The sequence below is a fragment of the Pleurodeles waltl genome, chromosome 3_1 (assembly GCF_031143425.1).
Source record: "Pleurodeles waltl isolate 20211129_DDA chromosome 3_1, aPleWal1.hap1.20221129, whole genome shotgun sequence".
NCBI lineage: Eukaryota > Metazoa > Chordata > Amphibia > Caudata > Salamandridae > Pleurodeles > Pleurodeles waltl.
This window is the reverse complement of record NC_090440.1, coordinates 1,138,804,727-1,138,948,905: the sequence shown is the minus strand read 5'-3', so window position 1 is coordinate 1,138,948,905 and position 144,179 is coordinate 1,138,804,727.

Here is a 144,179-nt window from a genome sequence, read left to right as displayed (position 1 = left end):
GTTGTAGGAGTGTGAAGTCTGGTGTCTTTGGGTGCAGGTGCTTGGGCTGGAGGCTGTCGTGAGGTGGATGGCTGTTGGGTGGGTGGCTGCTTGCGTTTGTGTGGTTTGGAAGAGGGGGTGACAGACACACTGGGAGAGGACACAGGGGACGTGTACATGGTAGTGGGGGTGGTGACTGCACGTGTGCGGAGTGTTCTGGTGGGTGTGCTGGTGATGGACGTAGTGGCTGAAGATGTTGTGCATGCAAGTGTGAGTGGAGACGTCACACGGAGGGAGGAGGGAGACGAGGAGGAGGGGGACACAGTGGAGGCAGTGGCTGTTGGTATGTCTGCATGTGGATGTTGCTTGTGTGAATGCTTGTGTGATGTGTGGTGCTTATGTCTGGATGAGCTTCCCTTGGGTGTTGGGTTGTGCAGGCTGGTCTGTAGGTGTGTCTGGGATAGGCAGAGGTACAGGGGATTGGGTCTGGGTGGAGGAAGTTGGAGGGGGGAGGCTAGAGACAGGGACAATTGCTGCCGTCAGTGCTGAGGCCAGAGCGTTGAACGATCGCTGATGGGCAGCCTGACCCGAATGAATGCCCTCCAGGTATGCATTACTCCGGTGCACCTCCCTTTCTACACCCTGGGTGGCATTCAAAAGGGTAGACTGCCCAACAATGAGCGTCCTCAGGAGGTAAATGACCTCCTCACTGAGGGTAGCAGGGGTGACTGGGGCAGGGCCTGAGGTGCCTGGGGCGAAGGAGATGCCCACCTTCCTGGGTGAGCGGGCATGGGGCGAAGGATGAGGGGCTGCTGGGAGGGCGGTGCTGGTGCGCTGGGTGGCGGCTGTACCTGTTGTTGTGGGGGGAACGGATGTTGCCGCCACCACAAGGGAGCCCCCTTCAGAGGACGAGTCGCTGCCACTGACATCAGCACGAGTCCCCTCTGTGGAGCTCCCCTCGCCCTCCGTCTCACTGGTGAAATCCGACTCAGTTGCATGGCCCGCCATGGCAATGTGAGATGCAGCTCCCTCGTGCTCCGATGCCACTTCTCCTCCGCCTGATGATGCTGATGCACACATGAACAGGAAGGCCACAAAAAAGGGGGGGGAGAAATAAAGACATGTTGAGTGCATGGATTACCGCTACCGTTGGCGGACAAGACAGACACAGAAGCCCCCTGCACTACGCCACGCCCTTGGGGTCCACTACGCAATCCGTGGGACATGGCCTACAAGCCTATCAACGACAACTGCACACATAGATGACACAGGGCCATGGATACCTGAACTTGGCACCCGACAGAGGTGGGGGGCGGGGGCACAGGGCCATGCCTTACGGAGGGGCCTAGACTACAGAATTCGCCCTGGCCTAGGGAGACCCACAGCCCTCCTCCCCCACCCAGACACCTCCACTGCGCGCAAAGTCACCAGAATGAGACTGTACTCACCCCCTTGTGTCTGCTGTGATGTCCTCACGCGCCCATCCAAATTGGGGTAGGGCACCGCCAGGATCCGGGACATCAGGGGGGTCAATTGACGACTGGCACCCCTCCTACGTTGGGAGGCCATCCCCAGCAGAGCCTCCGCCGTCTTCCTGCTCCCGCGTCGGATGTCCTCCCACCTCTTCCGGCAGTGGGTGCCCCGTCTGTTGTGGACCCCCAGGGTCCGGACGTCCTTGGCGATGGCACGCCAAATAGCGATTTTCTGGTGGGCGCTGACCTATGTGACATGTACAGGGAGAGAAAAATTGTCATCACCTTCTGCATGCTCAATGTGAGTGGCCCCCCCATCCCCACCCTTGTCATGTGGCACATGCTCTCATCTGTCGTCTGATGCATGACTCAATCGCTCCCCTCCCCACCATCTTTCATCCACCCGACTCAACCCAGGCATTGCCCCCAAAGCATGGTCCCAGTGTACTTACCTGTTGGTCTGGAGGACCATAGAGTAGCGCATACTGGGGGAGGACCCCATCCACGAGTTTCTCCAATTCTTCAGATGTGAAGGCAGGGGCCCTTTCCCCAGTCGCAGCAGCCATTGTCTCTTCCAGACCGAGGTCACAGCAGCACTTGCAGTGTAGGTCCTCTCCTGTGGAAGATCAGGTATTGAGTGATTAAGCTGATAGAAAATGGCGGTCACGCCCGCGGCGGCGCATACTGCGGCGGTGCGTACCGCTACCGCCGGCGCACATCGTCATTGGCTCCTGAAATCGATAGGATTCAATGTGAACCAATGCGGCTTTGCGCCGCGGTCTTCGACCGCCTACCACCACGGTGTGCCACGCCAGCGCATTGACCTCACATCCCATTGTCACACTTCACAGGTCAGGCAGTCGCCATTTCAAGGGCCCACATGGCTTAATTCCTCATGCGTCACACATACCTAGGCCTTTCCTCAACACTCATACACAACATTAAATGCATAGTGAATCGTGTTGTGTGCAAGCTGTGGGAACGTACCTGTGGGTTGATTGAATCTGTGCTCGCTGTTGTCCTTCCTAGGCACCGTCCGCTTGGCAATGCTAGGAGATGGAGGAATCTTCCCGTGTACAGACCGATGGTGGACCTGTCGACAATGGAGGAACGACATGTCATTCTGACATACAGGCTTGACCGAGCCACTATACATGAACTGTGCGTCAGCTGGAGGCAGACCTGATGTCACCCATCCGCCAACCCACAGGGATCCCCCCTCTAGTGCAGGTGCTGTCAGTACTCCATTTCTTAGCAAGTGGGTCATTTCAAACAACAGTGGCCATATCATCAGGGATGTCTCAACCTATGTTTTCCAAGGTGTTGTCCAGAGTGTTGTCTGCCCTGCTCAAACACATGCGGAGCTACATCGTTTTCCCTGAGGTGGGGGATTTGCCTAAAGTGAAGGGTGACTTCTATGCCCTTGGACATATCCCCAACATCATAGGTGCCATTGATGGGACCCATGTGGCTTTGGTACCCCCCAGAGAAAGTGAACAGGTGTACAGGAACAGGAAAAGTTATCATTCGATGAATGTCCAGATGGGCTGTTTGGCAGACCAGTACATCTCACATGTTAATGCCAAGTTCCCTGATTCTGTGCATGACGCCTACATCCTGCGCAATAGCAGCATCCCGTATGTGATGGGGCAACTCCAGAGGCACCGTGTGTGGCTATTAGGGGACTCTGATTACCCCAACCTTTCCTGGCTACTGACCCCAGTGAGGAATCCCAGGACCAGGGCAGAGGAACGCTACAATGAGGCCCATGGGCGGACTAGGAGGGTGATAGAACGCACCTTCGGCCTCCTGAAGGCCAGGTTCAGGTGCCTCCATATGACAGGTGGATCCCTAATGTACTCACCAAAGAAGGTGTGCCAGATCATCGTGGCCTGCTGTATGCTTCACAACCTGGCTTTGCGCTGCCAGGTGCCTTTTCTGCCAGAGTATGGTCCAGATGGTGGTGTTGTAGCAGCTGTGGAGCCTGTGGAGAGTGAAGAAGAGGAAGCCGAAGAGGACGACATAGACAACAGGAACACAGTAATAGAGCAATACTTTCAGTGACACACAGGTAAGAGTACACACCGGCATATTACATTTACTTAAAGACTCCTACCTCTCTACTGTCTGAATTTTTCCCCCAGTGTATGGTAACTGTGTTGTGACTTTCCCTTCCGTTTTCAGAGCTGTGGAGCCCACTGCGTGACATCTGCTTAGTTTCCCCATGGACTACAGCTGTGTGACAGCGGTTTTTTGGCATCACTATGTGAATAACAATTGTGGCACTGTCATGTCTAGTACATTTGTTAAAATCACAGACAGACTCCAGATTGTTTATGTGCAATAAGTGTGTTTATTCAAGTGCTCTAATTTGGATGGGTGGTTGGAAATCGGTGAGGGGTGATGGTGGAGGATTGTCCATGGCAGAGTCCAGACTATCAGGTTCACAGGTGCATTGTCCAAATGCCTGTGGGAAGTGGAGCAGGGGCAGTTTAAGGTTGGACAGGGTGACAATGTGGGACAGTGGGATGACAATCAGGGCGGTATCCTTTGCTGGCGGGGGTCTTGACATGTTACTCTGTCTTCTTCCTGGATCTCAGGGCCCGCTTGCGGGGTGGTTCTCCTTCTGCAGGGGGTGGGGTTCTGGTGGCCTGTTGGTCTTCTGTCGGGGCCTCCTGTCCACTAGCGCCAGCGGAGGTGGTAGCCAGTTCTTGGTCCATGCTAGTGTCAGGGGCCCTTTGATGTGCCAGAGTGGTCCGCAATGTGGAGATTAACTCATTCAGGGCCACTACGAGGGTACCCATGGCGGTACTGATGTTTCTCAGTTCCTCCCTGAACCCCATATACTGTTGTTCCTGCAGAAGCTGGATTTCCTGAAACCTGGCCAGGACTGTCGCCATCGTCTCCTGGGAGTGGTGGTATGCTCCCATGATGGAGGACAGGGCCTCGTGGAGAGTGGGTTCCCTAGGCCTGTCCCCCCCCTGTCGCACAGCTGCCCTCCCAGTTCCCCTGTTTCCTTGGGCCTCCGTCCCCTGGACCGTGTGCCCACTACCACTGCCCCCAGGTCCCTGTTGTTGTTGGAGTGGTGGGTTAGCCTGGGTTCCCTGTAGTGGTGGACACACCGCTGATTGACGTGTCCTGGGGACAGAGGTATGGGTCCGCTGGGTGGGTGCTGTGCTGGTGTTCCCAGAGGGGGGAAGGTCTGCTGTGGCCTGTGCCTGTCTGAGGGGAACCGACTGTCCAGAGGTCCCCGATGGACCGGGCTGGTCATCTAGATCCAGGGAGACAGAGCTGCTGTCATCACTGTGGGCCTCTTCTGGGGGTGGAGGGGACGTTTGTGGACCCTCCTGCGCGGTGACCTGGCGTTCGGGTCCTGCAGGGGTATAAAAGTATGGTTACTGCTTCTGTGTGTGCCAATGGCGTGCAATGGGTGGGTGCCCGTGTACCCCAGTGCTGGCATTCCTTTGTGGGGGCTATTGTGACGGTGTTTTGGGGGAGGGGTGATGGGTACGTGCATTGGGCATGCTTTGGTGATGGGTGTCCATGCTTTGGGGCCGCATGCAGGGCTAAGTTTTGGGATGGGTGGGTTGTGATGGTGAGACATTTGCAAGGGGTAGTTGTGAAGGGGGTGAGGGTGGGGGTATGAGTTGGCATGCAGGTGGGGTGGGGGGGATGAAGTAGTGAAGATGAGACTTACCAGAGTCCATTCCTCCGCCTACTCCAGCGAGGCCCTCAGGATGCAGGATGTTCAAGACTTGCTCCTCCCATGTTGTAAATTCGGGGGGAGGAGGTGGGGGTCCGCCGCCAGTCCGCTGTACCGCGATGTTGTGCCTTGATACCATGGAACGCACCTTCCCCTGTAGGTCGTTCCACCTCTTCCTGATGTCATCCCGATTTCTTGGGTGCTGTCCCACAGCGTTGACCCTGTCCACTATTCTGCTCCATAGCTCCATCTTCCTGGCAATGGTGGTGTGCTGCACCTGTGTCCCGAACATCTGGGGCTCTACTCGTAGGATTTCCTCCACCATGACCCTGAGTTCAGCATCTGAGAACCTGGGGTGTCTTTGAGGTGCCATGGGGTGGTGTGGATGATGTGTGGGGTGGAGTGTGTAGTGATAGGTGGGGTCTTATTTAGTGGTGTGTTGTGTGCGGTGCGTGGAAGTTATGTGGGTATTGGTATTGTGTGCCTGTGGATGCTTGTTTGTAGATTGTGGTGTCTCTCTCTGATCTTCGTTTAATATTTCTGGTCGTAAGGGTTTGTGGGTGATGTGGTTGTGTGTTTTATAATGTATTGGGTGTGTGGGAGTGGTGTGTGTATGTGCATCAGGTGTGTGTATTTCGAATTGTCCAATGTGGTAGTGTTTTGTAGGTGTATGTGTATTTCGACCGCGGCGGTGTGTACCGCCAATAGAATACCACGGTTGAAAGACCGCCGCGTGGATTCGTGGGTCGTAATGGCATGGGCGTATTTCTGTTGGCGTGACGGTGGAGGTTTGGTCATCGCCAGTTTATCGCTGACCTTTGGTGTGGCGGACTTTTGTGGATGGCGGTATTTTAGCGGTTTGCCTAGTGTGGGTCAGAATGACCGTGGCGGTTTACCGCGACCGCAGCGGTGTTTTGGTGGTCTTCTGTCTGGCGGTAAGCACCTTTTACCGCCGAGGTTGGAATGACCACCAAAGTTTGGTTATCCACTCGTCATTTATGTCTCAAAGGAAATCGCAAATTTCAGCCACGATTTATATGCCCATTCAAAGTTGACAAGATGATCAATCCAGTGGCAGTTAAATTGCAGTTGCCAGCTCATCTAAAGATACATCCTGTTTTCCATGTCTCCTTGTTAAAGAACAGTCCTCCAAATTTACGTCAAAACTCCCCTCCAATTCCTATCCAGATTAGCTCTGCAGAAGAGTATGAGGTCAATCAAATCTTAGATTCCAAAATCCATAATGGCCAGCTTTATTATCTAATTGATTGGAAAGGTTATGGTCCAGAGGAACGATCCTGGGAGCCGCACGAGTATGTACATGCTTCAAGATTAGTGAGAAACTTTCATAGAACCTACCCAAGCAAACCTAAATTGGAGAACTGTTCCTTGAGGGGGAGTACTGTCATGACCACACAAACTTGCCAAGTCAAATCAAAGAAGTGCATGAGAAAAGCAAAGAGATATCCTCAGTGGAGACAGCAAAGCCCAAACTTGGAGAAGGTTTGCAGAGTAATCTTGCGCTTATTTCAAAGGAAGAATCAAGAAGAGAGGATCCAAGATGGCCGCTGTGAGTCCTGAAGGTTAGTTACAGTTCTAGTCTTGCAATCGGTTGGTTGCTAGGTTACGAGCTATCCAGCTGGAAGCCTTGCACTTCAACTGAGGTCTGACAGGAATCAGCTGTGTGGAGAGAGAGCGCGCTTCAGAACAGAAACTCCTGTGAGGTAAAATTACATTTGAAGATTATATTACAGAAAACAGATAAATATTGTCAAGGTTTATTCGAAGAGTTTGATAGTAGACCATTCCCGTGGAAGTCGGCAAGGCCCCAGAGTTAATGTATGAATTAACCTTATGTTTACAAGGTTCTTGTTTAAGATATTAAAGTCAAAGAAAAAACAAACTTTAAAAGAGCAAGTATCTACAAATGTCAAGGTTATAAACAAAGGCCAAGTTTAAAGGAGAAATGAACTGTTAACAAATAAGCATTTACAAATTCAATGGTAATAAACCAAAATAGAGTTTAAAAGAGAAACAAACTTAAATAAACAAGCATTTACAACTACAAGTTATCAACAAATGTCGAAGTAAGAAAGGAGAAACGAACTTTAATAAACAAGCATTTACAAATACAAGTATTGACAGAAGTCACAATAAGACAGGAGAAATTAAATAACTTCAGTTGATTTGAAGAACGCATTATCACCAACTATATATATATATAGCAACATAAAACCAATCTCTAACAAAGGTTGAGAAGTTCTTCCAGAATCAGTAATAAGCATCTTTTAAGAAGAGCTATCATTTATAGAGAGAAGCAAGGCTACAGAGAACTCAGGGTGAGTGAAGAAATAATAGAATTAAAGAGAATTAAGTGTTGAGAGTAGAAAGTGAAAAACTGATGTTGTATGTCCCTAGTAATTGCGACTGTGACTCTTGCAGGTGCTGTATCCAATCTTAGATGTGAAGAGGCAGACTGAGTACTGGCGTTCATCATCTCTGTGGCAGTCTCTCTACCATCCCATTCCCCTTTCCCCCTCCGGGGTACTCAGCAAGAAGGATTAATATTCGTTGTGAGTAGCTCGGGTCGGGACTGAGGAGTTATCTTCTGCTTCTGAGGAAATCGAATTGAAGTATCCTGACAGCGCCCTACAGCCCTTTCCTGTCATGAGCACCCCTTTTGAGCAGGTGGGCATCAACATTGTGGGGCCTCTGGATTCCAAGACAGCCATGGGCAACAGGTTTGTCCTGGTCTTGGTGGATCATGCAACCCAGTACCCAGAGGCTATCCCTCTGAGAACAGTGACTGCATCTGCCGTGGCCTGGAAACTGATGGGAATCTTTACCTGAGTGGGTTTTCCCAAGGAGATGGTTTCCGATTGCAGTACCAACTTCATGTCCTGGTATATGAAGGCCATGTGGAAGGCCTTTGGGGTAATGTACAAGTATTCCATGCCTTACCACCCCCAAATGAATGGATTGGTTGAGAGATTCAATAGTACCCTGACGGGCATGATAATGGGTCTACCAGAACCCATGAGGCTAAGTGGGTTGTCCTCCTACCATGTCTGCTCTTTGCCTACAGGAAGGTACAGCAGAAGGGGATTGGCTTCAGTCCTTTTAAGCTTCTGCATGGGCACCCTGTGAGACAACCTCTCAGTCTGGTGAAGGAGGGCTGAGAGCAAGCTCCCAGGAAGCCACCCTAGGATGTATTTACCTACCTGCTGGCTTTCCGGAGCCAGACAGCCGGCTATTGAAAACTTGCACAGGAGAGTTTGGAAGCTAGCCAGGAGAACATGAAAGATTGGTATAACCAGAATACCACTCTGGTTAAGTTTCAACTTGGTCAAAAGGCGTGAGTAATGGAGCCTGTGGAGCACCATGCTCTGCAAGACCACTGGTCCGGCCCATTTGGGGTGAAGGAGTGCAAAAGTGATATAACCTACCTTGTGGACTTGCAAATATTTGAGAACCCTTTGAGGGTCTTGTACATGAACCGCCTCACTCTACACTTTGAGCAGACTGACTTGACCATGCTCTTGGTTACGACTCATTGGGTGGAAGAGGAGAGTGAACCTCACCCCAACCTCCTATCTTCCAAAGAGCTGGATGGGCCAGTAGATGGTGTGAGCCTCTCCCCTACTCTGACACATGACCAGCAGAGAGACTGTCATCAGTTCGTGGGACAGTTTGCATCTCTGTTATCACTCATCCCAGGAGTCACACATTGATGCACCCATCACTGATATCCCCATATACTGGGGATAGCCTGCCTGTCAAGCACAAGACTTAGAGGTTGTCTGTCAGAGTGAGAGCTAGCATCAAGAAAGAGGTTACCAAGATGCTAGAGCTTGGGGTTATTGAGCTCTCCAAAAGTCTTTGGTCGAGTTCAGTGGTTCTGGTCCCCAAGGCTGTTCCACCCAGTGTCAAACCCAAACTCCGGTTCTGTGTAGACTATCAGGGACTCAATGTGGTCAATAAGACTGATGCACACCCCATCCCCAGATCTGATGGGCTTGGAGCTGCCAAGTTCCACAGCACATTTGATTTAATGTCTGAATACTGGCTGATTGTCTTGACTGAGGGGGCAAAGCAGAGTCAGAAGGGTTCTGTGTCATGCCTTTTGGGTTGAAGAATGCCCCTGCTACCTTCCAGAGGTTGGTCAACCAGGTCCTGACTGGGTTGGAGAATGTCAGTGCCACCTACCTTGATGAGATTGTCGTCTTCAGCTCCATTCAGGAGGACCATCTGTGCCACCTCCAGGAAGTGCTGAGGCCCCTGCAGCCCTGCAGAGAGCAGACCTCACAACCAAGGCCAGTAAGTACAAGATAGGGAAGAGGTCTTTGGTGTACTTGAGACACCAGGTAGGGAGCGACCAGGTGGCACCCCTACAACCAAAGATTGGCACCATTCTGGCTTGGGCACCCCTCCCAATAACCAAACAGAGGTAAGAGCCATTTTAGGCCTCACCGGGTACTTCATGAAAATTGTCAAGGGGTGTGGCACCATTGTTGCCCCCTTGACAGAGCTGACTTCCAAGAAACAGCCACATCAGGTGATCTTGAAAGAGGCATGCTAGACCTCTTTTGACACCCTAAAGTAGGCCATGTGCACAGCACCCTTGCTCAAGGCTCCTGACTTCTACAAATATTATGTGGTGCATACAGATGCTTTAGAGTATGTGCGAAAGCTGTGCCTTCACAGCTAAATGAAGAGGGCCTAGAGAAAGTGGTGGCCTTCATTAGTAGGAGATTACTTACCAGGGAACAAAAGTGGAGTACAATTTAAAGGGAAGCTTTTGCTGTGGTCTGGGTGCTGAAGAAGCTAAGACCCTACTTGTTTGGGACTCACTTCTGGGTTCAGACAGACCACAGGCCCCTCAGATGGCTGATGCAGATAAGGGATGAAAATCCTAAACAGTTGAGGCGGTCCATCTCCCTACAGGGAATGGACTTTACTGTGGAACACCATTCTGGCACAGAACACGCCAACACTGATGGTCTTTCCAGGTTTTTTTCACCTTAGTGAAGAGAACTCTCAAGGGGTTAGGTAGCTCTCCCCACTTTTGGCTGGAATGGGACACGTATTAGACCTGGCATCTTTTGGTGTGATTTCCACCAACTTTTCGCTTTCGGACCTCCTGTTTTGACTGTGTGCTGAATTTCGTTTTTGCTGGCTTTATGACTCTGCACACTTTATCACTGCTATCCAGGGCTAAAGTGCATGTGCTCTGTGTCTAAAACATGGTAATCTTGGTGTCTCCATGATTGCCGTATTTGATTTACTGGTAAGTCCCTAGTAGAGTGCACTATGTGTGTCCAATGCCTGTAATTCAAATGCTATAGTGCCCCTGAAGCACTGAGTGTGCCACCCACTACAGTAACCTTTCAAACCTGTCTCAGGCGTACCATCACAGAGCCTGTGTGTTCAGTTTAAACTGCCAGTTCTACCTGTAAAGTGTACCCACTTGCCAGGCCCAAACCTTCCTTTTTACTACATGTAAGACACCTCTAAGTTAGGCTCTGGTTAGCCCCAAGAGCAGGGTGCAGTGTATTTAAAAAATTGGACATGCTTTTTTAAGTCTAACATGTCGAGGTAGTAAAAAACGTTTACATTTGTGTTTCACTATTGCAAGGACTAGCTCTCCGATAGGCTAGTATGGGGATTGCCTTAAACATATTTGACGTGTAATTTCCAATTGGAAAAAGACAGAAAAATTGAGTTTGGTGTCTCTGGGCTCACAATTTAAAAACACATCTTTTGGTAAAGGTGGTTTTTAAATTGCAGGTCTGAAAATGCCATTTTTAGAAACCTGGTATTTTCTTAATTTATCCATCCTTTGCCTTAGCCTGCCTACAATCCATGTCTGGTCTGTGTAAGATTGGGTGACAGCTACCTTTGTGCAATACAACCAGACAGCCATAAATGCAGTACACTCAACTAACTGCCCCTGAATTCCAGCTGCATACTGATTGGTTTTCCTGGGGAAGAAAGGTGGAGGGGCTCCCACACTTCAAGGTGAGTGGCCTGACCCCACACAAAGGACTGGTAACCCCCCACAGACCTCCTGGCAGAGAGGCTGGGCTGAAAGGGAACTAGGACACTTCAAACTCACACTTTGAAGTTTCCATATACTAGGAACACTTCTGGACTGAGGGCATTCTACCAAGAGAAGGATCACAGTGTTTTCAGGAGGGACTGCCACTTTGCTGTTTGCTCTGCTGTGCTGGCCTGCTGTCTGCTACATCTTGCCTGAGAGTGAGAGGACTGGATCTACCTCCCGACATCCTGAAATCTAAAGTTTCTCCAAGGGGCTCACTGAACTTGCCTCCTGTTATTAAAGTCTCAGGGACATCAAAGACATCACCTGCATCTTGCTACCAGCACCTGGACTCCTCTGCTGGGAGTCCTGCTCTGCCAAGTGGTGCCAAATCCAGTCCTGGCCCCTTAAAGGTGAGTGTGGTGCTGCAACACAAGAAATGATGCAACAATGCCATCATGTCACTTGGAACCAATGCATCCCACTGCAGAAATTCTGCTTTTGTTGCTGCCTGCACCGAAGCAACAGATACCGCTTGCCATCTGCGTGACGCAATGACCCTGACTTACAATGCAGCCCTGGCTTGGCTGACGCAGCACTGACACATCGGAATCAGTACTCATTAGCTCTGGAAATTGACGCATCAGCGATTTTGGACAGTCAGGAAATTACACATCCTGTGCTAGCGTGACACATCCCCTCCTCTCGATCAATGCATCATCACTGAGCATTGACGCAACAAAGATACTGTCAGTGGGTATGAGTGATTCCTGTACCCGGCCGGCGCTCCATAACGGTCGGACTGCACTTTTGGATTTGTCCTCGTCCAGCGCAACCAGATTGTTCCAGTTGGAGCTATTGTCTTCTAAGCACTGCATTTTGAACTAATCTTTTAAAATTCAGAACTTGGCTTGTATTTGGATTTTTGTCATTTTAGTCTTGTTTGACTCAGATAAATATTGGCTATTTTTTTAACCTGGTGTGGAGTACTTTTGTTTTCATAGTGTTACTGCATGTGTGCACAAATACTTTACACATTGCCTTTTGAGTTTAGCCTGACTGCTCTGTGCCAAGCTGCCAGAGGGTCAGCACAGGTAAACCTTAGTATGCATTTTAATTGCCCTGACTAGGTTTGTGGTCCTACTGGACAGAGTGCAAACCTCTGCCACCTTTCTAACAAAAGGTGATATAGATCTTTTGGAAACTCCAGTAACTCCCTCACAACAAAACCTTCCATGACTTGACATCCATCATGCCTTAATTTAAGATAAAGGTACGGACCTCTAGCGTATTATCCCCTTCTGTGCCCAGGACGTAATGGTTATGTCCTGAGGCACAGTGCTCGTGTGCCCAGGACGTAACCATTACGTCCTGTGCACAGAGCCCAGATGGAGCGCTAGCGCTCCCTCTGTGGGGTTTCCCCCCACCCCGCCAAGGCAGGGATGGAAAGGGAAGACCTTCCCCTTCCACCCCTGACTCCCCACCCCGTGACGTCAGCGCGCAATCACGCGCTGATTGTCACAGAGGCCTCTTCCCATCCCAGCGCGATCGGAAGAGAAATGCAAAGCATTTTTCTTCCGATCATGTGGGGGAGGCTAGAGAGGCTTCAAAGGGAAGGAAAGGAATTTCCTTCCCTTTGAAGTCTCTCTCTGTGTTTCAGAAACCGGATTGCAAAGCAATCCGGCTTTTGAAACGCCCACTAGACACCAGGGATTTATTTTTTAAATGAAACTGGCATGAGGGGAGCGACCCCTTGGGCAAGGGTCGCTCCCAGCGGAGGCTTTTTTTTTTTAGGCCTTTTCTGCCCCCCCCTTGGGGCAGATCGGCCTATTGTTAAGCCGATAAACCTATAGGCACCAGGGATAATTTTTTTGTTTGTTTTGTTTTTGTTTTCTTTTTGATTTTAGAGGTGGGGAGCGACCCCTTAGGCAACGGTCGCTCCTATAGCGGGCAAATTTTATTTAGGCCATTTCTGCCCCCCTTGGGGGCAGACTGGCCTATTTTTATGAGGCCAATCTGCCCCTAAGGGGGATAGAAATCACTAGACACCAGGGAGTCTTTTTTTTTCGTGAATTTCACGCAAGTGGAGCGACCCCTTAGGCAAGGGCCGTTCCCCTGGGGGGCAAATTTATTTTAGGCCATTTCTGCCCCCTCGGGGGGCAGATCAGCCTATTTTAATTAGGCTGATCTGCCCCCAAGGGGGGCAGAAACCACTAGGCATCGGGGATTTTTGTTGTTGTTGTTGTTTTACAGATGGGGAGCGGCCCCTCAGGCAAGGGTTACTCCCCTGGAGAGGCAAATTGTATTTAGGCCATTTTTGCCCGCTTTGGGGGTAGATCGGCCGATTTTAGGTCAATCTGCCCCCAAGGGGGACAGAAACCACTAGGCACTGGGGATCTTTTTTTTTGCGGCAATGCCACACAGGGGGGGAGAGACCCCGTAGGCAAGGGTCGCTCCCCAGAGGGGTTGGGGGGGCAAATTCATTTTAGGCCATTTCTGACCCCCCCCCCCCCGGGCCAGTTGAGCTAGAGGCCAAAATCCACAGGTAGGCACTTTGTAAAAAACACCTCTGTTTTCTGTGAAAAAATTTGATGTGTCCACGTTGTGTTTTGGGCCATTTCCTTTCGTGGGCGCTAGGCCTACCCACATAAGTGAGGTACCATTTTTATCGGGAGACTTGGGGGAACGCTGGGTGGAAGAAAATTTGTGGCTCCTCTCAGATTCCAGAACTTTCTGTCACTGAAATGAGAGGAAAAAGTGTTTTTTTTGGTCAAAGTTTGAGGTTTGCAAAGGATTCTGGGTAACAGAACCTGGTCAGATCCCCACAAGTCACCCCATCTTGGATTCCCCTAGGTGTCTAGTTTTCAAAAATGTGCTGGTTTGCTAGGTTTCCACAGGTGCTGGCTCAGCTAGAGACCAAAATCCACAGGTAGGCACTTTGTAAAAAACACCTGTTTTCTGTGAAAAAATGTGATGTGTCCACGTTGAGTTTTGGGCCATTTCCTTTCGTGGGCGCTAGGTCTACCCACACAAGTGAGGTATCATTTTTATTGGGAGACTTGGGGGAACGCTGGGTGGAAGGAAGTTTGTGGCTCCTCTCAGATTCCAGAACTTTCTGTAACCGAAATGAGAGGAAAAAGTGTTTTTTGGGTCAAATTTTGTGGTTTGCAAAGGATTCGGGGTAACAGAATCTGGTCAGATCCCCACAAGTCACCCCATCTTGGATTCCCCTAGGTGTCTAGTTTTCAAAAATGTGCTGGTTTGCTAGGTTTCCCCACGTGCCGACTGAGCTAGAGGCCAAAATCCACAGGTAGGCACTTTGTAAAAAACACCTGTTTTCTGTAAAAAAATGTGATGTGTCCATGTTGTGTTTTGGGCCATTTCCTTTCGTGGGCGCTAGGCCTACCCACACAAGTGAGGTACCATTTTTATTGGGAGACTTGGGGGAACACAGAATAGCAAAACAAGTGTTATTGCCCCTTGTCTTTCTCTACATTTTTTCCATCCAAATGTAAGGCAGTGTGGAAAAAAGACGTCTATTTGAGAAATGCCCTGTAATTCACATGCTAGTATGGGCACCCCGGAATTCAGAGATGTGCAAATAACCACTGCTTCTCAACACCTTATCTTGTGGCCATTTTGGAAATACAAAGGTTTTCTTGATACCTATTTTTCACTTTTTATATTTCAGCAAATGAATTGCTGTATACCCGGTATAGAATAAAAACCCATTGCAAGGTGCAGCTCATTTATTGGCTCTGGGTACCTAGAGTTCTTGATGAACCTACAAGCCCTATATATCCCCGCAACCAGAAGAGTCCAGCTGACGTAACGGTATATTGCTTTCACAAATCTGACATTGCAGGAAAAAGTTACAGAGGAAAACGTGGAGAAAAATGGCTGTTTTTTTCACCTCAATTTCATTTTATTTTTTTATTTCAGCTGTTATTTTCTGTAGGAAATACTTGTAGGATCTACACAAATGACCCCTTGCTGAATTCAGAATTTTGTCCACTTTTCAGAAATGTTTAGCTCACTGGGTTCCAGCATTGGTTTCTCACCCATTTTGGTCACTAACTGGAAGGAGGCTGAAAGCACAATTTTTTTTTAAAATGGGGTATGTCCCAGTAAAATGTCAACATTGCATTGAAAAATTGGGTTTTCCAATTCAAGTCTGTCTGTTCCTGAAAGCTGGGAAAATGGTGATCTTGCCACCGCAAACCCTTTGTTGGTGCCATTTTCAGGGGAAAAACCACGAGCTGCCTTCTGCAGCCCTTTTTTCCTATTTTTTTTAAAAAAACTAAATTTTGACTGTATTTTGGCTAATTTCTTGGTCTCCTTCAGGGGAACCCACAAAGTCTGGGTACCTCTAGAGTCCCTAGGATGTTGGAAAAAAAGGACGCAAATTTGGTCTGGGTAGCTTATGTGTACAAAAAGTTATGAGGGCCTAAGCGCGATCTGCCCCAAATAGCCAAAAAAAGGCTCGGCACAGGAGGGGGGAAAAGGCCTGGCAGCGAAGGGATTATACCCAAAACGTGCAGAATCATTGAAATCACACACGACAGCCTGCTAATAACAATGAAACTACATACCTTAAAGTTGCAGGACCAACCATGTGATGTACATTTATGCTACAAGAACACCAGGTGCCTGACATGACCTACCCCAAGGCTGCAGTAATATTGAGTTGACAAACGCCCAGTACTGAAGTACCGGGAGTGCTCTGACGGCCCCCAAAACTGTATTAACACAGGCTCTAACGTGTCTAAACTACGGCGGAAACAGCGAGACACAATGACGCTTCGTGCCAGTACTAGTGTCAAGGCACTACACCTTTCAGGGCTGCAATAACACGTTGTCTTTGACTTTCTTCCAGAATTCACGGCTTGTGTATCATTACTTAAAAGCCAAAAAATGATCGGTTCCAAAATCGCCCCTCCTGTTAAATGGTATTTTTGAGAAAAAGGTTTGAAATTGCTGAGATTGGTTGGATGTCAATCGATATTATTCTGCAAACTCTGACCCCCCCCACACCTTCCTAAAGCCATGATTAATATTTTTGAGTACCGTCATCTAACCTGCTGGCCTAGTCTGCGGCACAAGCTGTAGGCTGCCCAGGCGTGTATCTAGCTGCATACTAGTCCAAGCACCAGTACCTTGTAAAACAGGAGAGAGCAGGCACGTCACCAGGGGGAATGAGAGAGAACTGCAGGTCTGGCAGAATGGGACATTCAGTGCAGAATAAATCAGGGAATGACACATGAATTATGTAGCAGAACAACGTTAATAGCGGCAGCTCTATTTTCCTGAGTGAGGCAAATATATTAACCAGAGAGAAGGAGAGAGAGGGATTAGGATGGGCGGGAGAAAGTGCGATGGAAATAGCGATGAGCGGAGACCAGGAGAGGAAGATGATGGAAAGAGAAATGAGTAGAAAGTTCAGGAGGCTAAGAATTGAATTAGCTAGGAAATAGCTAGGAGAGTAAGCAACGGGAAATTAGGAAAACGATAAAGAGATATACAAAGAGAAATGAAAAGGGAAAATGCAAAGAGAGCGTCAGTATATCCTCAAATCTATAGCTAAATATATATATATATATATTTATAAATGTACATATATATATACACACATGCATAGAAATATATGTATATGTATATATATATACACCTACAGGGGCGGCTCCTCTGTTAGGGTGGAGGAGTGTCACCCCCCCCCCCCAGCCAGCAGGAGCTGCAAACCTTTAGAAAACAAACCGGCAATAAACGGTATTTATTGTTGTTTTATTTCTAAAGGGGCAGGGCCATTGGGGTGACTAGCAGTGAACATGCATGATTGGCCGGATGTTTCGGGCCAGCCAAACACACATGCCCACAAGGGCCATCTCCAACCAGGCGCTGTGTAGCGAGTTGGAGAGAGCCGGCCCAGGCTCCCAGTCTGCGTTCAAGCAGGGTGCTCCATCCAAACAATGCGCTGCTCTGAGCAGGGTCATGATTGGCACAGGGCAAGCTGGGAGACTGTGCCTGGAGTGCAACGGTGGTGACGCAGCAGCAGCGCGGCGACTGGCTAAGTAGATTTTTTAAAAATATACATTTAGATTTTTGTATTTTTGTTTTGCTTCCCCCGTCCCTTCCCCGTCACTATGCCGAATCACCAGCTGCAACTTCACAAATTTTGCAGTTTCAAAATTTACAGATAGCCTGAGGGAATATTTTCCCGAAATAGGTGTTCCAGGAAGTCGCTGTTACCAACCACAAAACATACTGTTAACAAGAACATTATCATGCAAAAAGATTTTGCAAGAAAGTTTTTCCACAAAAACATTTGCACAAATCACCCACCGTTGAGCTTAGGCACAACTAACAATGGCTGATAAATATTACAGTTTCGGGTTTTTCATTCTTCAATTGCCATGCCCCTTTATTGAGGCTAAGTAATTAGGGAATATGTCCCCTGGGTACTTTTCTCAGTACATTGTCAGTAGCACTAATCTGGCCCTCAGCGTGAACGTTTCTTCATCAACTTATTCCAGAAATGCCAAAAATAGCTTGAATGTCTTATTTTTAGTGGTGCATTCTTCCTTCCCCCTCAGAGCTCTAAATGTGCTACCGCCCACAGAGTCTAGTGTGCCTCTACTTATACCTCAGCATACTTCAGTCTCTCACAGTGCTCAGTTTGTATTTATCTTTCTCCTCCATAAAGTTCCAATGCTCTCCTTCATCCTTCACAAAGACCCATTTCTCCCCTTTTGACGGAGAACCATGATATTGGTGCCAAACTTTCATCTCATTTCGTTATAGAGACCTAAAACCTTTCAACAAAAATAGTGCATATTGGAGTTAATAAAAAACTCCATCCAAAGGGGGATATTTTTATAAACAATATTTAGTATATGCTACTTATGACTGATACCTCTTCTGTATATAGCATTTCGACCAATCTGACTCCTTTCTATACCACACAGCTGCCTCCTTTCTCCAGCAGAGAGCTCTGTATGTTTCCTCCAGCCCTTCATCTGGGATGATCACATCCACATTATTAAGGACACTCTTTCCAGTACTGAACACTTATGTGATAGTCTAATGCATTGTGGCCATTGTATTCTTCTTTTGCTCCACTGACCTAATTATACTAAATACACCTCAAATCACTGATTTGCAGGTAAAAAGTTCAGGACTGGAGACCATGTCCGTAATTCACTGGAATGGGGTGGTCACGGTGCTCATGGCTCTGTACTTTGGTTTCTCTATCAAAAATTGTGTCTGCTTGGTACCATCACAGAGCTCCGTGTACCATACTGTCTCTTCCACAGAAATTAGTCAGTAGTCCTACCAAGCTTAGTACACCTCACATTTCGCCCTCCTTTGTTTTTAGTCTGCACATTCCTACAGTTCATGTTTTGGATAATTATTGTGCAATTTATACTCCTCCCTTTGAGCACCTAATCAATGCTGCCTGCCTCGCTGCCGTATGCTGTATACTTGCCACTTCTCTGTCTCCCTCCTCTGGATGTTACGGCCCTTGCTTCCCTTTCTGGGCCAGACTTATGAAAAGTGGGCCTTCCCCTAGTGCAGAGCCACTTTTCTAGCATTCCTTAGCTCCCTTCTACGAGCAGGGATTAAAAGTGACAATAAAAATGAGGCAAAGAAATCTGTTAGATTTCTTTGCGCCATTTTTTCATTCCCCCTAATGTGGGAATGTTCCTTTTGCGCTACATTATGCCTAGCGCAGACATAATGTAGCGCAAAGGGTTACAAAGTAGTGCAATGCATGCATTGGGGCACTTCATAAATTTAGCGTGATGACTTTAGCCTCATTGGGGCACATTAGCATTAAAAAAATGATGCTAATGTGGTGCAAGAAGCCACAAGGGGGCTCCTAAATCAGCCCCTCTTTCTTTCCTCTATTATCTGCTTTATTTGTTTTTTTATCAGACCAATTTTCCGTTTTTTCTCTTCCTTTTTCCACTCTTCCATTGTATTGTCCATCTGTTTCTTATGTGCTACCCTATCAAGTTATAGCTATGTCAAACTATTGACTAAGGTGAAGGCTAATTCGGACGCTTGACTATTGTAAATGTCTTCTGGGAGGTAGTTGAAGTGTTCTGATTCACCAGTTTTTTTCAAATATATTTTCCATAGCATGCAAATGGAATAAATGATGAAATTTGTGAGTGTAACCCTCTGCCTAGACGCTTGAGTATTGTACTTGCGGGTTTGGGGGTGGGAGGTGGGAGGGAGGGAGGCAAGCCAAGGATGCAATGTTGTGAAGTCCTAGACCTCACAACTTTCCAATATTTTTTAAAAACGTTTGTAGTTTCTCTCTCCACGAAGATTGGACACTTAATTAAAGAATGGGGACAGAAAAGGGGTTGAACACTGAGGTAAAATGTTACACTGCTGTGCAGGACTTTGGGGCACCACTCAGCAACTGCTTATTAATGTTTTCAACAGAGCCAGGCACCTCTCCTTCCTCTTCTACCACAAATTCTCAGGTTAGGACTTCTGACGGAGGGGAAAAGCAATGTCTAGGGCTGTTGTGGTTCTCTGCCTCCAACCAGGGCTAGGACAGAGAGGAAGCAGAATTCCCTGCAGTGTAATGCCCTTTTCAAGTAGAATCGGGATATGAAATTATGCCTCAGACGAAGTCGGAAAACTTTGCACTAATTCACAAAGTGCCGTATTCAACAACTTTGTAGTAGTACGCTTTCACTTCACCTCCCCAGAAACTTATGGAGATAGCAATACAAGCCACCTCTCTTACTTTTATAGGAGGGTTTGGCCAAAATGTGTAAGGTAGCTGTTTCCATGCTGCAGTCTAATGTGAAACTAGATTGGTAATTATAAAGATGTCTCCCTAACTTGTGTATAATAAAGATGGTGTGAAGTGACACATCATCTTCAAACCTGAGAGTGTGCCAGTCTGGGAAGCGTACCAGTTAGAGGCCCGCACTTACCGCTTCCCTAAGGGTGGAAACCGAAAGCCGGGGAAACAAACCCTGCAAAAATGGCATGCGTGATTGGTAGGCATGATTTGAGGCCACCAATCAGGCGTGCAGGCTTCATTTAAGCAGGAACATAGCGAGGGCCCCTCCGTGGTTGTTGGACCACAGCTCTGTCGCAGCTTTGCAGGTTTCGTCGTGCGGGGCAGCAAGGACTCATCAGCCCGTGGAGGCACTTTGAAGCACCGTTGGGAGGAAGTTCCCAGGATCTCCGAAGACAGCATGGAGCAAGTCACACTCGCGGGCAGTATGCGAGCCGAAGCATACCACCAGTGAACAACTCCCTCCAGATGGAAAGATGCAGGATTTACATGCCGCCCTGAGAGGATTTGTGAGCCTGCTCCCCCTCGTGAGAAAAGAGAGTGGGAAGGGTACTGCATGTCTGAGGAGCGGCGTATTTTGGCAAACGGCTTAAAATCGGCAAACACCAGCAGTGCTCCCGTTGAAGTTTAGGCACATTTTGCTTCTTAGAGGGGTGATTTAGCACACAACAATGCACTCCATTAATCGGTGAGGTCGCTGGCAGATAGCGCAGAACTGGACCGGGAGACGGCCTGGACAGTAGCAAAAATGGTGGCTCAAGTGGCCAGAACGGCAGCACCCTCAGACTCTCCTGGGGCCTGGGTCATGGGGTCGGGAGTAAAGAAGGGACACTAGAAAAAGGCAACACACTGAGTCCCGCCAGTGGGCTGAGCAAAGGGCTGACGAGCACATTGCCTCACCAGAGGTGGACATTTGGATGGACGAGGACAGTGGGAGCGAATCCAGTGCTGCGCCTGGAGCCTGCACTGCGGCGGCCTCCGGAGCCAGGGCACGCATCCCATGGCTCAGCATGGTGAGACATTAGCACAGCACGGAGCATGGGATGCATGATGGCGGCGAGGCTAAGGGGAGTCTCACCAATTTTGGGACCCAGGTGGGGGTCGTTAATTTGACACAGATTGATACCCTGGGATTGCAGAGCGTGACTACTCAAATGCTGCCCCAACAGGGGCACCCATGGTTTGGGGGATAGGGCCATGGTCCCACCAACCAAAACCATTACCGCACCCACCACTGCCCTGGTCCACAATGTTTCCCTGGCAGTCTCAAGCAGGGGGTGCAGCCCCTTCAGAGAAGACCCCAGGGATACCTGGACAGACGGGTTGGGAGTCCAACCCAAAGGGAGCAGGCAGCAACAAAGCCCAGTCAGAAGGGGGGTGGGGGGGGTGGATCAAGTAAGGGTGAAGAAGGGTACTGAAGGGAAGGGGCAAAACATGACACCAGATATGCACTGAGATGAAGGTACCACACAGACAGGGCAGGATGCAGGGAGTAAAAAGGCCCAGAAGGGGAGGCTGACCCCACAAAGCCTGGACAGGCGGGTGCACACAGAAAGAAAGTGTAGGGAAGCCAGTGAGCAATACCTTAGACTGTTTCTGGGAGACCCACCCCATAACGGCTACAGAGACGGGCCTCACCAGTCTCATCGCACTGACAGTTAAAGAGGGGATCTGGATGAAGTAATTTATCAATATATTGTGGATTCCTGAAATACACCAGAATAAGGAGGAGGATAGGAGGGACAAACGTAGACCAAGAGTAGAAAGGTAAATTGAGAACTGGCTGAGGGCATTTCGCACCCTGGCCACTGTCTTTGTAAAACAATTCCCAGAAAGCGTGGCAGCACTGTTCCTCCATGAACAGAGAGTGCATGCAGCACAATTAAAATATCAGGGTGATGGCTGGCTGCGTTATGACAAAGGATTCTGAAAAAAAATGGAGACACGGCCAGCTATTGAGAGGGACCAGCAGGATGTTGAAGGCTTTACCAATCACATGGTGGCAACAAGGGAGGGAGTAAAGGAAGAGCAGAAGGGTTTTCACATACCAACACGGTGAAGGCTCACATTTTAAGTAAACAGGGCAGATCTCAATCAATGGCATGCAAGAAATAAGAGAAGGACAAGTACAAGTGGGGCAAGCTGAACAGCTGCAGCAACTGCGGGAGAACACACCTGGCTATTGAATGTAAAAAAGAAAAAGGGGCATCTGAAAGAAGTGATACCACGGGCAAGAAGTAGTTTAGTCAGGACCCAGTCTGAGAAAGTGGGGGCAGAGGCATGCATTCCTCTCCCATCCCCCATTCACATTAGTAAATTGCTATGCATGGTCAGCGGTTGCCCTAAGTAAAAGGACAGGCAGTTGCTGGCTGAAGGATTCGTCCCTGAGTTCACTATCCTATATGAAGGAGGTGGCCAGGCAGAAAGTGGAGAAGAAGCTCTTGTTGGGAAGGGTGGCTGTCCCATTCCCGGAACCCCTGTTGGACAACTTCATAGTGTCCCCCTTGAGGGTGGTCCACAAGAAGGAAGAGGACAAGTTTAGTTTGATACATTGCTTGTCATACCCATCGGGCGAGTCAATGAATAAAGGGCTTGACCACGACAGCTGCTCAGTGTCATACTCAACAGATGATGACACAGTGGATCAAATCAAGGCTGCAGGGAGGAGTGCGTTGCTGGTAAAAACCGACATCAAGGCAGCTTTTTGTATTCTGCCAGTACACCCGGATAGCAACCACCTACTGGACTTCCATCTAAGTGGGGCATAGTATTATGACAAATACCTGTCAATGGGTTGAGCCATCCCCTGCGTGTACTTCGAAACCTTCAGCTCCTTCTCAGAGTGGCATTACATGAGAAAAATGGGAGAGGCTGGTGCACACACTATCTGGAAGATTTCCTGTTCATTGGGAAAACAGGGACCACAGAATGTGCTAATTTGCTACAGGCCAAATAGAAGGCAATACTGGGTGAACTGCAGCAACTCATGGGTAAGCTCAACTTCATGGGCAGGGCCATCCCAGCATGCAGACCGTTCTCCAGGAGGTTGGCTTGGATATGCAAGGGCCTCACAGAGAAGCACCACAGGGTGAGAATCACACAAGGGGTTCAAAGAGGACTTACACCAGTGGATGAACTTTCTGTATTTTTCTAATTGTACTCTCTTATGGTGGGAACACTTGGTCTGTTCACTGACGCAGCCAGGGGCAAAGGGTTTGGGGCAGTCATGGCCACCGCCTGGACGGCAGGTTGCTGGTCTGCCGCCTGGCACAGGAATGGGACCACAAAGAACATTACTTTCCTGGAGCTGATTCCGATAGTCTTGGCATTCACCATCTGGGGTGGCAGGCTGGCGAAAAGGCAGATTATGTTATGGTCAGACAACCATGTATTGGTCCAAGCATTAAACCCGGGACAGCTCGCTGCCCTGCAGTGGTACATCTTCTGCGCCACTTAGTTAAATGCCATCTCAGGAATAATATTGCGGTGAGGGCTAGGCATATCCCTGGATGTGAAAACACAGTTGCTGATGCACTCTCTTGTTTCCAGTGGCAACGATTCAAGAAGCTGGCACTGCACGTTGACCCTACCATGAAGCTGGTACCCGAGAAGCTGTGCCGACTGAATTTGACGATTCTAGTGGAGAATGCATTAGCCAATAAACAGCTGCACAATATTGTAAGTGATGGGAGGTCTTTCACAGTGTCACCTGTGCGCTAGGGTGGGTCAACATCTCAGAGGGAGATATGCAGAGATTCATTGACCAAAGGGTCAGCAGCGGGCAGACACAGCACTTGCAGTCCAGGTTTGCCCCATAGCCACTCATTTATAGCAATGGGGGACAAGCCTAACAGCCACCAGATGCTGTGTAACAGACTAGGAAGGTCATTGCCAAAAGAGGCTGTGCAGGATCACTGGTTATGCAAGCATGTAGAGAAGTAGATGAGCAGCAGCAGAAAGATTTAAGGACTTAGGACACACGCATGGAACATGTTATGACCACTAGATGCAATGTTTATGTACCATGTAGCATGATTATAATGTAACATAATAAACTGTGGCCTAAATACGCCAACAAAGGTTCCTTCACGTTACTGCGTGAGGTGAGGAAGGTGTGGTGGACAGGACAGGTTAGAGGGGAACAGTGGCCGCACAAATGACTTGGGGTCTCTCGCACATATAGGAGGGGTTATGACTGAGAACACCATTAAATCACAATGGAACATAAAACATTACCCAGAAAAGGAAGGTAAAATACAACTACAGCTCAACACATTTCTCTTCCCTGAAAACATTACAACACAACAAACATGGTAGAAAGGTGTGAATAACATTTTACAGATTATTCTTACAAAATAAAAACCACAAACCTCATCAATTCATATAATTTGGCAAGAAATTCTTTCAAATAATGCTGTTTGCCACTTTTTATTTGAGGTCGACTGCTATGCACAATTCCTTCATCAAGAGTTATACTTGCTCTGAACTTGTTGCATATCTAGTTCGACTTTTCTCTCGGTGATGCACTCTGTCCTTATTCCATAATTTACAGCATCCCAAACTAAGTATATGATCGTTCCTTTTGGCGGCTGCTGACCTCTAGTTCGAAAAGGGGCAATGACGATATCGGTATGTATATACAGCCCGAAAGATGGGTGTCCTATTTTTCTGGAATATACGCTCTGCCCGCATCGCAAGCCCCGGAGGATCCGGGATACAATGAGTGTTGGGCTGTTAACATGACCTCAACTGAGAGCATTGTTTTTACCTTAGCCGAAACAAAAGCTGCAATCAATTCTTTGAGGCCAGCAAAAGCCCCTGGTCCAGATAAGATCCCAGGGGACCTGTTTAAATCAGAACCAAAGATATGGGCATGGTACATCAACTTACTGTCTAATGCCATAGCAGCTGGTAGCCCTATTCCAGATTCCTGGCGTGGCGCAGAAATAATACCGATTTATAAAAAGGGTGATGTAGGTTCACCTGCAAACTACCGTCCAATCAGCCTTATTGATATCCTTCAGAAGACGTTTGCTAAGCAAGTCTTAGATAAGCTTATCGATTGGATCCAAGACAACCACATTTTATCCCCCTTACAGGCCGGTTTTCGGCCTAAAACCGACACCATGGACCAAGTCTTCAGACTGTCATTATTATTTTGGAAGTATGTCACCCTATCTAAGCAAAAACTTTATGTTGCCTTTGTAGATCTGAGATCTGCATTTGATCTTGTCCCAAGAGAGAAACTTTGGGGAGTATTAAATAAAATCGGTACCCCAGGAAACTTAGTGCATTTAATTAAAAGATTACATGAAAAAACATTTGCACAAGTTAGATGGGGTAATCAGGGGGAACTCACCGATAAAATAGAGATTAGGAGAGGAGTGCGTCAGGGCTGTGTTCTTGCCCCAACGCTATTTACATTGTTTATCAATGAGGTGGTGCAAGTCGTTTCCAACTGCCAAAATGATGCTCCATCCTTGAATAACCACAAAATTCCAATTTAGCTATTTGCTGATGATTCCCTCCTGATCTCCAGAACTCCTATGGGTCTCCAGGCACTTGTGGATAAGTTTAGTTCATTCTGTGTTGACTATGGGCTTGAACTCAACCACAGTAAAACCAAACTTATGACCCTGGGCTGTGGCCCCACAAAGAGATACTCAATTTTTTATAATGGAACCCCCCTAGGTATGGTAAGCTCCATAGATTATTTGGGGGTGAGAATTAGTAACAACCTGCATTGGGGGCCCCAAATCGATAAAAGCTTAGCTCTTCTGGCACAGAGATCTGGGGCCATTTTACGCTTTCACAAGTCCACCTCTGAGAGAGTGATTACTCCAACTATTAAAATTTACCGAGCAAAGGCACAGAGCGCTGCGGTCTATGGGGCAGAAATCTGGGGGTCCTCGAACTCTAGCAAGCTACCAGTGGGGGAAAACAACTTTGTAAGGTCAATCTTGGCCTGTCCTCGTAGTACCCCACTGCTGCCAATGTTCTGGGACCTCGGCCTTCCACGCATTTCAGATGTAATTGCCCTACGACCATTGCTTTTCTGGGTCCGTGTATGGACCACCCCTGAGCTATCCACATACAAGGAGTCTATTCAAGACCTTTTAGTTAGACCAAATGTACTTAACATTTCTTGGTTTAACCACATCTCAAAATGGTTTCATAGATTGGGTCTTAGTGAGTTTTGGAGTCATCCAGAAAGTATAAGGAAGGATCAGAAGAATCATCTGAAAACTGTTTACTGGATACATGTCAGGGAAAACTATCTGCTGTGCTCAACACACGGCAGATTGACGTCACAATTCTTTGATTTTAAATGGTATCCATATTTGGAACCATTTATGGATACAATTCTTGATCCATTAAGTAAGAGTCTATATATTCAGTTCAGATATGGTTGTCTGCCTCTTAAGTCCTATGGCAGTACGCGGAGTGCGATCCCAAGTCCTGACACTTGTCCGAGTTGCAATCAAATTTCAGAATCTATTGTACATTTCATGTTTATATGCCCTGCCTATTTGATTGCGCGTCGGAAGTGGTTACGATCTGTGTGCAGTAATATGGGGATGAGACACTGTATTGTTGTCTTAAGGATCATGATGAGGGAAACTTCTCTCCCTCTATCTTGTGCGGTTAGCAAGTATATTGTAGCTGCTTGGCATATACGTACAAAACTTTTGGGGAAACAATGATGATGAGGACCAAATGTTTAAAAAAAAAAAAAAAAAAAAAAAAAGTGTGTTTTAGCTGCAAAATTTTAAATACACACCTAGACTGAAATAAAACCCCATGTTTAATTTAAATGTTAAGTATTAGGGGGTTTAGTGTCTTTTTTAAGGAAAATAATTTTATGTGTTTTAAGGCTGACATATATGTTTTTATCTCTTTCTTATCTTTTTAACCTAATTCCTATCTGCTTTTTTCATTTAAATGTTGGTTGTTTTGCTTTTATGGTTGAAAGTAACCGAATAAAGCTATGTGTTGATGATGATGATGATGAAGTATATGATCCCTCTCTGTCAGACCTTAATAAGTAAACTTACAAGGGGACGCAAATAGGTTGATGAACCTTCTGACTCGCAATTAAGATATTCCCACCATATCTCCAGTACATGCAGCTCAGTAATCAATAACCAATCACTAACATTAATAATCAATGATAATCAATAGCATTAGTAATCAATAGGAGTCAGTAATTATCACACACCATGACCTTTCAGTCATGAATAACCACGCCTTTTAGTAAAAGTTTAAATATTTATTTCCCTATATTAACAATGCTAATGTCACGTAAAATAATCTCAAAATCAAATGATAACCATAAAACAACAATACTGGCTGTCCAAAGCGTCTAAAGAAACGTAATCTAATCAAAGCTTGAGCCACTACACATTCTAAAGTTACAGTGCAAATTAATAACAAGAACAATTGAGCAAACAGTATCACTTAATTTTGATTCAGCAAAGTAAAGACATTGATTGTTAATACATATACCAAACTTTCATTAGTGAGGATCCTTAACTAACACCAGATTAGCATCAGCATGTTGGGCTTCATGCAAAACAATTTAGTCAACACTTATTTGAAAAACATCTAACTATGGCGCTATCAAAATAGTGCGGTTGGTACCTAGAAAGAAAAAGCAAATAGACATAGTGAACATATCAGTGATAGTATACCTCTCCTTAATTGGCTCGGCAAGCTAAGATAGACTTCGTCATCAGGACATCAGTTCAGTCAGCAATGCATCAGGATTTAGCATCAAAGTTCAGAAAACGCAAAAAATGTTAGCATTAAAGTTAAGCACTTTTCTAGATGCTCAGTAAAGTAATGGCCTTTCGGCAAGAAAGAAAATGGGCAAATGCGCTGTTTTCAACTGGTGCAGTCCAGCTAAGTTAGATTTCCTAAAATTACTTCCCAAGTCCCTATTGGTCAAGCATTGCATGGTCACACTTTGTCTAATAAAACTAAAACTTTAAATCTACAGTTTCTACTAGTACACAGTTCACATGTCGCTGATTGGCTTCTTTTGCAATGTCATCCTCACTTGGCTCGTCAGGTAACAATATTGTTGCAGTCAGTGTCTCTATTGTTTTCTCCTGAGAAAGTAAGTCTCACACACATTACACTTACAATGTTACATTCAACAGGAACAGCATCTTCGAGCAAGCGATTCTCATGAGAAAGACTTTTGGTTAGGAACACATTTGGTCAGCACAGTGGAAAATCACAATTTAATTCTCTAAGCAGACATTTTATTAAACGGTTTAGAAATAGAGCTTAATATGAGGACGTTCAACTAGGCCAAGACCTCCGCTAAATTAAGACCTACAATTAATAAAACTAACACATAATGCATAACTCTTAATATGACATATCACCACATTAAACAAAGATAAGCTCCATATTTCATTTTAATAAGCTATTAATAAGTACACTTCATGAACATTGGCGGCCACTCACGTGGACACATTTTCAAATGCGTGCATTATTTTTCTATGCAAATCCATTACTCAGAACACATGAATATTCATTAATATTTTTATTAAAACACCTGCTCTAACACCTTAACTACTTTCTTGGGAGCAGAACATCATGATTTATTTTTTCTAACGCAGTCTCTTCACTCTATTCTGACTAGATCATTCACCCAAACTCTAGATGCTTCAGCCTCCTCTGTTTTTGCCTTTTTTATTTGCCCTTTTGCCGCACTCCTGACATCCACAAAGTCTTTCACTCAGTGTACACATAGTTGCTTCCTCCCCATCCATTTTGTGTTCAAAGAAGATCCGCAACCCTTCAACTAATCAAAATAAACGGAAACAGTCCTGTGCTCACACGTAGCAGCACCCTAACAACCCCTAACATGTCTCTATTTTCCACCCCATAACATTTACCAAGGCTAACTGCAACTGATCTTAAATTACTCGATGGAACAGCTCTGCCAGCTGATTGCTCCTGGGAGGATAAGGAAATGTGTTTTGTGCTTGGTTCTAACCGGCTTTAAATACTCTTCAAATTCTGTTGAAACAAACTGTAGACCATTGTCATTAACCAACTCTTTGGGTAGTCCTTCCCTGTTGAAGATATTTAAAAAGAAATGTAATTGTTGTCTTATTATCCACTCTTTCCACGAATTTGACCTCTGGACACATTAGGATTTAGTTCATCCCTACAATTACACAGTTAGGGGAATCACTCAACACACAGTAAATGATCAAGAATATCCGAAATTAACTTATTCCTTGGCAACATGGGCACCTCAACCAGATTAATTGGGGATGGCTTTGTATGCTAAGGCTTGTTGTTAGGAACACATATTACAATCTTACTTAATGTTCTCTTGACCTGTGTAGGCCAGGCCACTAACAGTCTTCCTGAACCCTTTCATCACATGTATGCCTATGTAGACCTCATGAGCTAATTCCAGTAGTATTCTTCGTGCTCCTGTGGGTGTCACTAACAACTTGAGCTGCCTCAGTCTTCCTCTGTTACACACCAGCTCATTGATAATGTGATTGTACACACCCATATCTTGGTTTACAGGTTTACCCTTTGGCCAACATTCCTTCACATTCAATTTGACTTTGTTCAACACTTTTCCCTTATCCACTGTGTTCCTCTACTCTTGCTCACCCAAAAACCATATTAACTTGGCTTCTCATGCACAACTCCTCAGTGTCATCCAGTGCACCATCTCTCACTTGTTCAGGCAGTGGCAAATGAGAGAGGCAATCAGCAGCATAATATGTTGCTCAAGGAAGGCACAGTAATTTATACTGGTACTTCTGCAGTCTGTACTGTCACTTCATGATGCTTGAGCCAGATTTACAAGGCCCTTGCGTCCCTTAGCACGACATTTACAGCAACATTTTTGCCGCAAATGTGACACTAATGGGCCACTACCATAGCGCCATATTTACAAGGTGGCACAAACTAGTTTGCACCATCTTATAAACCCTTTGCGCCATATCAGCGTTCCCTCGTTAGAGGGCCACTACAAATGGCGCAGTGGAATCTACAAGATTCCATTTCACCATTTCTAGCATCATTTTTAATGGCTGCTTGAAGCAGGCGTTCAAATGAGGCTCCCATTGATTTCAATGGGCCTCCTAACATTATACTGAATGCTCCATGGTGCGCCATATTTACAATACGGCACTACCATGATGGCGTTAGGAGACACAAGGGGGCTGCAAGAAAGTTGGTGCATCACTAGTGATCCGTCACTTTCTTGTAAATTTGGCCCTTGGTGTGGCCTGAACACCATCCATTGTTGTAAATAAATCCAATGTGAGTTTGTAGGTGGTGCACAGTGGTAACACTGCAACCCAGGAATAAATTGTAATATTATGCAGTGCCTAAATAATACCATAGCTTCCTGTTTCTTTAACCGAAAAAGTAGGTTTAGCACCATGCAAGTGCTTCAGTGCTAATGCCACTATCTCTCCCTTATCACACCTCATCTTCTACGATATCACTGCCCAACACTTTTGCAATTTTAATCCATATTTATAATAGCCTCATCTTGCATATCAAATGGTCTAAGTGGTTGTGCACTTAATATGTCTTACTATGTATCTATTTATGTGTTAAAAGCCCAAAATCACTCTCTACTGAAGTTTCACTTTCTTGTTCATCAATGTTCTTAAAGTTAACATTTTGCTTGCAAGATGTGGTACATATTTTCTATTCCTTAGGAAGGGCCTTAGTTGATCCTTATTGGGTGGATGAGATGTGTCCTCTATCGCCTTCAACAACTTAATCTTGGAATCCCTTCTTGGATACTTGATGCCTTATGTAATCCACCATTTTTTAACAAACGTACTGTTCTTCACCTTCAGTTTCATATCACTTTCATTTAAGATATTCCACACAACATTCACTTGCTCATCCTGCTACATTATATGAACCAAGATATAGGCTCTCATTATGACTTTGGCAGTCTTTTTGAAAGACTGCCAAAGCCATGGGTGCCAAAAGACCGCCAGTCTTCACTGCCGGCGGTGGAAGAGCCTGTTCCAGTTCCTTGCCAGACGACCTCCTCGCTGGATAAGGTAAGTCGGGCGTCTGACAGGGGTAGGGAGATGGGAGGGTGAGGGGTGTTGTGTATGCTTGTGTGAGTGGGTGTTTGTCTGCGTGTGTGAATGCGTGTGTGTCTGTGTGTGAATGCGTGTGTGTCTGCATGTGTCTCTGCGTGTGTGTTTGCGTGTGTGTATGCATGTGTGCATGCATGGTTGAATGCGTGGTTGAATGCGTGGTTGAATGTTGAAGTGAACGCATATATGAATGTTGAAGTGAACGCGTGTATGAATGTTGAAGTGAATACGTGTATGGATGCATGTAAGTGAATTTGTTTATGTCAGTGTTAGTAAATGTGTGTACGTGGGGTGCGTGTGGGTGTCTGTGTGCATGTACATGTATGCAAGGAGGGAGAGGTGCACTGTACCTGAAAAGAGGGTGGGGGGCGATGTACCTGAACGGGGTTGTGGGGGGTTCTGGTATGAAGGGAGGGTGGGGTGTTAATGTGCTTGCGGGGGGAGAGTGGGGAAGTCATCTTCTGGTGACAGGGAAGAAATTCCCTGTCACCAGTACCCTTCCCGCCAGGGTTTTTGTGGTGTTGCTACCGCCCTGGAAACCCTGGTGAAAAGCCAGCTCATAATACCGCAGGCAGTCTTCATTGGACCACTGGGTCGGAGATGCTCATCTCCGGCCCGGCGAGTCTAACAGCCCTGGTGGTCTGGGCTGGGATGTGGTGGGTTGGCAGAGGCCATTAATTTTTTTCAGTTAGCTGAACTTTGATTTGCTCATCCTTGAGGTCTCTGAAATTACATGCCAAGGCCAATTTCCTAATTTTGGCCACTAGGGCATGCAAGGGTTCTCCTGGTTGTTGTAAATACTGTACAAACTCATGTGTTTTAGCACAACATATTATTTAGCATTTAACCCTTTCTCCAATGTTTTCAAAATGGTGAAAAAATCATCCAGGACTTCCACAACATCTCCCTGCTTTCAGGGGCTTACTTTATTTTTCTACTTGCAACATTTTCAACCTGCTCCTGTCCTCGTTATGCACCAGCAGGGCCTTTTTCTTTTCTGACGTGAACACATCACGTTCTATGCAATCAAAGTATGCCCCTCATTCCCCTTCCCATTGTTCCGGATTTAATGACGGGCTACTAGAACCTGCAGTGAATGGGGGTGGTGCAGTCATTGTATGTAAATGTCTGTTGTATGTTTTTGCTTAGAGTTGCTTTCATTGAAATACGATCCAAAATTAGTCAGTGTCGTAGTTAACGTTTACCCCAACACTTCTTTAAAATATTTTCCCACCTCTGATAGCAATGCTAACAATAGAAATGTTGTTTATTTGTAGTCACACATACAGAGGCGATGACCGCTGGAGTGATGATTCAGATTCATTTCTCGCTCTGTTATTGCAGCATCAGATTGTGTGCTGTGATGAAAGACGCTAGAGAGGTTTGCCAGTATTATGCGCTATCACTCTGCGCAGTGCTGCGTGATGGTATGAAGCTGTTTGTGGCTGCATCAATATCACTATTTCTGGTGACATGCAAGCCTGACAAATTTGTCATTTACCGGACCGTGCCTGTAGTAGAGGATCGTTGCCATTGAACAAAGGCTCAGGTTCGTATTTTAACTTTTGTCTGTGCATCTCGGCCACTGATGCAGATGTTTCTTCCTCATAATGCTGATAAAGTTAGTTTTGCTGTGTTTACACTGTGTCTCTTCCTCTATGTGTTACCAATGGTAGAATGTTTGCTCATGGCCACTCTAAAGATGTCACCACAAACTGTGTGTAGTAAAAATGATCTATTGAATCTACATCAGGAGAAATCGAAGTGTGCTACTACTGGCACCTCACAGCAGATAGCAGCTGACGTGAGTGGAACACAGGCTGCAAACCATAACTGAGAACACCATTACATCACAATGGAACATAGAACATTACATCAGAAAGGCAAGGGAAGATATTACTACAACCTCACAGTAATCGTGGAGGAGATGGTTAGCACTGATGTGATTTTGGAGTTTTCAATTGTCTTGTAAATGAAAGGCAGGTAAGCAAAAGGCTGGTAATTTGTGAGTTTATCAGAGTAAATTGTTAGTTTCTTCAGGAGGGGAAAATCTGGTTAGCCTTGACAGCTTATGGGAAGATGCTATGGGTATGGAGGGATTTGACAAAATGAGTATGAATGGGAGAGCTTGTCCATGAGGGGAATTGATGAAGGGTAAAATATTATCCTCATAGGCAGTTACTCTGATGAAGTTTTGGATGTTGGTGAGGTCTGCATAAGACATGGGTTTGATGCCTGACCATTGCGGGACACAAAGTAAAGGGGTGGGTGTAAGAAGAGAATTAAGTTTGATGTAGCTGATAGGCTCTCTGATCTCCTACTTTCTAACTGAAGAAGAGGTTGATGACATTACCTTTGTATTTACAGTTTGGGATTAGAGGGTCAGGTAGGGAGTGCCTGCAATTCTTCATAGTTTAAAAGGGTAGTATGTATATGCTTGGATGTTTTATTGATAGAGTTGGAACAGGACTTGGCTTTGGCTGATGTGATGAGTTGTCTGCAAGTGGCATCCAAGAACTTGGGTATGTCTGATTTGGGAGAGGCAGTTCATCTGAGAACCCTCTGCTGTGCCTCATCCTCTCATTAGTGTAATGGGAATACAACAACCGCAACAAAGAGACTGCAGGACACCAAGGGAAGGGACGCAGAGATATGGGTGGTAGTTAACTGGGACTGGACTTCCTTGGAATATAAATGTATAAGTACTGAAAGCAAGCCTAATTTCTCAGGATTTTTGTTTGGCAAGACGAATAGGTAAACCAGTCAAACAGAAGGGAAAAGAGAAGAGCAACAGTTAGGAAGGGGTAAAAAGCATGAACAGGTTAAACAAAGCTGAATCATTTCCTCCAATTCTGACCTCGTTTTTGCTGATATTAGGACTCTGTGCACTTCACCACTGCTAAGCAGTGCTAAACTGCTTGTGCTCGCTTTCCAAAAAACATGATAATATTGGCTAATCTTCAATTAGCATATTTAATGTGCTTAAAAGTCCCTCGTAAAGTGCACTACATGTACCCAGGGCCTGCAAATAAATGCACTAGAGGGCCTGCAGCACTGATTGTGCCACCCACTTAAGTAGCACTTCAAACATGCATTTTGATCTGGCAAACTCAACCTTTTGCAGGCACTTTTTGATACATATGTCACACCTAGGGAGGCCCTGGACAGCCCAGAGGGCAAAGTTCAATGTATTTAGACAGTAGAACATGAACGTTTAAGTTTTACATGTTCTGGGAGGGAAAAACGTCACTACTGCAAGGCCTAGCTCTCCTCTAGGATAACACTGGAGTTCACTTATTCCACTTTAAAAGTGTAATTTCCAAATTAAAAGAGATTACCCCTACAAAGGTGGTGTCGCTGGAATGACAATTTGAAATGCTAAGTTCTGGTGAAGTCGAATTTAAAAATGCAATTCTGAAAATGCAACTTTTAGAAAGTACTTTAAATCTCAAATGCAGCTCTCCTAACCTTTGCATTCAGTTTTACATTTATTTGTGATTGAATTTCTTCTAACCCAGTGGGGCCAAACGCTTCTTTTTTGTAAAATAACATACAACAAACACAGATTTTACAGTATACATATAAAACAAAAATCACTCCTTAAAAATTTACAATTAATCTAACAATCCATCATTTTTTGGGCTTTGCTTTAATTGTACTCAAAGGTGGTTATATGTATCAGTCAACAAACATATTCCACCAAACAGGTCGCCTTGCACTGGGCACTCTTCCAATAGATTCTTGTGTTTCTGCTCATTTAATATATGGACCAACAATTCCTAGCTTTAGCTATTTCCAATTTGGCTCCTTGAAAATACTATTGTCAATGTGTTTCGGCCTTATTAGTTTGCTGGGCTCATCAGGACCTATATGACAGGAAATTCTCAGAATGTATATATTCGATCGGTCTCCGATATTAAATCAACATTTCCGATCAATTATGGAATGAACTGAGCATTAACACATCTAAACTGCTAATGAATAAGGATAAATCAAGCGGATCCATCATTTGTTAAACTTGGAACCAGCTCACCACTGTTGCGTTACTCGAGTCTAGTGAACGCATGCATCTTCTCTTTTGAGCGATGCATCCCAAGCAGATACGATGAATCTCCTCAGTTGAGTGATGCATTCCAAGCAGAACTGACACTTCGCCGCTGCTGCGTAGATTTGGCCCATCGCAAAGACCCTCTTTGCCCACCGCAGTTCTAAGAACCAAAGCATCACCCTGGCGGCGTGGAACATCCACAGCCTAGGTCGTCATATTTTTTGTCAACAGCAGCCTCAAAAATGATAATAGACTGCATCACAGCCTTGCAGCTCCTCAGAACCGGTGCATCGCCAGCAGCACACCACATCCCCAATGTCAAACTTTGATTCGTAAGCCCCATCAATGGGATCCTTGATGATGCTACAACAAGACCTCACACTACAGCTTTGCCACATTTTGGAACCAATGTATTGCTTTCTCTGCAAGGCGCATCTTCAACAAGGATCCACTCAACACTCTGTGAACAGGATTTAAGGTATTCTGTTCAGCCTGCCTAGCTGGGTCCTTGTAGCTGGCCTGTGCTCCATTGCGGTTGGCCAGAACTTGTGACTTTCTCGCTATTAGAGCTTTGCAATTCTTGCCAGTACTTTCACTAAAACATTTAGGATTCAATCCCTCCAGTTCTACTAATTGGATTTTTGTCGTTGTGGTCTTGTTTTCTTTAATAAAGTCTATCCTTGTTTTCTAACTCTGTTGTGGTCACCTTTTACAGTGTTCTTTCATTGTGTAACTGTTTAAAGTGTTGCACAAATACTTTACACATTGCCTCTAAATTAAGCCTGACTGCTCTGTGCAAAGCTACCAGGGGGTTGCACGCAGGTTATTCTGGGGTTTGCTTGTGCCTTATCCTGGCAAGGATTGTGTTTGCTGGTTAACCAGGGTCACACTCCAGCCAACCAAGAACCCAATTTCTTACACTGGTGTTCAGTGGTGGGGATTGGACTTGTATTTGTGCAGTTCTATACAGTAATTTAGTGTTACACCACCATGAAACATGCACAATATAAGACCGGTTGAGTTTAAGTTCTCCCTGATTGGCCTGTTTCCCTTTTCTAAATTCTTTCTCTGACTAATGTGCTTGAGACCACACCTGCCAGAATAGAATTTGAGCTAGCTAACATGGCTGTCTACACTGTAGCCCAGCTCAAGGAGTTCTGCAAGGAGAGGGAACTTGTTGCCAAGAGCACCACCAGAAAGGTGGAGTTGCAAAAGGTGCTGAGGGCTTTGGCAGAAGCCCACCAAACACTGGCTGAAGCCACAGAAGAGGATGATGGGATGGAGAGGAATGGAGAGGACCTTCTTGAGGAAACACCTTTAGTGGAAGGGGGTGACTTGGACCCTGGAATGGAGGCCACTGCCAGGGCAGGGAGCACTGTGTCTTCCTGCAGCTTGTCCCCATAGAAGCTGGAGAAGAGGGAATTCAAGCTGCAGATGGCACAGTTAAAGATGAAAGGAAGGAACCTGGCCATGGGAGCGAAACTAAGGGAAAGAGCCTTGGAAGATAATGAACTCAGACTGCAGAAGATGCACATCAAGGTCAGACTGGCAGAGATCAGGGGTGATGGTGGCAGCATACCTGCAATGTCTGTAGGAGACCAACAGGTCCACATCCCCAAGGACCTGGTATCCAATTATGTGGTGGGAGATGAAATTGACAAGTGGTTTTCTGACAATGAGGTAGCCCTGAGGCTTCACAAGATTGCAAAAGAACACTCGGGGTTAGGTGGTGACTTGTGGAAACACATGCCTACATTAGGGTGGGGCACACTTCTGGACTTGCTTTAGAGGTTCGAGACCAAACCAGGTACTCCCCCATGACGGCCATATTGATTGCTGGATTTGAGCTTCACCTGAAAAGTGCCACCAAAGGTTTAGGGACAGCCAGAAACTCCCAACCAGTCCTTGTAGATTTTGTGTATTACTCAAGGAAGGCACTCAATGGTTTGGTGTACAGCACCAAGTTACTCATTACACTGAGTTTTGCAATCTAATCATGAGAAAGCACATACTCTGTGTTTGTTTTCCAGAGCTGCACCAGCACCTAGTTGACAGAGAACTGACTGATCCCAGGAAGCTTTCTGAGGAGGCAGACCTCTGGGCTAGCACCAGAGTGTCCAAAAAGCTATCTGGGGAGACTTCCACAAGGGTAGCCAGGGGTGCCATCAGAAGAAAGAGAGGGAGAATTGTTTAAAAATAAACAGTTCACTAAAGGCCCTCAAAATAAGCCCCAAGGCAGTAGTGCTAACAAATCCTAGTCCCAGCCTAAAAAGAAGGGGTTCTTTGATAAGCAGACTGGGAATGTTGTACCCCAATGCACAAAGTGCTACAATTATGGGCTATACAAGGGTGACTCCAAATGGCCCAATAGGGCACAACTCCCTGCCAGTGGACAGACATCTGGGTTGGTGAGTGTAGTACTTGGAGAGGAGGTAGTCTTAGTTAGCTTGGGGGGGGACAGACAAAGAGACCCTACTTACCCTGGGCTAAGAGATAAGGAGATGGTGTCAAAAGCCCATATGTCTGCCATTACTTCTAAGTACAGTCAGTGGATCAAAATCAATGAGCAATGGCTGGAGGCTCTGAGAGAGACAGGAGCCTATACAAGTACTGTGAGGTGTCAGATGATGTTCTTAGAGCAGGTCCTCCCTAACACATTCCACCAAGTCATAGTTACAGAGAATTGTGAGAGCCATCTACCAGTGGCTCTGGTTCCCTATGAGTGGAGGAGAGGGGGGAGGGGTGTCAGGTCTTCAAAACTTTGCTGTGAGTCCTGACACAACTGTAGCTTTTCAGTTGGGAAATGACCTGGAACACACTATCTGGAGGAATGTAGAGCTCAGGTCACATTTGGAAATGTTAGGATTGCCTGAATGGGTCTATACTCATAAGGTCCATGGCTGCTTGAGATTCGAGTCAAGGGTGATTGGAGACTGGACCAATGGTCCAGACACCTGCCAAGAAGAAGAGGGGCATGGGAAATCAGCTCCTGAAGGTCCCACTGCCGAGGTTGATAGTGTGCCTGAGGAGAATGACCAGAGCCAATCGGGGAGGACATTGCCGCCCTGGGTAACCTGCTTGAGCTTCTTGGATGGCAATTTGTGGGTGGGCCCATGAGGGAGGAATTCTGCACGGCACAGAAAGCATGCCTGATTTTAGAGGGCTTGAAGCAGCAAGATGAGGCTCAGGCAGCAGGTGATGCCTTTCGAGATCACCTGATCTATTTGGAGAGTGACCTCCTATATAGCGAGCCTATGACTTCAGGATCTTTGGCAGCCTGTGTGGTGGTGATCCTCCAGTGTTAAATGACCTTCATACTGGGTTTGGCTCATGTCATACCCCTGGCAGGACAACTAGCATAAGGCAAGACCTTCACCAGACTTGCTGCCCACCTCTATTGGTCTCAGATGCATTCGGGAGGTCCTGTCCCACCTACCAGGCCAGTGGGGAGTCGAAGACAAAGCTCAAGGCTCCCTTAACCCCATTACCTATCACTGGCATTCTCTTTGAGAAGGTAGGTATTTACATCGTTGGTTCCTTAGACCTCAAGACAGCTTTAGACAACGGGTACATCCTGGTCTTGGGGTACCATGCCATTCGCTACCAGAGGCCATCCCTCTGAGGATGGTGATTGCACACGCGATGCCCAGGGACTGATGGGGATTTTTACGAGAGTGGGGCTCCCCAAAGAGATAGTGTCTGACAGAGGCACTAACTTTATGTTAGTATGCACGAAGTCCATGTGGCATGAGTGGGACATCCTCCTTGCATTCCTTCTTATTGCCTACAGGGAGGTGTCACTGAGGGAGCCGTATGAAAGAAGGGTGAAAGCAAGTTCCCAAGAAACCACCTTAGTATGTGGTGAGCTACATGCTGCCCTCTGAAATCAGATGCATTGCACTTAGGAAAAGGTAAAAAGTAAACTTGAGGCCAGTCAGGAGCTTATGAAGCTCTGCTATAACCAGAAGGCCACTCTGGAAGGTGTGGGTTATGGAGCCTGTGGAGCTCTGAGTGCTCTAGGATTGCGTGACAGACCCATATGAGGTGAAGAAGCAAAAAGGGGGCCCACCTACTTGGTGGATCTCAAGACCCTTAGAAACTCATTAAAGGTGTTTCACATGAACCGCCACAAACCACACTTTGAGAGGACAAAAATATGCATGCTTCCAGTGACAGACGAGAGAGTGGAAGAAGAGAGCGAGCCTCTCCCTGACATCCTGTCTACCCAGGAATACGATGGGTCAGTGGAGGGTGCCAACTTGTCTCCTACATTGATTCCAAAACAGCAGTCTGACTGCTGCCAGTTACTGGGGCAGTTCACATCACTCTTCTCCCTCGCCACTAGACCCACACACCTGTGTGTCCATGACATTGAACTGGAGACCGTTCACATGTTAAAAATAAAATGTACAGGTTGTCAGAAACAATGAGGGCCTACATTAAGGAGGAAGTTTACAAGATTTTGGTGTTAGGGGTGTTTGGCCCTCCAATAGTCCTTGGTCCAGCCCTGTGGTGATGGTACCCAAGGCTGCCCCACTGGATACCATACCAGAGATAACGTTCTGCGTGCACAACTGAGGTCTCAATTCTATCACGAAGACTGACGCACATCCCAACCAAAACCTAATTTCTTACAGGAAGGATTATCCATTTGGCTGGCAGATGCTGCAAAGTTGAGCTTTTGACAGACCTGGACACAAGCAAAGAACCATGGATGCCAGAGCAAAAAAAAGTAACTGCTGTGAAGGAAATGCAGTTGGAAGAACAATACAACAAAGGATGATGAAATAAATATTAAAGTTAAAGAAAGACAACCTACATGTCATTTCAACAAGTTGCCAGTTAACTGCTTTTGGTACAATGGCCTCAGATGTGCTCACTGTAACCAGGAAGTGGGGATTCACCCTAAAACGAAGGGGCATATTTATACTCCGTTTGCACCGGATTTGCGTTGTTTTTTTTTACGCAAATTCGACGCAAAACTAACTCCATATTTATACTCTGGCGTTAGACGCGTCTAGCGCCAAAGTCCATGGAGTTTGCGTCACTTTTTAGCGTGGACACCTACTTTGCGTTAATGATATGCAAGGTAGGCCTTCCCGTCTAAAAAATTGACTCCGAGGCATGTGCGCCGTATTTACACTCCCGGGCAAAAATCACGCCCGGAAGTGGGCGGGTCAAAAAAAGTGACGTCCAGCCGCTTTTGCGTCGTTTTTTAGCATCTGGTCAGGACAGGCGTTAAGGGACCTGTGGGCTCGGAAGGAGCCCAGAGGTACCCTCCCATGCCCACAGGGACCCCCCCTGTCACCCTTGCCCACCCCAGGAGGACGCCTAAGGATGGAGGGACCCATCCCAGGGAACATAAGGTAAGTTCAGGTAAGTAATTTTTTTTTTTTTTTTTTGTGGCATTGGGGGGCCTGATTTGTGCCCCCCTACATGCCACTATGCCCAATGACCATGCCCAGGGGACAGAAGTCCCCTGGGCATGGCCATTGGGCAAGGGGGCATGACTCCTGTCTTTGCTAAGACAGGAGTCATTTCAATAGGGGTTGGGAGTTAAAAAAAATGGCGCAAATCGGGTTGAGGCGAAAATTTTACCTCAGCCTGACTTGCCCCATTTTTTGGAGCCCAAGCTCCATATTCCTCTACGCCGGCGCTGCCTGGTGTACGTCATTTTTTTTTACGCACACCAGGCAGCTCCGCCGGCTAACGCCGGCTAATGTCATTGAATAAATACGGCGCCCGCATGGTGCTTCAGAATGGCGTTAGCCGGCGTTAGATTTTTTGACGCACAACTGCGTTGGCGCAGTTGTGCATCGAAAAGTATAAATATGGCCCTAAGTATGTGATCTAGATGCTGTGGGCATGGAGTTTTTCAAATCACCGTCATCTAAACTTTCCAACCTTTTTCCCACCCTATGATCCACTCATTGTCTGCAGATGTTCCTGATATTGATAGTGTGGCACAAGGTTGCTAGTCTCCTGCAATTTTTCTATTTTCTATCCTCTCTGGATAAGGTTATAAGGAGGTCTGAGAACTCAGCACTGGAAAGAAGTGGCAGGATTGAGAAGAGTAGAAAATGGTCTGAGAGAAGTTCTATTAAGTTGAGTGTTGCTTGCTTGTCTAGGTTGCAACACCAGGAAGATTTATGAATGAGGCCTCCTTCCTTCTCATGGGCACAGTCTGCATGTTGGATGTGGTACCTTCTGAGAACAAAGACATCTTGATTTACAGGGGTGTGCAGATAATTCATATATTTGTGATGAAGACTATACTCTGGTTACGATAGGTGAAGAGGTCTGCAAAGTCTGGAGCATGTAGTACATGGGTTGCAGGTGTGACCCCCAGCTTGCCACTTGTGACCCCTGGCACTGCCTCTGCGACCCCTGGCATCAGAGGTGGCAACATTAGTGCCAGGAACACAGCAGCAGCTCATCCCTATGGACGTTGCTTGGGGCTCCACTTCCTTGTTTTCAATCAGTTTTTTATTACACTAATAGTGAATAACATATTCATTATTAGTGTGAGAAAAAAAATGGAGTACATTTAGCTGGAATATGACCCTCCTTGATAGCTGAGGTAAGTGAAAACACTCTTAAGTGTATGTTTTGTGCTTACTTGCGGGTGAGAGTATGCTTATGGAGAAGAGAGTGTGTGCATGAGTGAATGCGTGTTTGCATAAGGATATGTATGTGAGTGAATGTAAAGATGAAATGGCATGTGATGTCACTTTCGCTACCCCTAGCATTTCGGTGAATTGACGTCTCTGGAGTTTGCATGTGGGTTCTGTAGTCTGAATATTTGTGCTGATTACTGGGATGTGCATGAAGTGGAAGCCTGTGTGTTGTCAGGATGCAGGGTGAGTGTGTGTGTAGTCAGTCTGAATGTGATTATGGACATATTTAGTGCAGGGTGATGGTCTTGGAACTTGATAAAGTCATAACTATTGATGGTTGCTGAGTTTACAGTGGAATAGCAGTTTTGGCTCAAGACCCTTCCTGATCCAAATGGGAGATGCCATTGTCTGTGACATCATAAATGCTATATGCCTTCTCTATGTCTTTATTTGTCTGGCAACACCATGGCTGTGGAACACCATTAAGATTTGACCGAAGTAGGGGAGGAAGCAAGATGTTTCAGGTGGGAAACCACTGGTTTAACTTCCTGTTTCAATGGACACTAGCAAATGTCTAATTGAATGGTTTTTGTTTAAGGTGATGTTGCTTCCTGGACACATACACGCTTACAAATACAGTGATGTCACCTCCTGTAGAAACAAATGTGTGGAAATGTGGTGATGCCCCTTTTGAGATGAATGCCTGCAAATAGGATTCTTGTGTCTGTTGTTTCCTTTTTAAAGAAGTAAAGGAAGAGATTACACAAATTTCTCCTCTTCACTTTAATTCAAGTACATTTTATTTATGTCTGTCTATTTCGTCCTTCATGGCATATCTCATTTCTGTGTTTCACCTACCCTAGAATCCAAATTATTTGTTTCTTTGCTTTCCACATGACTACTTATTCATCTTTCTTTTTCTCTTTCTCTGTCTACTCCACATCTAAAACTTCATTCTGTCCCGAAAATCACATTTTTACTAATTTGAATTAACTCAGAAATTTGTAGAGAAAGAAGCTCAAATTATAATAAATAATGTGCTTCAGGTAGATTAGACTTTAACACTGTAATCACATTTCTTCATATAGGAACTCAAGTGACAAGTGAATTCATTATTTTAGAAAGGGACAATAGTATGTAGGACAAGGCAAAAAAACTGGTTAATCATTCAATAGTAATAAAAATTGACATATGTTAAATTTGACTTGTTATTATTTGCCTCCCTACTGTCCTGATGTGGCAAACCACATACTACTTTTGTGCTCTCACTAACCACTTTTTAGCTCACCTGCCATTATCATTGATATACACATTGGCATCACTTATTTTTTTAGATTACATTCTATGGCCCATATTTATAGATGGTGAGTGTCGCCTTAGCTCCATTTACTTTGGCGCTAAAACGGTGCTAACCTAACTCCATATTTATATTTTCACGCTAGACCTGTCTAGTGTCAAAATATTGGGGTTAGCGCCATTTCTAGGATGCCCGAAACCACCTTGCGTCAATGAGATGCAAGGTATGTGTTCCCGTCCTAAGCACGACGCTAACCCCCTTGCGCCATGTTTAACTCCTGATGCAAAAACGATGCAACTAATGAAACAGACTCAAAAAATGACGCTAAGTCTGATTAGCATCAAATTTTAATGCCTGGTCAGGCCAGGCGTTAAAAAGAAGCTCACACAACACCACTCAAGGAAAACACACAGATGGAGCTTTGGAAACATCCTGGACAACATGGAAGTTGACACGCAGCAGACATCTGCGAAGACAGCAGATCCCTCCACCATCACCACAGCAACCCCAAACACCACCACAGTATCCACAAAGGCAGCAAAGAAGGAGGGAGAGGATATTCAGACATCGGACAACCATCCTTTGAATGAAGGAACATGATGTGATCCGGATGTAGTCCATTGTATGCCTGCTGTACCATATTGTGCCACACACCACGGCAAGGGTGCAAACTCCCCATAACATTCCACCCATGACAAAACTCCTCGCTGTCCTCCATATGATGGCGTCTGGATCATTCCAGATTACGGGTGCACAAGTGGCTAGCATCTCCCAGTCATCCTTCTCTGTATTTATACCAAAGGTCCTGGATGATGCAGTCCTAAGCCTCACACCCCACCACATCTGCTTCCCAAACACCCAGCATCTGCAGCAGGAGACCAAGCAAGGTTTCTATCAAATTGCTGGGTTTCCCCATGTGCTGGGTGGGCAATGGACTGTAGCCATGTGCATCTCGTGCCACCTGCAGCAACAGAACACCTATATAGGAACCAGAAGCATACACATTCTATCAATGTGCAGGCCATCATGGACCACTGTGGGCTCTTCAGCATCATACTGGCGAAATATCCCGGCAGCGTCCATGATGCATACATCTTTCATCATTGCACCACACTAAATACACATGGGCAGGGCCACAGAGCTGTACAGGCAACAACACATATGCAACATGCCACACTAAACGGCATACATTGCATGTCACAAACACATACACCCCAATGTTCATAACACAGCACACCCTGACTGGCACACCACGTGTGGACAGGTGGATCCAAGTCCCCTTTGCATACAGACGCTGTTCACAAACCACTACAAGTCTCCACAAGTTGACAACTAAATACAGATCTCACACACACATTACACCAAACAAAGAAGCGCATAGGCATGTCAACGGCATAGGCTATAGTCATTTTGAGGAAGTCACAGTTAAGGCACAGTCCCACGTAAACCATTGTGTGCAAGCCTCTGGCAGAACCTAAATCAAATGCCACCCAAGTGGTACCGGAACCAAATATATATCAGCTACACGTACCTGACATACCTGTAGTGTGCACATAAACTGCTGCATTGTGTCACACACATACAAATACAAAATTACCTGCCATTAGAGACCATGGGGCTGAATCATGAGAAGGGGGGCAGCACCTACTCCAGTGCCACCTCACATGTGCCCTTAGTGCCCCCTAACAACACCATGTCCGTTGCAAATCCCAGAAACAGTCCACCATGGTACTGAGTCTGTAAAAACAACACTAAAAATCATGGGTGTCATAGTAGGACTCGGTACGAGTATAGAGGACATACGTAACCTTACATGCACTGTACTAAGGGACCCATGTTAAAAATAATTGTGCCCCCTCCCAAAGCATTTGTACATGTGTAGAAAGTGTCTGTCAGAAATCATGTATTTGAAGCTAGGACATACTACTGCACCAAATTACATCATCCTACTAATGTGTTATACACTCTCATGTACACTTGATGGATGGCACAATCATCATCTGCCACAAAGTGTCACACTGCATGCATAGTCCCACATGGTAACATGGTCAGCTCAGTCTGGCTTTGTGGGGCAACTATGGTGTTTCAACATCTGACACCACTGTTGTGCTACGAGGTGGTAGGTTCCATCTAGCAATAGAACATTGCTTCAAATATGGACTGCACAACACATTTACCGAAATCATAACCATCATTTTGGGATCAACATAAATTTACCCAGGCCCTGGAGCCAATACCCAAGATTGTCATGTCCATCAACACAGTCCAATGAAACCATTTCACAAGAACAGGAACATATACTATACCACGAGCAAGTCTGAGTCATCACTCCAACTAAAAAGTACAACTGCCATGGTATGTTCCAAACCACCATCAACACTTACCAACACATCTTCTCTCCATCCTTTGCAGCTGATCAAGGGTACGGCATACAGCTGTGGGTGATGACCCCATTTGCCAATCCCACAATGGTGGAAGAGCGGGCCTACAATGAGGGACCAGGAAACCCCACAATGTGGTTGAGAGGACATTTGGGCTCCTGAAAACCAGGTTCAGGTGCCTCGCCCTGACAGGAGGACGCCTCTTGTATGCTCCACCACTTGCTTGCAAGATAATTCTAGCATGTGCAATCCTACACAACATTTGTGTCAGGACAAATATCCCCTGGGATGAACAGGTTGATGTCCCCAATGAGGAGGAGGATGAAGATGGAGCAGATAATGTGGAAGGGGAACAACTGAACACTGCTGCAGGAGTTCATAGGAGACTCCACATTGTTGAGAACTTCTACACATAGTCACTAAACTATAAACATCACATTGAAAATAGCACAAATAAATCACTTTGAACCTGATTCTCCTTGGTCTACTCATTCTCCACTACATACACCATTGAAATGTGACTCAAACCTCAGTGAGCAGGTAAGTAACACAAAGGTCACCAGTGTGGTAGCAACATCGTTTGTGACGTAAGAGGGTGTACTGCCACCATCTTGCATATCAGTGACATGCAATTTGCAACCATGTGACTCCTGAAGGTCTAGATCCATGCAGCACTACACATCTTGTTCCATCGAGTGGGCAAGGTACTAATAAATAGCCCATTCACCACAACAACACCATGCATAACAGTATGTATGCAAGGAGGGGACACATAGGTTAGGGGCTGTCAACAAATGGACATCAAGTTATGGAGGAACAGAACACTGCCACAACTCATGGTGACAGTAGCTTTGCCTGCATGGTATATGTGTGACAAGGGTGGAACATCATTGCTAACTCTGGTCTTTCAATAAATGTCCAGGAATTGTAACCAATGTCCGATGCTGAGCCTGCACAGTGTATCTATGGGATTGTGTCCTGGCACTGCCATTTGGCACAACCCTGGCACATGGTGGACTGTACCTCACATATGGCACACATATGTTGGCTGTGGAGTGTGCAATGGGATGCTTGACTAAATTATCAGTTATGGGTGCAGACTCTCAAAACACATGACACATAGTCATCATCCATGGATTTATTGGGACAAAGCACCACCACATTTTTATCTGGGTCAAATGTAGTGTCTATTTTTCACAATGTACATGAGGTGCACATTTGGCACACCTATCTGCTGTCTTGACACATGCTTAGAGCAAATCCAGGCAAACATGTGAAGATTGATGCACGGGTGTATGTCCTAGGTAGCAATGGGTTTGCCAGTATTAACAATTCTTGATGTGTTGTCTTAGTTTGGACTCTTGCTCTGGGCAAGACTGCTGGTTCAAGGATGACAGTACTTATGTTTGTATGCGTCTATGCCTATCCTACAACAAGTCACAACTGCAGTCCGACCCTTTCCGGCTCAATAGCAGTCCCTCACCAATAACCCAAACAGTTAAAGGCGATTTGTGGCAGCCTTTACGCATGGACTCAGAAGTATGACATTTCAGGGAGTGTCTTGGTTAAACAGAGATTACCCCTTTCTCACAGACATATCATGTCTCAACCAAACACAGGCAATAACGAAGATGCAGTAATGTTTCAATAGTTTTTATTTAAAGCAATCTGCAATCTGCGGTAAATCACATGGGCTGCAATAATTAGGATAGCAATATTTGAAAAATATTTTGATAGTGCACCACAAATTTGAAAATAAAAAAGTAAAAAAATCATGTGACGTCACTTTGTTCACTTTTGTTATCTTCTTTTTATTGAACTTCTCTTTGGAACAAATTCATAGAAACATCTGCCAATGCGTTTCATCCTTAACAAAGGACTTCTTCAGGGCTGCAATGTGATAGAAATGATACACTCAATCCAATAGTATTTATATTGCAGAAGTACACAATGAAAACCATGCCCTTTTTCTAAAATGAAAAAAGAGTTCTTTTTAAAAAAAAGAGAAAGAGATACATTCTAAACCGTGCAGAAAATAAGAACATACTCTTCAATATCAGTAAAAAGACAGAAAAGACATCATAGCAAGGGACACTCACATTCAATAATATACATTAAGCACAGACAAATGCGCAAATTATCTCTATATCTGGGGGAATAATAGTTATAACTTCCCCCCATCTAATAATACATTTGTACATAAATATACATTCAAACAACAATATAACAAACAAAAACTATATGCGTTTTATGAATGCACTAACCATAACAACATATACAAATTAAAAAAATCATATTATATAAAACATATACACTACATTAAAAAACTGACTACATGCCAACCAATTAATATGTCATTTGTGAAAATGGGTGAAGAGATGGAACACCAAGTGGGGAGTAAAGTCTTTTTTATGAGTTTGAGCTCAAACAACCTACAGCCTAATTAGGTGTTCCCTGTTCAGCTGAGGAGGCTTTTCCCAAAGACCATGGACGTCTCTTTGTAATGGTACTTAGGGTACCTGATGTCTGTGAGACAGTGATAGTCGGGGTATCCGTAAATTAGTGCCTAAACACCATCGTTGGTGGCGCCATGTCGTAGTTTGGACTCTTGCTCTGGGCAAGACTGCTGGTTCAAGGATGACAGTACTTATGTTTGTAGGCGACTATGCCTATCCTACAACAAGTCTCAACTTTAGTCCCAACCCTTCCGGCTCACTAGCAGTACCTCACCAATAACCCAATCAGTTAAAGGTGATTTGTGGCAGCCTTTACGCATGGACTCAGAAGTATGACATCTCAGGGAGTGTCGTGGTTAAACGGAGATTACCCCTTTCTCACAGGTATATCATGTCTCAACCAAACACAGGCAATAACGAAGATGCAGTAATGTTTCAATAGTTTTTTTTAAATACAATCTGCAGTAAATCGCATGGGCTGCAATGATTAGGATAATGAACAGTGCAAGAGATAGAATCTTAAAGACAAGAGTCATGATTATGAAGACCCCCACCATCTTGCAATAACATGAAAAGACATAGAGTGTATAATATGTCTTAATACCCTATCACAATAGGCCTAACCTTCTACCTAGAGGAGAGCTGGGTATGTTAAACTTAATCTGCCAATGCCATGTCCCTGGAAGGAACTCCCAACCCTCGTTAACTTGAAATGAGTTCTCGAGCTCAGACTTCGGAAGAACACCAAGTCTGGGTCAGCGTCAAGGTGACGTGCAGCATCGATAGCAGCAATGGTATCTGGTCGGAATCCCTCTGATTATCTGTCTAAAGTGTGATGTATTTATACAGATCTACTTGGACCCCTGACGTAGGTTGTTCCAAAACAATAGATAACACAGCATGCTTGGGACGGTAATTTCTAATGTGAGCACCTCCAGTTTGTTTGTCTTTGGTGCATCGGTTGACGCCTTAGCGCGGTGATACTGATAACATAAATCTAAACAAAATGGCCTAATTATAAACAAGGCAGCCATCTTAGAAGAATAAATTAAATAAATGGTCTAAGACAGAGCAAGCTAAGTATGTTAAAAGTCACTAGGTGACGGAGGCACGAGTCTGCAAGCCAAAGGCTAAGCTAACTCCTGTTAAACCATTAAAACAAACTAGGATTCACTACACCCTCCCCATTGCCATAACAAGTATAACACCATTACTGGACGCCACCAAAGGTGAGGGAATCCAATAGCTAAAAAACTGCTCTGGACTAAAAGCGAAGCATAAAAACAAAAGTTAAAAAACATAGTTTAAAATTAAATGTTTAAAAACATACAAAAAAGACTTAAAGTTAACCATGACAAGCACAGCAGGCCAAAGTAAGAATCCTACATTGGAAGTTAGTTTGATAAAAAAAAAATCCAATCATTCTGGTGTGGAACTATAGTCATGAGCTTGAAGACTAGCTCCGAAGTCACCTGCTAAAAAGTCATAAAAAAATGAGGCCAAATCGTCTGATGTAAGATCGATCACTTGGGCAGATGGATTCACGGAGCCAAAGTGTGCAGTAGTCTCATGTGCAGGTCCACCTGCATCAGTGCATTGTCCGTAGAAGGAAGAGCCAACTCAGTCAACACGGAGTGTTCATAAGTGGCCTTGTGGATCAGCCTTAGTCTCATGGGGCACGACCGTGTATGAACCCTCATCGGGGACATCAGCAGTTCTTGGTCCACAGGAGGTACTGGCCAAACGGCAAGACACACTGTTGGCAAATGTTCGAAGAAGCACCATATGCAGTGAAAGGCAGGCTGCACGCACCAGAGGAGTGGTCGAAATGACAATTCCACACTAGTTCCTCCAGCAAGGAAGCATCGGGGATCTGAACCATGCATTCACGGCACAGTTGTGCTGGTGGCAGCGGCTCGATTGCTCCGTGTAGCTGTAAAGAAACAACCACTGTGAATCAGAAAAAAACAGCAGTAGAATTCCACCAAATAATGCCAAAATTACAGGAAAGCCACCAAACACACTTGAAAATAGTGAATGGATGGCTGACAGGATGACTCCGAAGATAGTCTGGAAGACGGACACAAATTCAGACCCGACAGCCTTAAAGAAATGGACAATCCCAGTAGTGCTCGAGGCGTTGAAAATTCTGGATACCAGCTCACCAAAGTGCTTGGGGAAGTTGGTATTTAATAGGGATTGTATATTGGCTGATGATCTTGCAATCTGGAGAACATATGTCTCTCTAGCGGATGTCAAAGCGACCTGTTTTGGAAACATTAGCGCCTTTAGTCTACTCAGCTTGTCATAATTCACATTAATAGTATCAATGTGATGCCACATTTCTGATGCCTTTATCTCTTGTGTGGGGGGGAATAAAACATGTCCACAACACGTAATGACTTTAGAGACCGAAATTGTTTAGGCAATGCCTGGTCGCATACCTCAACAGCTGTGATCGCTCAGCACCACATAACTACCATTGGAAAGTACATGAAATGCTGGTCGAATCAAAGAGACAGGAGTTTCCTTCAGGAAACAGGCCACGTTTGCGACCCTCGCATTGCAGTGACCGTGAAGGGACACCTGCTTGCAGATCATTGAATGATTAACAGTAGTCTCACATTCGCTTCCGCTAAGCAAGACCTCTGTTTCGCCGTTCAAACATTTGTAATCAAAGGGCAACTCCCACTCTTCCTTAATATAGCTATCGCCCAGACGCTCATAACTGCCCACAGCAAGATGTTTCAGGCTTTTCAAAAAACAAAAGGTGGATATGGGAAGATTAATAATTCCATGGAGGAGCCAGATGGTTGAAGGACTCTCTGCTATTGTAAAAGGCAATTTTTCCAACTTTTCTATATGAAGCATGGTGAAACTCGCTTCCCTTTTTGCCATTGTCTGTTGCTTCTCGGATAAATTAAAAGCAGCGAACAATTCACTACCGTGAATGTATCTCCATGGAATATGGCCACTTTTCAATCTTTGCAACGTCCAAAAAAAGCTGCATAATAGAACGCAGCTGACTTTGTCCATGGTATAAACGGGATAAGTCTGACTGAATAATATCAATCGTAGACTAAACTATGTTTGTTAGTGAATAAATTCTATTGGACAGGGTGTTCTGCCATTATCGACAACTGCCAAAGCCTTTTCTAAGTTTTCCTTATCAATTTGCCTTAAACGAGCAGCAGCTTCTATCTGAGAAAGCTTCAGTATCTCATTATACATAGCATAAATAAATCTTTTATAGTGCTGTTTCCTAGGACCTAACAAGAAGTCCTGCAAGTCTATATCTTCAGAAAGTGTGTTAAGGTGTTCTTTAACTGCGGCTAATGTGTTAGACTGTATCCATTGTTGACACAGTTTACCCACACTGTATGTAGTAACTATCCCTGTGTGTTGACCCGAGAGGAAGCGAGGATCTGGCCGGCTAACCTTAAAACCCCCTGAGGAATTTTAAAAATGCGCCTGACATCTATTGGTGTCTGTTGGCCAAACCAACCACCCGCTGGGACTGGAAAGTAAAGAATTATAGGTCCCAGCCTGAATCTTTGCATCTACTTCTTCCTCGGTATTGTTCAAGAAGAACTGCCAATTATTAGCTGGTGTGGGGATACTGGGCGTGTTAATTTCTTTTATTTTTGCCAACCCGAGGCAGGACGTCTGTTGAACAGTGTAATTTAAAAAAATCATTTCTACAGGAATCAGGCATGCTCTGAACAAGGCTTCCCTACCCTGTATATTCCAATCTCGTGTTTCCCATACACTCTTTAAATCAATATTGTTTTTCCAGTGATCGTATCCTTCAATGGTAAGATGGGAAACAAAGGCATCCGAATATATCAGTTTTGTATGTGTTTGCAAAATTTTCCTAATTTTTGAAGGAGGCAATTTGAAAAATGATGACTCAAATTTTTTTGTGTCATGCCCAGAAAAATAAGTGAATTTCTCTAAATAACTTTTCGGGGCCCCACTGGTGGTGTTGCACGATGTTCCCACTATGTGTAATTAAGTACCGGTCTATGTCTAGTTGCACGGTGCAGGTAGTAATGTCCCCAATTATTGCAGCAGAACATTTCCCCATAATTCATTATATTTACATATACAACATTGCTTTCAAATACTGAATAGTCCTTCATTTCAGTTAACATAGAATCAACTGTCTGGACATCCCAATCATTAGATACAACACTGGGTGTAATAACATCTGTCATGGATATTTTGAATACATAGGGAATTTGAATGACCTCAGTAGGCCCGTATATTTCAAATGGAACTCTGTCCCACAATCCCATTAGAAATGGGTACAGCTGAAATGTTCACTGGGGACAAATCTCTGCGGACCTTGTTTGAGAAATGATATGGAGTTAAGACTTCCTCTACTGGCGCTACAGTGGCGCGTTCTGGAATGTAATGACCATTTATAAGTAAAAAAAAAAACAGTCACTAAACCAATCCAAAAAAATAATGTTGAGAATGTTAGGCAGAACCATAAATAGTTCCAGGGATACATCAAGTAGTTCATTTTAAGCCATAGATATAGCTTGCTTGTCTGTGAATCATTTTCAATTGCTTGAGTGGATTAGGAAAAGTCATCAATGTTGATGAAGTAACCAGAGTCAGTTTCTGCAAAAACAGGAGCAGGTTCAGTCCCTGTAGATGTGTTCACTTCACGTGGAGGCTCATAGTAAATAGTGCCATCAGTCTGTGTTTTATTGGTGTATAAGACGGCCAATTCTTGGCATGGAAGTGGTGAATGGAAGCAGCAAGAGCTCATTCTTCACCCTCCCCATGGTCGAGGAGGAATTTATAGCATTGTTGGACATTGTTGCATAGTCCACAGTAGTGTTTGTCACTCTATGCTGAAGAGGTATGTCCTGCTGGGTAGTGAGAGGGGATCGGGAACTACCCGAGGGACTTCTGGGTCTACTGTGCAGGATTGGCCACATAGTGTAGTTTGACATTGTCAATCAAAACAAATCTGTTTCCTCGGAAACCAGGCAATGGTGGCAAAATTACAGTTCTGGTATCTTGTATCACCAAGACTGAGACTGGTGCTCTGTAGGATGACCAAATTCCTTCTTTACAGCAATCTTTTCACGAACCAGATCCTCAACTTCAGGAATCCAGACAGTGGAAGTTGTTGGAATATCCCTTATTCCTAAGGTGGCAGCACTGGTGGATGATTTATCATCTCAAAATTGTTAAAGCTCTTGTAAGACAGTGAGACGTTCATTTATGTCAAAAGGTGTTTCTGCTGCCACCATACCAGAACCATCAAGATCTGGGACATACAAAGGTATCCCAAAGAGAACCTCATATGGAGTTCATCCCCCCAAGGACCGTCTTGGCAGATTATTCAGTGCTCTTTGGACCCCTTATAGGTGATGAAGCCAGCTGCGGCCAGAACCTAATACTGTAGCTGTTAAGGACTGCTTTAGATCACGGTTCCGCTTCTCCACGACTGAATTTCTCTTGGGATGGTATGGTGAGGAGTAATGGAGTTCAACACCCATCGTCCCCATGGTGTCCCTGAATGCCTTAAAGGCAAATGCAAGGCCCTCGTCTGAGTGGAATACTGCAACCACATATGTACCGATAAAGATCAGCAAATCTTGTATAACAGTTCGAGGGTCAGCCGACCGCTGTGGCCATACCCACAGGAATCTAGAACAAGAATCTACAGCTACTAGGATGAATTTGTATGCACCATCCGGTTGGAGTGGACCGCAATGGTCCAGGTACACACATTGTAATGGCCTGTCAGACACTTCGAGGAATGTCTGTGGTGGGCTTTTGATATTAGAGCCCTTTATTTGCTGGCAATGTCACAACAAAGGACGTATTGCTTTGTCTGTTTGTAGAGACCCGGCCACCAGAATATTTTCTGCAAGAGTGCTACTGCGGCCGAAATATCAACATGAGCAGAAGCGACACTCTCATGCGCTGCGTTTACTAGATGTAATCTCTGGTCTTCGTTGGGGTTTGCTCGATCTCCAACACCAGGAAGTGTTGCATAAGCAACATTCTGTGCACTGATGTGGTAAGAATATTTTGTAGGGTACCCTTTCAGGAGAGATTTGCCTTCAGCCAAAGCTTTCACGGCAGTCACTATTTCATTATCCAATCTCGTATGGGAACGAGTCACTGCAGCCACAGAAGTCGTAGCTACTGCGGATTTGGCTGCTTCGTCAGCCAAATTATTACTGATAATGTGTACTCCGACACGTTAGTGGCCCAATGTATGTACTACATGGACACACGGTAGCTTATCCTTAAGATCAGCCACTCTCCCCCACAATGTCTTGTGTTTTATGGTGTTCCCTTTAGAATCTCTAAACCCATTCAGTTTCCAATGATTAAGATAATCATTGTAAGACTGAACACAGTAATATAAATCACAGACTATCAAAGTCAGTCTTCCTGTCTCTGTTCTTTCTAGTGCTAAAATAAGGGCTTTGAGTTTGGCTAACTGAGCTGTGCAGTCCCCTAGGGTCTGCGTGTAAGTATTATGAGGGTGGAAGACTTCATCCTTCATCACTCCACTCACGGCTGCGCAAGCGGCTGAGTATTGATGTCTGGTACCTACAGCTTGTTGGGCTGAACCATCAGTATAAATGACAGTATGATAGTCATCCAAAGGCAAAAAATGTAGAGGAGCAGGGCACTCCTGTTCATATTGGAGAAATTATTGTGTCTGAAGTTTCGGATCAAAAATATAATCTACATTAGTAGCTGTCACGGAAGTCGCCCACTGAATCCAGGGTGGATGTAATGCTTTAGCATTAGGAACACTCGCTTTGGTGACAGCCTCTAAAGCTGGCACCGGGGTTGCGACAATGATGCTTTTCCCCTGGGCTAGTGGCCTCTCTTTTATGACAGCCATCTGAACTGCAGTTAGAATTCTTTCTATGGGTGCAAAGCGTTGCTCTGCATCTGAGTATAAATGTGATTTATATGCTATGGGGACAGTGTCATCCTCATTGAAGATGACATACGTAAACCCAAGGGCACCAGCAATTATTCTGAAGACCAAATTATTTTTATTGTCATGTGTGTGTAAGTGTTTAGCTTCCAGCAGGGAAACACCCGGAACAACGACTCCGAAACCACGAAGTTGTGAAAAACAAAAGCGAAACAACGCTTTCATTTTCCATGACTTCTTGGTTTTGGTACCGTAACCATGCATGTGTGAACAATCTACATGCGTGGTTAAGGTACAGAAGAAGGGAGTCAGAGTCGACACGGTGAAGGAGGAGGTAAGTTGGGCTGGGACTGGGGCTGTTCTTTTGTGGGGTGGGGGGCTCGGGTGATTAGGGTTTGGGGAGGCAGGGTTTAGGTTTAAGGGGTGGGTTGGAGGGTTGGGGTGTTTAGGTTTTAGGGGCGGGGTGGGGACTTGGGGTATTTTTAGTTTTTGGGGTGGGGTGGGGGGCTGGGGGTGATTAGGGTTTAGGGGAGAGGGTCGTCAGGGTTTAGGTTTAAGGGGTGGGTTGGGGTGTTTAGGTTTTAGGGGCGGGGTGGGGACTCTGGGTATTTTTTGTTTTTGGGGTGGGGTGGGGGTGATTAGGGTTTGGGGGGTCAGGGTTTAGGTTTAAGGGGTGGGTTGGGGTGGTTAGGTTTTAGGGGAGGGGGTGGGGACTTTTAGTTTTTGGGGTGGGGTGGGGGGCTGGGGGTGATTAGGGTTTGGGGGAAGCATACTGGAACTGTGCATGCTGATCGCTAATGCCTTTACCAGGAATGCGTTTACAACGGTAAAATTGTTGTAAACGCATTCGTGGTAAAGGCATTAGTGGTTAGAACGAGGTCGTTGTTCCAACCTCGTTGTTGAACCACGGGTGCTTGAAGCACCCGTGGTTCTGATATAGAACCCTTCCAGCATGTCCTGTTGCAACTCCATAAGGATGCGTGTGTGTTCAACTGTCCAGTGTCTGCTAGAAAAATCTGGACGTATTAAGTCGTATAGCGGCTTGATGCATTGTGCATAATCAGGAATGTATGTTCTGCCAAAATTAAAGAAACCAAGTAAAGACTGTAGTTTCTTTAGCGTATTTGGTGGGTGCACCTGTGCACACTTCTCTAGGAAGTGCGGGGCCAGGCTCTTTCCTTAGTTTGATAGCTCGTATCCCAGGAACAATACACTGAGAAAGGTGATCTTGCTTTTCTTAAAGTTGAATTCATAACCGACTTCTGCAAACCCCAAAATTATTCAATCGACCCTCACAAGATGAATATTCAGGTCGTTGTCTGTGAGATAAATGTCATCCACATAGGATAACGCCTCAGGATCAATATAATTTAATATTGATGTTACTCGGGTTGAGAACAGCCCTGGACTATTCTTATAGCCCTGGGGTAAACGGCAAAATCGTTTTTGTGAGCCAAATGAGAATGCACTCAGGTCCCGACTTTCTTCCGCTAAATTCTGGCAGAAGAACTCGTTGGAAATATCCAACATTGTTTTATATTTTTTGCACACTATATTGTTTATCAGTGCCGTGCTATGTGAATTTTGTATAGCATATGCTCGTGTATGACTGTTCAAATGTCTGTATTCTAAGACTATTCTATAAGAATGGTCTGTCTTCGCAACTGGGAATAATGGATTATTCATTGCAGAGGTGCAGTGCTCAATTACCCCCTGATATTCTAGCCGAGTGAGGATCTCTCTCACTGGAGTTTTAGCCTTGTGTTTGACTGGATATTGTGTCTGAGGCTGGGGCATAGACCTGATAGGTGTTAGATGAAATGGAGAATCACTGTCCCAACCTACATGATTGCGATATAATGCAGGTGCCTGCGCTAGAGCCCATCTGACAGCTTAGGCTTCCTTTTCTGTCTCTGGAACAAGATTAGAGAAAGAAGGCAAAATGACATTTACACCATGTGGAAGCTTATGGACGTGTTCAGGTGGCCAATCTCTTTCGGCCAATAGGATGTCACAATTAAGTTCGTCCCAAAAGATCACACCGATGGTGCATTCCACGTCTCCCTCAATTTGGATCTTTAGATCATAAAGGCCCTCATTGCAACCCTGGTGGTCGGTGTTAAAGTGGAGGTAATACTGCAAACAGGGCGGCGGAAACAAAATCGGGATTACGACTGCCAACATAGACAGCTACTTTAACACTCCGACAGCCACGGCAGTAGAAACAAACACAGCAGCGGTAACCGCCAACAGACACCCACTGTATTACAAGAGGCCCATCTGCCACCTTTTCCGGGGCGGAAGCAATGCTATCATAAGCATGGAGGAAACAGACAACAGATGGGAAACCACTCACCTCTCGACACCCAACGAGGAACCAGGACGCCATGGAGCCCGAACTTCAGGTGTTACCTATGTTGGTTTACCTCCTCTTCTATCAGGAGTACGAATGGCGGAGGCGGCGACTACGGTGAGCACTGCACCTACAACACAGGGGAGGGGGGAGAAAAGAGAGTGACACACACACGCAACATGCAACACCCCCACCCTCACACACAACAACATACACACAAATACATGCAGCAACATTACATATACACCCCCTCACCCCCTGGAAGAACGCAAGGACAAAAGTAAATGATTGTAACGATTGTAATCATAAAAAATCCATTAGTCAAAACACCAAATTCATTATATACAAATATGTACACCAACTACACAAGTCCGGATAGTGTACCAATCATTGTCCGTGGACCACTGGGCCCAAAATGCATGGGCCAAGCCCACACATGATACCTGACTCGAAACAGAGAGAACACTGCTGGGGCATCAGATCGAAAATACACAGGCACCTCAGGGGGAGGGGAAAGGGGCACCTCAGCCTGATGAACGCACGACGCCACTGCTGCATGAGGGGGCTCTATGCTCATTGCTGTATTTTGGGGAGTGCAAAGCCACAGTCTCTCAAGTGGATAACAGTCTCCACTGGTCTTGGAGGGGGCCTGGTGCCCAGAGTGCTTCATCCTGCCAAGGACTGAGGTAGTGGATGTGATACTCCACTGGTTCTGGAGGGGGCATGGTGCCCAGAGTGCTCCACGTGCAGTGTGGCCGGTACAATTCCCTCACCTGAGTGTGCGTGCCACGAGATTGGCGAGGTTCAGGTAGCATGATACGCCATGGAGGCAGCGACATACCCCCCACTGCTGCGGCTTCGCCTTCCACCTGCAGGTGCAAACAGTGATGGAAGTCATGCCTCATGGAAGCTGCCCAGGGTCCAGGAACTCTCCTCCAGCCTCAGACGACTGACCACTGGGGATGGTAGCCATGTCAGCGGTGGTGCCTGTGTCCAAGGACGCCGCAGGGCCGGTGGCGCTGCTTGCAGCGGTGTCTGTGGTGGCGGTGCTGGCGGCGGTGCATGGGTCAGCACCTGCTGAGGGACACAGCAGGACGTCTCCTGCAGCCTCAGACGGCTGCCCACGGGGGAAGAGGCTGGGGACTGTTGCTGAGGCTGTAGACGTGCCGGGGGCGGTGCAGGTGGCGGTGCTTGCGGCGGTGTCTGTTGCGGCGGTGTTTGCAGCGGTGTCTGTGGCGGCGGTGCTGGCGGAGGTGCTGGCGGTGGTGCTGGCGGCGGTGCATGGGTCAGCACTTGCTGAGGGACAAAGCAGGATGTCTCCTCCAGCCTCGGACAGCTGCCCACTTTGGAAGAGGCTGGGGACTGTCATTGAGGCTGTAGACGTGCCGGGGGTGGTGCAGGTGGCGGTGCAGGTGGTGGTTGTGGTGGCGGGGCAGCTAGCGGTGTTCGCCGCCGTACAGGTTGGCGTGGTTGTGGACAGAAAGTGTGACACTGGTCCCTCAGTCGGTGCCACCATGCCCTCTCCTGACCTGCTCTTCAGCTTTTGGCCCTTCCCCAGCTTTGATGGAGCCGCAGTTGTCTTGCCACTATCCCCTTTGGTTTTTGCTGAGCCCTTGGTGGCTGGTAGTTTCGGCTTCTCCCTCCAGGGTGTGGGCACCTTCTTCACCTTGGCAGGTGGCAGAATGTCCTTGCCCTCGCTACGTGGCACACTGGCAGCCCTGATGGGTGGCGCACTCGATGACCCCGTAGTTGCTGGCACCACTGTGCCTGGGGATGTGGTGGCTGAGGTGCTGGGCTGGGACCTGGAAAGCCTGGTCCTAGGGGAAGGACGGGGGAGGTGTAGGGAAGAGGTCAATGTTAGCCAGGAAGAGTTTTTTAGACACAGTGGGACGGGAAGATGGAGGGTGTTTGGGAGTGGAGGTAGTGGTTGTAGGAGGAGTACATCTGCTGAATTTGGGTGAAGGTGCATGGGCCGGAGGCTGTTGTGAGGTGCATGGCTGTTGGGTGGGTGTGTGCCTGCGTTTGTGTACTTTGGGAGGAGGGCTCACTGACACACTGGGAGAGGACACTGGGGATGTGTGAATGGTAGTGGGGGTGGTGAGTGCACGTGAGCGGTGTGTGGTGATGGGCATGCTGGTGATGGAGGTAGTGGCTGAGGATGTAGTGCATGCAGGTGTGAGGGGAGACAAGACAAGGAGGGAGGAGTAGGACGTGGAGGAGGGGGACACAGTGGAGGCAGTGGATGTTGCTGTGTCTGCATGGGGATGGTGCTTGTGTGAGTGCCTGTGGGTTGTGTGGTGCTTATGTTTGCCATGTCCACTCTTGTGTGTTGATGAGTGTGCATGCTGGTCTGATGGTGTGCTTGGGATAGGCTAAGGTACAGGGGATTGGGTCTGGGTAGAGGAAGTTGGAGGGGGGAGGCTGGACACAGGGACAATGGCTGCCATCAGTGCTGAGGCCAGAGCCTGAAATGCTCTCTGTTGGGCTGTCTCGCCAGAATGAATGCCTTCCAAGTATGCATTTGTTTGTTGCAAATGCCTCTCTACACCCTGGATGGCATTCACAATGGTAGACAGTGAGGGATCTCAGGAGGTCAATAGCCTCCTCACTGAGGGCAGCAGGGCTGACTAGGGCAGGGCCTGAGGTGCCTGGGCGAAGGAGATGCCCACCCTCCTGGGTGAGCTGGCACGGGATACACGCTGAGGGGCTGCTGGGAGGGCAGTGCCTGTAGGGGGGCTGGCGGCTGTACCTGTTGATGCGGTGGGCACAGAGGTGCCCGCCACCGCAAGGGAGCTCCCATCAGAGGAGGAGTTGCTGTCACTGCTGTCTTCTCCTGTCCCCGCCGTGGAGCTCCCCTCACCCTCCGTCCCACTGGTGGCTTCAGACTCCGTTGCTTCACCCTCCACGACCAAGTGGGTTGCAGCTCCCTCCTGCTCCGGTGCCAATGCTCCTCCACCTGATGATGCTATTGCACAGAAGAACAGGGAGACCACAAAAAGGGGGGGAAAGAAAGAAGAAAGACATGTTCAGTGCATGGATCACCACTACCGTTGGCGGACACAGCATACAGGGAGCAGCCCTCTGCACTACGCCATGCACTGACAGTTCCTAGGAATTTCAGCTGACCATGGGGTACGAGGCCTAAGACCAATTGCTTCACACCTGGAAGTCACAGGAGCCTGACTAGGTGTAGATGGCTCTTACCACTGGTCGGGTTGGGGTGCCACATAGCCTCCCTCACAAGGGACCTTGCCTACCAACTTCGCCCTGGCCTAGGGGAACCCACTGCCCACCTCCCCCACTCAGACACCTTGTAATGCACGCAGAGTCAGCTGGATGAGACCCTACTCACACCCTTGTGGCTGCTGTGATGCCCTCAAGCGCCCATCCAACTCCAGATACGCCACCGCCAGGATCCGTAACATCATGGGGGTCATGGTGCGACGGGTACCCCTCCCACGTTGGGAGGACATCCCCAGCTGGACCTCTGCCATCTTCTTGCTCCAGCGGCGCAGGTCCTCCCATCTTTTCCGGCAGTGGGTGCTCCGTCTGTGGTAGACCCCAGGGTCCGGACGTCCTTGGCGATGGCACGCCAAATACCCTTCTTCTGGTGGGCACTGACCTAGAGGAATGGTACAGGGCAAAAGGAAATTACTTACCCATCTTGACTGTCATACTCATTGTCCCCCAGTTCCCACCCATGCCCTGACGCACATACACTCCCCATCCGCACATGCATGCCTCCCCATGTATCTTCCATCCACACCACTCAAAACAGGCATTGCCCATGCAGCATGCTCACAGTGTACTCACCTGTTTGTCTGGAGGACCGAACAGTTGCGTGTACTGGGGGAGGACCCCATCCAGTAGTTTCTCCAACTCCTCCGAAGTGAAGGCAGGGGCCCTTTCCCCAGACACATGAGCCATCCAGACACAGGTCACAGCAGCACTTGCAGTGTAGGTCCTCCCCTGTTGAAGGGCAGGTATCAAGTGAGTGAACAGACAGAAAATGGCAGTCACGTCCACGGCGGTGATACCATCACCACCGACGTACATCGTCATTGGCTCCTGGGACCCATAGGGCCCAATGTTAACCAATGCAGAATTGCGCCGCAGTCTTTGACCGCCCACCGCGACGGTGTACAATGCCAGCGCAGTTACCTCATATCCCCTTGTCCCACCTTACTATGGAAGAGAGACTTATCCTAGTCACATACAGACTTGATTGTGCAACAATCCAGGAACTGTGAGCCCAGTTGGAGCCAGACCTGATGTCAGCTCTCCGCCATCCCACAGGAATCCCCCCTCTAGTGCAGGTCCTGTCTATACTCCATTTCCTGGCCAGTGGGTCTTTTCAAACAACAGTGGCCATGGCATCAGGGATGTCCCAGCCAATGTTCTCTAACGTGTTGTCCAGAGTGTTGTGTGCCCTGCTGAAACACATGCGCAGCTACATCGTGTTCCCTCAGGTGGAGGATTTGCACACAGTGAAAGGTGATTTCTATGCCCTGGGACATATCCCCAACATCATAGGTGCCATTGATGGTACACATGTAGTATTTGTACCCCCCTGCAGGAATGAACAGGTGTATGGAAACCGGAGGAGCAACCATTCGGTGAATGTGCAGATGGTGTGTTTGGCAGACCAGTACATCTCCCATGTGAATGCCAAGTATCCTGATGCTTGACGCTTACATTTTGAGGAATAGCAGCATCCCTTATGTGATGGGCCAACTCCAGAGGCACCGTGTGTGGCTAATAGTTGAGGCCAAGATCCCAATACAGTTGACATAGGTGTCTAGGTATGGGGCTGTCCCTAAGGGTTAGTGTGTGTCTAACAGTTGTCCCTTGACATTTGCAGGTGACCCCAACCTTTCATGGCTACTGACCCCAGTGAAGAATCCCAGGACAAGGGCAGAGGAACGCTACAATGAGGCACATTGGCGAACTAGGAGGGTGATCGAACGCACCTTCGGCCTCCTGAAGGCCAGATTCCAGTGCCTCCATATGACAGGTGGTTCCCTATACTACTCACCGAAGAAGGTGTGCCAGATAATCGTGGCCTGCTGTATGCTGCACAACCTGGCTTTGCGATGCCAGGTGCCTTTTCTGCAGGAGGATGGCCCAGAAGGTGGTCTTGTGGCAGCTGTGGAGCCTGTGGACAGTGAAGAAGAGGAGGCAGAAGAAGAGGATATCGACAACCGAAACAACATCATCATGCAATACTTCCAGTGAGACACAGGTAGGAAGATGTCACTGCTTCCCACATCTCTTACTATTGTTGGAGCTAGCATAAGTCTGTCATTTTCATTCAGTGTATGGACCCTGACTTGTCACTTTGACTTTCAATTTCACAGATCTGGGTCCCACTTTGTGCCCTCTGCTATGTTTACTCCTGGCCTACAGCTGTGTTACATTGGTGTGTGAACATTTAAATTGACATTGCAATATTCCAGTTATTGCAATTACACATTTGTGAAAGCACAGACTGACTCCAGATTGTTTTGTGATTGAAGCGTGTTTATTCCTGTGCAAATTAGTGGAGGGGGTTGTAAAATGGGCTGGGGTGATGGTGGAGGAATGTCCATGGCAGAGTCCAGTCTATTTGTTTCACAGGTGCATTGTCCAAGGGGGAATAGGAAGTGGAGCAATGGCAGTTTAAGGATGGACAGAGTGACATAGTGGGACAGAAGGGTGACATTCAGGGGGGTCTCATTTCCTGGCGGGGGTCTTGGCAATGTTCTCTGTCTTGTTCCTGGATCCCAGGGACCGTTTGCGCGGTGGTTCTCCATCTGCAGGGGGTGGGGTGCTGGTGTCCTGTTGTTCCTGTGGCGGTGCCTCCTGTCCACTAGTGCCGGCGGAGGTGGAGGGCTGTTCATCATCCAGGCTAGTGTCTGGGGCCCCTTGTTGTGCCACTGTGTTGAGAAGGTCTGCGAGCACCCCTGCAATGGTGACCAGGGTGGTGTTAATGGACTTCAAGTCCTCCCTGATCCCAAGGTAGTGTTCCTCCGGCAGCCGCTGGGTCTCCTGAAACTTGGCCAGTACCGTTGCCATGGTCTCCTGGGAATGATGGTAAGCTCCCATGATGTTGGAGAGTGCCTCCTGGAGTGTCGGTTTCCTGGGCCTGTCCTCCCCCTGTCGCACAGCAGTCCCCCCAGTTTCCCTGTTATCATGTGCCTCTGTCCCCTGAACTGTGTGCCCACTGCCACTGACCCCAGGTCCCTGATCGTCCTGTGTTAGTGGAGTTGCCTGGGTTCCCTGTAGTGGTGAACACACTGCTGACTGACATGTCCTGGGGACAGAGGTATGAGCCCCCTGGGTGGGTGCTGTGCTGGTGTTTCCTGAGGGGGAGGCTCTGTGGTGGCTTGTGACAGTGGCAGGGGAACCAACTGTCCCGAGGTACCAGATGGGCAGGGCTGGTCATCTTGATCCAGGCGTGCAGAGGTGCTGTCATCACTGTGGGCCTCTTCTGTGGGGGGACTGGATATGTCTGGCACCTCCTGTCCGGTGACGTTGGGTAGGGGTCCTGTTGGGGTGTAAATGCATAGTTATTGTATCTGTGTGTGCCATTGTGTGCAATGGGTGAGTGACCCTCTGCTCCTGTGCTTGCATTATTGTCTTTGCCCTTGTGTGATTATTAATTTTGGGGCCTGGGTGAGTCTATGTAGTGGACATGCTTGGGTGATGGGTGTCCATGCATTGGTGTTACATGCAGGGATTGGTTTTGGGATGTGTGGGTTGTGTTGGTGGGGTATCAGTTGGTTGTTGGGGTGATGGATGTGAGGGTAAGGGTGGGAGTATGTGATGGCATGCAAGTGGAGTGGGGGGGATAAAGTAGTAAAGATATGTCTTATCAGAGTCCAGTCCTCCTGCTACTCCTGCGAGTCCCTCAGGATGCATAATTGCCAAGACCTGCTCCTCCCAAGTTATTAGTTGTGGGGGAGGAGGTGGGGGTCCACCGCAAGTCCTATGTACAGCAATCTGGTGTCTGGAGACCACGGAACGCACCTTCCCCTGTAGGTCGTTCCACCTCTTCCTGATGTCATCCCGTGTACTTGGATGCTGTCCCACTGCGTTAACCCTGTCGACAATTCTGCGATATAGTTCCATCTTTCTTCCAATGGATGTCTGCTACACCTGTGATCCAAATAGCTGAGGCTCTACCCGGACGATTTCCTCCACCATGACCCTGAGCTCCTCCTCAGAGAATCTGGGGTGTCTTTGGGGTGCCATGATGTGGTGTGGGTGATGTGTGAGGTGGTGTCTGTTGTGATGTGTGAGGGGATGTGTTGGTGTCTGTTGTTTGAGGTGCGTGGATGTTGTGTAAGTGATGGTGTTGTGTGTCGGTTGATGCTGGTGTTGTTTTAGGTAGTGTCTCTCTCTGGCCTGCTTTCAAATTTCTGGTAGTAAGGGTTTGTGGGTGATGTGGGTGTGTGCTTTATATTGGATTGGGTGTGTGGGTGTGGTGTGTGAATGTGTATCAGGTGTGTGTATTTCGAATTGTCCAATGTGGTTGTGTTTTGTAGATGTGTGTGTATTTTGAGCGTGGGTCGTGATAGTGTGGGCGTATTCTTGTTGGCGTGACGGTGTCGGTTTTGGTATCGCCAGTTTATCACTGACCTTTGGTGTGGCGGACTTGTCTGGGTGTCTGTATTGTGGCGGATTCCGGGCTGTGGGTCGTAATATCTGTAGCGGAATTCCGCGGCCGCAGCGGTATGTTGGCGGTCTTATGCACGGCGGTAAGCGGGATTTACCGCCAGGGTTGTAATGAGGGCCAAAGTCTATTCGGTGGGAGTACGCGCCCGTCTGCCGTTTCAACTGCAACAAAAACACTAGTTGCTGTCGCACCCAGATGATCTTTCAGACTCTGGCGACATATCGTGACCTCTGCTGCGCTGTCTAGCAGTGTCACTGCTCAAGTCTTGTTCTTCAGCAATGTTCTCAAGTGTATTGGCATTTTTGACCGATAGTGCCGCCACCTTTTTCTATTAAAACTGTGGCTTTTGTTGCAAAGTCTTCTCTTCATTTTTGACTGTAGACTGCGGCAAATCTTTCTTTTGTTTCACGTATTCAGGACGTCAGTCAGGACGGCCCCCTCTCTCGCTACTCCTATCCAGAGCATCCTGAAAGGAACGAGAGGGATGTGAATCAGTATGTCTATCAGGAGTTCTAATATTCTCCCTATTTCTGAGAGTATATCTCCTTTCGGAGTGCTCCGGATGCGGAGAGTCTGCTCTCTGCTTCTTTCTGTCCTTAAATTGTTTTGGCTTCTCCCAGCGCTTTTTCGAACTCTCTTGTGTCCGTTTCGCACCTTTCTTAGGGGTGGTACTCTGTACTTCCAATTTCTTTGGCTTGGCTCCCTGGCTTTCCCGTCCTATACTAGTATAGGTATCAGAAATCATTTTTGGTAGCTGTCTCTCTTGATCCAAATGTGGAGTTTCTCGGAGACGCTGGTGTATAGCCAGTGCTACCGCTTCCCCTTTAATGTTACTGAGTATTATAGAGGATACTATTCAATTCTATATGTGTGGAATGTGACTGACCTGACGTCTTCCTCAGGAAAGGTGACCCAGGAATAGAACATTTCTGTTTGGTAAGCTTCATTAGCTTCTACTATGAATGTAACATCCCCACCCGCATCAGTTAAGCCATGCACTACTAGATGTAGTGTTAAAGCTTGTCTAGCATTCTCAGGAATTTCGATGGCGTTAGCCATATTTGTGAAAATGGGTGAAGAGATGGAACACCAAGTGGAGAATACAGTCCTTTTTATGAGTTCGAGCTCGAACAACCTACAGCCTAATTAGGTGTTACCTGTTCAGCTGAGGAGGATCTTCCCAAAGACCACGGACGTCTCCGTATAATGGTACTTAGGGTACCTGATGTCTGTGAGACAGTGATAGTCGGGGTATCCGTAAATTAGTGCCTAAACACCATCGCTGGTGGCGCCAGGTCGTAGTTTGGACTCTTGCTCTGGGCAAGACTGCTGGTTCAAGGATGACAGTTCTTATGTTTGTATGCAACTATGCCTATCCTACAACAAGTCACAACTGTAGTCCCAACCCTTCCGGCTCACTAGCAGTACCTCACCAATAACCCAAACAGTTAAAGTTGATTTGTGGCGGCCTTTACGCATGGACTCAGAAGTATGACATCTCAGAGAGTGTCGTGGTTAAACAGAGATTACCCCTTTCTCACAAATATATCATGTTTCAACCAAATACAGGCAATAACGAAGATGCAGTAATGTTTCAATAGTTTTTATTTAATACAATCTGCAATCTGCGGTAAATCGCATGGGCTGCAATGATTAGGATAATGAACAGTGCAAGAGATAGAATCGTAAAGACAAGAGTCATGATTATGAAGACCCCCACCATCTTACAATAACATGGAAAGACATGGAGTGCATAATATGTCCTAATACCCTATCGTAATAGGCCTAACCTTCTACCCCGAGGAGAGCTGGGTAGGTTAAACCTAATCTGCCAATGCCATGTCCTTGGAAGGAACTCCTAACCCTCGTTACCTTGAAATGAGGTCTTGAGCTCAGTCTTCGGAAGAACACAAAGTCCGGGTCAGCGTCAAGGCGACGTGCAGCATCAACAGCAGCAATGGTATCTGGTCGGAATCCCTCTGATTGATTATCTGTCTAAAGTGTGAAGTATTTATACAGATCTACTTGGACCCCTGACGTAGGTTGTTCCAAAACAATAGATAACACAGCATACTTGGGACGGTAATTTCTAATGAGAGCATCTACAGTTTGTTTATCTTTGGTGCATGGGTTAACGCCTTAGTGCGGTGACACTGATATCTAAACAAAATGGCCTAACTATAAACAAGGCAGCCATCTTCAAAGAATTAATTAAATAAATGGTCTAAGACAGAGCAAGTTAAGTAGGTTAAAAGTCACTAGGTGACGGGGCACGAGTCTGCAAGCCAAAGGCTAAGCTAACTCCTGTTATCCCATTAAAACAAACTAGAATTCACTACAGTGTCTGCATGTATAACTTGTATGCTATGTATAAATAGATCACACAGCACAAAGCAATACACACCACTCATTGTCACTCACATGACAGAAGAAGGGCATGACAGCAACAGTAACAAATTGTCACATACATGTTGTGGCCTCCAACATCGCAATCAGGTGTGGGGTGTGCTACTATGTTCAGCATTGTTGAAAAATGTCTGAGACACAACACCAATCTGAGTGTGAGTAGACCTAGCCATATATGTAGCAATTGGCAAATGGATTGTACAGCACTGAGATAATTTCACACTTCAATATCATTCAGTCATGGTAAGAGTTACCAGGGTTGTGGCTTGCTGGAGGAAATGCATGCCCATGTTCAATAGAGGTTGTGGATGGACAGCTTCGAGACACCCACAGATACTTGCAAATACAACACAGGAGGTGAAATGGAGACAACACAAGTGCTGTGGCAAAATTAATCTCATGTGTGTATGGAACTCATGACACCTCACAAATACCGTCAATGGAACCGTAACTATCAAGTAGCCAGTAGAAGGAGATGTGTACATCTTCCAATTACACAAGTCACATTTTGCATCATGTCCATGTATGAACAGACAATTTTGCTGTAGAAGATGTATACAAAGTGCAAGCAGCCTAAAGAATGGGAGCAATCTAGGTGACAATACATGCCTTACCAGTAGTGCAGAAATACATGGAGAAGGGACACACATAGACCAACACTGACTGTACAACACATCAATGTCTACATGTCAACATTTCACATATGTACAGAGAGGGTGGGCAGGTCAGTACAAAATCCAGTCATGTTGGGCAGTAGCCTACTATGGTATTTGCCCATCACATGCCACCATGACAGGAGGCTGTGACAGACAACACCATCTGTACCCTGGCACCCTTCCAATATTGAAGTCACAAAAGATATACAAGCCCAACAAGCTGCCCAAGGAAACAACTAAGGACATCAAATTATGTCACATGTCCCACATGTGCAAGCACCCGAGCTCTGTAAATGAGAGTGGAAAGCTGACATCAAGTACCTCAGAGGAAAATGAGATATCCCGGTCTGTATGACCACAATTGTGCATGTGTCTGTCTGCTGGGGATTGTGCATAGTTGTACTGAGTAGCAATCGTGAAGAGGATAGGTCCCTGCTCAATAAACCTACACACCACAGCTCTAGTTACATGAACGTATCACATTGTCCGGGGCCTGATGTATGTGCACAGGGGGCTGTGTAAACTGGAGCTCCATCAAGTTGTCCCTTCACATGCAACCAAGGGTTTGTGTTGCCATACAAACTCACACAGCTGTGATGATGAGTAGGCTTCCATCTATGCCAGACCGCAACACTCTTACACAGTGGTATGCCATTGTTTGTGACTGTCATAACAAACATGATGTGGAGAAATGTGAGAGCCTAGTTCACATCTATATCACCTATGCCACACATCTCAGCACACATATACCACTATAATGCCTCAGGCATGGCAATGTGGAAGGATTCTGAGCAAAAGGAAACCTAGCACAATAGTAAGGGCATAGGTATCACAAGATTAGTGACTGTAAAAAATGACTTTCACATGTGTTCTGACATACGGAAACATAGGTGGCACTGATGTCACAATGCATACATTTGTGAAATGCCAACATGTGTCCATGCAGGAAGATAGTAGTATGAGGTTTCACATCCCATGAACACACCACTGTTGTCATATGTTACAGGTATTGCAAAACACATGTCAATACACACACACAGCATATACCAATCTTCACCAACACATGTATACATAACATCTCCTCAACTAAGATACATGGGAACCAAATGGCACATGTGTAGCAGAGCAACACAAAGTAAAATCCAACAACACACCACAGAGTGGACACACATGCACACACACATTAGCAGGTTTTACTTGATGTCATTGCAATCCTAGTCCACTGAATAATGTGAGTATGAACTGTCATGGTTGTCACATGCTTTACCATGTGTTGAACATACGCCACCATATATTGTATTGTAGATATGTGTACATTTGTATCTCAGACAGAAAAATGTAGTCCACTCACAAATTTGTATACACACATAACACACATGTGCAAACAAGTATGTGGACACAGTGTAGCTTGACATGCACATATGCACAAGGTATGAGTAGTCACATTCAGCCGACTCATAAACAAACCTATAGGTTTAACATACCATTGTCACTATAATGACAGTAACGGACATTCACACACATGTTGCCATAACACATAAACAACATTCTTGCACAGCCCATGTAACATGTTAAGTTAATCAGGGTGCACTCAAGGCCTACAATGCAAAAATCAACTCAAATTCATCATGCGTAAAAACCTTTATGACGCAAACACATAAACTACACATTGCAACATTGTAAAATGACGCTTGGTCCCTGGGCGCTAATTACACGTACACACCCCTCTGAACGCACCATGGTATATAATCCATGCATGACCGTCATGCGTCAAAATTTTTCATGCATACCCATATACCAGGCAAAACCCCCAAGCTAAAAGACGCATAGCCCCTGAATGTCTATCGCACGTCCAAAGGACGCATGTCCAAATAGGGACCACAATCCTAGTCAAGGTAAGTCACACACAATGCAAATTATCCTGTGCCCACCCTCTGGTAGCTTAGCACTGAGCAGTTATACTTAACTTAGAAGGCAATGTGTAAAGTACCTGTGCAATAAAACATACAGTAACACAGTGAAAACACCCCAAAAATATACCACACAGGTGTGGAAAAAAATATGATATTTATCTGGTTAATTTAAGGTCAAAACGATAAAGATTCAATAAGCACAAATTGAGATATCACTTTTGCAAGATTAAAAAGAGTCTTAAATCTTAGAAATCAACAGTTGTCTCTAAGTTTCACAAAGTCTCTGGTTTGTTTAAAAAATTGCACCCACGGAGACTGCAGAGGAGGAGATACGTGGAAAAATAGGGTGTGCGTCAGAATTTCCGGCACAGCACAGACGATGCATTGCATTTTTCCATGCTGCAAGGGGCTTTACATCGATTTCTTGCTCACAGTCTTGGTTCCTCCCTGCGATGCAGGTTTCTCTTTGACGCCTAGGGACAATGCGTGGAAATCCTGGGCGTGTGGGACGAAGTCACAGGTGTTGCGTCGATCCGGTAGGCGATGCATTGAATTTCTGGTCGCACGGCAGGCGCTGCATCGATTCTTCACTTGGGAAGTCGGGCTGCATCATTCCGGTTCGGCTCTCCAGGGATTTTCTCATTGCAAAGCAGACTGTGCGTCATTTCCCGGCAGGCTGTGCATTGATTTGTGGCACACAAGGAGTTCCTTGAAGAAATGAAGTCTTTCTGGCTCTGAAACATCCGAAAACAGGAGGCAATCTCAATCCAAGCCCTTGGAGAGCACTTCTGAGCAAAGTCAGAGGGCAGCAGGGCAGCAGGGCAACAGCAGGACAGCAGTCCTTCACAGCAAAGCAGACCAGATGAGTCCTTTGGGCAGCCAGGCAGTTCCTCTTGACAGGTTGCAGGTTCAAGTCCAGAAGAGTCTGATTTGGTGGGGTCAGAGACTCAGTTTATATACCCAAAAATGCCTTTGAAGTGGGGGAGACTTTAACGAGTGGTTTTGAATTGCACAAGGTCCCCTTTCAGTACAGGTCTGTCTGCCAGGGTCCCAGTAGAGGGTTTGGCCGTCCATTGTGTGAGGACAAGCCACTAGTCTTTGAAATGTAAGTGTCAAGCCCTCCACCCTCCCAGCCCAGGAAGACCCATTCAGTATGCAGATAAGTGCTGCTGTGACTGTGTATCCTGTGCTTGTGATTGTCTGGGTAAAATATACAAGGTAGCTGTCAACCAGCTTAGCCCAGACGTGGATTGGAGACAGGCTGTAAGGCAAGATGGATTTTATGCGCAGAGAAATGCTCACTTTCTAAAAGTGGCATTTCTAAAATAGTAATATAAAATCCAACCTCACCAATAAGCAGGATTTTGTATTACCATTCTGGCCATAATAAATATGACCTGGTTACCCATTTCTGATTAGAATCTACCACTCAAAAAGTATATATGAGGGTAGCCCTAGTGCTATCCGATGAAAGGAGCATGCCATATGAAGTTTGTGCCTCTGTCAAACACAATCTCCTTTGAGAATCCCACACGGGTAAATATCCCATCAGAGCTCTGGTCACCACCAGGTGGTGTGGTCCACCAAAACTAGGATACACCTATTGCCTAAGGCAGTCTTGGGGTCCAAGGGACCAATGACGTTGATGCCCACCCTTTCAAAGGGTATGCCAATGACTGCGAGTGGGATCAGGAGGGCCTAGAGCCTTTTCCCTGTCTTCCCACTAGCCTGGCAGGTTAGGCATGACCTACAGAATGCATCTGAGGCCACCTGTATTCGGGGCCAATAAAAGTGGGTGACAAGCCTAATGAAGGTCTTGTCTTACCCCAAATGTCCCGCCAGGGGGATGTCGTGAGCCAGACCCAGTAGGAAAGCCCGGTAGGACCACCAGCAAATGTGCTGCCTCAGCCTCTGGTACCTTAGACTCACTGTAGAGGAGATCATTCTCCCAATACATACGGTGATCGCCAGAGGCTTCACCTGCTGCTTGAGTTGAGGCCTATTGCCTCAGACCCTCAAGAGTGGGGATTTCCTTCTGCGCTTGGCAGAATTCCTCCCTGATTGGCCCACCCTCAACTTGCAAGCCTGCAAGCTCAGGTAGGTTACAAAGGGCAGCAATATCCTCTGCAGTTGGCCCAGGGTCCTCCTCCTCAGGAACCCTATCAACCACCGTGGGAACCTCGGGGTTCCAGGCTCCAGGCACCCTTCACTCCCTTGACTTCCTTACCGGGCAGCCATGGACCTTGTGATCATGCAGACCCACTCAGGCAAACCTAACATCTCTAGGTGAGACCTTAGCTCTAACTCCTTCCATGTAGTATGCTCAAGGTCATTGCCTAACAGACAATCTACAGGCATGGCAGGACTCACAGCTACTTTCAGAGTACCAGAGACCCCCCACTCTAAGGGAACCAGAGCTACTGGTAGGCGGCTCTCGCGATTGTCAGCAACTATGACCTGGTGGAATGTATTAGGGATGATCTGCTCTGCTGACACCAGCTGACCTCTGACAGTAGTCATACTGGCTCCTGTGTTACGCAGGGCCTCCACCCTTTGCCCATTAATGGTGACCCACTGCCTATACTTGGAAGTATTAGCAGGCATGTGAGCTTTTGGCACCATTTCCTCATCTTCCAGGGACACTTGGGTCACCTCTATCCGTTCCCCAAAGCTGACTGGGACTACCTCCTCCCCACGCGCTACACTAGCCAACACAGGTGTCTGCCCTCCAGTGGGGGGCTGTGCCCTCTTGGGACACTTGGAGTCACCCTTAGAGTGACCATACCTAGTGCACTCTATGCATTGTGGTACAGCCCTCCCTTTCTTACTGTTAGAAATTGAGTTTCTGGTTGGCTAGGGTAAGCCAGGCAGAACCCACCCACTCTAGTCAGGGCAAAGAAGTTACACTTCCAAGATAACCCCTGCTCACCCCCTTGGTAGTTTGGCACGAGCAGTCAGGCCTATCCCAGAGGCAATGTGTAAAGCGTTTGCACAACACACACAACTCACGGGACGCACTATCCCCACCACAAAGGAAACACAACACCAAGTTATATGAAAATATACTGTATTGTACACAACGCAATTATTAGACCAAACACAACATGTCAGTAATATCTTGCTACTTTAGCAGTTGTCAGAACATTACACATTAGTTGCTCTGCGGAACCAGCAGTAGTCACATATAACACACAGGTTACTTCTTATTCTGCAACATCAGCAGTAGTCAGGAATCACATTACTAAATAAAAGCACTTGTCATTAAAGTATCATAAACGCCTGTACCAAGAGCATTATAAAACACATGGCAAGTCAAGAAAACATATTAGCATGTCATGCCCATAAAAGGAACATTAGTACATATATGTAACAAATCATAAAAATAGGTAGCCAACGTATAAATCGATAATGTCTATATAAAGAACCTATGACATATATCTTGCCCTTTAAAAGTACCTGGTTTTCATGATGAAGCGCCTCCAGTGCCATTAAAAGATCAAAAGGGGCCCGGCGCTCCACTGTGCAAAACGGGGGCCCTCCAGTGATTTGGGCAGGAGGGGGTGCGACATGCACCCCCTCCAGATTTATGACGGCCCCCCGGGCCTGCACCGGCCCTCAAGAGGGGTGCCAAAGTCAGCCAAAACAATGGGGAAGGAGGGGGGGCGCCGCGCACCCCCTCCGGTTTATAACGGGCCCCTCCTGGGGCCCGTGATCTCTAGGGGACCCCCCTGGGCCTCCACTGGCCCTTCCACACGGGTCGCCACAATAATGCCCAAAAACCAGCCCGGTGGCACGGGAGCCTCTGATGATGCTTCCACCCCACCCGCCGTTCAAGCTTATGAGGAACCCCTCCTGGGGCCCGCTATAACTGGGAGAGCTGAGAAGGAAGACCGGCGGTATGGAGGGAACCTCCGATGAGGCTTCCTTCCCCTACTCGACTGTTCTCTGCATGCTGCAGCACGCTGGCTATAACAGGGGGCAAGCACCAGAGTAGGTGCCTGCCTGTGCCCCAGGAGCGCTCCTCAGAGTGCGCTTCACCCCGGGGGCACAATATGAGCATACTCGCTCCTTTTCTTCTGACGAGGGTGCACTGGGGGCACTGAAGACAGCGCGACTCTGACGCTCTTCAATAAACACAAGTCGGTCCGCGGCGGTGATTTCTTGCGACGGCACAAATGCTTTTCAAAGTGCTGAGGACAATTTATAGATCACGGTCCCAGCCGTGAATTCTGCATCAAAAGAGAGCTTTTCAAAGCGCTAGGACATTTTCATTAGCCCGAGTCGCTGCAGTGAATTCTGCAGCAAGAGAAAATCGCTTTCCAAAGCGCTAGACTATAATTCAACAGAGCGCTCTCAGCGTTGGATCCTAAACAGAAGCGCTTTCTAGGCGCTTCTCCTGATGATGGCAGGGTTCAGGGGCCACAGCACCCAGCCCCTGTGGGACAACAGTACCAAAAAGGAGCACAAGGCGGCAGGGCCCAGCAGCAGGCAAGCACAAGGAGAACGCAGGCAGTGGGCAGTTCCTCAAAGTGACCAAGCAGGTCACAGGTCAGCACAGCAGCAGCAGTCCATGACGGTTCCTGGTGAGTCCATCCAGCAGCATTGTGTCCAGTTCCAAAAAGTCACCAAATTGTGGGGAAAATTCCCCTGTACTTATACTCATTTTTACAGTGTGTTACAAAGGAAGGGGAGAGGAGGTTTTAACCAGTTACAACTAGTTCCAGGAGTGCCCCCCCTCTCCTCCAGCACAGACTCCAAACATCAGTTGGGAGTGAACAGCCCTATTGCATGAGGCCAGGGCACAGCCTTTATAAATGCAGGTGTGTGCCGCCTCTCCCTTCTCTCAGCCCCGGAAGACCATTCAGTATGCAGATGCACCTCTGTGACACCTCCACCCTCCCTGTGTACAGGCTGTCTGAAACATATGCACAAAGCCCAACTGTCACTCTGCCCAGATGTGGATTGGAGTCAAGCTCCAAAACGCCAGAGTTATAAGCACTGAAAAATGCTCACTCTCTAGAAGTGGCATTTCTGTAATAGTAATAAAAAATACACCTACACCAGTAAGCAGCATTTCTTACCACCATTACAACCATACCAAACATGCCTAGGCTACCCCTCATAAATCAGACAATACCCCCTGCACATTAGGCAGGGCATTTCTAATGCAATCCTATGAGAAGGCAGCACTCACAGCAGTGAGACACCAAGTTAGGCTGTTAGTTACTACCAAGACAGGCCATGCAACCTGGCACATGTCCTGCTTCTACATACATAGGACCCTGCCGTTAGGGCAAGCTAGGGCCTACCTTAGGGGTGACTTACATGTATTAAAAGTGAAGTTCTGGGACTGGCAAGTAAATTTAGATGCCAGGTCCCTGTGCCCGAAAACTGTGCCCACAGGCCCTGCACTAGCAGGCCTGCAACAGGTTTGAAAGGCTACTTCAGTGGGTGGCGCAAGCAGCGCGGCAGGCCCACTAGTAGCATTTAATTTACAGGCCCTGGGTACAGAGATACCACTGTACAAGGGACTTACAGGTAAATTAAATATGCCAAATAGGTATAAGCCAATCATACCAACTTTAGATGGGAGAGCACCTGTGCTTTAGCACTGATCAGCAGTGATAAAGTGCTCAGAGTCCTAGAGCCAACAGCGAGAGGTCAGAAAAAAATAGGAGGAATTAGGCAAAAAGTCAGAGGATGAATATGCCACAAGGGCCACGTCCAACACTTACAGTCAAAGAATCCTGATTTCTTTGCAGAATCAGATTGGGACTGGGTACCACTATCTTCTAGGGAATTATTTTGGGGGTCTTTTGAGAGCTCCGTATTTTTAAGTTCTTCTCTCCCCTCTTTCTTCTGGTGAGAACCCTGACCACTTTTGTGGGTGTCACCCCCAGATACCATTTTGAACATTCTGGTGCTAGCCCAGAGGTCCGCCTCCTCAGCAGGCTTCCTGGGATCAGTCGGTTACTGTCAATCAGGTGCTGGCGCAACTCTGTAAAGCAAATACTGAGCATATGCTCTTTCAGGACCAAATAATATAACCCCTTCTAATCATCTTCTTTACTGCCCTGCATCCATCCATTCAGCGCCTTACTAGAAACATTAAAAAAGTCTACCCATGTTTGTTAGGAGAGTTTGGTCCAAACTTGGCAATTAAAATGGCATTCATGAGTGGGTATGTCTTCTGGTCCTTCTTTTCTAGTGTGAGAAGTGTGTCTGTACCAATTGCTGGTACATGTTTCCACAAGCCCGCCACCCATTGCTCTTCACAAACCCCATTTGCCCTTAGTGAAACTTCATAGGCAGCAAACCTTTTGTCAATGTCATCTCCCACCACATAACTTGGCACAACATCTTTGGGTATATGAACCTTTTTGTCTCGAGCAGGTCCTGTATGTATGCTGCCACCATCACTGCTGGACTCAGTTTATGATCCAGAAGTAGTTTCTTTTCAGCCAAGGCCCTCTCAGCTGGAGCCTCAGCTCTCCTCTCCTCTGCCTCTCTCTGAGCCTGTTTGGCTTCTCTCTCAGCTTTCCTTTCCTCTGCCTCCATGTTTAACCTGGCCAACTGCAGTTGAAACTCTCTCTCCTCCCTCCTTTCCTCTGCGGTCAGGCCATGACTTGAGACACTGCTCCCTGGTTTAGCAGGGGGCACTGATCTAGGGGTGGTATCTCCCACTACTGTTGGCAAATCCTCTGGAGAGCACTCCTCTTGCTCTCCCAATTCAACATTCTCTTGTGAACGGGCTTCTGCCCAGGCCTTCAGTGCCTTTTGATACTCCTCATCCTGGAGGCATCCCGGGTTGGTACTCACATCCCCTTCGCAGAACCTTTTCAGCTAGCTGACAGTGTATGTCTCCAGCTTGGCTAGGTCAAACTCTCCAGCTCCTCCTTGAGACCCAGCCAGAGATATGTCGTATAGGAGTAGGTTAAAATATCTTGCAGGAAGAATTTCAGGAAAAAGAGAAAAAATCTAATTATCAAATAGGGATAAAAATCCTAGTCAGGGTAAATCACACACAATCCAAATTATCTCGTGCCCACCCTCTGGGAGCTTGGCAATGAGCACTCAGGCTTAACTTAGAAGGCAATGTGTAAAGTATTTGTGCACTAAACCATACAGTAACACAGTTAAAACATCACAAAAATACACCACACAGGTTTAGAAAAATATATATTTATCTGGTTAATTTAAGGTAAAAACGATAAAGATTCAATAAACAAAAGTTGAGATATCACTTTTGCAAGATTAACCCCTTCGCCACCAGGCCTTTTCCCCTTCCTGTGCCAGGCCTTTTTTTGTCTATTTGGGGCAGTTGGTGCTTAGGCCCTCATAACTTTTTGTCCACATAAGCTAGCCAAGCCAGATTTGCGTCCTTTTTTCCAACATCCTAGGGATTCTAGAGGTACCCAGACTTTGTGCGTTCCCCTGAAGGAGGCCAATAAATTAGCCAAAATACAGTGAAAAAGTGGATGCAGAAGAAGGCTTAAGGTTTTTTCCCTGAAAATGGCATCAACAAAGGGTTTGCGGTGCTAAAATCACCAGCTTCCTAGATTTCAGGAACAGGCAGACTTGAATCAGAAAACCCAATTTTTCAACACAAATTTGGCATTTTACTGGGACATACCCCATTTTTACGATTTTTTGTGCTTTCAGCCTCCTTCCAGTCAGTGACAGAAATGGGCATGAAACCAATGCTGGATCCCAGAAACCTAAACATTTCTAAAAAGTAGACAAAATTCTGAATTCAGCAAGGAGTAATTTCTGTAGATCCTACAAGGGTTTCCTACAGAAAATAACAACTGAAAAAGAAAAACATTGAAATTGAGGTGAAAAAAACAGCAATTTTTCTCTACGTTTTACTCTGTAACTTTTTCCTGCAATGTCAGATTTTTGAAAGCAATATACCGTTATGTCTGCTGGACTCTTCTGGTTGCGGGGATATATAGGGCTTGTAGGTTCATCAAGAACCCTAGGTACCCAGAGCCAATAAATGAGCTGCACCCTGCAGTGCGTTTTCATTCTATACCGGGTATACAGCAATTCATTCAAGTTAAGTGACTTATTAAGTCTTATCCCCCTAATATACAAATACGGAGATATTTATTATAGGTAAGTGCAATACTAACCAGGGAAGTCCTATTCTCTTAATATATACATAAAGATTTTTCTCTATATGTCAGTACTATTTTTACAATTTCACTCTTGTTGTAGTAGTACACGATATGTTAACAAACATGCATGTTGACACAACGTTGATTACTTTCACATATGGGAACATACATGCTCTAAGATTTTGCATGACTCTTAATCCCACCGTGTATATCACAATGGTGATGGTTTCCATTTTACTTATGCGAATCGAGACTATATTAATGGACACTTACACCACCGTTTGTATTACTTTGGTGGTGGCTTGCATCTTACAATTGGGACTATAATAATAGATATATATATGATTACAGCCCTGATGAAGTCATTGGGAAATTCCCGGACGAAACACGTGTTGGCTGTGAATTCGAAAAGTTAAAACAACACTGACTACGGAGATCATGACTCAATTTGGATTGAAGGATTTGGGATTTTGACTTTGGATCATATCACAAGTTTGGAGCATCAATTCTGATTATTTGACTACATTGGATTCGGACATTGTTACTTTATTGAAGGACATTCACATATATGATTTATACTATTTAATTTTCTTTCTTTTTGTAGTAATATACAATATATGTACATTAAGAGTACTTACTCATGAGCATTCTTTTATTTGTTTCTATAACAAATCCTATACAGTGATTCTATAATACTGAATATTATGTATGAATGAGTGCCTCTTGGAGTTAATGGTATTTACGAGTGCTTAGCACACATTAAGACCCAGTGGTGGGGTCTTTCAAGGGTGCACCATCAGATGATTCAAATAATAATTTTATGACTTTTCCCTATTACCCAGAGCGCCTAATATTCCCTTGGTTAAGTACACCCACACACATTTATACATCATATGTCTGTACAACCTCCACCCAATGTTGATACTGATGCTTGCTTCTCTTCATGTTTCAGCTGACAACATGACTGAGGCACAGAGGTGAGAGTTCCATAAGAGGGCCGAATGATACTGCCACATAATGGAGGTTGATGATGCCTACTGCCGAACGGGCAGGAAATTCCGAAGGGAAAAAGCACCAGGGAAATGGTGTTCCGTTCCCCATGGGGGACCTCCAAGACTGCCACAAAAGGACACTGGAGACAAACCATCAGGGGTGCAGATGGGCACAGCTGGACCACAGTCCTCTACATCAGCTGCACCAGTGATAACGCAGCCACCACCACAGCCACCCTTAGCAATATTTCCTAGTCAATTTGAGCAGGACATGAGGAGGGACATTGGCCTGAGTTTTGCCAGATTGACCAATTTGGAGGAGGAGGATGCAGAGGACCGCAGGTTATTGAGATACATCAAGAAAAAGTTTTTTAAAAAGCAAGAAGTGAACTATTAAAGTATCATACAACATCCCAGTTCATTCACCTCTTCTTTTCTGTTTTGTATCGTTTTATATGGGGTTTTAGATGTGTAGTGTTAGGTTAGTGTAGGGTAGGCATAGGTTAGGTTAGGTATAGTGGGGGTGGATTTTTTTCTACAATTTTTCATTGTTGGGGGGTGGGTGGGGGATTATGTTTGGGCATTTGTGTATTAAGTAAAACTCATAGTCAGTGAATTGCTCTCCAATCATACATCAAAAAGATCGCTCAATAGAGGAGCCAAAGCATATAATATACAAACATTTTTTTTTTATTATGTGCAGCTAAATCAAAATAGTAATACAAAATAATGCACAAAAATTCAATAAAAATATATTCAAAGCAGTAGCCCACTACCCAACAATAACACATAAAACACAAAGACAACTAAACCAAGGACAACTACTTCAACAAACGTATAACATACATTAAGACAACAAAACAATGTACACTAACATCACATATGTTTATCTATAGATAAACATAATCCATAAAGAATGATAACAAAAAAACAGAACATATAGCTCAATAAAACAAAACGATCCATAAAAGGGCACCAAGAATTAGCTCAGTCAGAGTCTCTCTTCAACATGATGTTCCATACAACAATATATCACCAAGTTTGTCTTTTACTGTGATGTTGTCTTCCAGAACCAAATAATACAGCAAAAGCCACACAATTTGTCCTCAACTATGATGGTAACTATTGCGGTTTCCAAATTACACTCTTTTTTTCAGAGCAGTGTATAATCACATGAGCCTCCAAATAGAACTCTTTTTCAAAACGGCATTTAATTACATAAGCCGACGCGCGTTTCGGTGGACAAACAAGACAGAGAAACTGTCTCTAGATTCCAGCCACCTTCATCAGGGCTTTATGACTTGAGAGATATGCACCATCTTCTATTTCGATCTGTATGATAGATAAACAAACATAAATGATTGTAAACTCTGAACCAATCGTCAAGGAATCGAACAAGCAAGGGGCATGCACGGTGCCTGTTTAAAATAGACCTAGCCCGATTTTTGGGCTGATCCAGACAAAAATTAATAAATAAATAAACACTTGTAACGCAAAGTTGACTCACCAATAAAAATAATGATACCAAAGTGCAACCGAAGAGTGAACCGTAGTGCAAACCATACACATCCACATAGAAATAATTATAACTCCATGTGGTAGTATAGAGTGACGAGGGCAACAGAGCAAATTTTCAAAGAATAAGAAGGTTGTGTAGAATAAATCCAGGAGAACAGGAACGCAGATAGGCTGTCGGAATGGGTTAGCTTGAATACCTGAAAACTGGCAGACAAGAGAATCTCGCCTCAGGGCGGGCAGGGCTATCGGAGCTGTAATGAAACAAAAGAATCGTCTAAGTGAAATATGTAAACTACTGTTCACAAACTGGTGAGCAAACGCGACGGGCACAAGGTGCCAGAGGACTGTTTACCTGATGTAAGCTGGTTTCGCCTAACATCGGCAGTTAAATAAATCTCACCTCTGGACATGCAGGGCAGTCGGAACTATAACAAAAACGAAAGTCTGTCCAAATAAATGTAACCGAATGCTAAACGCATGCTGCTAAATGAAGATGTAGGGCACGGAGAGACAGCTTACCTGATGCAAACTAGTTTAGATGTAAGGCGTCCTGCTGCTACTTTCATCTGATCACATGTTGAACACAGTTAGTTGTATGTTGCCCACAACACCATCATTCAGCTTCCTCCTGTTTGGATTTTAGTGTGTGGCCTAGTGTCTGACAGTCATGCACTCATGTACTGATGTTCTGTACACATTGACATGGATTGACACAATGCAAACTTTTAGCATGTGTACAAGGTGCTTTATTTAGAGGTGCCACTCTTATTGTGATTTCTATACAATATCCATTTCATAGATCCCATGAGTGAACGTTTGCCATATGAAGCACAATTGGAGTCCACGGTTGAGGACATGTCATGAGACATGGTTAGAGGTAGTGTGCATTAGTGAGGAGTGCCTAACATTGCCATTTGGTATGGTAAAGACAATGACAGCACATAGCAAACATTTCTACGGTGGTTTGGTGAAGAGGGCACCTTTCCTACTGTCACAACACTGGCATGATCACAAGCCCAGAACTAAGCAGAAACTGTCCATGTGGCACAGACTGGTACTACCGGGTGCTTCTCCTTGTGAATGTTATTCCTTCCACATCTTCTTCCTCTGATGTATGTGGTACCTCGTGTGCCATGGCTGATGCTGTTGTAGAGGGGGCCACACACACTTCAAGGGATAGAGGTGTGGAGCCAAAGGACCCGGCAGCTGCCATTTGTGGCAACACACATGGCATCACTGCTGCAAGGAGGAACTGCTGAATCTTCAAGATCACAACAACATCACAGTGGTAGGCAGGAATGTTTTTCCTGAGGGAGGCCACTTCAAGCTGTATGGAGTCCAGGGTATTCGGCATGCTGCTGACATTTTGGGAGGGTATTTGTCGTAGCCTCTCCTTCATGACAGCAGCTATGTCCGCCAGGGAGTGCTGGACTCCAAGTAGCAGGGAGTGGGTGCCTCTGATGGCAGCTGAGTTGTCCTTATTTGGACTGAGGCTCGTCCGCACTCCCTCTAGGATGCTTGCCATGGTCTCCATCCCCACCCGAACCTGCTTTGCCAGCTCCCCCTGGACTCCTACCACTGTCCTCTGAAAGCTGATCTTTGGGTACTCGGAATCCAGGGCTGTGTGAGTACTAGCTGGTGGCATGTAATGGTGGCTGGGTGGTTCCTGTGGAGACCACCGAATGCTGTGTGTCCTCCCTACAACTGGAAGTGGTGTATGGAGTGCTCCTAGGACAACCTGGAGGGTCTGTTCATTGAGGGTTGGCAGCTGGTCATCCATGTCATCAGGTAAATTCAGGACAGGCAGGTCAGCAGGAGGTAAGCCATCTTCCTCTGCAATGAGATAGTGTAAAATCAATATTGTATTGCATCAGTTGTAGACATGGGACATCATTTGTTTGCCACTGGACATTCACTGACATGTCACTGAACCAAAGTTGTGGTTGTAAGTATATGTTGCATTGTAAATTACACATGGGTCAAGCTCACCAGTAATGGAATATGACGAAGTATAACGCTGCGCTCAGAATGGCAGCGCCCCGATGCATCAATTGCACAATGCAGGGGTGCGCCGTATTCATTTACATACAGCACACCCCTGTGTTGTCCCCTGCGCTGGCACTACATAGAGATGCCTAGTGCCCATGCAGGCCCCTTGCACCATTGTGCAAGGATGTCTGCTTTGAAAGATTTGATTGTTTCTGTGTGGGAAAGTGTCTGTTCCTGCACAAACGCAATCACTCATGGCAATTTGGCTCCTCTGTGTGTGCTGCAGAATGCAGCACACATAGAAATGTATAAACAAGTATGAATATGTATGTATAAATATGTATATGTATGTATGTATAAATATGTATAATTTTACATATTTGTAAATAGGAATGTATGAACAAGTATGTACAGTATATGTATGTATAAATATGTATATGTATATATATATGAAAGAAAAGATGTCCTGATCTGCGTGTTACGGCGCACTTAATTCTCCGGTGGTGCTGGTTTGAGGCAGGACAACCATATTTTCAAAGAACAAGATTCTCTTTCTGTTTTAGCAAGAGAAAACCGCACTCTGTCGTTGTGCCGAAAATACCTTAACTTTTAATACATTAGTGAGATCATAAACAAACAAACAGGAATCCCCTGACGCGTTTCGGTCTCACCAGACCTTGTTCACAGGTGTTTCCTGTGTGCTAATTTCGGCGCTTAAAATAAAGTACTCCAAAGTAACAGAAAAAATACTCAAGTTACACCACTTATCAAGAGTTACTCCATAACATCACTAAATATATATACTTTAACAAAGAAAAATTAAACGTTTTTCTATATACATATTTACCAAATTGTAACAGTGTTTTGACTACAATCCAAGGTGTTTTTCACTGAGTTCCACATTGCATTCTGGTATATGTAGTTTATAGCATTTCATTAAATCAAATTATTTTTAAATATATGTCATAAAATCTTGTTTCAGCGACTAATGGAGACTTCAAAACAATTTCTGAAGTGTGTTAACAAAATATAGGGGCCCTCATTAGTTTTTAATTTATATTCACATTGGATTCATATTCATGTATTGCATGTTACCTACAATAGCACAATCCCCAAAGTTTCTTTTAAACAAGGCCCTCGCTAAATCCTGCACCTCTGATGGAAGAAAATTAATGTTTGGGTATTATTCCTTCAGTCAATTTATATTGATAGCACCAAAATTGTATGTCTATCTGACAAATGACAACGGGAAAGAAAGCATCTTATCAATTGGTGGAAATGACATAAAATAAATGAATGGCAACATCTTATGAGCTATGACAACTCTTATAGGTGTACAAATAACTCCTCATCCTGGTTTAAACCTAGCGGGGTGAGAGATCGGATATCAAGTATATGTCTGGATTCTAGTTGACGCAATTTCTTTTCTCTGTCACCACCGCGTTCTGATTTTAGTACCTGATCAATTACATAGAATGTCATGAGTTCCCACTTGCTATCATGTTTCTGTTCCATATGTCTCGCTGTTGCATAGCTCCTATCTATATTGATAGTTGCTCGAATATGTTCTAAAATTCGCTTTTTAGTCTCACATATGGTACTGCCAACATATTTCAACCCACAAGGACATTCAATCACATATACTGTGAATCGACTTTTACAGTTCAAGTGCTTACGTATCACTCTCTCCATGCCAGTATTTGTTGAGTACTCTTTCTTATTCACCCCAATTTTACATGCCTTACAGCTGCTGCACTTCCAAAAGCCAGTTTTCTGTAACCAGTTTGCTTTTGTAGTTTGGAAATGGCTGTGCGATAATTTATCCCTTAAGTTTGCTGTTCTTCTGAAAGTCATTAATGGGTATTGTCCCATGATTTCCCCCACTATTGGGTCCATTTGTAAAATTGCCCAATGGTTTTCCAAGATTTTACGAACTTGTGTAGCACTCTGTGAGTATGTTGTTATGAACCTCAGCTGTTGTTGTTTGGCATGTTTAATGGCTTGGTTTCCTCCATGAATTAGTTGTTCTCTTGATGATTGTTTCACACGTTTCTGTGCCAGAGCTAAACACTTTTTCGGATATTGTCTTGCCAGGAATCTCTCCTCTGCTAATTTCAAGTGCTTCTCACACTCTTCCGGCTCTGAGCAGATTTTCTTTATTCGTAGAAATTCACCATAGGGAATGTTCCACTTTGTTTGTGGTGGGTGAAAACTGTTAGCATGTAATATGGAGTTCGTAGCTGTTATTTTCCTGTGCAATGAAGTCTGAATAACTCTTGATAAGTGGTGTAACTTGAGTATTTTTTCTGTTACTTTGAAGTACTTTATTTTAAGCGCCGAAATTAGCACACAGGAAACACCTGTGAACAAGGTCTGGTGAGACCGAAACGCGTCAGGGGATTCCTGTTTGTATATATATATATATATATATATATATATAGATGTATAAATATGTATATATATATATATATGTATGTATATGTATGTATATGTATGTTTAAACATACATGTATGCCTCCTCGTTAGGCCTTGCTGAGACCACCCCAGTGATGGCCCTAGATTTTTGCGCTGCCACATGTTCACTGATACTCGTAAATCTGAGGCAGCGTCCAGATGCAGTGGGTTTTGCAGTGGGCGTACCACAGCAACACCTATTGCGTTTTGACACTGCCTCCAATTTTTTACTATTTGTATTCTGGACGGTGGCCCAATATCTGACACCAGCCCAGGGGTGGGTTTTGCATTTCAAGATCTGGGAGTGATGCTTACATTTGTAATGAATTTCTTGCTTTTACAATGTGGGCTGCATTATACAGCACACAGAGTAAGAGCAAACCAACTTTCAGGTTGTTGTTGTGCAGGACGGTGTTCCTTTCTGCACAAAAGCATTCTCTCCCTCAACGCAGCTATCTTTATACTATGGTGCAATGGTGGCTGCGCTGGTGCACAACATGTGATTACTACTTGCGCAGGGAGGTATACAGGGGAACTGTGTATTCTAATGTATATGGTGCATCCCTGCCTTTTTTAATACGATGGTGCATGAGGCTGCCTAACTTTGCACAGCAGCACACACCATCATTTTCTGTTTGATCTAGCCCTTTAACTTGTCAAATGGTGAGATTGTAGCCACTTGTTGCCACATGAATAATGTGTTGTATGCATTTATTATGTGGCCATTCCCATGAGACACATATGGTTGTGTGTGAGTTGTAGTGGATTCAGCCTGTATGGGTTGTGTTCCACAGGTTACAAGCTTTAGGACAGATATTTTCTCATTTGGCATGACTCAGGGCAGCTGGAAGTTGTGTTGCAGTACACAGCAGCAGTTTCAGTACGCAGTGATGTGCCATATTTACCTGTGTAAAATACAGCCCTGCAATTCCCCCTGCACCTGCACAGATTAGTGCTCCCTGCATCAGCACAGGCATTTTTGCAGCATGATGACGGGGTGGCTGCCTTGAAGTGATGATTTGTTAATGTGCAGGGAGGTGTCCCTTCCTGCACATGGACAAGCTATTTTGGGGGAGATGGCATGTTAATGTGTGCTGCAAGACGAGGCACACATGAGTATAGGCAATGCAACATTGAGTTAGGGAAGCATTTAGGCCTGATAAATACCCTAACACCTCCCCTGGGGTGGTATTGACTTCCATCCTGGTCTCTGATGTCTATGTTGTGTTGGTACAGGTGCTTTGACTATTTGCAATGGGTGTTGTGATGGCTCAGCCACAGTCACACTATTTGCACGTGCCTACCAGGCACTGTGGTGCAGATTTACTTGGTGGAGTATGGCCATCGTGATTAGCCTCTGATGACGTTGTGTATATGTTGGTGTGCATAGCCCAACCAAAGCGTCAGTACAATTGTGGCTTGGGGTAGGATGGTACGTCTTTACTCAGAGTCTATGGGCCTGATATACCACCTACCGTATTACGAGTCCATTATATCCTATGGAACTCGTAATACGGTAGGTGGTATATCCGCCACTTTTGGGACGGTTTAACACCGTCCTCCAAAGTTAGAATCAGGCCCTATGTGTCCGGATGCAACCCTTTAGCATGCATTGGGTGTGTCATATGTGCCTCACCCGTCTGGCATTAGTGGAGTTCCAGATATCCCTCCCTGCAACTTACCCTGCATTTGTGGTGGTTTCTGGTAGTCTGCGTTGTCCTGCGATTCCAGTGACCAGCTCCTCTCGGATGACCGCTGCAACCATCTCCTCCAGCTCATCCAGGTCCTTCTGTGGTGCAGGACTTCCACCTCCAGTCTGCAGTGCTGCATTATGGTTCCTCGCAAGCTTCTCCTTGGTTCTGTGCTTGTAATCTTGCCATCGCTTCTTGATCTCAGTGACAGTTCTCTTCACCTCAGCAAAACTGTTTATTTTGTCCACTATTTGCTGCCATATTGCGTCTCTCCTCCCAACTGGCAATTTGGAGGTGACAAATAGCTGATGTTGGTGCTCCGTAACATCTCTGACCAGGATGTCATGCTTCTCCTTACTAAAGCGACACTTGCGCTTTATCTTCTTCTCCTGTGATTTTCCTGTACACTCCTGGCTGCTACTTGGGCGTTTGGGGTCTCCCTGGGGTCTCTCCTGGCCTGTTGCTTCCATCTTCTGTTGCAATTGCACTCTTTTCTGCTTTTATTTTGACACTAATGCGTTGTTAAAATGGCGCTAGCCCTTTTGCGACATGTTTATGTGCAGCAAAACGGTGTAGCACCATTTTTGCATCATTAATGTAATTTTTCCTTACAGCATTACGCAGCTTAGCCCTTTTTTTTGGCGCTATCCATTCCTTAACGCCCTCCTGCGTCATTTCATAAATATGGCACTAGGATGGCGCTAAGGAATGATGCTCGCCAGCATTTTAAAAAATGACGTTAAACTGCATTTGTGGAGTTTTGTGTCATTTTACATCAATATGGGCCTGTATGTCTAAGAGCCAGAACTGGTGTCAAGCACTGGACGCAGAAACAATCCTTCACCTCTTTCTCAAAAGTTTGATGTATAGGTAACCCTTTTCATGAAGCCGAACTACTTGAACTGGGTGTAATCATTTATATACTGGCAGACCACAACTTTCCCGACAAAAAGTAGCAGGGGTCTGAAAAGGAGTCACATGACAAAAAGGCAGTTGGGCCCAAACAGGATTTATCTCTAAGAAGGGGCTGGTCTCGGAAACGGACACACAATGGTATTCATGTTTGGTGGCCATCTTCAAAAGGAGTTTGTGCTTGGTAGCCATCTAAATATGAAGGGCCTTATTTATAATTTTTGGTGCAAAACTGCACTAACACAGTTTTGCACCAAAAAGTTTTGCACCGGCTTGCACCATTTTTTAGCACCAGCTGGGCACCATATTTATGGAATGGTGCAAGCTGGTGCAAAGGGTGCGCTAGCGTAAAAGAAAATGACGTTAGGCAGGTCAGAGTCAAAATAAATTACTCTAACCAGATTAGCGTAATTTTTTTCTACAGTAAGGGGCATATTTATACTCTGTTTGCACTGAATTAGCCTAATTTTTGTAACTCTAATTCAGTGCAAAACTAACTCCATATTTATACTTTGGTGCTAGACCCATCTAGCACCAAATTTATGGAGTTAAAGTCATTTTTTGGAAGTGGAAACATTACCTTGCCTTAAGGTGATGCAAGGTAGGTGTTCCCGTGGAAAAATGACTCTATGGCCTTAACGCCATATTTATACTCCCATGCACAAATGGGGCAAGGGGGGAGGGGTCAAAAAATGGTGCAAAGGTTGCTTTGCCCCATTTTTAAAAGCCTGGGTCAGGGCAGGCGTTAGGGGACCTGTGGGCCTATTTCCATGGTGGAACACCATGGAATAAGCCCACAGGTGCCCTCCCCAGGCCCCATGGGCACCTCCACCCACACCAGAGGGACTGCGGAGGATGGGGGACCCCATCCCAGGTAAGTACAGGTAAGATTGCATTTTATTTTTTAAAGTGCCATAGGGGGCCCTGAAATGGGCCCCCATCCATGGCACTGGGTGCAATGGCCATTCCCAGGGGACCCTTGTCCTCTGTGCTGGCCGTTGGGGTGGTGGGCATGACTCCTGCCTTTTCTAAAGCAGAAGTCATGTGGCATGGTAGGTTTAGCACCATGAAATGACGCTAATCTGGTTAGAGTCATTTTTTTTTTTACTCTAACCAGCCTAAAGTCATCTTTTGGTGCTAAACCCTCTTCTTCTATACCGCCAGCCCCACCCGACTAAAGTCATTTTTTTTTACTCTAGCCTACCCTTTGCATCGGCTTGCACCATTCCATAAATATGGTGCCCGGCTGGTGCACAGAAATGGTGCAAGCCGGTGCTAAACTTTTTGGTGCAAAACTGAGTTAGTGCAGTTTTGCACCAAAAGGTATAAATAAGGGCCAATATTTTGTAAGTTTGCACCACTTTTGCATCAAAAAATGACGTTAATGCAGCGCAAAAAAAGTATAAATCAGGGCCTTGGTGCTAGACGGGTCTAGCACCAAAGTATAAATATGGAGTTAGTTTTGCACCGAATTAGAGTTTAAAAAATGATGCTAATTCGGTGCAAACAGAGTTTAAATATGCCCCAGAGTTTAACTATGCCCCTAAATATGGCATTAAGGCCATAGACTCATTTTTTGCACGGGAATGCCTACCTTGCATCTCATTAAGGCAAGGTAGGTATCCACTTCCAAAAAATGACTTTAACTCCATACATTTTTCACTAGACGGGTCTAGCACCAAAGTATAAATATGGAGTTAGTTTTGCACCTAATTAGAGTAAAAAAAATGACGCTAATTCGGTGCAAACAGAGTATAAATATGCCCTGAAGCTTGTGCCATCTGCAAGAGTGTCTCATTATAGACAATTAGAATTACTCTTCCTATTTGCACCCATGCCTCTTCCATAAATGTCAGAGCAACAGTTTCTTGTTCTATGCTTTCATGTACAGGGAATTTTCAGTCTACAAGAGTTCTTATATCTGTATTTTGCAAGTAGTGAAAAAGCTGTCTCTTCTGGATCAGTCTTTTTATGTGATCAAAAAACCTCGAGCTTTTGAAAACGGTCCTGGCTCAAAGATACTTTTTCACAATCAGGTAGATTTCCCAGTGCATTACATAGTAGTAGTTCAGTGTGCTCAACGTGGTGATTTTGGACTTTAATTGGTCAATGAAAATATGCCTTAATCACCGCAGCAGTTGACCCCAGGGGTCCCCAGACCACAGGCTGGGAACCACGGCATTAAGGGCCAGATATTGCAACATTTAGAATTGCGACCCACAAATTGCGAGTCGCAATTCTAAATGTTGAATGCTGTCCATGCCACCATCTGCGATTCACAAGGGGGTCGCAAATGCCCACCTCATGTCTAATCATGAGGTGGGTCGCAATTTGCCACCCCCTTGCGAATGGCAGCCCTCACAGGGATGGTGGTCTCCTGCAGACAGCAGACCACCATGTCGGTGACTGCTTTTTAATAAAGCAGTTTTTTTTGTAATGCAGCCCATTTTCCTTAAAGGAAAACGAGATGCATTACAAAAACAAAAAATGAAACGTTTTTGTTTCATTTTTTTAGAGCAGGCAATGGTCCATAGGACCACTGCCTGCTCTGAAAAAATGTTTGCAGAGCCATTCTCAACGGGGAAGGGGTCCCATGGGGACCTCTTCCCTTTTGCGGATGGGTTACCACCCATTTCAAAAGGGTGCGAAATGCGATTGGTTTGCGACCGCGTTCGCGGTCACAAACCAATCCTGCATTGCACTGAGACTCGCAATTAGGAAGGGAACACCCATTCCTAATTGCGACTCGCAAACCCGTTTTGCGATTCGGTAACCAGGTTACCGAATCGCAAAACGAGGTTTGTGCATTGCGATGTGCTTTTTGCACGCCACAAACAGCGAAAATCGCTGTTTGCGACGTGCAAAATGCCTGCTACATCTGGCCCTTAGAGTGTAAAGTGCTCAATAGCCCCAATGATTTGGTTGGTCTTGAGGAGGAAATACAATTTAATATGCACTCGCTCCATAACCCTGCATGCTTAATATGGATGGGTGAATCTTTGTGCAAAAGTATTGCACCGGAACCATAGGAACGTGTTGCAGCCAAAGACTTTGGCCTTACAGGGGATGGATTCCACGGTGTGTTCTATCCAAGCCTGTCTGTCATGATCTGATTTGCTGAGTATTGTCATTTGTGCCTTGATTGGTTGCTACTCAAAAATAAATATTGTGTATAAATTGTCACAACTGAATTATGATTTCTGTGCACCTAAAAGAACAACATGTCCGAATAACATGAACAAAGCCAAAATTCCTAGGGGGTCACTTTAATTAGCTGTGTAAGTTTCTGTGGCGTCTGGCAAAAACAAGTTAATTAAAAGTACCCCTCCAACCTTGACGAGTATATAACTCAAGCAATACAAGGAACAAAATGGTAGATACTGTGTAGTCCAAAGCCTTTGTGCGAACCATGAAATGTTACTTTTGACAACTATTCCACTGCTGAAAAGCAAGTCTTTCCTAATGTATATTTCCATTCATGTGAAAAAAACGGATTTGGCATGGAAATTGGTAACCCTGTAGCATTCAATAATATGCATTAGAAAACAAAGCTCTGCGTTTAGAGATAGAACCTTTGAAATTTGATTCTAGGTCAATACTAGAGGTGTGAAAGTGATAAGAGAATTCAAGACTTGTGAAACAATCCTATGATGTTCGAAATGATAAATGTCAAAAATCTGAAATTATATTTTCCATTAACTTCGACAGATGTTACAGATGATTTATACACAAAAAAGTAAAGGAGAACATGTTTTTCACATAATGATACTTTTTCCCACATTATCATAACACCCATGCCAAAGTCACGGTAGTGGCCATATGTCGCCTTTTTTATGCATACTTCAAGAGCAACTAAGCAATGTGTGTGTTTGTGTGCGCCAGCACGAGCTGTGTTTTTTTTTTTAGACTAATGCAACTCTGCTAGGCTGTTTACTAATGTCTGGGGCCAGCTTTGTGTCTGTTCCTCATTGTTTTTTTGGACATTGGCGTTGCTTCCTGTCAACCCACTACCAGTCACAAAGAATGAAACACGATGTCCATTCTCCTTGTCCTTATGTAATTGTGAGAGGCAAATCAGATCCAGGGAAATGATTTCCAGCGAGTGCGCTATTTGTGGCGTTGCTGGAAATCAAACAACAGATCTGCAAAAGTCCACAATTTTTCTTGGTTACAGAAAAGAATATCTCAAGCAGCTATATAAGAAACAAGTATGATTCTTTACAGCATGAGCGTGGCGATTTATCCCCTCCAGATTTTGTTGTAGTAGTGGGGGAGGAGGAGAAGGCTAGTGGGAGCGAGGGGACAAAAATATTTTCCTACCCAACTCAACACTTTGCAGGCCATTAGCACGTGAAAGCGCTACCACAAATGGCTCTGCTCTTGACCTGCGGATGTGCCTCCAGTATTTGTGACCAATCTGATGGTCACAGAATTAAACTGACAATAAAGAAGCCACCCTCGTCCTGTGCCATTTGACCTTTTATTTGGACTCGTTTATCCTTTCATTTGAACTACTGAGTGACTTCCCCAGATCCTTAGGAATCCTTTTGTGCCGGCCAGCCTATCTGTACTGCAAGCTGTGTTCCTGTTATCCTCACCGCCTACCATGTGTGGCCTCACCCTGCCTATTTCCCCATCTGCTCTTTAGCCCGGCACCAGCAAAGAGTCAGCTGTTCAGTGCCAGCCCAGCCCTTATTCACCATCATTTGAATGCCTCCAGTTCAGTAAGTGGAAGGATGGGAAGGTGTTTTTGGCCTGTCGTGCACTGGTCACTTTCCCAGTAGGCTGAAGAAGTGGGGGCTGGTCATGTTGCTGCGAGTCACGTTTCCTGGTTGTAGTGCTCCGGCCGTTTGTTCATTTTTTGGTCTTGGCAGCATGTGCTGTCTCGAAGAGACATTTTTTATTTCATTTGTCGACTTCAACCCACCCATAAGCTTACCATTGTTCACTCCTTTGTCACTCTTTTATCCTTTATTCCCGTTGGTCCATTGCATGCATAGTCAAAAAAGAGGGATCAGGAGGAATTATGGTCCAGTGTATATCCTCCTAATGGATCTTTTTATAAATGGTGGTGCCGTGACCCGAAAGGTGAGAAAGTGACAAAGGAGATCAAAAGAAAGCGTGGTTAAAATTGGCTCTCAAAACCGCCACTGAGACAATAGTTTTATTAGACCAGATGGACGGTCAGGGCCAAGGTTAAAAAATATATATAGTCATAAGAGTGAAATTAGAAATTAAGATCAATCACTCTATAGGAAAAAATATATCAAAGGGAGGAGTCTGGAGATTTTCCAAGGACTACCCTATCATGGGTCAACATGTTTCGCATCCTGGTGGTCCATACGGATCCAGTGATGCTTCATCAGGACCTAGATGACTATGTGTATCTCCTAATTATAAGGGCCACATAAGCTTCCTTAAAAAGTGTACAAATTACTGAAGACCAGAGATTACCTTGGAGAAGTAACAGTCACTTACATAAATGCGGAACCAATAATTCCTAACTGTCGCCCGTCCTAAATTAGAGAACGAGCTTCCTAGGAACACATAGACCAATGGTCCAGCGCTAATGAAATTGTGGAAGCTGCTGAGGCCAGGCGGCAACCTACCCCGGTCCGTGGTTTTCAGGAACCACGTACGGGGGTAGGTTGCCGCCTGGCCTCAGCAGCTTCCACAAACTTCATTAGCGCTGGACCATTGGTCTATGTGTTCCTAGGAAGCTCGTTCTCTAATTTAGGACGGGCGACAGTTAGGAATTATTGGTTCCGCATTTATGTAAGTGACTGTTACTTCTCCAAGGTAATCTCTGGTCTTCAGTAATTTGTACACTTTTTAAGGAAGCTTATGTGGCCCTTATAATTAGGAGATACACATAGTCATCTAGGTCCTGATGAAGCATCACTGGATCCGTATGGACCACCAGGATGCGAAACATGTTGACCCATGATAGGGTAGTCCTTGGAAAATCTCCAGACTCCTCCCTTTGATATATTTTTTCCTATAGAGTGATTGATCTTAATTTCTAATTTCACTCTTATGACTATATATATTTTTTAACCTTGGCCCTGACCGTCCATCTGGTCTAATAAAACTATTGTCTCAGTGGCGGTTTTGAGAGCCAATTTTAACCACGCTTTCTTTTGATCTCCTTTGTCACTTTCTCACCTTTGGGGTCACGGCACCACCATTTATAAAAAGATCTCCGGCAATGAGCCCCCCCACCAGGGGTGGTGCCCGTCAGACATTGCAGTGCCGGTCTGACGAGGAGCAGTGCCGATGATGAAGCATGACATCCTATGGATGTGTGAGGCCTCTTGCTCCTAGAATTTAGGACCCTTGCCACTAGTTTCCGTTCTTTTTGTTTGGAACAGTGTATCATTTATATTTTGACATTGCATGCATAGGCCATGCCACTTTTTGTGTTCAGCCCTCCGCTAGAGCATGGATCAAGTACTTCTCTATTACTAGTATCAGCCCACTGCTCCCATTTTGGGCCTAGCACTTCACACAAGCGCTGGTGTTTTTACTCGCTCCATTCCCCGAGGCTGCTGCTCTCTCTGTACAACTCTATTTTCCTGTTTGATTTAGCACTCTTCTGAGAGTGCATGTGTGTTTTACAACTTACGACTTTTATCTCGTATTTTTGCCCAGCCTGCAATAGTGCATGTTTTCTCTCACTTGTTGCTTCTTTCCACTCTCACCATCACTTTATTTTTTGCAATTGCTTATAGAGCAAACTTGACTAGAAAGTATTACAGCGCTTTACATGAGCACTATTTAAACTATATGGTTAGATTACACAAGTTGTACATTTTTTGGATTTTTAGCCATGGGAGAATTGAGTGATTCATACAGAATCACAGTCAACACTGAGACTCAAACCCTGCTCCTCAGATCCAAAACTGTCAGTTCTGGCCATTACACCACATGCTGTCCCCTTCTCCATAGTGCTGTTTTTTGAATCAGCTCCCACCCACCATTTGTCCATGTTGCATACTCTTGTTCCACTCTCACCCTCCACATTTAATTATCTAAGCAGTTTCTTTTTGAGAGATCTCGACTCCAGGCATGCACTGAGGGGGGGATCTTCATAAACGGAAGGGGTAGTGTATCTTTCCATGTAACTAAATAAATCTGCTTCACACCACTTGATATGTCTAATGGTCCCATCTTTCTAGGAGTGATTGTTGCATATTCTGAATTGCAGTCTGTCTGTTCTCTTTACATGTAAAGTAATGAGCAGGCATAGTATGGAGGGAAAAGCGGTCAGGCGATCTAAGTGTGAAAAGCAGAACATTACAGAATTTCTCTGCACATGTTACTAGGTTTTACCTGTCAACTATTGTGTAGAAAATTGTAATCCAGATTCTGAAGCAATCTCTTCTTTTCTCCCAGACTGGGTCTGATCATCACGAGGATGTGAGAAGTTACTTTTAGAAAAAAGAATCAAAAAGACCACATTGTTTCTTGAGTGACTTTCTAGTTGAGTTCTTTAGGTCGAGCCTAATTGTTCCACTCTGTGTATACTTTCAGTATACTTCTTATGGCTTAAAGCAATTTCATTTGTTGGTTGCAATGTCCTTTAAAAATTATTTAGGTCGAGCCTAATTGTTCCACCTCGTGTATACTTTAGTATACTTCTTATTGCTTAAAGCGATTTCATTTGTTGGTTGCGATGTCCTTTAAAAATTCTTGCTCGCTAGTGGTCAGTTCTGCCTTTTTCTCCCTCCTTTTACTGTTTCAGAACAGTGACCAACTACTGTATTATTCCACTTTGGTTTCCTTATCTGTTGCTGTGACAGACTATTTTTGTCATTTCTTTGATGTTACCATTTCACAGTAGATGTTTTAGGGTTGTAGCTGCCTGTTTTTTTATTCCAGCATTTTGTTCCTCCCATCTCCTCCTATGTCGCAGACATTTGTTTTGGCTTTATTCCATTGCTTTCTTCGTTTACCTCTGACTCCTAAAATAAGCTTATTTTACAAAAGAAGCACCCGGTTGTTTAGCTCACTGCTCACGAAAGCCACAATATGCCCTTTCTTGTAGCATGTGGCTAAACCTAGAAGCAATGATGTGAAACTTGCTTATCTTCACAGCACATCTCAAGTCTCTCTCTCCAGGGCCCCTCCCTGCCAGCACTCAGGACATAGCACACAGGGCACTGCTTATCTCTTTTTTTGGAGCCACAAATCTTCTCAGGCTGCTCTGCTTGTTGAAATGCGAGACAAGAATGCTTACCAGACTTTTCATTCTGTTAAATAAAAAAGAAAATACCTTTCCAGCCTCATTTTCCAATTTCTGTTCAGATGTTCACGCAACTAGAGGAAGTGCAATCATCTTCTCCTTTCTCCTCAAGGGCTTGTGTTTTCTGATGTCGGTATGCATCAGTGACTTACAAAACATGGCAGGAAAAGTAACAAAATGATGAGATAGGGTTGACCAATTTATGTGGCAAAAAAAGTCCAGTTCTCAACTTACAATGCCAATAGCATTGCAAATGCTTGTTTATATTTGCTGTCCAGATAATGCTTGTGCCTTTTTGCCTTTTAAAAGCTTAAGTAACCATAAGATAAGACTTTTGTGTTTGCTTTTTTCTACCCAATCAATGTTTAGTTATGGTGTCAGCGGTGGATTAGAGTCACCTTTTGATCCTCCTCCCCTTGCCCTGCTGGACGCCCCTAAACTCCTGCAGCGGCTCCAGTCCTGACAATCTGTCCTGTAATGGCAGCAGGGCTTGAACTCACCCGACCCTCGAGTCATAGAAACATGCTGCCACTGTGGGCTGCCAGCATTTTGCCTACACCCTTGATGCTCTGTCTCCATTTTACTGCTTGTCCTCTCAGTTTTTTCCAACGCTGTGACGTGCCTGCTTGACTGTATTTAAGGGCTTTTTGAGTGTTTTTTTCAAAAGACTAACACAATATTGTGCCTACTTTTTAAAAGCTTTGGTGATAGATATACAACGCCTTGCTTAAAACGTGATGGCGGATTTCAGTCACAATGGCTATAGAAAACTATAGATAGGTTCATATGACCTCATGTCACCATGACACAATTTATGCAAACCAGGTTTTTGAATTTACACATCTCTATTTTCAGGTGCGTTAGTCCAGTTGGTTCAGTTGGACCGAACCAAAGACTAGATCTCACAGAAAAACTGGAGCCCAGGTGTCCCAAATCGTGCTTAATCCTTAAATTAAACAAGAGATGCCTGGTTATTTTTACTTATTATGAAAAACATATCTCTGTCTTATGGTCTTATGGAGGCTTATCTGAGTCCTTAATCCTGAAATTAAGAGGGGACAGTTTGCACAGTGAGAGTCCTCGCATGCTAATGCTAACTTCAGTAACGAATGCCCTTTCAACCTGACATTATTTTTTAAATGTGTAACAAAACAATTTGTTTGAAGGCAGTAGGACTAGCCAAAAAATTGGTCCTAAGATCATTGTAAGCCAAACGTTGGCACACACATTATGTCTAAGCATCCCACTCAGAAATATGCGATTAGGCTTGCCAAGTGAAATAAATGTTACATTTGTGTGGCCCTTCTTCCATTTCTGACCTGGTGTTTTAAGGAAGAGGTTGCACCTCTCCAGTCCACAACACTGGTGATTTCATAATGTATGCAAAGGGTTCACCTGAAGTAGGTTAGAAGGACTATCTGACGGAGAGGTGTGTCTTATGAAACTTTTCATAGAAGGCCTCAATTTTCCAATCAGAAAGGGTGAGCCACTGTCTTCAGTACTGAAAAATAACACATCACATAACTTGTTCTTTGGCTCTTTCTTGCTCTGTATCTGCATCTGTTTCTCTTTTCTTCTGAGTTTTTCCTCAGGCTATATGTTTCTTTTTTCATTTTATGTTTTCTCACAATTCCCTCATACCTTCTCCTGTGTCTTGCTTGTCAATCCCAATCTCTTTCCCTCACCCTTTTAGCTCCTCTGATTGCCTTCTCTGTCCATTTCTCCTTTTCCAGCTTTCAATTTCTTTTTGATTTTCTGACACATCTACCTTATGCACATTTATATTTTCCACTCTCCAGTATTGTCTTACAGCTGATTCTCTTTTTCTTATTTCTGGATTATTTTTATCTCTTGATCTCATATGTGTATGTTTTCTCTCTCTCTCTCATATGTGATTGTTCTCTCTCTCTCTCTCTTTGTCTACTAAATTTCTTGCGCTCTCTCACACTCACTTTCTTTTTCTTTCTCTTACCCCCATCTTTCGTTCATAATTCTTTTTTTTATTCTCTCTCTTTTTCTACATCACCATTTCTCTGTCTTTCACATACCCTTTGTGGCTGTCTGTTCTTTCTCTCTGCAGTCATCTTTTGTATTTAAGTCGAAGCCTACAAGACAGCACAGCTTTCTGGTTTCCTTACACCTTCTTGTGTTCATTCTGAAAGCTTCCCTGGGAATGCAGTTTTGCCCATTGACCACTATTAGCTTTGTGGATTGTAACTCACAGTTGCTTGCTTTCTATTTACTAGCTTTATTTGCTTTAGGCTGTCAGCTTGAGTTCGTCCATCTAGGGAGCATCCCTTGTTTAAGGTGTACTTCTGAGTTCTCAGTTTCTATAAACAGGCCTTTAAATCTTGGTGTTATCTTGTAACATTTGCTGTGCATTCAAAGACAGAGGCCAAATGCCAGGCTCTGATTTCTGAGAAAGCTTGATGTTGACTTTTATTTCTCTGACTTCAAAGTGGGAAAAATTATGTGACAATCCTGCTGAGTACTCATGTGAGAGGAGAGGGTGTAGGATGATATATTTTCTAGCACACAACAAAAATGAACTTCGTTAATGTTTCAGACTATATCAGAGTTAGAAAAGTAAAAATCAAGCACATTTTTTGTAATGTAGTGGAAACAAATATTTGAATATGATCAAAACACACCAATCCACTAGGTGATGACATTTCCACGCATTATCATTTTTGCGCAGTAAAACTGTATGCCGGTGCAAAAGTATTGGCCATTTCAAATGAAATTGTGTTTTCTGCAATGGTAGTGCACTGTCACACCATGCATTCTCCACACTACGCCACACCACCTTCACCACTCCACTCTACAACACTCTACATCACTCTATGCCATTTCACTACAATCTGCCCTAATCTACCCTACTCCAATCTACAACAATCTACCCCACTCCAATCTGCCACAATCTATCCCACTCCAACCCACCCAGTCTACTCCACTCAACTCCACCCAATCCAACCCACTCCACTCTACACAAATCTACCTCACTACACACTCCAATGTACCCCACTCCAATCTACCCTACTCTATTCAACTACAGTCTACCCCAAACTACCCCACTCCAGTCTACTTCTCTGTACCCCAGTCTACCCCACTCTACTCCACTCTACCCCAATCTGCCTCCATGCCACTCTAACCCAATTCACTCTATCCCAAACTATCTCACTCCAATCTACCCCATTTCACTCCACCCCGCTCCAATCTACCCTACACCACACCAATAACATTTAGCTATGCCGAACAGCAACCTCACTGGTGTAAAACATGGCTAAAATACATTGCCAAAGCCAATAGCTCTTCTGTAGGTGAGACCTATTGGCTTTGCCAGTGCTTGTTACATTTCTGTAAATTCCCAGACATGATACCTAAATAAAACTTTAAAGAGAATTGTTGTTTTTTGTATTTAACATGTCCTATCTGTGTTTGTCTACTTTAATTATCAGTCAGAGGTGGTTAAGAAAGCTCTAGAACACATTTTAAAGTGCTTTCTTCTCATATGTACTGTTTTAAACATGCACTGATAAGGGGAAAAAATACGGCTTTAGGTAATTTTCTTAATTTTAGTATCTGCTTGGTCATAAAATACCAGACAGGCTGGAAAAAACCTGGCAACCCGTTTCCACCTTCCCCAGAGGAAAATACTGGTTGTTCACGCTTTAAAGATACTGCTAAAGCCTGGACATGACACTTACTAGTAGTTTGTAATCTTGTTTTACTTGGCCTTTCTGTCTTTGTTTACTTTATTTATTGGTCAAAGATCATTAAGTCAACTTAATGTGCTTTAAAGTTCTTTCTTCTTATATTTACTGCATAGAGAGTGAATTGGCAAGGGCAGAAGAATATCAGCATTGGGTGATTTTTCTATTTTTTGTTCTGACTGATACATAAAAAAACTGGTCATGCCAGTGAAAAAATGTGCAGGTGGCAACAATATTCAGCGCTATGAAAAACATTGCTAACGAAATGGGTCGCAAACAAATTTCCAGATTATAAAATGCATGGCTGGCAATAACGAACAGAAAACAACATGCTCTTGTGCTCTGGAGACCTAATTTGCAGGTGACTGTAGTGGCTTTCCATGTCTTGTGCAAATGCCTGCATGGAAATGTAGGAATTTTGTCTAAAAATCTCTCAAGCACACTACGGCCCATATTTATACTTTTTGAAGCAAACCTTTGTTAGTACAGGTTTGCTTCAAAAAGTATACCGCTGGCTAGCGCCATTCCTGGATGTCAGCTGGGCGTCATATTTAAGGAATGAGGCTAGCCGACGCTAAGGCCCAGTTGGTGTCAAAAATAAATGACACTACCCGGGTGGGGGAGGCGTAGGGCAAACAGGAGGTTGTGTGTCAAAGAATGGTGCTAGTCAGGTTAGAGTAAAAATAATGACTCTAATCTGACTAGCGCAATTTGTTTGATGCACAATCCCCTGGACATGACTCCTGTCTTAGTAAAGACAGGAGTCCTGCCCCCCAGCCCAATGGCCATGCCCAGGGGACTTATGTCCCCTGGGCATGGCCATTGGGCACAGTGCCATGTAGGGGGGCCAAGTTAGTCCCCCCGATGGCACTGTGAACGAAAAATGAAAAACACCTACAGGACTTACCTGGGATGGTTCCCCCCATCCTTAGGTGTTCTCCAGGGGTGGGTGGGTGTTGGTGTCCCTGGGGGGCAGGGAAGGGCACCTGTGGGCTGCTTCCATGGTCTCTGACCATGAAAATGAAACCACAGGTCCCCTAACGCTTACCCTGACCCAGCCGTTAAATAATGGCGCTAAGCAGGCTTACCACCATTATTTAAGGCCCTCCTCGTCCCGTACCTGATTTTTGCACAGGAGGGTAAATAAGGCGCTAGGGCCTTTGAGTCATTTTTTGCCCTGGAACGCCTACCTTGCATCTCATTGGCGCAAGGTAGGTTTTCACTGTGAAAAAATGATCCTAACTCCATAACTTTAGCGCCAGACAGGTATAGCGCCAAAGTATAAATATGGAGTTAGCTTTGCGTCGAATTAGCTTAAAAAATTCACACTAATACAACACAAACGTATATAAAGATGCCCCTAGATCTTCTTGCGTTTTTACTGTCCAAAACATGAAACTTTGCCTTGCTGCTTCAGGTATTTTTTTTTATCTAACACTTGTTAAAAACGTCCAATGTGAAATGTTTTGGATTGTCTTCTTTTTAGGGCATAAACACAAACGTGAATCCCTTCACAATTATATTTTTTCTGTTTTGGACCAACCTCTCAAATCCACCATTTTTTAATACCTTACCTCATTTACCTATTCCCTTCATGAACCCTAAAAATCCCTAACCTTTTGTTATCTCTACCTGCCATTGAACCATATAATCCCCTTACCTCCCTTTAGCACTACCTGTTCCTGAACACTAATAACGTCCTACTTCCTTTACCCCTTCACATTGCTGAATCTAAAAAAACTCTTACCACCCTTTATCTCTATCCGCCCCAAACCATATTTGTACCAATTACACTGCAGAACGTAAATTAAAATAAAGCATAAGTGCAAACTGTGACTGCATGCCTGCCTAACTATTTCACTTCAAAACTATATCACTGTATAGGGTTAGCAAAGTCTGCAGCTCACAACCATGAACAATTTTTATAGGGTCAATTGAAAGTCTTCAAGGTTCTCCTCCCACCAGTTATTTAGGGGCATATTTACAAGCCCCTAGCGCCACTGGAGAGTCACTTTTTGTGATGCTCCGGTGGCGATGTGAACTGCTCTGTGGCTATATCAAATGGGGAAACACACACATAAGAGGACACATGTGGAGGAATCTTCCTCTACGTCTGCTTCTTCAGCTTCTTCTTCCTCTCCTGGGCGATCTCAGCATTGCAGAAGGCATGATGATGAGCATATCAATAAGCTGATCAAGGAAACTTTACGGGAAATGAGGGACATGCCTAAACCTGTGGCCCCTCTTCCTGGGGACAGCTCTGTCTCTTCTGGTTCAGAGATGGAAGGTCTGTCCCCAGATGAACAGAAGGAGAAGTACATTTCTTGGGATTTACTGCTTGATTTAGTGAAACATCTCAAGATTAATATGGAGTTTCCTGAAGATGAGGCTCCTGATGCGTCCTCAGGTTCATTACTTCGTCAATTCAGTGTTCTGTGCCTGTTGATGTTCTCATTCATCCTTGCATTCAGGAGGTTATTAAGCGGGAATGGTGTGCTCCTGACAAGATTATTCTACCACGTTTCATGACTAAGTTATGTCCCTTGCAAGACATGTCCCAGGTGATGCCAGATTCCATCCCTTTTGGCTTTTTTTGTGGTCAGTTCAGTGGGGTGGACGTTGCTGGTTGAAGATGCAGTGGTTAGGGATCCTGTGAATAAGAAAATGGATGGTTCCCTTAAAAAGGTCTATTCTGGGAATCATTTAACACTACGGGCTGGTATCTGTGGCACTCATGTGGCCCAGTCACTGCTGTCTGATATCAAATCATTGGGTCATTCTTTAGATGAGTCTTCAGACTCTACTGGCTTGTTGGCTCTTATTGAGAGATAAGTGGAGTTCCTGTTGGATATCTCTTTTGATGTTGTTCGGGCTTCAGCTCTGCCTGGGGGTGCTTGTGTTTTGGCTCACAGGAATTTGGACCTTCGAGACTGGAAGATGGATGCAGCTCGAAAAACATCGACTCTACGATAGCCTTTCCAACTCAATGTGTTGTTTGGGGCTGAGCTAGAAGACAAACTGCATAGACTTTTTAAGGAAAAGAAACATTCTTCCTCTGTTTGGTCAGTTTTGGGGGACAGGTATCTGTTCCGGAAGAAATCTCCCTTCTGTCCTCCTTCCAGAAGGCAGTTTGTTCGTGCTCAAGGTCACTTTCCTGTTGGCATGAGCAGAGATAAGAAGCCCAAGTTCCCTCCTCCCCTCCTAAGTCCAGTTCCTGACTGCATGGCTGGTCAGGGACTGGAGGTGGGAGGGCGGTTGCAGCATTTTTTCCAGACATGGCTGGTCTCCACTTCAGATGTGTGGGTTCTGGTCATCATCAGGCACGGTTACCGGATAGAATTTGGGATAATCCCACCTTGTTCAGGGGTGCGTGCCACTCCATGGCCTTCCAGTTTCAGCAAAATGGGAGTCTTTGATGTTGGGTATTCGATCTCAGGTGTCCAAGGGTGCAGTGATGGAGGTTCCACTTCTGGAAAGGAGCAAAGGCTCCTACTCCATCATTCTTTTGGTGGCAAAACATACAGGAGGCTTCCTGCTGGTTTTGGACATGAAGGCCCTGAACAGATATGTTGTACACATTCTGTTCAAGATGGAGACGTTGCAGCGGACCATTCTATTTGTGATTTGGGGTCATTTTCAATGCACCTTGGATCTACAGGACGCATGTTACCATGTTCCTAATCACCCTTTGTGTCAGCAGGTATAGGGGTCTCATTATCAGTTTAGGGTTCGCCTGTAGGCCTTCGTTCAGCTCCAAGGGTCTTTACCAAAGTGGTGGCTCCTCTGGTCAGCTCTCTTCATCTGCAGGGTGTTCATCTTTACCCTTATGTGGACGACTGTTTGATTCATGCTCCCTCAGAGATCAGGCTTGTTCAGAATCTGCAGTTGGTCTGTTCTGTCCTTTAGCATAGGTTTCTTTTGAATTGGGAAAGTGCCAGCTGATTCCCTCTCGGGACCTGAAATTCATTGGGGCAAGGTTCCTCATGGATCTCAACAAGGTCTTTTTCCTGGAGGGCAGGATTTGGGTGTTACACTCTCTGGCCCTGGAACTGAGTTCACTGTCGGCTGCCTCGGTGCACAGATGGCTGTGATTAATGGGATTCATGGCTGCTGCAGCCTTTACTGTTCCTTGGGCATGGTTTCATCTCAGGCCTTTATGGATTCACCTGCTCTCTTGTTGGGATCCTCATTCAGCTAATTATGACCAGTTAGTGTCTCTCTCTCTCTGGAGGTGTAGTGAATCCTAGTTCGTTTTTAATGGGATAACAGGAGTTAGCTTAGCCTTCGGCTTGAAGACTCATGCCCCCGTCACCTAGTGACTTTCAACCTACTTAGCTTCCTCTGTCTTAGCCCATTTAATTATTTAATTCTTCTAAGATGGCTGCCTTGTTTATAGTTAGGCCACTTGTTATGAGTTACATTATCTGTGTCACCGTGCTAAGGCGGCAAGATTAAGCAACAAAGACAAACAAACAGTAGGTGTTCACACTTAGGGATTTTCCCTCTCTATACTTTCGAGGGATTGTTTATATTAATTGCCGTCCCAGGCATGTCTGTTATGTATTGTTTGGGAACACACCTACGTCAGGGGTCCTTGTAGATCTGTATAAATATATCGCACTTTAGACAGATAATCAGAGGGATTCCGACCAGAGGGCATCGCCACCATCACTGATATCGATGCTGCAGTTGTCTTGACGCTGACCCAGTCTTCGTGTCCCTGCGGAGTCTGAGATAGAGACCTCATTCCAAGGAAATGAGGGTTGGGGGCTCCTCTGATGGACATGGCATTGGCAGATTAGGTTTAGCAAACCCAGCTCTCCTTTAGGTGGGACGTTAGGCCTATCACATTAGGGTATTAGGGCATATTACATCTCGAATTTCTTTCCTATGCATTGCAAGATGGTGGGGGCCTTTGTAATAATGACTCTCGTCTTCACAATTCTGTTTCTTGCATTATTCATTATCCTAATCATTGCAGCCCATGCAACTTATCGCAAATTGCAGTTATGTTAAATAAAAACTATTGAAACTTTACTGCATCTTTGTCATTGCCTGTGTTTGTATGAGATATGATATATCTGTGAGAAAGGGGTAATCTCCGTTTAACCACGACACTCCCTGAGATGTCTTATTCTCGAGTCCATGCATAAAGGCTGCCACAAATCACCTTTTACTATTGTGTTTCTGGTGAGGTGCTGCTCGTGAGCCGGTAAGGTTGGGACAACAGTTGCGACTTGTTCTAGGAAAGGCGTAGTCGCCTACAAACAAAAGTACTGTCATCCTTTAACCAGCAGTCTTGCCCAGAGCAAGAGTCCAAACTACGACAGAGGTTCTTCAGGAGCTACAGTGGTGGACTTGGGAGGCCAACCTGTCCAGGGGGTTCCGTTGCAGCCAGATCCTCCCTTAGTATTGACTACGGATGCCAGTGCCTTGCATTGGGGGGCAACAATTGCATGCAGGCTCGTTGGTCTCTTCAAGAAGGGAGGCGGTGTTCCAATTTTAAGGGAAACTACTGGCAGTGGTCAGGGTGGTCATGTGATTTCAGCATGTGCTGATGGGACACCACTTAGAAGTTTGATCAGGCAGTTTGGTCACAGTGGCCTAACAACCAAGGGGGGATTTGGACCAAGTCCCTCAACAGGGTTGCCCAGTCATTATTCCAATGGGGCGAACAACACCTTCAGTCTCTGGTTGCGATTCATGTGAGGGGGTGGACAATGGGGTGGCAGAAGTTCTCAGCAGGAGTTTTCCTCAATTACAGGAGCTCTCTCTCATTCGGGAGGTGTTTCTCAGGGTGTGCGAGAAGTTTGGTGTACCCTACCTCAACCTCTTTGCTTACCGGCTCAATGCTAAGGTTCAGCGTTTTTGTCCTTGCAATCCACAGTCAGGGGCTTGGGGAGTAGATGCTCTGTCGGTTCCCTGTCCGGATGTCTGTGGTATGCCTTCTCTCCGAGTCCCCTCATTCCCAAGTTCCTGGCATGGTTGGTTCTAGTGGTTCCCTTTTGGCCCAGGTGGTCCTGGTTTCCAATTGTCAAGTTGCTGGCCGTTCAGGGTCCCTGGTTTCTTCCTTTCTTCCTCTCTCCTCTTCAGTCGGTTGCACTGACGGCTCTCCAGAAGCTTTGGTTGTCAGTCTGGAAGTTGAGAGGCAAGGGTGAGAACTTAGGGGCATTCCTCAGCATTTAGATGTAGCTATCCATCAGTTTCGTAAGCCTTCTACTTTAAAGACTTATGCCAGGCATTGGGGTAATTTTCAACATTGGTGTGATCCTCTCCAGTTGTCTCACTGAGATTGTTCATTGCCTACGGTGCTTCAATTTTTATGGGAAGGCTTTGAGAAGCATTTGTTTGTTTCCACCCTGAGGCAGTGGCGGCCGGCAGCTTTGGGAGGGGGGCGGGCGGGGCACACACACAAACACACACACACACACACAGGCTCATTCTTTCACACACAGACACGCACGCACGCACGCTCATCCATTAACAACACTCATTCCATTCAAACATACACGCACGCACCAAACATTCATTGTAAAACATAACACACATACATACACACCCACACTTACCTTTAGCCTCCAGGTCCCAGGAGGGTTGGGACTGCTGCCTTCCCTCACTGGCTGACCTGAGGTCAGCCAATGAGGGAAGGCAGCAGTCCCAGCCTCGTCACAGAGTGGGATGGGGTCAGTGAGACTGCTGACCCCACCCCACTCTGTGACGAAGTGTCACTGATTGACACTCGCCCTGGGCACTTCAGGGCTTGAACCTGAAGCGCCCAGGGAGAGTGTCAATGGGTGACGCTTTCCTCGTCACCCAGGGGAGGGCCTCGAGGCACCTTTGCTGGGCCGAGGAGGTCACGCCCATAGGGGTCGTGATCTCCTCAGCCCAGCAAAGTTCAGCTCAGGCAGCCAGGAGTCTGCGCAAATCGCGCATGTCTGCTCCTGGCTGCCTGACCTGAGCATGAAGAGTGTCTGTCAGGCTGATCTTTGTTCAGCCTGACAGACACTCTTCATGGGGTGGGGGGCGTGGCCCCTCCGCCCTAAAGGACGGGCCGCCACTGCCCTGAGGGGACAGTGGGCAGCTTGCAAGGCTTTTCGTGCTCCTTGGGACAATCTCTCTGCTGTAGATGATTTAGTGTCCTGTCTATTGCACAGGTTTTCCATGTCCCGTCCTTTGGTGAAACCTATTTTTCCTTTTTGAGACTTGCCCCGTGTGTTTAAATCTTTGGTCTCTGCCCCATTTGAGCCCTTGGAGACTGTTGATCTTAAGTTTTTGACTTTTAAAGTGGTGTTTTTATTTGCCATTACCTCAGTCACACGCATTGGTGGGCTCGGAGCATTGATGGCTTGTGAACCTTTTTGGTCTTTTTCTGTAGGTGGTGTAGTGTTGTGTTTGAATTCCTCTTGTGTTCCCAAAGTGACTTCTCAGTTTCACTGTTCTCAGAAGACTGTGCTACCTTTCTCGAGTACGGTGTATACAGGGGACAGTGATGTGGAAAGGTCCTTGCTTAACATCAGGAGAGTGTTGTTGGTTTATTTGGATCGGACCAGATCACTCAGGAAATCCGACTCCTTGTTTGTTTCTTTTGGTCCAGTCTCCAGGGGTGAGAAGGCTTCCTCTCTATCTGTAAATGGCTGAAGTAGTTTATTGCATGGGCATATTCTTTGGCATTAGTCCCTCCTCCTGCGGGGGTGCAGGGATGTTCTACCAGGGGCATGGCAGCTTCTTGGGCAAAATTGAAGGGGGGGGTCCATTGCTGAGATCTGTCGAGCAGCTACATGGGCAGTTTCCAATACTTTTGTCCATCATTACAGGCTTCAGAATGTGTTGGGGGAAGAGTTGAATTTTGGGTTAGAGATATTGTGTGCAGTTTGCTCCTAATTAGTTTTTTCTGTTTATGTTCTTTAATAAATCACTACTAGGCACTGCTTCTGTTCTGGTGTGCCTCTGTGTGGTTTCTTCTCAGGCCGATCTGTTTGTGGCTTGGGTATTCTCCATATGTAATGAAGGGGACGAAGACTGGTGGACCTCAGGGTGATGTCTTATTACTTACCTGTAATCTTCATTACTCCCGGTCCTGTAGTCCTCATCCCATTCATTACTGCCCACGTTCCCTTCCTCTTGACCGGCCTTCGTTTGATTGGCTTGGTAAATCAGGAGGAATGCTGGGAAGGCACCTGTTATTTACTCCTGGTGGTTAGTGCATTTCTTGTGTTCTTTTTTTTCAGTTGTGGAGAGATGGTTTTCTCCATGTGTAATGAATGGGATGAGGACTAAAGGACCAGCAGTAAGGAAGATTACCGGTAAGTAATAAGACATTCCTTTCAATGCATACACTCTTGCATTTTGGTGTAAGGATGCCTGTGTTGGCTCTGGCAGCTAAATTGTGTGCAGCTGCTAGAGGAAGCACAGGGGTGTGCTTTAATTTTGAAAATACGGCGCATTCCTGCATTTCATAACTGACACAGCGCGGTACTGCCAATTTTGGCACAGTGCCACACTGTGTCAGTTTCTTGTAAATATTCCCTTTAGTGTCGCTCCCACTTCCTGCTTTTCAGCTATCAGGTTGATCCTTTCACAAACATCATGTTATTGTTTAAGTTAACAGGTACTGCACACTTTAAAAAAAAAATATGTTGTGGCTTTCTTTGTACATCCATGTAGTGGAATTTACTGAAATTGCAAATCGTTTTTTTTGTTTATGTACAAGGGCCTTGTGCACACCTGACAATTGTTTAGTGACTAATCCCGCAAACCTGATTAATGAAGTTCAGTTGATTTTACTGCACCGCAGAAAATGTTTGTGATAGCTATTGTGCATCTTTCCAAAACATATAAAGAAATAACATGTTCTCAGCATTGAATTTTGTATTCTCCAGGGCCTGGTATTCTTTGCTTTGGTTCCTAATGCTTTGTCTCTCATTTGACATGCAGCCTTTAGTAGTTAGAATTGAGCCGTGTTGCATTACCAGCGCAGAGCACCATTAAAAGCCACACATTATGGTTCTGGTGATGGAATATGCTATCTGCTATTTGCTCGCCATTCAAAAAGGAGACAACATTCATCAAATAATCTTACAAAGCTAGGGACAGGTGTGGACACTTTGGTTTTTATATGATAAAATAGAAACACTCGTATGTCACTAATTATAAAGCCGACTGAATGAATACAAACGTTCACTTGCTTTCAATTATAAAACCATTTATTTACTTGCTGGCGATCTTTCTAGTAGTAATGTGGCACTGCTGACCTGCGCTTGTAAATGTAGTCTCAAGCCCTGCCTGCTGATTATTCCGTTTTAAAATATGGAAATCGAGAGCCCCATGTCCCAGTTTGCTGTTGCAGCAGGAGTATTTTACCCAAGACATTATACTGTGCTGTGCCCAAAGCCAGGCTCTAGGGGAGCCTCCCATAACAGTTCCCTTGTCCAGTCTTTATTTACTTTGAAGACCTTTAAGGAAGCAGAGGTGCAGATAACCTTTCCGAAGGAGTGAAATACAGGCTTCAGATAACACCCCGGATGGGAAAATTAGGAAACTGCAAATGGAAATAAACACAAAATCCACTTTAGGGCCCAGATATGAGCTCGAAAAAATTCTGGTGGTGCTGAGGGCGCTGCTTTAATTTATCTTGCCATGTGCAGTGAAAACACAAAACAGTGCTATGTCTGCACTTGTTGACATCAGCAAAATGATATCACTCCCATAGCCAAGTACATGCCTTTTTTCTTTTCTATTGTACACAACTTGTTAGTCAATACATAACCAATAATAATTTAACTTAGCTCTCTTCTTGACATAAAAACCACACCATTCCGTTAACTTCACATTTTCAATGACAATAAAATGTATCTCGTTTTCTTTCCTAGACCAGGCCCATCTTGTCAGAAGGGAGTTAATATTCCTATTTAGGTATGCAAGATACCTAGTGTTCACAATCAGGTATGTAGAAAATGCCCCAGCAGGAGGGCTTTCATGTATGTATTGCCTTCTAGAATGTGCCCTGCAACTCAGAACTGTGAGACATCAAGATATCTTCTTCCCTGAGATCTCCCACATGCTCTTTTTAGATTCAACACAGATGCAGTTACTTTTCAGAGACACTTACTCGTCAATGTAAGATGCAAAGCAGCCAAGTGTAATATAATGAATGCTCCCTGTGCTTCCTGTAAACTCGTCTATCTATATGTGACCCTTAGGGCACATTGTCTGGTTAAACAAGCAGTTTCATTTATCTATAATCTTGTCTCGGTCAAAAGCTGCGGTCCTCTCTTCTTAGGCAGAGTTTAGAGGTGGCTAATGCAGCAGGCCATGGGACTAACGGTTACTGAGTGGTGATGCAAATCTGAACATGCATTTAGTATTACTGAGTGACAGCGGAAATATGAATCTATGGTATGGATCACAGTGACTGGACAAATCTAATCACGCAGCAAGGCTTTCTGAATGATCTGACGAATATGAACTCGCACACGTATTGCAGAGTGAGGGTATAAATAAATCTGGGCATTGAGTGAGGACTTCTGAGTGTTGCTGTGGTTATCAGCAGTTACTAATAATTAGTGAGTCATGGAACAAATCTGGTTGTGCACCAAGGAACAGTGAGTGGTGGTGCAAATCTGAAGATTCACCAAAGATTACTGAGCTAAGGGCAAATCTACACATGCACTGGCATTAAGTAGTGATGGTGCAAATCTGTACTTGCCATCAATAATTCAACTTCTGCATCAGCTAAAATTGTCAATGTGTGTTTCCAGTCTTTACCTCGTAATCCCGATTGTCCCAGACTGATAAATTAGGAGTAAATGTCATAATAGATTGATTTATGCTCGCTACTGATCCCAGCACTGTTTAGCCACCCTCCACAGTGAGGGTAGATTATTTATCAGACCTTTTTTGGTTTCAACAGATAGTAATCACCTTGCACCTCTCAGATTACGGAAGCATGTAGTCTGTAGTTTGTAGTTCTGCCACAAAATAAAGTATTCCAGAACATGGGATTTCCAATCCCGCTTCATAAATGGGAAGCTCGAGTTTATGAGGGTTACCCTACGGTGTCCTCTGTTCTATATCAAAGCAATTAGTAGTGTCTAGTTCATTAAAACAAGTACTGGGCAAAAACAATAGCAGGCTGGCAAAGAAATATAACAGACGCAGTAGCAAAACACATTTGTCGAGGAAAATTCTGCTCTGCATTGAGAGCAGGTGGGTCTTCCAGAAACCTGCCCATCCTTTCAGCAACTTCAATGCTGCACTTACGTTCCCATCTGGCTCTTGATATTTCTATGTTCCAGTGTCACAGAGCGTATCGTAGTCCTATTGAAGGCCAGAGTGATTAGTTGGTAGTAATAATTTTTCTATATCGAGTCTTGTGAAAAAAGTGCCGAATTTCACCCAATTGACCCATAAGTCGGATTTCCCTCCCAAACTCTTTCTCCAGTTTATGTATAGTGCCAAATTAACTGTTCCTCTCTCTGATAGGGCATGACTATTCCAATTCCAAAGGAGGTGGGGTGTGGTATGTGCCGCTGGCTGCAGTTTTCTTTCCAGGTGCCATACAAACTCCTAGGCTTCCAAGAATAGCTCCCTCCCTACATCCAAACGACTGATAGTTGCTGAATAAATTTCGAAGATTTGAGGCCATGCAGGGACACGTTTTCAGATGTTCTATGTCAAACTGTAAAACTGTGGGTGTACAAAAATGACAAAAAATGTCTGAATTCAAATTGTGCATTGAATAAAAATAATGACAAATCCATAATTAACAATGCCATTATAACGAAAATATGACATCTACCGTGACTGAGTATTACTCTTGCCTTTGCTCCTAAATGTAATCGTATTCGTAAACTTTTGTGATATCCTCATTTCAACATGTAGCCCTTTCTTCAATTCAAGCCACCTTCCCGTGTTTAAATATATAGACCATGGACAGTACAATGTTTGTGTTCTTCATGCCGTCTCCATTAGTATCTAAAAATGGCAAGTTAGCATTTCTTAATTTCGAATCTTTATAATGGGTTCTTTGTTTTCGCATAATGTAACTATTTTTCTGCCAAACAGAAGGGTCGTGTAATGAGAACATACAGTGGTGCATATAATTTATAAGAAAGGTTCTGTGCTGATAGGGGTTGTTTTTCTGAGTCGGGCTAAGGTTTGCAAACTTGGTGAACATGACTATTGCTCCAGAATTATTAGACTGAAAAAAGGAGACATGATCAATAGCATAAGACTGGTTATACAGACCAGGGAACATGACAAAGGCAAATAATTGGAAGAAGAAAACTATTGTGTAGTGGAGAACAGAGAATCGGTGCTTGGGTAGGGTTCAAATTGAGCATGATGATGTGATTAAATGGGGAAAAAAATTACACAATTGATCCCGACAGTAGGGAGTGATTGGGGACACCAAAGGGAAAATATCAAGGGTGAGACACTGGGTGAAGAATTAAGGGATGCTGAGGCATTATTTGTGGAGGGAGGGGCACAAAGATACTAGAGAAGTGTTTCCCAAACTGTCAGGACCCACTGGTAGATCGCAGGCTGCTTTTTGGTAGGTTGTGAAACTCCTGGTTATATGTAAGTAATTTTTAAATTACTAGACCTGTTTGTACACCAGTGCAAAGGTGTGCAGCAATGTCCCTAAGTGAAGTTTTAAAACAAATCCCTGCAATTATTCCCAAGAATGGTTAGGGTAAACCTTCCAGTATTTGTTGCTGGTGTTTTGTTTATTTCAGAAAGACAATTTCAACAAAGTATATGTTCACTATACATGACCATACACAACCATATCATTTCTGTATGACGTTCATAAATATGCACCACTGGACCTCTTTTTAACACAAAAATGGATATGAGGCTTTGCCCCATACCCTTTCGCAGAAGGGGTTTTTAAATTTGCTAGAATCACTGGTATCAACATCAAGGGGCATATATTTAAGAGCCCATAGCCGCACTTAGTGCCACCATAGTGTCATTTATTGTGCAGTAAGGTGGCGCTAAAGTGGCCTTTTCCATGCGTCATATTTACAAAGTGGTGCAATGCATAGGTGTGTCCCACCAGAGATAAGGAAGAAGTACCCTTCCGAAGTAATCTAAAAGACATTCCACTGAACTGTGGCCCTGCAACAGGAAGTCTATCACACAACATTTCCGCCATGCTTACTCCTCGGTTTACATCTATGTTTAGGTTGTGAATGTTGGAAAGAGTAGTTTCAGCCCCATTGAACTGTGAATACTTTGTATAAACTATTTAACTCATGCTAATCTGATTTTGGACTCTTTCAGCATGCAGTTATCCTTGAAAACTTACAACCTTACAGCAATTCACTATTGTACCTAGCAACAGAAAAATATCTCAAATGAAAAAACTAAGAAGAGTGGAGATTGCTACAAATCGAATACCTGATTTTTTTATATTGGAAACATATCAAAATATTTCATCAGGAAAACTACAAATCAACATAGCAAATATATAAATAATATCTGAGGACAAATATTATATCATGTCATACATAGGTTAATATCTTGTAGCGAAATGTATCAGTCATATGGAAAAAAGATAGTTTTAAAGATTTTTAAGATAACAGTAATCCTTGGCAGTGATATCAGTTTAGATCACTAATGTCTAACCAGGTGTGATGCTATCTAACCGGCTCCCAAATTGTTTTCTGCTTGATGAGTCGGTGGTCTTTTTGTATAATTGCCAGTTCTAACCCACAAGGAGATACACATCCTGCCACCAGGCTAGGGGGTCTGGGGTCTCCTTCTTAAGCGAAGCCCGAGCAATCGTCAACCCAGCTGTTGTTATAGCAAAAAAGAAGAAGATCCCCAACCACATCAGATGGAACTCTAGGTGAATAACTCAGCATGATGTTTTTAGGTTCAAGCCAGGCATATGCCACTGACGACATTCAATTAATGCTGTTGAATCTACCCCTGGGTGAAAAGTCAAGTTAAAGTCACCACCCTTGAAAATTGGGTCATGCCAAAGGCTGTGCTGGCTGAGAAGCAAACTGAATGTTGTTGGATCATCATTATTTGGAGTTTGGGGCATACACTACGCAGACTGTTAGTTGAAAGTTGCCATTCCTTATATGAGCAATCACCCATCCATAGGACTTATCAGACTTGACCTGGTAAGTATTCCAGTGCTTCCATCTGGAAAGTAATGCCATCCCACTCTTTGGGTCACCAATCCCATTTGCTGCAAGAGTATGATAAAGGTGATTACTCCGTTTATGAAGCTCACCAATGGTGAGGTAAGACACCCGGACACAGAGAAGCTGGGAGCTCAAGGTACTTTTTTAATGAATTTAGGAACAGATTTAAGAGGGCCTACCGCCATTCTAATGATACATTAGCATAGTTATTTACGCTAATGTGGCAAAAGATGGCCAAAACGCCATGCCATATTTACAAAGTGACACAATACATGCGTTGCGCCACTTTGCAACCATTTGCACTACATTAAGCCTGTGCCAGGCATAATGCATGCAAAGGGGGCATTCACCAGTAACAGGGGCCGTAAAAGTGGTGCAAAGTAATCTAAGAGATTTCTTTGTGTCTTTTTTTTTTCAGTACTTTCAAAACCTGCTCTGAGCAGGCCTTAAAAGGATGCTCCCATTGGTGACAATCGGCCTCTGGGTGCTTTGCAGGGTTAGTGTCAAAATGTTTGATGCCAATCCTGCAAAGCGCTAAACTAGCGTAAAAAATTCTGATGCTATTTCCCTAACTACCTACACGGTGCACTGTATATTAAATACAGTGCATACATGGTGGTGTTGGGGGGCACTAAGGGGTGCAAGAAAAGTGGTGCTGCACTAGGTGCAGCGCGACGTTTCATAAATATGCCCCTTAGTTTTAGCAACTGAGCGCATACCATCAGTGTTCTAAATAAATATATGCACATTCCGGGTCACAAATATTAGAAGTGCTATCCATAATGGAGCAACATTTTCCTACGCATGTCATCAAGGTTTAGCATAGTTGGAACTTCTTTCTTTGCTTTTTGCCCATTATGCCCCTGAAATGCCAATAACATTGCTTGATGTTAGGGCAATGTCCAAAGTGCCCTTTTATGCCCCCTGCTCTCACCAGCCTCTCCCCTTAAAAGACCCTCCCCTACCCTCCACCCCTGCACTCACCCATTCCCATTTCAATCCTACTTTGCTGGTGAAAAATAGGGCTTAGTTACTTTTGGTGTACTCATATACCGATTCCATATATATATCAAGTTTGCAAAAGACTGACAGGTCCCACTCCAAGAATATACAACAATAAAAATAACAACCATCTGCCCAACCTATTCCCCAAATTCAAATAATAGCAAAAAAAACTAGAAGGAACTGACCTGACCAAAAGACCAAAATGTGCATTAAAACTTCACTATGCATAGCATGCCATATATAAAAAGTAAGCATAAATTCAAAGAAAAAACAGACATTTGCCCAGTCCTCAGCTGCGTGTATGTCTAAGCACTAGGAGTAAGTCAACGAGTAATTTAGTGTTATATTCACCCCTGATTGTTTGTACCGATCCTGTGCATTCCTCGGGTCCTGACAGTAGATAGTTTCACTGTTCTAACATATCATCAGGTTGCCAAACTCTAATAGGGAAACAATGGCTCCAAGTTTCTGGAAAGATTAAATTGTCTCCTGTAGATGCCATTTACATTCAATTGTATTGTGACAGAAATTGGACCTAACAAAACTCCACTCAACAGGCTTTAATTGGTTTGCGTGGATGTGCCAGCTGAAATATAAGTTGCCATAAAATAAAGTTCCCTCCATCTGTCAGGTCAGCATGAGGATACTGAGTGCCCTACCATTACTTGACTTTCGAAAGGGAAATCTATGGGCCCACTGTATCTGGCAATCTATAACCCAGTCACTGAGCAGAGGGAATGACTGCTCAAATAAATGAACCATACCGTTCCTAGGGTCCTTCACACTTGTTTCTCTCTAGAACCCCTAACATGATGAGATTGTTTTACCTCATTCGATTTTCAATGTCTTCCATCTTGTGACACATGTCCCACAAGTTTCCTTCGCATTGGCCAACTTGACTTTTAATGGCCTGTGTTGACTCCATGAACTTAGCAGATTGCAACTCCACTTCATTCCACAAAGTTTGTCCATATTCTTAGATAATTTCTGCACTAGCACCTGTGTTTTGAGATGGGATGTTTTTAAAGGCAGTGAGTCCTTTTTGTACTCTCTCTGTGGAGTTAAAATAGATTATAAATTGAGCATAAGGAAGAAGAATCTGTTACACCAGACTCAAAGTTTTTTCCTCCGAAAATAGACTGTGTGGGCTTAACAACAGAGGGTGGGGGAATCTAAGGGCTGCTGCACATAGGAGTTACTACCACTTTTTGCCACACTAGGCTGAGATATAATTAACCGTGCTGCTGTCACAGTTTCATTGATAAGGGTTAGCTTGGCCCCCTCAGTAGCACATTCTCACTGGTCTCTCCAATGGTCTCCATGTTATCAGGATCATATTCGAGGTCTCACCCCTTTCTGGCACTCATCACTTTTGTAGAGCTCCCGAGGGCTAGCCCTGCTTGTTCACAAGATGCCTCAATTTCCTCCTCTGAAATATTTTTTGGAGTATGAGCCCAAAGATATAGACTGTCAGTTTCAGAGAAGTCTGATAATAAAATCTAATAAAAAAAGAAAGCTTCCAGGGTATCCTGATTCTCACAAGACATGTTTTTTTCTTAAGGCGTGGGCCTCAGGGCATGATGTAGCCTCACCCTTGGTCTCAATTGATATAGATCCTTCCTTATGGAAGCTTCATCCACAGCATCCAAAAGTGGCTCCCTGACATTATCATTCATAGTTGTTGAACTTGAGTTAGATCTCATGTTAGCCCCAAATGTGGGTTTAGGAGGACCATGTGAGGTAGTAATAGAAGCAAGCGATTTCGAACCCTTGGGGCCAAAAAACTCCACCATTGTTTTCTGCACAGGGGTCTATGGAGGGTCATTGCCAGAAACTACAGCTAAGAAGTCTATGTGGACTTCTACCTGAGGTGTCATCATCGCTGGTTGCAACACCAATCCCAAAGACCCAGCTCTAGGGGTCCCCATTGATGGAAGAGCACTCCTTGCTGATATTGGTCTCTCTAACTGTATTATCTGTGCAATAGTCAGGTATCTTGTAGAGTCTGGGAGCCTCAGAAGGCTCCTTGGACTCTTCGGGATTGTCAGCATCTTTGTGGGCGTTTTAATCAGTGCAGCCATTTGGATGTGGGCTTTGCAAGGTCTGACCCGTACCAGCAGTTATAGCTGCTCTCCTCCTAAAGGTGCCGTGGACACTGGTTGATACCTTGCACTGCTGCCCCGACGCCTGCGCACACCCAACATCTCCATCAGGATCCAGGTCTGAAACTGTAGAGGAAGCAAACCTCTGCCAGTTACTGGACCCAAAGTGTGAAAGAACAAAAGCGTAGGAGATACGCCCCATGCCACCAAGCCACTGGAAGTCGCTTGCTTAGCAAAGTAGGCCGGTGAACAGTGTGAGCGGCGTACAAAGCTGTCAGCCTCTCTTCAATTGTCTCAATCTAGCCTCCATTGGCCGACCTCAGTTAGGCAGTAACCAAAGTCGTCATTCAAGCCATCGAAGCAGGTGAAGGGGGTGTGTGCGCCGCCATGACACTTCACTGCGTATTATTCAGTCAGAGATGGATCATTCAAGTTCGAATAGTTAATTTGTGCTAATCTGATTTTAGGTGCTTTCAGTTATCCTTCAGAATAGACAGCGTTACTCATTTAATGCAATCCCACTAATGTACCTAGCAACAGAAAAATATATCAAATGTAAAAACTAAGCTTAATGGGGATTGCTAGAGATCGAATAGTTGAAAGGGAGAAAAACAAGTCCTAAATCAAAATTACAGGAAGCCAGTATGTCACCAAGATGTCTTGTTCAACTGTTCCCTAAGAAGACGGTCCACGATTAGTGTTTCATAAATCATGCAACCTTTCTTTGTACAGAAGAAGAAAACGGCAACTAATGACCCAGTGTGAATGTGCTCATCCACTGTAAGTGGTCGCATTATTCAATCATCTGTCCTGTGTATAAGAGCGGGGTTTTTAAATGGATCCCATGTCCTCACACCACCCAGGTTTATGCAATCTAGGGAGCCATTTTTGATGCACGAACACCTGCACCTTTACACTCTTTAGAACGCTTTCAGTAGAAGGGATTTAGTATTAAGCTGTTTATTTCTTCTACATTTTTAATAGAATTTTCTTACGCCATATCGGTCCTATTTTAGCTTTTTTTTATTCTCCCTCTGTGTCTTTTAACATTACATTAGGACAACCCTAAAGTGAATCTTGAAATCCACTAATACTAGATTATCTGACCCTTTGTGGAGAAGGGGGATCGGAAACAGTCACGGAAGAACATGACAGATTCCAAATATGTGAAAGGAAATGTATCATTTATTTGATATTTCCATGCGCTCTTTTAATAGAATAGAGTGCTCCCTCGGTCTCATTCACTGTCACCATGACAATATCCACTGAGTCCATGCATAGGGATTATGTTTCAAGTGCTTTCAAAATACATTTTTTAGAGTTTAACACAGCTGCTTGGGGAAAAAGTGCCCTTTTAAGCTCCTAGTGTATCCACCTAAACACCAATGAAATCTCATATTTTATGGGTCACAGCTTTCTGGCTATTTACATTTAGTGAACGTGGAATCAAATACTTGACCCCAGAAATAGTTTAATATAGGACAGAGTATGCCAAGGTTTCTGGTTGCCGTTTGCATTTCGGGGACCAGTCTTTTACATCTGGTAGCCACTCGTTTACATTTTATTGTATTGCATTTATAGAGTATGTTGCTGCCGTTCTCTGAGGTGAACTTCGACATTCTAATTGTAAGTCCACATATTGTTGAGAACTCTAAAAACGTTGTGGTCCAGGTCTTGGAAGTTTCGGAGAAAGATAGTAAAGGGTTAGGGTCCTTGTGCGGCAGCTCATTTTGATGGGCCATATGGCTGCTTACTGGGTACACACTATGGCCCAGATTTAAGAAAAGTGGCGCTTTATGTAATGAAGCCACTTTTCTTGCGCTCCATTGCGCGCCCTTAACATCACCATGTGTGTGCTGTATTTAGCATATGGCGCACCATGGCGTATGTAAGGAAAAATAACCTCATAATGTCTGACACTATTGTGGTACTTTGCAGGATTAGCACCAAAATGTTTGGTGCTAATCCTGCAAAGTACATTTAGGCCAATTATAAATAATGGTGTGCCTCATGTTAACGCCTGCTCTGAGCAGGCGTTAAACATGACACTAAAAATGGCTCAGTGGACTCTCATAGATTCCACTGCACCATTTTTCTAGACCTCTTAATGGGGTCCCCTTGCATACATTATGTCTGGCGCAGGCATAATGTGGCAAAAGGATTTACAAAGTGGCGCAATGCATGCACATTAATAATAGCATTTGCAATGCAATAGGCCTAGCATTTTTTTGAGTTAGAGTTATTGGTGTTGTAATTTCAAAACTGGACTTTTCTTGCCACATAACTTGGTCAACCCTATTTCATAATTTTGTCTTTTCCTGCCATGTTTTGGTGGTCACTGGAGGCTACAGACATCAGAAATCACAAGCCCTTGAGGAGAGATGGGAAGATGACTGCCCTACCTCACATTGTGTCTGAACAGAAATTGGTAAATAAGGCTGGAAAAGTATTTTCTTTTTATTTTAACGGAAAGAAAAGTCTTGCAAGCATTTGTGCCTTAGATTTCAATGAGCAGAGGAGCCTGAGAACATTTATGGCTCCAATAAAGGAGATAAGCAATTCCCTGTGTGCAATGTCGTGAGTGCTGGCAGGGAGGGGCCATGGAGAGAGAGACTTGAGATTAAATGTGAGACTAAGCAAGTTTCACATCACTGCTTCTAGGTTTAGCCACATTCTACCAGAAAGGGCGTATTGTGACTTTCGTCAGCAGTGAGATAAATGACCAGGTGTTTCTTTTGTAAACAATGACAGCACTGGAATAAAGCCGAAACAGATGTCAGTGACATGGGAGTTGAATGGGAGGAACGGAATGCTGCAATAAAACGCAGGCAGCTACCAGCGTAAAACACCCACAGTGAAAGAGGAGCACCAAAGAAATAACAAAAATAGCCCTTCACAGCAACAGATAAAGAAACCAAAGTGGAATAATACAGTAGTTGGTCACTGCTCGGTGGGACAAAATGGGAGAACTGACCACCTGCAAGCAATAATTTTTAAAGGACACTGCAACCAACAAATAAAATAGCTTTAAGCCATAAGAAGTATACTAAAAGTATATATGAAGTCGAACGCTTACACTCAACCTAAAAATCACACTAATGTGGGGCTAGTTGGCGCTAGGCCCTTCTTAAATTCAGGCCTATATGCATATTCTCAGAAGTAACACTGTCGCTCTGATTGCAGAAAAGACCCCTAGAAGTGGTGCTCAGGGTTACTTGTGTACTTGACCTATAACAAATAAAGAATAGAGGACAGTAACATTTTTGTGTGTTGGGAATGTCACTTCTCTACACCCACTAGAAGGTGTCAACATGGAAGGTATGGAGCAAACCTGTAAAATAATAGAAGCTCTAAATAGAATTTGATGCTGTTGCAAAGACAATGAAATGAAATGAAAATAACTTATAAAGGGCATCTACTACCCAAAGGCATCTTGGTGCTGTAAGCCGGTCAAGGAGCTAATCAGCATGGAAGGGACGAAAGCAACCAGGTCTAAATGATTTTCTTAAAAGCATTGTGGTTTTCTGTAAACTGACTAGCTATTGTCAGCGAATTCCAAAGTTTCACCATAAGTTAGGAAAAGGACATGGCCCTTTTGCAGACCGGTAGCCAATGAAGCTTAGTTCACTGGCCACCTACTGGAGCTTAAGTAAATTAAGAATGAGGTGAGCGGCTACTTTCTTAGCCACTTACAGCCTAGATTGCAATGCCTGGCAAGCCCTGAATACAAGGCATTGTAGTAGTCTAACCAAGATGAAATTAAGGTCTGCACAACTGCTCCACATGAAGAGATGGAGATAAAAGGGAAGACCTTCTTTAGTACTCATAAAATAGTAAAACAGGTGGCCATGACCTTGTCAACATGAAAACAAAAGATAAGGGGATGTCGAAGACCACTCCCAGATTCCTGGCAGTTCTGAGTGGAACACAAAGAAAATCTTGTTCCTCAGGTCACTAAGCATTGAACATAAAAGGTTTAGTTTGTTATTCAAATTAGGACAGTTGTATCCCATTCAGCTGGTTACTACACACAAAATCTCCACATTTAGCTGCAGCTGGTTGAATGTCATCAGAGATGGTAACAATCATCTGAGTGACATCCACATCAAAAAGGACTGAAAGTCCAAAAGGTGGAATAAAGCTGACCAGCAGGGACACACATAGTTGAAAGAGGGTGAGATTCGTGAAAGACCCTTGAGGGACATCAGAAAGTAGCAACAACTGCTTAGACCTAAACAGGTCGCATGCTACAGTCTGAGTTCTGTTAGAAAGAAAGCGATTGGGGCATATCCTGTAGGTTCTTTTAATCAATTACTCTACACAACTCCTGATTTAAGGCTCTCTAACATTTTATCAGGGAGCAATAACAGAGATAAAGGCCTGTAGTGTTTTATATACCCTAGGATTTTCTAAGGACTTTTTTAAGAGAGGAATTACAGTGGCCTCTTTCCAGATCTGAGAAAAATACCTACTTCTGTGCTGGATTTGTATAAGGAAGTAAGAGAGGTGGAGAAAATCTCCAGTGACGCAGACTATAAGGAGGACTAGGGTCTGTAGGTGAGCTGGATTTAGATGTAACAATTATATCCTTGGCTTGCAAAGTTGTGAGTGTTGAGAATGTATCGAGTGCTTTAGTCTCACAGTTCTAGGACTCTTCCTTTGAATAAGAGTGGAACCAGGTTAGGTATCTCTTGGGAACTCTAGATATTTTTTTCAATTCTTTCCAGAAAAAAAGTGACCAGCTGGTTACTGAAATCCTTGGATATGTATTTGTTATAGAGGCCAAAGTTAGATTGGACAGGTTTTTTACCACTGAAAAGTTCTTCAACAGGCTCCTAAGCAGCTTCAGGTCTATGTGTGGAATACTGGGATTTGGCCTTGAAAACGCCCAGTTTACGATCACATATAGCTAACTCATAAGCAGATTTGTCCTCAAGTCAATAAGCTTTTCTCTATAGTAGCTCTAACCGTCTGCATTTCTGTTTGAGAAAATTCTCTGTAAACCATGGAGCCAAGGTAGTCCTTCATCTATCTATCTATCTATCTATCTATCTATCTATCTATCTATCTATCTATCTATCTATCTATCTATCTATCTATCTATCTATCTATCTATCTATCTATCTATCTATCTCTCTTTCTCTCTCTCTCTCTCTCTCTATATATATATATATATAGATATATAGATATATAGACATATAGATATATATATATATATTCACTGAAAAAAACAAAGGTTACAGGGACGTTATAGTTGGGAAATAGAATTTAAAAAACCTTAGAAATTCGCAGAAAAAAACAAAGGTTCCATGGATGTTATCCAAAACCGTAGATATTCAGCAGTTATAGTTACCTGAGCTAACTATAACTTGTGCTCCTGTAATGCACTGCTTCTGACCTCACATATTACATCACTCATCACATGGTCAGTGACATCACTGATGACATCACTGAAGACATCTCATATGACATCACTGATCACATCACTGTTCACATCATCCATACACCCACTCATTTGCTGATACAAACTCTTGTATACCCATACACACACATCTACTCACATACTTATTTAGAGATGCATAAAAGTAGAGATTTACAGATATTTATTCAGTCAAAAGGCCACTGACACAACCACTCACTCACCGAAGGGAGTGCTCCACCACCACCGGCACAGTCTCAAGATATTCCTGAAGAAGATGATTCTCAACAGGTGTCTTCTTCATGTAGAAAAGAGAGTGATTTATGGCAATTTTTTACCATACCAATTTTTTGGTACATCAAAGAAATACAGCCATAGAACATTGAGTATGTGGAAACATCTGTACACAATCCACGAACGGGCATGCCAACGAATGATGAGAGGAAAAGAGCTGACACATTTCGATGTACAACTTGGTACATCATAATCTAGCCAAGATACTGCTCAGAATATCAGTATGCCTGCCACATGCACTGAATTAGGCCAAATGGTAATGTCCTGCAGCATCTGCCATGATCTTGTGGTTGCAAAAGTTAAAAATGTAAACTACTTCTTTTTGGAGGTCAAAAACCACTATTGCTAAAAAAAAATCCACAAGGTTTTTCTTCAAACTAGCTGTTATTGCACACTGTTGTGCTTTCATAATGCAAAAGTACTGCATTTAGGTTTCTCCCAAGTTTCCAATATATTTTCTGAAAATAAAAATAAATAACTTAAGAACTTGTTCTATCAAAAACTACAAAAATTGTTCTTGTTAGAACCACCACTGGATCAAACAAAGAGTTGTGTTTGAATCTTTATTACTCATTAGTATTTCCATACCTGCGTGATTCCATATATAACTTTTCATTACCTTATACGTTTATTTATCAGTTTCAGTCTAGGTGTCTCTATCTATCCATAATGGTGTCCCTGGGTGTGTTACTGTATGTGTAAATCTGATCCTGGGTATGTCAGTGTAAATGATAGTGTCTCCCTGTATGTTTGAATGGAAGCATTAGTATATAACTGGCTTTGTTAGTTTCTGAATTAAGGCGCTCATTACAATCCTGGCGGTCGGTGTTAAAGGGGCGGTAATACCGCCAACAGGCCGGCGGTTAAAAAAAATAGAATCACAACCATGGCGGAAACCGCCAACATAGACAGCCACTTTAACACTCCGACCGCCACGGCGGTAGAAACAAACACTGCAGCAGTAACCGCCAACAGACAGGCGGAAGACAATGTACCGCCCACTGTATTACAAGGCACCAATCCGCCAGCTTTTCCGGGGTGGTACCAACGCCATCAAAAGCACGGCGGAAACAGTCTTTGGAACGGAAACCACTCACCTCTCGACACCCAACAAGGAACCAGGATGCCATGGAGCCAGAGTTACAGGTCCTGCCCATGTTGGTTTACCTCCTCTTCTACCAGGAGCAGCAAAGACACCGGCAACGACCACAGTGAGTACTGCACCTAGCACACAGGGGAGGGGGGAGGAAAAAGAGTGTGACACATACACGCAACACGCAAACCCCCACCCCCACCCTCACCCACAACAACATACACACAAACACATGCAGCAACTTGACATTTACACCCTGTCACCCTCTGGAAGAATGCAAGGACAAAATGAAATGATTGTAACGAGTGAAATCATCGAAAAATCAGATAGGCCAAAATTTAAATCATCATTATATACAAATATGTACACCAACTACACAAGTCCGGATAGTAATGCAATCACTGTCCATGGACCAGTGGTCCAGTGGTCCCAAAACGCATGGGCCAAGCCCAGACATGATACCTGACTCGAAACGGTGAGAAAACTGCTGGTGCATCAGATCAAAAATAAACAGGCACCTCTGGGAGAGGGGAACGGGGAGCACATCAGCCGGATGAACGGACGACGCCACTGCTCCACGAGGGGGCTCCAGGCCCACAGTTTGGTCCTGGGGAGTGCAAAGCCACAGTCTCTCAAGTCTCTCCAGTGGGTGGTTTGCCCACTGCTTTATCCTGGGGAGTGCAAAGCCACAGTCTCACAATTTTCTCAAGTGGGTGGGTTTCCCACTGATTGGTCCTGGGGAGTGCAAAGCCTCAGTCTCACTAGTCTCTCCAGTGGGTGGTTTGCCCACTGCTGTATCCTGGTGAGTGCAAAGCCACAGTCTCTCAAGTCTCTCAAGTGGTTTGTTTGCCCACCGCTTTATCCTGGGGAGTGCAAAGCCACAGTCTCTCAAGTCTCTCTAGTGGGTGGTTTGCCCACTGCTTTATCCTGGGGAGTGCAAAGCCACAGTCTCACAAGTCTCTCAAGTGGGTGGGTAGCCCACTGATTGGTCCTGGGGAGTGCAAAGCCACAGTCTCTCAAGTCTCTCCAGTGGGTGGTTTCCCCACTGCTTCATCCTGGGGAGTGCAAAGCCACAGTCTCTCAAGTCTCTCCAATGGGTGGTTTGCCCACTGCTTTATCCTCGGGAGTGCAAAGCCACAGTATCTCAAGTGGATGTCCTTCTCCACTAGTTCTAGAGGGGGCTTTGTGCCCAGAGTGCTTCATCCTGCCAAGGACTGTGTGAGTGGATGCTTTTCTCCACTGGTTCTGTAGGGGGCTTTGTGCCCAGAGTGCTTCATCCTGCCAAGGACTGTGTGAGTGGATGCCTTTCTCCACTGGTTCTGGAGGGGGCTTTGTGCCCAGAGTGCTTCATCCTGCCAAGGATTGGGGTTGTGGATGCTTTTCTCCACTGGTTCAGGAGGGGGCTTTGTGCCCAGAGTGCTTCATCCTGCCAAGGACTGTGTGAGTGGATGCTTTTCTCCACTGGTTCTGGAGCGGGCTTTGTGCTCAGAGTGCTTCATCCTGCCAAGGACTGTTTGAGTGGATGCTTTTCTCCACTGGTTCTGGAGGGGGCTTTGTGCCCAGAGTGCTTCATCCTGCCAAGGACCGTGTGAGTGGATGTTTTTCTCCACTGGTTCTGGAGGGGGCTTTGTGCCCAGAGTGCTTCATCCTGCCAAGGACTGGGATTGTGGATGCTTTTCTCCACTGGTTCTGGAGGGGGCTTTGTGCCCAGAGTGCTTCATCCTGCCAAGGACTGTGTGTGTGGATGCTTTTCTCCACTGGTTCTGGAGGGGGGCTTTGTGCCCAGAGTGCTTCATCCTGCCAAGGACTGTGTGAGTGGATGCTTTTCTCCACTGGTTCTGGAGGGTTCTGGAGGGGGCTTTGTGCCCAGAGTGCTTAATCCTGCCAAGGGTTGGGGTTGTGGATGCTTTTCACCACTGGTACTGGAGGGGGCTTTGTGCCCAGAGTGCTTCATCCTGCCAAGGACTGTGTGACTGGATGCTTTTCTCCACTGGTTCTGGAGGGGGCTTTGTGCCCAGAGTGCTTCATCCTGCCAAGGATTGGGGTTGTGGATGCTTTTCTCCACTGTTTCTGGAGGGGGCTTTGTGCCCAGAGTCCTTCATCCTGCCAAGGACTGTGTGAGTGGATGCTTTTCTCCACTGGTTCTGGAGGGGGCTTTGTGCCCAGAGTGCTTCATCCTGCCAAGGATTGGGGTTGTGGATGCTTTTCTCCACTGGTTCTGGAGGGGGCTTTGTGCCCCGAGCGCTTCATCCTGCCAAGGAGTGTGTGAGTGGATGCTTTTCTCCACTGGTTCTGGAGGGGGTTTTGTGCCCAGAGTGCTTCATCCTGCCCAGGACTGTGTGAGTAGATGCTTTTCTCCTCTGGTTCTGGAGGGGGCTTTGTGCCCAGAGTGTTTCATCCTGCCAAGGTTTGGGGTTGTGGGTGCTTTTCTCCACTGGTTCTGGAGGGGGCTTTATGCCCAGAGTGCTTCATCCTGCCAAGGATTGGGGTTGTGGATGCTTTTCTCCACTGGTTCTGGAGGGGGCTTTGTGCCCAGAGTGCTTCATCCTGCCAAGGACTGTGTGAGTGGATGCTTTTCTCCACTGGTTCTGGAGAGGGCTTTGTGCCCAGAGTGCTTCATCCTGCCAAGGATTGGGGTTGTGGGTGCTTTTACCCACTGGTTCTGGAGGGGGCTTTGTGCCCAGAGTGCTTCATCCTGCCAAGGATTGGGGTTGTGGATGCTTTTCTCCACTGGTTCTGGAGGGGGCTTTCTGCCCAGAGTGCTTCATCCTGCCAAGGACTGTGTGAGTGGATGCTTTTCTCCACTGGTTCTGGAGAGGGCTTTGTGCTCAGAGTGCTTCATTTTGCCAAGGATTGGGGTTGTGGATGCTTTTTTCCACTACTTCTGGAGGGTGCTTTGTGCCCAGAGTGCTTCATCCTGCCAAGGACTGTGTGAGTGGATGCTTTTCTCCACTGGTTCTGGAGGGGGCTTTGTGCCCAGAGTGCTTCATCCTGCCAAGGACTGTGTGAGTGGATGCTTTTCTCCACTGGTTCTGGAGGGGGCTTTGTGCCCAGAGTGCTTCATCCTGCCAAGGTTTGTGGTTGTGGATGCTTTTCTCCACTGGTTCTGGAGGGGGATTTGTGCCCAGAGTGCTTCATCGTGCCAAGGACTGTGTGAGTGGATGCTTTTCTCCACTGGTTCTGGAGGGGGCTTTGTGCCCAGAGTGCTTCATCCTGCCAAGGACTGGGTGAGTGGATGCTTTTCTCCACTGGTTATGGAGGGGGCTTTGTGCCCAGAGTGCATCATCCTGCCAAGGATTGGGGTTGTGGATGCTTTTCTCCACTGGTTCTGGAGGAGGCTTTGTGCCCAGAGTGCTTCATGCTGCCAATGACTGTGTGAGTGGATGCTTTTCTCCACTGGTTCTGGTGGGGGGCTTTGTGCCCAGAGTGCTTCATCCTGCCAAGGACTGTGTGAGTGGATGCTTTTCTCCACTGGTTCTGGAGAGGGCTTTGTGCCCAGAGTGCTTCATCCTGCCAAGGATTGGGGTTGTGGATGCTTTTCTCCACTGGTTCTGGAGGGGGCTTTGTGCCCCGAGCGCTTCATCCTGCCAAGGAGTGTGTGAGTGGATGCTTTTCTCCACTGGTTCTGGAGGGGGTTTTGTGCCCAGAGTGCTTCATCCTGCCCAGGACTGTGTGAGTAGATGCTTTTCTCCACTGGTTCTGGAGGGGGCTTTGTGCCCAGAGTGTTTCATCCTGCCAAGGTTTGGGGTTGTGGGTGCTTTTCTCCACTGGTTCTGGAGGGGGCTTTATGCCCAGAGTGCTTCATCCTGCCAAGGATTGGGGTTGTGGATGCTTTTCTCCACTGGTTCTGGAGGGGGCTTTGTGCCCAGAGTGCTTCATCCTGCCAAGGACTGTGTGAGTGGATGCTTTTCTCCACTGGTTCTGGAGAGGGCTTTGTGCCCAGAGTGCTTCATCCTGCCAAGGATTGGGGTTGTGGGTGCTTTTACCCACTGGTTCTGGAGGGGGCTTTGTGCCCAGAGTGCTTCATCCTGCCAAGGATTGGGGTTGTGGATGCTTTTCTCCACTGGTTCTGGAGGGGGCTTTCTGCCCAGAGTGCTTCATCCTGCCAAGGACTGTGTGAGTGGATGCTTTTCTCCACTGGTTCTAGAGAGGGCTTTGTGCTCAGAGTGCTTCATTTTGCCAAGGATTGGGGTTGTGGATGCTTTTTTCCACTACTTCTGGAGGGTGCTTTGTGCCCAGAGTGCTTCATCCTGCCAAGGACTGTGTGAGTGGATGCTTTTCTCCACTGGTTCTGGAGGGGGCTTTGTGCCCAGAGTGCTTCATCCTGCCAAGGACTGTGTGAGTGGATGCTTTTCTCCACTGGTTCTGGAGGGGGCTTTGTGCCCAGAGTGCTTCATCCTGCCAAGGTTTGTGGTTGTGGATGCTTTTCTCCACTGGTTCTGGAGGGGGATTTGTGCCCAGAGTGCTTCATCGTGCCAAGGACTGTGTGAGTGGATGCTTTTCTCCACTGGTTCTGGAGGGGGCTTTGTGCCCAGAGAGCTTCATCCTGCCAAGGACTGGGTGAGTGGATGCTTTTCTCCACTGGTTATGGAGGGGGCTTTGTGCCCAGAGTGCATCATCCTGCCAAGGATTGGGGTTGTGGATGCTTTTCTCCACTGGTTCTGGAGGAGGCTTTGTGCCCAGAGTGCTTCATGCTGCCAATGACTGTGTGAGTGGATGCTTTTCTCCACTGGTTCTGGTGGGGGGCTTTGTGCCCAGAGTGCTTCATCCTGCCAAGGACTGTGTGAGTGGATGCTTTTCTCCACTGGTTCTGGAGAGGGCTTTGTGCCCAGAGTGCTTCATCCTGCCAAGGATTGGGGTTGTGGGTGCTTTTACCCAGTGGTTCTGGAGGGTGCTTTGTGCCCAGAGTGCTTCATCCTGCCAAGGATTGGGGTTGTGGATGCTTTTCTCCACTGGTTCAGGAGGGGGCTTTGTGCCCAGAGTGCTTCATTTTGCCAAGGATTGGGGTTGTGGATGCTTTTTTCCACTACTTCTGGAGGGTGCTTTGTGCCCAGAGTGCTTCATCCTGCCAAGGACTGTGTGAGTGGATGCTTTTCTCCACTGGTTCTGGAGGGGGCTTTCTGCCCAGAGTGCTTCATCCTGCCAAGGACTGTGTGAGTGGATGCTTTTCTCCACTGGTTCTGGAGAGGGCTTTGTGCCCAGAGTGCTTCATTTTGCCAAGGATTGGGGTTGTGGATGCTTTTTTCCACTACTTCTGGAGGGTGCTTTGTGCCCAGGGTGCTTCATCCTGCCAAGGACTGTGTGAGTGGATGCTTTTCTCCACTGGTTCTGGAGGGGGCTTTGTGCCCAGAGTGCTTCATCCTGCCAAGGACTGTGTGAGTGGATGCTTTTCTCCACTGGTTCTGGAGGGGGCTTTGTGCCCAGAGTGCTTCATCCTGCCAAGGTTTGTGGTTGTGGATGCTTTTCTCCACTGGTTCTGGAGGGGGATTTGTGCCCAGAGTGCTTCAGCGTGCCAAGGACTGTGTGAGTGGATGCTTTTCTCCACTGGTTCTGGAGGGGGCTTTGTGCCCAGAGTGCTTCATCCTGCCAAGGACTGGGTGAGTGGATGCTTTTCTCCACTGGTTATGGAGGGGGCTTTGTGCCCAGAGTGCTTCATCCTGCCAAGGACTGGGTGAGTGGATGCTTTTCTCCACTGGTTATGGAGGGGGCTTTGTGCCCAGAGTGCTTCATCCTGCCAAGGATTGGGGTTGTGGATGCTTTTCTCCACTGGTTCTGGAGGCGGCTTTGTGCCCAGAGTGCTTCATCCTGCCAAGGACCGTGTGAGTGCATGCTTTTCTCCACTGGTTCTGGAGGGGGCTTTGTGCCCAGAGTGCTTCACATGCAGTGTGCCAGGTCCCATTCCCTCACCTTGGTGTGTGTGCCACCAATTTGCCTGGGAACAGGTAGCATGATACTCCATGGAGGCAGAGACACACTACACCCTGCTGCGACTTCGCCTGCCACCTGCAGGTGCAAACAGTGCTGGGTGTTGTGCCTCGTGTATGCTGTGCATGGTCCAGGACGGCTGTGGTGGCACTGTCTGAGCACATCACAGGTCTGGTGGTGGTGGTTGCGGCGGTGTCTGTGGCGGAGATGCTGGCGGTGGTGAATGTGTCAGCACCTGTGGAGGGGCACAGCAGGACGTCTCCTGTAGCCTTGGACAGCTGCCCACTAGGGATGATGCTGCGGAGTGTTGCTGAGGCAGCAGACGTGCAGGTAGCAGTGCAGGTGGCGGTGCAGGTAGTGGTGTCCACCGCCGTACAGGTTGCTGTTCTGGTTGCTAGAAAGGGTGACTCTGGTCCTTCAGCCAGAGGCTCCATGCCCTGTCCTGACTTCCCCTTCACCTTGTGTCCCTTCCCCACCTTTGATGACGCTGCTGGTCCCTTGGCACTGTCCCCTTTAGGCTTGGAGGAGCCCTTGCTGGGTGGTTGGTGCGGCTTTTCCCTACGGCATGTGGGCACCTTCTTGACCTTGGCCGGTGGTAGAATGGACTGATCCTTGGCCTCGCTAGGTGGCACACTGGCAGCCCTGATGGGTGACCGGACTTGCTGAGACCACAGTGCTGGAGGATTTGGTGGCTGAGTTGCTGGGCTGGGACCTGGACATCCTGGCCCTAGGGGAAGGATGGGGGGGGAGGTGTAGGGAACAGGTCAATGTTATCCAGGAAGAGTTTCTTAGACACACTGGGATGGGAAAATGGAGGGGATTTGGGAGTGGAGGAAGAGGTAGTGGTTGTAGGAGGTGTACGTCTGCTGAATCTGGGTGAAGGTGAATGGGCCGGAGGCTGTTGTGAGGTGGATTGCTGCTGGGTGGGTGTGTGCCTGCATTTGTGTATTTTGGGAGGAGGGCTCACAGACACACCGGGAGAAGACACAGGGGATGTGTGAATGGTATTGGGGTGGTGATTGCACGTGAGCGGTGAGTGGTGATGGGCGTGCTGGTGATGGAGGTAGTGGATGAAGATGTAGTGCATGCAGGTGTGAGTGGAGACGAGACAGGGAGGGAGGAGAAGGACGTGGAGGAGGGGGACACAGTGGAGGCAGTGGATGTTGGTGTGTCTTCATGGGGATGGTGCTTGTGTGAGTGCCTGTGGGATGTGTGTTGCTTATGTTTGCCATGTCCACTCTTGTGTGTTGATGAGTGTGCATGCTGGTCTGATGGTGTGCTTGGGATAGGCTGAGGTAGAGGGTATTTGGTCTGGTTAGAGGAAGTTGAAGTGGGGAGGCTTGACACAGGGACAATGGCTGCCATCAGTGCTGAGGCCAGAGCCTGAAATGCTCTCTGTTGGGCCGCCACGCCAGAATGAATGCCCTCCAGGTATGCATTTGTTTGCTGCAAATGCCTCTCGACACCCTGGATGGCATTCAAAATGGCTGACTGCCCAACAGTGAGGGATCTCAGGAGGTCAATAGCCCCCTCACTGAGGGCAGCAGGGCTGACTGGGGCAAGGCCTGAGGTGCCTGGGGCGAAGGAGATGCCCACCCTCCTGGGTGAGCGGGCACGGGAAACTCGATGAGGGGCTGCTGGGAGGGCGGTGCTGGTGTGGGGGGCGGCTGTACCTGTTGTTGCAGTGGGCACAGAGGTGCCTGCCACCGCAAGGGAGCTCCCATCAGAGGAGGAGTCACTGTCGCTGGTGTCTGCTCCTGTCCCCGTCGTGGAGCTCCCCTCGCCCTCCGTCCCACTGGTGCCTTCAGACTCCAGAAATTCGCCCGCCAGGGCCATGTAGGTTGCAGCTCCCTCTGCCTCCGGTGTCAATGCTCCTCTGCCAGACGATGCTAATGCACACAAGGAAAGGGTGACAAAACAAAAAGGGGGCAAAAGACAGAGGAGACACATGGTCAATGCCTGCAACACCACTAATTGGTGGACACAACACACAGGGAGCAGCCCTATGCACTAAGCCATGCACTAACAGTTCAGGGGAAAAGCATATGCCCATGGGGGACTATGTCTAGACGCATTTCATGCACAGCTGGAACTCATAGGAGCCTGACTAGGTGTACCACCTTTGGGGTTGGAGTGGGACTGAGCCTGCTAAACAATGGATCTACCTTGGTGCGTCTGCCCTGGCCTAGGGGAACCCACAGCCCACCTCCCCCACCCAGACACCTCGTCAAGCACGCAGAGTCAGCTGAACAAGACTGTACTCACCCCCTTGTGGCTGCTGTGATGCCCTCAAGCGCCCATCCAACTCAGGATATGCCACCACCAGGATCCGGTACATCAGGGGGGTCATGGTGCGAAGGGCACCCCTTCCACGTTGGGAGGACATCCCCAACTGGGCCTCGACCGTCTTCTTGCTCCAGTGGCGCAGGTCCTTCCATCTTTTACGGCAGTGGGTGCTCCGTCTATGGTAGACCCCCAGAGTCAGCACTTCCTTGGCGATGGCAAGCCAAATACTCTTCTTCTGGTGGGCGCTGACCTAGAGGAATAGTGAAGTAAAAAAGGATGTTACTCCCCCGTACAGTTCTTCTCACACATTGGCCACAAATCTCCAACCCTGGCCCAGAATAACATATACTCACCATCTTCACATGCTGGCCTGTCCCCCCCCCCATCTCTTCCTCCACGACACTCCATACAATCATGTCCCATCCCCAATGCACACAGTTTACTCACCTGTTTGTCTGGAGGACCGTAGAGTAGCGTGTACTGGGGGAGGACCTCATCCACCAGTTTCTCCAACTCCTCCGCAGTGAAGGCAAGGGCCCTTTCCCCAGACACTGTAGCCATTGTCGCTTCCAGGTGCAGGTCACAGCAGCACTTGCAGTGTAGGTCCTTTCCTGTTGAAGGTCAGGTATCAAGTGAGGGAACTGATAGGAAAGGGCGGTCACGTCCACGGCGGTGCGTGCCATCACCACCGGCGTACATCGTCATTGGCTCCTGGAACCCATAGGGCCCAATGATAACCAATGCTGAATTGCGCAGCGGTCTTCGACCGCCTACCCCGACGCTGCACAACGCCAGCACAGTTACCTAATTTCCCCTTGTCCCTCCTTACAGGTCAGGAAGCAGCCATTTCAGGGGGCCACATAGCAGGCCAACTAACTGCGTCACAGCAATTTGGCAAGGAATATGGACAGACAAAGGCACACAGAGATTATTTCACAATTGTGCTAAACAGCCTTGTGAAACCTGTGTGGTGTATGACCCTCTGCTCACCCTTCTCCTCCATAGGGCACGTCCGCTGGGGCAGGTGATGAGATGGCGGCATCCTCCGGTGTACAGACCCCTGGTGGACCTGTCGACAATGGAAGACAAACACATCATCATCACTTACAGACTTGATCGTGCCACAATCCAGGAACTGTGTGCCCAATTGGAGCCAGACCCGATGTCAGCTATCCGCCATCCCACAGGAATCCCCCCCTCTAGTGCAGGTCCTGTCAGTGCTGCATTTCCTGGAAAGTGGGTCCTTTCAAACAACAGTGGCCATGGCATCAGGGATGTCACAGCCAATGTTCTCTAACATGTTGTCCAGAGTGTTATCTGCCCTGCTGAAACACATGCGCAGCTACATAGTTTTCCCTCAGGTGGAGGACTTGCGCACAGTGAAAGGTGACTTTTATGCCCTAGGACATATCCCCAACATCATTGGTGCCATTGATGGTACACATGTGGCATTTTTCCACCCGCAGGAATGAACAGGTGTACAGAACCCGGAAAAGCTACCATTCAATGAATGTGCAGATGGTGTGTTTGGCAGACCAGAACATCTCCCATGTGAATGCCAGGTATCCTGGCTCAGTGCATGACGCTTACATTTTGAGGAATAGCAGCATCCCTTATGTGATGGGGCAACTCCAGAGGCACCGTGTTTGGCTAATAGGTGAGCCCACTGTCCCCACACAGTTTAAATAGGTGTCTGGGTATGGCAGATTCCCTAATGGTTGGAGGATGTCTAACAGTTGTCCCTCGATATTTGCAGGTGACTCTGGTTACCCCAACCTGTCATGGCTACTGACCCCAGTGAGGAATCCCAGGACAAGGGCAGAGGAACGCTACAATGTGGCACATGGGCGAACTAGGAGGATAATAGAGCACACCTTCGCCTCCTGAAGGCCAGATTCCAGTGCCTCCATCTGACAGGTGGCTCCCTATACTACTCACCAAAGAAGGTGTGCCAGATCATCGTGGCATGATGTATGTTGCACAACCTGGCTTTGCGATGCCAGGTGCCTTTTCTGAAGGAGGATGGGCCTGATGCTGGTCTTGTGGCAGCTGTGGAGCCTGTGGACAGTGAAGAAGAGGAGGCAGAAGAAGAAGATATAGACAACCGAAACAACATCATCATGCAATACTTCCAGTGAGACACAGGTAAGAGGATGGCACTGCTTTACACATCTCATACTACTGTAGGACATAGCATAAATCTGCCTTTTTACCTCTGTGTATGGACCCTGACATGTCAATTTGGCTTTCCATTTCCAGATCTGGGTCCCACTTTGTGCCCTCTGCTATGCCCAACAACTGTGTAACCATGGTATGTGAACATGAACATTGACATTGCTAGATTTCCGAAAGGTTGGGTGCAATTACACATTTGTGAAAGTACAGAGTGACTCCAGATTGATTTGTGATTCAATGGTGTTTATTTCTGTGCTAATAAGTGGAGGGTGTGTGCAATGGGCTGGGGTGATGGTGGTGGAATGTCCATGGTAGAGTGCAGTTGTTTGGTCTCACAGGTCCATTGTCCATGGGGGCATAGGAAGTGGAGCAATGGCAGTTTAAGGTGGACAGGGTGACAAAGTGGGACAGAAGGGTGACAATCAGGAGGGAGTTTATTTCCTGGCGAGGGTCTTGACAATGTTCTCTGTCTTGTTCCTGGATCTCAGGGACCGTTTGCAGGGTGGTTCTCCTTCTGAAGAGGGTGGGGTGCTGGTGGCCTGTTGTTCCTGTGAGGGGGCCTCCTGTCCACTAGCGCCGGCGGAGGTGGAGGGTTGTTCATCGTCCAGGCTAGTGTCAGGGGCCCGTTTGTGTGCCACTGTGTCCCTCATGGTGTTGGCCAGGTCTGCCAGCACCCCTGCAATGGTGACCAGGGTGGTGTTGATGGACTTCAAGTCCTCCCTGATCCCCAGGTAGTGTTCCTCCTGCAGCCGCTGGGTCTCCTGAAACTTGGCCAGTACCGTGCCCATGGTCTCCTGGGAATGGTGGTATGCTCCCATGATGTTGGAGAGTGCCTCGTGGAGAGTGGGTTCCCTGGGCCTGTCCTCCCCCTGTCGCACAGCAGTCCTCCCAGCTTTCCTGTTATCCTGTGCCTCTGTCCCCTGAACCGTGTGCCCACTGCCACTGACCCCAGGTCACTGATTGTCTTGGGTTGGTGGGTTTGCCTGGGGTCGCTGTAGTGGTGGACACACTGCTGATTGACGTGTCCTGGGGACAGGGGCATGGGCCCGCTGGGTGGGAGCTGTGGTGGTGTTTCCTGAGGGGGAGGGTGTGTGGTGGCTTGTGACTGTGGCAGGGGAACCGAATGTCCAGAGGTCCCTGATGGGCCGGGCTGGTCATCTTGATCCAGGCATGCAGAGCTGCTGTCATCACTGTGGGCCTCTTCTGTGGGGGGACTGGATATGTCTGGAACCTCCTGTCCGGTGATGTTGGGTATAGGTCCTGTTGGGGTGTAAATGCATAGTTTTAGTATCTGTGTGTGCCATCTTGTGCATTGGGTGAGTTACCCTCTACTCATGTGCTTGCCTTGTTGTTTTTGCCATTGTGTGATTAGTGTTTTGGGGTCTGTGTGGGTATCTGTACTGGACATGCTTTGGCAATGGGTGTCGATGCTTTGGTGTTGCATGCAGGGCTTGGTATTGGGATGGGTGGGTTGTGATACTGGGGCATATGTGTTGGAGTGATGGGGGTGAGGAGGTGGGTGGGGTATGTGATGTCATGCAGGTAGGGTGGGGGATAAATTAGTCAAGCTTTAACTTACCGGAGTCCAGTCCTCCTGCTACTCCTGCGAGGCCCTCAGGATGGAGTATTGCCAAGACTTGCTCCTCCCATGTTGTTAGTTGTGGGGGAGGAGGTGGGGGTCCACCACCAGTCCTCTGTACAACAATCTGGTGTCTGGATACCACTGAACGCACTTTCTCCCGTAGGTCGTTCCACCTCTTCCTGATGTCATCCCGTGTTCTTGGATGATGTCCCACTGCATTGACCCTGTCGACGATTCTCCGCCATAGCTCCATCTTCCTAGCAATGGAGGTGTGCTGCGCCTGGGATCCGAATAGCTGTGGCTCTAGCCGGGTGATTTCCTCCACCATGACCCTGAGCTCCTCCTCAGAAAACCTGGGGTGTCTTTGAGGTGCCATGATGTGGTGTGGGTGATGTGTGAGGTGATGTTTGTTGTGATGTGTGAAATGTTGTGTTGCTGTGTGTTGTTTGAGGTGCGTGGATGTTGTATGAGTGATGGCGTGGCGTGCTTGTGGATGCTGGCATAGTGTTGGCTATTCTCTCTCTGTGCTTCTTCGCCAAAATGTTGTTGTAAGGGTTTGTGGGTAACGTGGGTGTGTGTTTTATAGTGTTGTGGGTGTGTGGGTGTGGTGTGTGTATGTGTATCAGGTGTGTGTATTGCGAATTGTCCAATGTAGTTGTGTTTTGTAAATGTGTGTGTATTTTGAGCACGGCGGTGTGTACCGCCAATGGATTACCACGGTTGAAAGACCGCTGCGTTGATTCATGGGTCGTGATAGTGTGGGCGTATTCTTGTTGGCGTGACGGTGTGGGTTTTGCTCTCGCTAGTTTATCACTGACCTTTGGTGTGGCAGACTTGTATGGGTGTCTGTATTGTGGCGGATTACGAGATGTGGGTCGTAATACCTGTAGCGGATTTCCGCCGCGGCCACGGTATGTTGGCGGCCTTCAGCATGGCGGTAAGCAGGATTTACCACCAGGGTTGTAATGAGGGCCTAAGTGTCTGCCTGGTTCTTTCAGTGTATGTATCAGTCTGTATCTCGGTGTGTTAGTGTGTGTATTAACGTGTCTCTGGATTATTAATCTATACATCAGTGTGCCTCTGAGTGTGTCAGTGTATGCAATCATGTGGGCCTGGGTTTGCCAGTGCATGCATACTTTTGCATTTGGGTGAGTCAGTGGGTAGAGTAGTATCTGTATGCTGTATCAGTGATTGCAGAAGTTTGTACATGACTGTCTTAGTATATGCATGAGTTTCTGCCTGGCAATGCCAGTGTTTGCATAAGGATGTGTACTCCTAGGTGTGTGAGTGTCACTCTATCCATCTCTCTCTCCCTGGGTGTCTCAGTGTATACATCACTGTACATCTGAATGATTCTCTGAATACATCAGTGTCCACTTCACTGCATCACTGCATGCACCAATATGTGCCTGGATCTGTCAGAAGATGCATAATTGCATCCATGGATGTATCAGTAGATGTAAGAGAGTGTGTCTGGACGTATCACTGTATACATCAGTGAGTGCCTGGCTCTCTCAGTCTCTAGATAAGAGTGTATCTCCATGTCCCACTACATGTATTACTGCATACCTAAGTGTCTCAGTGTATGTTTCAGAGTATCCCTGGATGTGTCAGTGTATGCGTCACTGTCACCTAGGTATTATAGTGTATCCATTACAGTGCACCTGGGTGTCTCAGTCAGTGCATCAGTGTCCACCTGCCTGAGTCAGTGCATGCACCAGTGCATGCCGGGATGTGTCACTGTACTCATTACTACGTTTCTGGGGATGTTAGTCTATATATCACAGTGTGTATAGGTGTGTCAGTGTATGCATCAGTACATCCCTGATTGTGTTATTGAATCTATCAGTGTGATCCCTGGTGTATGGCTTGGTTTATTAGTATCTGCATTAGTGAATACACAAGTAACTTTATGACTATTTCAGTCGATACGAGACTGACTGTATCTTTTCCTTATTAGCTATATAAGTACAATATGTTCTAGTAGAGTGCACATATACCTGGGCATAGGCCTCTACAACCTTTCATCTCAGTCACTAAAACTCAGAACAACATATTTGAATTTTTAATAAAAAGACACTTTCTTCTATAGTCTACATGCTTCTCACTGAAAGGGTGACTTTTCTTACAACACACAGAATAAACCTACTTAAACGCATTTTCCAATGTCACGTGTTCTCAAAAATAAAACTGTGTCCCTATGCTCACAATTAGTACCTTAAACTATATGTAAACCACAGTTTATATCAATAAGAATTTATGTAATCAAAATACAAAACTACATATCAAATTCAGTATATTATATCCTAAATACATCTCTTACTCAGGGGTGGCTCCTCTATAAGGGCAGAGGAGCGTCGCACACCCACCAGCAGCGTCAGCTGCAATCCTTTTCCCCATAAACTATAATAAACTTTGTTTATTATCGTTTTTGTGGAAAAGGATCAGGGCCTCGGGGTGACGAGTGTGAGGGGGAGTGCTCAGCACCCCCCTCAGAGCGCATGTATGTTTGGCTGGCTGTCTCGAGCCAGTCAAACACACATGTGCACAGGGCTCTCTCCAGCCCAGCAAGCAACACAGTTGCTGGGTTGGAGAGAGCCTGCACAGGCTCCCAGTCTGCCTGGGATCGCCCAGGTTAGGCGCTTCCAGTCAATCCTGATGCTGCTCTAAGCACCATCAGGATTGGCACAGGGCAGGCTGGGAGCCTGTGCCTGCAGAGAGAGAAGAGGAGAGGAGCAGCACGGCCGTGAAGGCAGCGGCGGCGGCACAGGTAATTTTTTTAATTTTTTATTTAATCCCTTTATCCCCCGTTAATCCCCCTGCAAGGCGTCCCGCCCCTTCAGTGCCGCACGAGCCCCGACTGCTGTTACTGCAGCCTATATACTTAAATTCTGTATGTCTACATCAATATAAAAGTGGTTGTTAATGTCTCTAAATGAGTATAAGTCTCCCTTAGTATGTGTATTATTTTCTATCATCTTAACAGTATGCATTAGATTGGACAGTATACATATACCTTAACATAGCAAGTGTACTTTTAACACAATAACAATTAAAAACACTTTTTTCTCTTCTATAGACACATCAACCTCCTCATCAGTCTACATAGAATACATCTGACCCCTTCACCTTCTACGGCCAAAAAACAATTCAACTGGCTCTCACCCAATCCATTTTCTTACTGTTTCAAGTAATATACTTCACTCATATCAATGTCTAACTCATAGTGAAATAACCTCTATCATCTCTCAATAGATATGTGACCCTGCATGAATTCAACATTGCTTTTGTACATATCCATTTCTGTATAGACAAACACATTACATTTTTAGAACTCAATATAACATTTTTAACCATTGAATACTCATTAGTGCATTCTCCATACTATCTTCAACATCCATGAGGGATCACTTTAATATGCTGATAGAAACTGGAAACATCCATGAAACCTTTTATCCAAATTCCGCTGAGAACCTTTCTGATATATTTAATTACTTGTATTATTCCTTTACATAAATCACAAACCTAAAGGCATATTTATACTTGTTTTGCACCAAATTTGCGCCATTGTTTTTCATGTAAATTCGGTGCAAAACTAACTCCATATTTATACTTTGGCGCTAGACCTGTCTTGCACCAAAGTTATGGAGTTAAAGTCATTGTTTGGTCGTGGAAACGCTACCTTGCGTCAATGAGATGCAAGGTAGGTGTTCCAGTGCAAAAAATGACTCTATGGCCTTAGCGCCATATTTATTCCCGTGCTAAAATTTAGCACGGGGGAGGAGGGGTAAAATAACGGTGCAAAGCTTGCTTTGCACCATTATTTAACGCCTGGGTCAGGGCAGGTGTTAGGGGACCTGTAGGCCTCTTTCCATGGTGGGACACCATGGAATAAGCCCACAGGTGCTCTTCTCAGGCCCCAGGGACACCCCCACCCACACCAGAGAGACAGAGGATGATGGGGGACCCCATCCCAGGTAAGTATAGGTAAGTACAGGTAAGTGTTATATTATTTTTTTTTAAGTGCCATTGGGGGCCCTGAAATGGTCCCCCACATGGCACTGGGTGCAATGGCCATGCCTAGGAGACCCTGATCTCCTGTGCTTGCCATTGGGGTGGTGGGCATGACTTCTGTCTTTCCTAAGACAGAATTCATGTGGTATGGATGGTTTTGTGTAAAAGAATGATGCTAGGCTGGTTAGAGTATTTTTTTTTTACTCTAACCTGCGTAACGTCATTTTTTGGTGCAAAACCCCCTACTCCCATACCACCACCCCCACCCAGCTAATGGTATTTATTTTTACGTTAGCCTACCCTTTGCGCTGGCTTGCACCATTCCATAAATATGGTGCCCAGCTGGCATTCAAGAATGGTGCTAGCCGGTGCAAATGTTTTTGATGCAAAACTGCGTTAGTGCAGTTTTGCACCAAAAAGTATAAATATGTCCCCTAGTATTTATATCTTTTATAACATTTTGTGAACACACTGCTCACTTTTTTCAACCTCATATTAATTTATTCATATACTAACACTTTCTAAAATAAAGTACATTTCACTACACATACCTAACGATTCTCTTTCTTGTGCTCTATTTTTTTTTTCAGTATCAGTTAGAAATTCTTTTCACTGAACAAAGTTCATTAAACCAACTCTAAGAATGGAAGACCACTCTCACAGCAGGCAACCAGTAATGGCAACATGTTCAACTCTTCTTTCAAGGTTATTGAGTCAGTAAACCAATCACAATCTCTCTTTCATTTTAATACAATGCTCTACAGCTTATCACTGGTTTCTATAGTTAACCCTTTGCAGTGCTCTTGTAAAGTTAGCCAATACGGTGTAAGTTTTGCCGGATCAGCGGTTCCACTGTGGTACTCAGTGCAGCCCCCATGTGTAAATGTGCAGGTGGATCCGCGGATCCACAGGGAAGTTCATAAATTATTTTTTGATCTTATAAAAAAGAACACATCCATATAAACACTTTTTTAGAACAGAAAACCAAATCATAACATTAAATAATCATTATGAATCATTACTTCCTCTCTGTAGATGGTAAAACAAAGTCACATTCTAGTCTTTTTTTCTATTCCTTTCCCCCTCATGCTCCTATAGCTCTGTTACCATGGTTACACAGTCTGCAACATTCTGCTGCACAAGGTCACAAGTTCATAACGGTTTCTGACTAGAGCGTGCTTAGTTTCATGCCACATTTAGCAGGTGTGGTTGAATCTTTCAGAGTAAACATATCCCAGATATTTTTACTGTTTTCCAATTTTTCTAAACCCAATCCAACATATACATACAATTCACATAACCTCACTACCTACCTTCACCCAAAAAATATCTACGACAGCCAATGGAATCACTTCCTCCAGACTACCCTCCATTTCAACTGATTTTCATGTCATACCAGCCTCATTCAGCTGCAGCAATCTCCTGTGTGCTTCTCTAGATTACTTCCAAGATGCTCAGCTCAGAATATGGATTCTGGGTCACAGCTTTGTGTTTTGGGTCAGAGGGAGTGAAAAAAGAAGTGGTACTGACAGGGACTTAGGTTTGTCTAATGTGGATTTTACTTGAATTGGCCAGAAAGGGTTAAAGTGGTATCAATTACCTTCTTTGGTTGAAACTATTGAGGATTGCCAACATCCAGACATTATGATTGTACACTGTGGTGGCAATGACGTAAGTGGAGTCACATGACTTGGTTTGGAAATCCTAATGAGAGAAACCTTTGGAAAATTAATGACACTCTTCCTACACACTGCCTTGGTTTTTTCAAACATTTGCCAAAGGCAGAAGTGGAACTGGTCAACTCAGTTCTGCCCACAAATAGAGAAATCGAGGAAACATGTTAATAAAACTGTTTCTGCATTCCTTGGGGACCGTGGCAGGATTTTTTATATACTACAACAACTTACAATTTGATATGGAGGGTATATACAGAAATGACAGAGTTCACCTAACAGAGAAAGGCAACAAATGTTTCTTGCATAACTTGAGAGACTGTATCCTCTATCATGTGTAGTAATCACCTACACATCGTAAACACAAAGGCTCTTTTCAGATCCAATATCTTACCCATGTACAGACATATTTCTATTTATGTACTTCTTTTTTTAAAAAAATTCTTGGATCCGCGAATGGCTCAGCAGATTTAGCAAAAGGAAAAAATCACTTTTTTGGATGCAAGGGTGGGTGAGAGAGTGTCTCTCTGAGTGTGAGTGTGAGACTGTCTTTGTAGGTGTGAGAGTGCTTGTAACAGTGTCTGCCTGGATGTCAGACTGAGTGAGAGAGTAGCTGTCTGGGTGTGAGGGTGAGTGTCAGAGTGCGTCTCTGGGTTTGTCACTACACGTGAGAGTCTCTATATTAGTGTGAGACTGAGCATGAGAGTCTGTGTCTAAGTGTGAGAGGGAGTGTGACAGTGTCTGCCGGGATGAGAGGTTGGGTGTGAGAGTGTCTCTCTGAGTGTGAAAGTGAGTGTGAGAGTGTCTGTGTACATGTGACAGTGGATGTAACAGCATCTCTGTAGGTGTGAGAGTGGCTGTCACAGTGTCTGCCTGAATGTCAGATTGGGTATAAGAGTACTTGTCTGGGCGTGGGGATGAGTGTCATCCGCATATATACACTGGGCCACGCTAGACCCCGCAGATGGATCCGCGAATCTTGTGAAGCGTAAAAAAAATCATTTTACGCATTTCAAGGCATTATTTAGCCCATTACCACAACTATGTCACCCCCATGGGGTAAGGGAACCTGTACCCTGACCCCATCAACTTAATTGCCCCCCACATTCTGTTTACAGAGAAAAGAAAATTGCGGCTGCAACATTTTTCTCAGGTTGCGGGCAGCCAATCAGATTCTTTCTGTGGTGCGTGGATCCGTGAATCGAACCGCTGTGGATCCGCAGAGGATCTGCATCCCTGTATATCTATATTTTTTGGTCTTAAATTTCTCCAAAACTAATTAAGAGTTTCACACCAACTCACAAAAAGCGTGATCTGCCGAACAGAATCTAGCTTCATGCCTGATTTGGTGTAATTACGTTCAGTGGTTCGGACTGTAGGCGTTTTTAAGGGTCCTATGGAAAAATTAATGGGGAAAACTCATGTTGGTATCCCCCTCTTTTTCTTGGAACCCACTTGACTGATCACCCTAAAACTTTCAAGACAGAAGCTGAACTTAGCAAAGTATAGGTTTTGAAAAGTTTGTGATGATTCGTCAAGCGACGCTAAAGTTGTAGGCAAGACAAAAACGCTCTTTCTATAGAAACTAGGCCCTAACTATAACTACCTACTGGTGACCATTAAATTTCGATGGTAAATTCAGAACCTGACTATAACATCCCTTTAACCTTTGTTTTTTTCAGTGAATTTCTATGTTATTTTTACCGTAAAGCAATTTTAATTACTATACGTTATTCCAACCCCTGGCCCACAACCAGCCTTATGCCATGTGTGGCTGGGGTTGGTCACAAGTCCTAGCCTGCAGCCAGGCCTTGCATCAAAGCCCCTAAAACCACCAAACCCCTCGTCCTTTGGCTGTGGGCAGCACAGGTTGGCCACAGGGCCTGTCTCTGTCAGTGGATCTGTGAGTGACTTTGTGAGTGTTTGAATGGGCCTGAAAGTGGGTGTGTGAGTCTGGATGGGTGTGAGGGGGTGCATGGGTGTCTGAGTGGGTGTTTGAGTGGATGCATGAGTCTTTGAAATGTTATACACACACCCACAGACCTTCTCAGACACTCATGCACCCACTCACAGACCCACTCAAACCTGTGTGCACCCACTTGCAGACCCACTCAGGACCCTTGTACACCAGCTCACAGACCCACTCAGACACTCATGCACCAACTCACAGATCTACTCAGACACTCACGCACCCACTCACAGACCCACTCAGACTCTCGCACACCCACTCACAGACCCACTGAAACCCTTAAGCACCTACTTACAGAACCACACAGACACTGAGGCACCCACCAAGACACTGAGGCAACCACTCTCACACCCAAACAGTCACTCTCACAGCCACTCTCACCCCCAGATTCACCCTCTCACACCAATTCTCACATTCAGAGAGACAGGCCGGGCCAACTCCTGCTGCGCATGGCCAAAGGGCCATGTGCAGCGTAGAGTTGGGTGGTTAGAGTCTGTTGGCCTTAATTTTGATTCTTGTTCAGCCTCACACATTCAAAGGGGTTATTGGATCAGTTTTTCATTGTTGGTTTGATAATTTTCTTATTCTCACATTTTTAAGTGTATTTGGTATTGTTATTTTCCTCTCTGTCGCTATTTATGGTCTTCTGTGATTCAGGATTTGTCTTATGTATATTTATTACAACATTCCTATATTACGTTTTACGTTCCATGTATCACGATGACTTAGTAACTGATCTTGCAATTCCTAGCAAATCATTATATGATTTAATGATTGTGGGTTTTATTTATGTGTTTAATTTTTGATTATTCTACGGCATTTCAGCCACAGGTGGCGACCGCGTAACTTATATGTCACATGGTTTTCCTTTGGCATGAGCACGGTATTTGCAGTGCAGTTATAGGTTGGTATCAGGTTTTCATATATCGCATGTCACATTCTTCAGTTTTATTTTTATTTTATTTTTGTGCTTTTGTTTTTGATTTTTAGGCATGCAGCCGGAATTAT